Source organism: Rousettus aegyptiacus, unplaced genomic scaffold (assembly GCF_014176215.1).
Source record: "Rousettus aegyptiacus isolate mRouAeg1 unplaced genomic scaffold, mRouAeg1.p scaffold_m13_p_8, whole genome shotgun sequence".
In the NCBI taxonomy this organism is placed as follows: domain Eukaryota; kingdom Metazoa; phylum Chordata; class Mammalia; order Chiroptera; family Pteropodidae; genus Rousettus; species Rousettus aegyptiacus.
This window is the reverse complement of record NW_023416311.1, coordinates 19,329,973-19,473,321: the sequence shown is the minus strand read 5'-3', so window position 1 is coordinate 19,473,321 and position 143,349 is coordinate 19,329,973. Positions and strand designations below refer to the sequence as shown.

General features: G+C 41.1%; 5 protein-coding genes and 2 pseudogenes across 14 annotated transcripts; 1 reads left to right on the top strand and 6 right to left on the bottom strand.

Moving 5' to 3' along the window:
- Positions 1 to 51,354: 51,354 nt before the first annotated feature.
- On the bottom strand, positions 51,355 to 51,473 carry LOC118606990 (annotated as a pseudogene).
- Positions 51,474 to 68,402: 16,929 nt separating this feature from the next.
- LOC107505632 (alpha hemoglobin stabilizing protein) lies at positions 68,403 to 69,389 on the bottom strand. Its single transcript, XM_016135898.1, has 3 exons — positions 69,239 to 69,389; positions 68,992 to 69,070; positions 68,403 to 68,773 (listed from the first exon to the last, which is right to left on the bottom strand). Exons 2-3 carry the CDS (start codon positions 69,064 to 69,066, stop codon positions 68,570 to 68,572), a joined length of 279 nt encoding a protein of 92 aa, XP_015991384.1. The 5' UTR covers positions 69,067 to 69,070; positions 69,239 to 69,389; the 3' UTR covers positions 68,403 to 68,569.
- A 13,171-nt stretch (positions 69,390 to 82,560) lies between these two features.
- RUSF1 (RUS family member 1) lies at positions 82,561 to 98,042 on the top strand. The gene is made up of 13 exons (XM_016135892.2): positions 82,561 to 82,989; positions 83,213 to 83,327; positions 88,024 to 88,069; positions 89,698 to 89,730; positions 89,820 to 89,925; positions 92,123 to 92,224; positions 94,133 to 94,203; positions 94,282 to 94,466; positions 94,550 to 94,607; positions 95,018 to 95,088; positions 95,765 to 95,908; positions 96,014 to 96,091; positions 96,589 to 98,042. The coding sequence occupies exons 1-13, from the start codon at positions 82,690 to 82,692 to the stop codon at positions 96,684 to 96,686; spliced, it is 1,407 nt and encodes a 468-aa protein (XP_015991378.1). The 5' UTR covers positions 82,561 to 82,689; the 3' UTR covers positions 96,687 to 98,042.
- SLC5A2 (solute carrier family 5 member 2) lies at positions 96,970 to 106,033 on the bottom strand. Of its 3 annotated transcripts, XM_016135889.2 has the most exons (14): positions 102,793 to 106,033; positions 102,187 to 102,258; positions 102,006 to 102,110; positions 100,963 to 101,127; positions 100,558 to 100,663; positions 100,228 to 100,308; positions 99,861 to 100,090; positions 99,418 to 99,553; positions 99,088 to 99,195; positions 98,797 to 98,947; positions 98,514 to 98,682; positions 98,222 to 98,437; positions 97,310 to 97,439; positions 96,970 to 97,223 (listed from the first exon to the last, which is right to left on the bottom strand). In XM_016135889.2, exons 1-14 carry the CDS (start codon positions 102,916 to 102,918, stop codon positions 96,997 to 96,999), a joined length of 2,022 nt encoding a protein of 673 aa, XP_015991375.2. In that variant the 5' UTR covers positions 102,919 to 106,033; the 3' UTR covers positions 96,970 to 96,996. The 3 variants fall into 3 exon arrangements, with proteins under 3 accessions (XP_015991375.2, XP_015991376.2, XP_015991377.2); XM_016135890.2 differs by lacking the exon at positions 102,006 to 102,110; XM_016135891.2 differs by lacking the exons at positions 102,006 to 102,110; positions 102,187 to 102,258.
- A 117-nt stretch (positions 106,034 to 106,150) lies between these two features.
- TGFB1I1 (transforming growth factor beta 1 induced transcript 1) lies at positions 106,151 to 111,548 on the bottom strand. 7 transcript variants are annotated; one of them, XM_016135896.2, is made up of 11 exons: positions 111,436 to 111,547; positions 110,087 to 110,199; positions 109,908 to 109,960; positions 109,672 to 109,814; positions 109,425 to 109,512; positions 109,201 to 109,306; positions 108,903 to 109,097; positions 107,884 to 108,057; positions 107,535 to 107,616; positions 107,090 to 107,238; positions 106,151 to 106,862 (listed from the first exon to the last, which is right to left on the bottom strand). In XM_016135896.2, the coding sequence occupies exons 1-11, from the start codon at positions 111,446 to 111,448 to the stop codon at positions 106,596 to 106,598; spliced, it is 1,383 nt and encodes a 460-aa protein (XP_015991382.1). In that variant the 5' UTR covers positions 111,449 to 111,547; the 3' UTR covers positions 106,151 to 106,595. The 7 variants fall into 7 exon arrangements, with proteins under 7 accessions (XP_015991382.1, XP_015991383.1, XP_036081478.1 ...); XM_016135897.2 differs by lacking the exon at positions 111,436 to 111,547 and adding an exon at positions 111,132 to 111,351; XM_036225585.1 differs by having other exon boundaries at positions 106,156 to 106,862; positions 107,535 to 107,613; positions 111,436 to 111,548.
- Positions 111,549 to 112,519: 971 nt separating this feature from the next.
- Positions 112,520 to 121,155, bottom strand: ARMC5 (armadillo repeat containing 5). 2 transcript variants are annotated; one of them, XM_036225584.1, is made up of 7 exons: positions 119,664 to 121,155; positions 118,143 to 118,250; positions 117,731 to 118,044; positions 117,258 to 117,403; positions 115,760 to 116,283; positions 115,014 to 115,146; positions 112,520 to 114,911 (listed from the first exon to the last, which is right to left on the bottom strand). In XM_036225584.1, exons 1-7 carry the CDS (start codon positions 120,139 to 120,141, stop codon positions 114,092 to 114,094), a joined length of 2,523 nt encoding a protein of 840 aa, XP_036081477.1. In that variant the 5' UTR covers positions 120,142 to 121,155; the 3' UTR covers positions 112,520 to 114,091. The 2 variants fall into 2 exon arrangements, with proteins under 2 accessions (XP_036081477.1, XP_015991374.1); XM_016135888.2 differs by having other exon boundaries at positions 117,258 to 118,044.
- A 9,119-nt stretch (positions 121,156 to 130,274) lies between these two features.
- On the bottom strand, positions 130,275 to 130,393 carry LOC118607225 (annotated as a pseudogene).
- Between the last annotated feature and the right edge of the window lie 12,956 nt (positions 130,394 to 143,349).

The window sequence follows — 143,349 nt, the reverse complement described above, 5'->3', positions numbered from 1 at the left end:
CTATATGACAAGCAATAACAAATGTAGGAGAGGATATGAAATAAAAGGGACCTTCATACACTGCTGGTGGGGACTGCAAATTGGTACAGTCACTATGGAAAATCATATGGAGATTCCTCAAAAAACTCAGAATGGATCTACCATATGATCCAGCAATCCCTCTACTGGGTATTTACTCCAAAGACTTGAAAACCCATATCTAAAAAGATATTTGCACACTAATGTTCATAGGAGCATTATTCACAGTAGCCAGGACATGGAAGCAACCGAAGTGTGCTATGATAGATGATTCGATAAAGAACCTGTGGTACATATACACAATGGAATATTATTCAGCCATAAGAATGGATGATATACTGCCATTTGTGACAACATGGATGGACCGCAAGATAATCATGCTAAGCGAAATAAACCAGACAGAAAAAGCTGAAAATCACATTATATCACTTATATGTGGAATATAAACCTAAAAGGATCGAATGAACAGGACAACAAACAAATTTATGGACATGGACTATAGACTAGTGGTTACCAGAGGACTATAGAGAAGTGGTTACTAATGTGGTGGGGAGGAGATGGAGGCAGATGGGATAAATGCAGAGGGGTAGAGGGAGGTTGAAGTGGATATAGGGGATCAAATATCTGGTAGCTGAAGGAAACTGAACTTTGGGTGGTAAACACACAATAGAATATACAAATGTCAAGTGATAATGTACACTTTAAATAATATAATTGTATTAACCAATGTTAGGGTTAGGGTTAGGGTTAGGGTAAGGGTTAGATATAGGGTTAGGATTAGGGTTAGGGTTTGGATTTGAGTTTGGGATTGGATTCGGGTTATAGTTAGAGTTAGGGTTATGTTTAAGTTTAGGGTTACAGTTAGAGTTAGGGATAGGATTAGGTTTATGATTAGGATTAGGGTTAGGGTTCAAGTTCCAGTTCAGATTCAGGTTCGGATTCTAGTTAGGGTTAGAGTTAAGATTCGGGTTAGGGTTAGGGTTAGGTTTAGGGTTAGCATTAGGTTTCAGTTATGAATTTGGGTTCGGGTTTAGGTTATTGTTTGGGTTCGAGTTTGGGATTGGGTTCTGATTCAGGTTTGGGTTCCAGTTCATGTTTGTTTAGGGATAGGCTTTCACTTTCTAAGAAAATACTTTTCTTAGAAATATCAAGGTGGTAAAAAGATAATAGTAATTAGTAAAGTCAAAAATTAATGAAGACAGAAATACAAAAAAAAATTGTAATGAGAGCATTTACTTTTGAGGTTTTTGCTGATCTCGGTTAAGTTTGGGGTAGGGTTAGGGTTATGGTTAGGGTTAGGGTTAGAGTTTAGGTTTTGAATTAGGGTTAGGGTTAGATTTAAGGTTAGGGTGACTGATGGTAAGGGTTAAGGTTAGAATTAGTGTTATGATTAGTGGTAGGATTTAGGGTTACTTTTGGTTCGGGTTAGGGTTATAGGTAAAGTTAGTGTTTAGGGTTAGGGTTTGTATTAGTGTTGGTTAGGATTCAGTTTTAGGGTTAGGGTTAGTTTTAGGGTTAGGGTTAGATTAAAAAGTCTTCCTAGAAATATCAAGGAGATAGAACATCAATAATAATTAGCCAGGTCAAAAACTAAGTGAAGGCAGAAATACAAAAATTTTAGTAATGATGGCTTTTACTTAGAATGCTTTTGTTGATCTTGGTTACTTTTTGGATTAGGGTAGTTTTAGAGTTAGTGATAGGAAAAAATAAAACTTAGAAATGTTAAAGTGGTAGAAAGACAGTAATAATTAGCCAGGACATAAACTAAGTGAAGGTACAAATACAAAATTTTAGTGATGATGGCTATTAACTAGAGGGTTTGTGCTTATCTTTTTAGGTTGTGAGTTAGAGTTAGAGTTAGTTTTAGGGTTAGGTTTTTAGGGTTAGGGTTGTTAGGGTTAGGGACAGGTTCAGAGATAGTGTTAGGATTGGGGGTAAGTTTAGGTCTAGTGTTAGTGTTAGTGTTAGGTAGGGTCTGAGTTAGGAATAGAAAGAAAAAACTCTTCCTAGAAATATCAAGGAGGTAGAAAGACAATAATAATTAGCCAGTTCAAAAACTAAGTGAGGGAGGAAATACAAAAATTATAGTGACAACTTCTTTTTTTGCTGATCTCGGTTAGGTAAACCATTAGGGTTAGGTTTAGGGTTATGGCTTTGGTTAGGATCTGGATTTAGGGTTAAGTTTAGTTTTTAGGGTTTGGGATATGGTTAGGGTTAGGATTACATTTAGGGTTAGGGTTAGGGTAAGGGTTTGGGTTAGAGTTAAGCTTAGGGTTACATTTAGGGTCACGATTAGGGTTAGGGTTAGCGTTATGGCTTAGGATAAGAGTTAGGGTTAGGGTTATGGTTAGTGTCAGGGTTTAGGTTTAGGGTTAGTGTTAGGGTTATGGTTAATGTTAGAGTTTAAAGTTTAGTTTAAAATTAGGGTTATGGTTATGATTAAGATTAACATTAGGGTTTGGATTTAGTTTGAGTTTAGTTTAGTTTCAGGTTTGGTTTAGGGTTAGCATTAGAGTTAGAAAAAAAACTTTCTAGAAATATCAAAGAGGTAGAAAATCAATAATAATTATCCAGGTTAAATACTAAGTGAAGGCAGAAATACAAACATTTTAGTGATGATGGCTTTTACTTATTAGGGGTTTGCTCATCTCTGTTAGGTTTAGGATTAGGGTTAGTATTGAGATTAGGGTTTAGGGTTAGGATAAGTGTAGGTTTAGGATTAGGATTAGGTTTAAGGTTTAATGTTAGAGTTAAGGTTATGGTTAAGGTTCAGGTTAGGGTTAGGATTATGGTTCAGGGTCAGGGGTTAGGGTTAGGGTTAGGGTTAGGGTTAGGGTTAGGGTTAGGGTTAGGGTTAGAGTTAGGATTTGAAAAAGAAAACTTTAAAATATCAAGTAGTTAGAAGAACAATATTAGTTAGCTAGGTCAAAAACTAAGTGAAGGCAGAAATACAAAAATCTTAGTGATGGTGGCTTTTACTTAGAGTGTTTTTGCAGATCTATGTGAACTTCAAATTTGATCTATGAGTCTCTAATGGTCAGAGAACAGAAGGCAAAAAGCATGAAAATGAGTCTAAAAATATTTTCCACACCAGAATACTAAATTCTCACTATGAGGGTAATAAAAAATTCATTTCTACCTTCCAGCCATGACAGCCACTATCTTCTAGAAATAAAAATAATATGTACTTAAAATTAAAAACTCAGAGATGAAGTTGTTAGCAGATCTGACAGAACTGATAAGAGAATTAGTGAACTAATTAGTGAAACTACAAACAGAATAAATAACAATTAATCCACACATCATGTAAAATCTGCAGAAGAAATTTGCTCCCATCCCAAAAGTAGAATATTAGAAGTAGCAGACTGAATACTAGAATTAGTTGACTTCCTAACAGCAACATTAAATGATAAATGCTAGGGAAATAATATTTTCAAACTAAAGAGAGAAAATAACTGTGAAATGATACATCCAGCCTTGTTCTTTTTTTTCAGAATGGCATTGGCAATGCGGGGTCTTTTGTGCTTCCACGCAAATCTGATGATTTTTTGTTCTATTTCTTTAAAAAATGAAGATGGTATTTTGACGGGGATTGCATTAAATCTGTATAATGCTTTAGGTAATAAGGACATTTTAACTATGTTGATTCTTTCAATCCAAGAACATGGACTATCTTTCCATTTCTTTGTAGCTCTTTCAATTTCTTTTAATAGGGTCTTGTAGTTTTCACTATATAGGTACTTCACATGTTTTCTTAGATTTATACCTAGGTATTTTGTTCTTTATGTTGCAATTGCAAAAGGTTTTATTTTTTCTACTTCTTTTTCTGGCACTTCATTATTAATTAGAGTATAGGAACACTATGGATTTTTGAACATTGATTTTGTATCCAAAGACTTTACTGTATTTGCTTATTGTTTCTAGTAATTTCTTATGGAGTGTTTAGGGTTTTCTATATAGAGAATCATGTCATCCACAAATAGTGACAGTTTGACTTCTTTGTTTCTTCTTTGGATGCCTTTTATATCTTTCTCTTGTCTGGTTGCACTCGCTAGGACATCCAATATTATATTGAATAGCAGTGGTGATTGTGGAGAGCCTTGACTTGTTCCTGATCTTGTAAGGAAGGTTTTTAGTTTTTCACCATTCAGTATAATATTGGCTGAGGGCTTGTCATATATGGCCTTTATAATATTAAGGTATTTTCTTCTATACCAATTTTGTTAAGTGTTTTAATTATAAATGGGTGCTATATCCTGTCGAAGGCTTTTTCTGCATCTATTCATATGATTATATGATTCTTATTTTCTAATTTGTTTATGTGGTGTGTCACATTAATCGATTTGTGTATGTTGAACCATTCCTGTACCCCTGGGATGAAACCCAATTGATTGTGCTGTATAATCTTGTTAATATGTTGCTAGTATCTTATTTAGGAGTTTTGCATCTCTGTTCATGAGAGATATTGGTCTGCAGTTTTTTTTTTTTTATCTTTAGCAGGTTTTGGTATCAGAGTAATATTGGCCTCATAAAATGAGTCGGGAAGTATTGTCTCCTCTTTGATTTTTTGGCAGAGTTTGAGGAGAACAGGTATTAAATCTTCTTTGAATGTTTGGTAGTATTCACTGGTGAAGCCATCTGGTCCTGGACTTTTATATTTTGGGAGGTTCGTGATGATTGTTTATTTCTATACTGCTGATTGGTCTATTAGATTTTCCAGTTCTTGATTCAGTTAGAAAGGCTTTATTTTTCTATGTACTGTTTCATTTCTTCTGGGTTATTAAATTTGGTGTTGTATACTTTTTCATAGTGTTCTTGTATGATCCTTTGTATCTCTGCTGTGTCTGTCATAATTTCCCCTCTTTCATCTCTGATTTTGTTTATTTCTGTCCTTTTTCTTTTTTCTTTAATGAGCTAGCCAGACCTTTGTCAATTGTATTAACCTTCTCAAAGAAACAGCTCTTTGTTGCATTTATTTTTTTATTGCTTTCATTTTCAATTTCATTTATTTCTACTTTAATTTTGATGATTTCTTTCCTTCTATTGACTTTAAGCTTCATCTGTTATTTCTTTTCTAGTTTTATAAGATGAAGCGTTTGATTGTTTACTTGGGTTCATTCTTGCTTTTGGAGATGGGCTTGTAATGATATGAACTTTCTTCTTATGACCACTTCCTCAAAAATTTTGATATATTGTACAATCATTATCATTTGTTTCTATGTATCTTTTTATCTCTTTTTATTTCTTTTCTGGCCTAGTTATTCTTCATTAGCATGTTGTTTAATCTCCATGTATTTGCGGTTCTTCCTGATTTCTTTCTGCAGCTGATCTCTAGTTTCTGAGAATATCTTTGGTATGATTTCAACCCTCTTATATTTTTTGTGACTTTTTTGTGTCCCAGTATGTGATCAATTCTTGAGAATGTTCCATGTGCACTAGAGAAGAATATATAAGCATCTGTTTTGTGATGGAAGGCTCTGTAAAATTTAATTATGTTTGGTTGATCTAAAGTGTCATTTAAGGATGTTATATCCTTATTGATCTTCTGTTTGGGTGATCTGTCTATATCCAACAACGGGGTATTTAGGTCCCCTACTATGATAGTGTTTTGATCTGTTTCTCCCTTTAGTTCTGTTAGTAATTGCTTTATATATTTTGGGGCTCTGTGATTGGGAGCATAGGTATTAATAAGTGTTCTATCTTCTTGGTGGATGATTCCCTTTATCCTTATAAAGGATTCCTCAGTACCTTTCCTTCCTTTTTTTCTTTAGAAATCTATTTCATCTGATATCAGTGCAGTTACTCCTGCGTTTCTCTGAATGCCATTTGCTTGAAATATCTTCTTCCGCCCTTTCGCTTTGAGTCTATATTTGTCTTTGGAGCTGAGATGTGTATCCTGGAGGCAGCATATTATTGGGTTTTGTTTTTTGATCCATTATGTAACTCTAGGCTGTTTTATTTGTGAGTTAGTTTAGTCCATTTATATTTAGGGTGATTATTGAAAAAAGAGCTGTGTTTCCACTGTTTCCTTGTCCTTCTGTTTCTCTTTATTTTGGTTGGCTTTTGTAGGTTTTGCCTCTGATTCTTCTTGTTTAATGTTATATGGTTTAGTTCTGCATCTCTCACATGTGGTTACCATTATGAATATGTAAAGGATAGTTATATATATACAGTCATTTATTTTCTTATGCACTTGTCTTATCTCTATTCCCCTTTGCAATATTGGATCTTTGAACCCTCCCATTTCAGTCATTGTTACCTCAATTTGTCTCTTTTTAATGCAAATGTTCATTAGTATCTTGTTATAACAATTCTTTTCTCATTATTTAAGCTTATAATATCTTATAAGCTTATAATGTTCTTAGTAAGGGTTTCAATCCTCTGCTTCTCTTTGCCTCATTGTCACTTTACCTCTAATTATGTATTTTTTTTGTCATTTTGTTTTAGGTGAACTGACCCCTTTCAGTATTTCCTACAGTGCAGGCCTTGTGTGGAGAACTCCCTCAGTTTTTGTGTGTTTGGAAAAATCTTAATTTCTCTTTCATATCTAAAGGAGTGCTTAGCTGGGTACATTATTCTAGACTGGTAGTTTCTTTTACTTAATAGTTTAAATATTTGATTCCATTCTTTTACAGCTTGCAAGGTTTGAGCTGAGAAGTCTAACAATAATCTAATGTGTTTACCTTTATAAGTTACTGTTATTTTCTCCTTGGCTTTTATGAGAATTCTATTTTTGTCATTGATTTCTGATACCTTTAATACAATGTGTCTTGATGAAAGCCTTTGTGCATTGAGATAATTGGATGTTCCATTGACTGCTTGAATTCCAAACTCCAGCTCATTCTTTAGATTTGGGAAAGTCTTGTCCATTATTTGTCTGAAATTGCTTTCTAGTCCCTGCTCCTTTTCTTTGCCTTTGATCATGCCCATTATTCTTATGTTTCCTTTCTGATGGTTGCAGCTAGTTCTCGAATTTCTCCTTCATTATTTTTCATTCTTTGGTTTCTCTCTTCTTCCTTCTAGAATTTCTAGAATTCCATCTTCGATATCCCTGATTCTCTCCTCCATTTGGTCAACTCTATTTCCCAAGCTTGCTATTTCATTTTTCAACTCTTGTAGTTTTTTTTAATCTCCAGAAGATCTATTCTGTTATTCTTGAGGAATTCAACCTTTTTTCTTGGTTTATCTAGTTGTTTATTCAATTCCTAAATAGTTGATATGACTTGTTTCAGAGCTCACTGATTTTTTTCAGAAGTAGCCTCTGTCACTTAAGTTGCATATTTCTATGACTTTAAGCTAATTTTCTGGAGATTTTTCTCTTTCTTTGTGAGATGCTTTGTCACCTTGTTCATGGTGTTTTATAAACTATTTCTCCCCCTGTGCATTAATGCAAGTGTGTTGTACAGTTTTCCTTAAAGAAGTTTTATTATACAAATGTCTCTCTTTTCCTGTTGCAAAGTAGGCACTTGTTTTTTCTTTTTCTTTTTCTTCTTTAATTTACAATAGGTGATGTCTGAGCCTCTTGGATCCCTGCTTTATATAAAGACTTAAAAAGACTTTAAAATTTAAAAAAATTTGTATATATTTAATTACGCTCACTATCCTCAATTTCAGTCCATGTCAGTGTCAGCAACAGTCTTGACAGTGTTTGCTCAGATTTCCCTGGAGCTCTGTAGTGATCAGTCTCCGACATTATGGGGGTAGGGAACCTCTAAAATGGGAGTTGAGAGATACAATTCAGCCTAGGTTTTACAAACAGGAAAGGTAAAAAGCATCTGTTGTTTCTCTACGGTCTCATCCCACTTTCTATCTTCTGTCCTGATGTCTGGGTGCTGCCACCCACCATGGGAAGCTCACAGCAGTCCCAGAAGGGTTGTTCGGGGAAGTCCTCACACCTTAATCACTTCCCTCCTCCTGCAGGGAACACCACCTGCTTCGAGACATGGCTTCTTTATTTCTCTCAATTCACCAACCAACACCCAGGATTCTGATCTGTGGTAGCTCTTATGTGCATATCCCATGCTCAGTCATGCTGGTATGCAGTTTGGGTGTTTTTTGTTGAGTATTAGATATTAAGCTAATGGTTGTTTCAAGGAGAGGTACCTGGAAAAGACTCTAAATCCAGAATTTTTCCACAAATTGTCACACATAGTTTTTTAACCTGGCTATTACTATTGTCTTTCTAACTCCTTGATATATTTAGAAAGAGTTTTTTTTAACCCTAACCCAAATCCTAAAAAAAAACCCTAAACCTAACTTAACCATAACACGAACTCGAACCCTAACCTTAAATCTAAACCTAACCATACCCCTAACTCTAAAGCAAAATTTAAACCTAAATTAAACCCAATTCCTAACCTTAAATCTAAATCCTAACCTTAACCTTAATCCTAACCTAGATATAACCTTAAACCTAAACCAGACCTGAATCCTAACCTTAACACTAACCCTAATAATAACCCTAACCCTAACCCTAGATATAACCCTAACCCTGACACTAAAACAAAACTGAACAAGAACCATAACTCGCAACTTATTCCAAGCCCAAACCTGAACCTAACCCCAATCATAACACTAACTATACATGAAACTGAACCAAACTCAAACCCTGCTTAGCCCTAATCATAATCATAGCCCTAACAATACACCTAAACCTAAAGACATATCTAAACCTAATCCTAACATAACCTTAAATCTAACTCTTACACAAACCTGAACTGAACTCAAACCCGAACCTGAAACCTATCACTAAAACTACTCATAACCCTAACCATAACCAAAATCATAACCTTAAACCATTTCTAACCTTGATCCTAATGCTAAAAAAAAAAAAACTATCCTTAACCTAACCTAACCCTAAATGTAACCTTTACCCTGTCCCTTACCTTAATCCTAATCTAAACATAACCATAACCTAACCACAACCCAATCTTGAACCAGAACTCAAAACCGAACCCCAAACATGAATGCGAACACCAACCCAAAAATGAAACCTAACATTAACCATAACAGTAAACCTGAACGTAAGCGAACAATAAACCTAACCCTAACCCAGTCATAACCATAAACCTAATCCTAACACTAACACTAATGCTAACGCTAACCCTAAAGCAAATCCTAATGCTAAACCTAACGGTAACCCTAACGCTAATCCAAACCCTAACCTTAACCCTAACTGTAACCCTAAACCTAACCTAACCTAATCCTAACCATAATCTTAAAGCTAAATCTAAACATAATCCTAATGCTAACGCTAACTCTAACCCTAACCCTAACCGTAACTCTAACACTAACCTTAATGGTATTGCGAACCATAACCCTAACCTTGAACCTAATGCTAACCCTAACCTTAAACCTAACCCTAAACTTAATACTAACCCTAATCAAAACCTCATGCTAACATTAAAGCTCAATTTAACCCTAATGCTAAACTTAATCCTAACATTAATGCTAGCCTTAATTCTAACCTTAAATCTAAGCCTAACCCTACTCCTACCCCAACCTTAACCTTAACCCTACCCTAAACTAACCCTAACCCTAACTCTATCCCTAACTTTAATACTAATGCTATCATTAATGCTAAACATTTTCCTAAGGCTAAACCTAATGCTAACCCCAACGCTAAAGCTAACCCTAACCCAAACCTTAACCTTAACTTTAAACCTAACCCTAACTCTAATCCTGAACCTAACGTTAACCCTAACCATAAACTTAACACTAAATCTAACACAAACCTTAACCTTAACCCTACTTCTAACGCTTACACTAACTCTAACCTGAACCTAACTCTAAACCTAATCCTAAACCTCTCTAAACCTAAAACTAACCCTAACCTAACACTAATCCTAACACTAACGCTAAACCAAACACTAACCCTAATGTTAACCCTAACTCTAACACTAACCTTAACCCAAACGCTAACGCTAACCAAACCTAAACCAAATCCTAACCCAAAACTAATGCTAAACCAAACGCTAACTCTAATGCTAACCCTCTATTTAGCCCTAACCTTAAATCTAACTCTAATGCTAACCCTAACACTAATGAAAAGCCAAACATTAAGCCTAACACAAACCCTAACGGTAACCCTAAACCTAACCCTGATGCTAACCCTAACCCTAACCCTAACCCTAACCCTAAAACTAATGCTAACTCTAACAGAAACCCAAACTATATTTATGGCTACATATATTACATACTGTATATAAAATAAATTTTTGAAGACTTCCCTATGAAGTTAAATTTCATCGAAATAGCAGAATGAACCTATATTATTTACATAACAATAAATGTCATAAAATTTTAATTTTAAATTGAAAAAATACAAATAAACATTTTAAATGAAGATTTATATGAAAATTTGCAAAAAACAAAAATAATACTAACCTTAACCCTAATGCTAACACTAACCCTAAACCTAACCTTAACCATAACTGTAACCTTAACCATAATCACTGACCTATGAATTTGAATTTTATCAAAACATCAAAATGAACTTCTGTTCTTATGCAACAATGTTTATATATGTCATAAAAATTTAAACTTTAAATAGAATAAATACAGAATCTCATTGTAAATAAAAAATATAAAAATTTGACAAATACTACCCAAACCCTAAACCTAACCTAACCCTAACCATAATGCTAACCCTAATGCTAACCCTAACCATAACCCTAATTCTAACACTAATCTGAACCCTAACACCTACCCTAACCCTAAACCGAAACCTAAATCTAACCCTAATGCTAATTCTAATTGAAAATTAATCCTAATCCCATCCCTGACCCAACTCTGCCCTACCCTTAACCTTAGCCTAACCCTAACTTTAATCAAAAACCTATTTATGTGTAGATAAATTTGATACAGAATATAAAGTAAAATTTTTCAAGACTGTACTGTAAATTTGAATTACATAAAAAGAATAGAATAAGCCTAAATATTTGTGCAACAAAGTTTACATATGCCATTTAAATTTTAATATTAAATAAAAAAATACAAAACAAGATTGTAAATAATGAATAATACGAAAATTTGGCAATTAACAACCCTAACTCGAACCTTAACCCTAAACGTAAAATAAACCTAAAAAACCCCCCTAACCTAAAACTAACCCTAACACTAAACTTAACCATAATCATAACTCTAATCAAAACCCTAAGTATTACCCTTATCGTATTTATGGGTACATAAATTAAACACTGAATATAAAATAAGTTTTTAAGACTTCCCTATGAATTTGAATTTCATCAAAACAACAGAATGGGAGTATATATTTCTATAATAATTAGTCATAAAAATTTTATTTTAAATTGAAAAAAGACAAATAAACATTTTAAATGAAGAATTGTATTAAAATTTGAAAATAACTAACCTAATCCTAACCCTAACACTAACCATAACCTAACACTAACCCTAACACTAGCTGTAACCATAAACCTAACCCTAACCCTAATCCTAATTCTAATTATGAGTACATAAATTAGATACTAAATATAAAATAAATTTTGAAAAGTGCCTTATATTTTATCTTCATCAAATCATCAGAATGAACATTTATTCTCATTAAACATGTTTAGATAGGTCATAATAAGGCTAATTTAAAATAAAATATACAAAATATTATTTCAAATGAAGAATAATATAAAAATTTGGCAAATAACAACCATAACCCTAACACTAACCATTACACCAACCCTAACCCTAAACCTAACCCTAACCCTAACCTAAAACTAATCCTAATCCTAATGCTATCCAACCCTAACCCAAACCCTAACCCTAACCTACACCCAAATCCTTACCATAACAGTAACCCTAATCCTAAACCTAACTCTAACCCTATCCATAAACCTAGCCCTAACATTAACACCTACCCTCACCCTACTATAAACTATAAACCTGACCCTAACCTTAACCCTAACCTAACCTAACCCTAACTCTAACTCTAACCCTAACCCTAACTTTAAACCCAACACTAACCCTAAACCAACCGTGTTCATATCCATAACCAAACCCTAACCCAAACAGTAACCCTAACACTAAATTTAACTCTATGCTAATCTTAATCCTAACCCTAATGCTAAAATTATTGCTAACGCTAACCCTAAAATTAACGTGATTCATAATTTAAATTTAATTCTAACCCTAACCCACACTCAACTCTAACTGTATTCTTAACCCCATGTCCAACCCTAACATTAATCCTAAACCTATTTATGGGTAGATAAAATAGATACTAAATATAAAATAATTTTTGAAGAGTGTACAAGGAATTTTAATTTCATCAAAAAAGCAGAATAAGCCTAAATTCTTTGTGCAACAAAGTTTACATATCTCATAACTATTTTAATTTTAAATAGAAAAAATACAAAATAAAATTATAATTGAAGAATAATATAAAAATTTGACAATTAACAACCCTAACACAAACCCTAATTCTAATCTTAACATTAACCCTAATCAAAACACAAACACAAACCTAACCTTAACACTAAACCTAACCCTAATCATAACCCCAATTCAACCCTTACCATGACACTTAATCTATTTATGGGTGCATAAATTAAATACAGAATATAAAATAAATTTTTGGAGACTGCCCTATGAATTTGAATTTCATCAAAACAGCAAAATGGGCCTATATTCTTTATTCAACAATAAATAAATAGATCATAAAAAAATTAATTTTAAATAGAAAACAACACAAATAACATTGTAAAAAAAATTATATAAAACTGCAAATTACAAACCTCCTCTTAACCCTATTTATGGGTTGTAAATTAGATACTGAATATAAAATACATTTTCAAAAACTGGCCTATGATTTTGAATTTCTTTCAAACAGGAGAATGTACATATATTCTTTATACAACAATATTTTGATAAGCCATAAATATTTTAATATTTTATTTTAAAAAATAAAAATACAAAAAAAATACATGTAATGAAGAATAATATGAAAATTTGGCAAAAAAAAAAAAAAGGTAACAGATCATCTATCCTGACCCCATACTTAACACTAACCCTAACCATAAATATATCCCTAATCCAAATTCTAATCTTAACACTAGCCCTAACGATAAACTAACACTAACACTAATGCTGACCCTAACTTTAACACTAACTTAAACGATAATGCTACCCCTACCCTAACCCTAACCCTAAGACAGTCTTAACTGTTACCCTAATGCTAACTATAACCTTAACCTTAATGCTAACCGTAACCCTAACCTTAACTCTAACCTTAAGCTTAACCTTAATCCTAAACCTAACCCTAACCCTAATCCTAGCGCTAACCAGAATTTTATTCCTAACCCTAACGCTAACTATAACCCTAACCTTAACGCTTACCATAACACTACCTAATGCTACCCCTAAAACTATTTACCCTAACGCTAATGCTAACGCTAACCATACCTCTTAACTTTATTCTAAACCTAACCTTAACCCTACCCTAACCATATGCTAACCCTAACGCTAACACTAACCCTAACTCAAACACTAACCGCAACCCTAATGCTAATGCTAAATCTCACCCTAACCTTATCCTAAACTTAACCCTAACCCTAAACCTAAACTTAACCCTAACATTAACCCTAAAGCTAACGTTTACCCTAACCCTAACAATAATCTTAACTATGACACTTAACCTAAACTTGAATGTAACACTAGCCCTAACCCTTACCTTAACACTAAGGCTAACTATAATCTAATAGTTTATATTAGTGCCTCTATAATAGATGCCCTATATGTTGTTTTCTTGCCAAGTAGAATAATGGAAAGTCATTGTGTATATCTTGTATTGTATCAGGCAGAGTGATGAGAAATCTTTCTGCTGAGGATGTACTTGTAATCTGTGCCCTCAGCAGTGCCCTTCCATAATTCAACAGTGAATGTGTTTTGGAATGCATATGAAAACGGAAACCGTCTCCCAAAGATGTTTCTGTTGACATACTGACACACTGGTAGAGCCAAAAACCTGGAATCCACATACGCTCAGTCAGGAAGTTAGATCACACTGAAGAAAAAGGTTGTAGTAGTGGCTTTGCTTTGAGACGTTCCTATATTGCCAGATTCTGATTTGTAGTGGTGCTCTTAATGCAACCTATATGCCAAGTGATAAATAGATAAAATAAAATACTGAATTATTCTTCTAAGAAAAGATTTGGCATATGTAGTATGTGAAAACACCTTGGACTGTTTCAAAATCTACAAGCTGTGAAAGAGTTATAGAAAACTGGAAGTTTTCAGGGTTTAAACTGGAATAAAGTAGGTTCTAGCTGCCATAATTTGAAAGGGAGTGAATATCCTGAAGAGATCACAAATCATTGTGACAAACAATGTGATATGTTGTTCCACTACCGTGGTTCATTGTTTGTCATGAAGAAGACATTAAAAACTCTAAACACTATAGAAAATCTGCCGCACGGACGAAGGAAACATGTGTTTGAATACCTGTGTTCTGTAATCCAGAAGTCCTTTCAACGATTCAGTGTTTGCATTGGTGTATACTGGGAAGTCTTAGGCAGCACTGAAACAATGTAGAGGAAGGGATTATAGTTCTTGCCTGTAATACTTGTAATACATTTTGATATGAGCAAGCACATATCCCAGTATTCTTGATTGGAGTGCAGTTCCAACACTGTCTGATTCAAATGTAACTCTGTGTAATATGGAACCAGTTTTTAGTACCAAAGAACTGTAGGGAAAGATTCTTTAGTGATTGATGATCTTGAACTAACCATCTTCATAGATTATCTCAGTAGGGACTAATACAGTGGCAGCTACCTAGTAGTTTATATTCCTGGCTCTATACAGCTGCCCTATACATTGTTTCTTGGCCAAGCAGAATGGAAAACCTCTGTGCCTAACTTATAGGGTATCAGGCCTATGTGATGAGAAATCTTTCAGCTGAGGATGTGCTTGTAATCTGTGTTCTCAGCAGCACCCTTCCATATATTAACAGTAAATGTATTTTGGAGTACATATGGAAACTGAAACCATGTCCCAAAGATGTTTCTGCTGAGACACTGACACACTGGTGGAGCCTAAAAGCTGCAATCCAAATTTACTCAGTTAGGAAATTAGATCACTCTGAAGAAAAAGCTTATAGCACTGGCTTTGAATTGAGCCTTTTCCATCCTGCCTGATTCTCTTTCGTAACGGTGCTCTTAATGCAACCTATACACTTAGTGATAAATAGATAAAATAAAATGCTAAATTATTCTTCTAAGAAAAGACTTGACATCTGTAGTATGTGAAGACACCTTGGGCTCTTCCAACATCTACAATGGTGAAAGAGTTTAGGGAAAACTGGCAGTTTTCAAGGTTTAAATTTGTACAAAGTGCGTTCTGGCTGTCATAATTTGAAAGGGAGCATATATCTTCAATAGATCTTAAATTGTTGTGATAAACAATGTGGTATTTTTTTCAATACCATGGTTCATTACTTACCATGAAGAGGACACTGATAACTGTAAATTTAAGAGAAATTCTGCACCACATGTAAAGGAAACCTTTCTTAACACCTGTGTTCTATAATCCGGAAATCCAGAAAACAATTAATTGCTAGTATTGGTGTATGATATTAAGTATAAGGCATCACACTATCGATTTGGACAAGTTATTAAGTTCTTACCTGTAATGTGTGTAAAACATTTTTGATTGAGAAAGTTCTTGGTCACGGTATTCTTGAGTGGCATGAAGTTCTAGCACAGTCTGATACAAATGTAGCTCTGTTTATGATAAGACCAGTTTCAGTACTGAATAGCTGGTGCAAACAGTCTTTAGTGACCCATGCTCTCGTACTTACCATCTGCATAGTCTTCATGACAAGGTAGTAATACAGTACCATCTTCCTTGTAGTTCATTGTAGAGGCTTATTAAAAGATTTCCTATACAATGTTTCTTTAAAGGCACAATGTCTTGCATACTTGATGAGAAGTCCTTCTGGTGAGAATGTGCTTGTAAGTTGTGTACTGATCAGCACCCTTTCATAAATGTGCAGTATGTTTTGGAATGCATATGAAAATTGAACCTGTCTCCCTACCATAACCATAATTCTAATGACATACTAAACCAAAGCCTAACCCTAACCCATTACCCTAATTCTAGCCCTAAAGCCTAACGTAACCGAAAGGCTAACGCTAACCCTAAAATTAACACTAACCCCAACGCTATCCCTGACACTAACCCTAAAGCTAATGCTAAACTTAACCTTAATGATAACCCTAACCCTAATTTCAAACCTCATGCTAACACTAACACTATCCCTAGCTCTAACCCTAACCAAAAGGCTAACACTGCCTGTAACCCTAAGCCTAACCCTAATTACACCCTAACCCTAACCCTAATCTTAACCCTTACCTTAACTCTAACTTTAACAACCCTCACCACATCCCTAACCCTAACTCTAACCCTAACCATAACTTTAATCCTAACGCTAACTCTACTCCTAACCTTAACCATAATCCTGAAGCTGATGCTAACCCTAATCCTAACTCTAACCCTAAAGAAAATTCTAATCCTAACCCTAAACCTAAGCTAATTCTAACCCTAAACCTAACCCAAACGTTAACCCTATCACTAACCATAAGCCTAACCCTAACTCTAAACGCCACCCTAACACTAATCATAATGCTAACGCTAACCCTATCCTTAACCCCAACGTTAACTATAACCCTAACCTTAACCTTAATGCTAAACCTAACCCTAACCCCAACCTTAATTCTACCCCTAAACCTATCCCTAACTCTAAACCTAATATTCACCCAAAAGCTAACGCTAACGCTGAACCTAACCCTAACACTAACCCTATTCCTAAACTTAAACCAAACCCTAAACATAACCCTAACTCTAACCCTAACCCTAACCTATCCATAACCCTAATCCTAATTCTAACCCTAACCCTAACCCTAACGCTAATGTTAACATAAACCCTACTCCTAAACTGAATGTTAACCCTAAACCGAACTAACCCTAACCCTAACACTTATCCAAACCTAACGCTAAACCTAAACCTAACTCTAACCCTAACACTAATGTTAATGCTAACCTGATTCCTTAACTTTACCCTAACCCTAACATTAACCCTAAACCTAACCCAAACATTAACCGTGACCCTAATGCTAACCCTAACCCTAACCCTAATTCTATCCTAACCCTAACCCCAACTTTAACTCTAACCCTAAAGCTAACATTAGCTGTAACCCTAAGTCTATTTCTAACTCTAAACCAAACATTAATCTGAAAGCTAACGCTAACCATAACCCTAACCCTAACCCTAACCTTAACCTTAACCCTAACCCTAACCCTAACTGTAATCCAACCTTAACCCTAACTCTAAGGCTAACTATAACCTTAATTTTAACACTAACAGGAACTCTAACCCTAACCTTAACCCTAGCCCAACATTAATCTTAACCCTAATGCTAACTATAACTTTAACCTAAACCTAATCTTAACTCTAATCCTAAATGCAACCCTAACCCTAACCCTTAAAGCAACCTTAACCCTAATCCTATCCCTAAAACTAACTCTAACCCTATCCCTAAAACTAACACTAACCCTAACCTTAACATTAACCCTAAAGCTAATATTAATGCTAATGCTAACTCTAACCCTATTCCTAAACTTAACCTTAATGCTAACTCTAACCCTAACCCTATCTGAACTATAACCTTAACATAACCCTAACACTAATCTTGTCCCTAAACTTAACCCTAATCCAAACAGTAACCCTACACCTAATTATATTTATGGGTAATCAATTACATACTGAATATAAAATGGTTTTGAAAACTAGCCTATGATTTTGACTTTCATTAAAACACATATATGCACATATATTCTTTATGCAACAATGTTTCAATGTCATAAATATTTTAATTTTAAAAAGAAAAAATATGAAAAACATGTAATGAAGAATAATATGAAAATTTGGCAAAAAACAACCGTAACCCAAAATCTATCCTAACCCTATACCTAACAGTAACCTTAACCCCTAACTCTATCCCTAATCTGAACTCTAATCTTAACGCTAGCCCTATCCATAAACTAAACCTAACACGAACCATAACTTTTAACACTAACCCTAAGGCACAAACCATACCATGAACTCAACCCTAACCGTATACCTATGTCCATCCTAACCCTATCATTAACTCTAAACTGAAACCTAATTTTAATCCTAATCCTATTTGTAGGTAGATTTTTAATTATTGAATATAAAGTAAATTTTTGAAATGTCTTATAATTTTGAATTTAATCAAAAGAGCAGAAGAGACAAAATTCTTTGTGCAACAAAGTTTCAAGGTCATGAAAATTTAAACTTTAAATAGAAAAAATACAAAATAAGATTTTAAATGTAAAATAATATGAAAACTTGGAAAATAACAACCTAACCCAAAAACATAACACTAACTCTAACCAAAACCTTAATTCAAGGTTAATTCAAACTTAACTCTGAACCAAAGCCTAACCCAAACACTATCAAAACACTTACCCTACTTGTAGGTAGATCAATTAGATACTGAAGATAAAATAAATTTGTGAAGACTGCCCTATGAATATGAATTTCATCAAAACAGCAAATATAGCCTATATTCTAATTCAACAATTTGAATTGTTAATAGAAAAAATACAAAATACATTGTAAATGAAGATTAATATAAATTTTGGCAAATAACAATTCTCACATCAACCCTGACTCTAACACTAACCCTAATCCTAACCCTGACCCTAACTCTAACCCTAATCTTAACCCTAACCCTAACCCAATCCTACCCCTACTTTAACCCTAACCCTAATTCTACCACTTTAACCCTAACCCTAACTTTAACCCTAACCCAATCCCTAACTCTAACCTTAATGCTAACCCTAACCCTTACCCTAATCCTAACACTAACATTAACCCTAAAACTAATGCTAGAGATAATGCTAACCTTAATCCTAACTCTAACCCTAGCCTAACCCTAAACCCACCATACCCTAACCCTAACATAACCCTAACCCTAAAACACCCTAACCCTAACCCTAATGATAACTATAACCCTAACATTAACGCTAGCCCTAACATTAACCCTAACCCTAACCCTAACCATAATCCTAACCTAATCCTAACCCTAACCGTAACGCTAACACTTTAACCCTAAACCTGCCCCAATGGCAACCCTAACACTAATGGTAAACCTAACATTAACCCTAACACTAACAATAATGCTAACACTACCCCTAATTTTAACTCTATCCCGAACTGTTTCAAAAACCCTAACCCTAACCCTAACATTAATCCTAAAACTAACAATTGATATCACTCTTTTCTTCCACATCAGTGGCAGATGCTACAACGCACACAGGGGTTCTTTTTCCCCCTAAGCCCAGTCCTTGCCAAGATACCTCTTAATAATCAATAAGATAGCATTATTTGTTACATCTGTCTTAACCAAAGAGTTTAGCTCAATTTCAATTGAACCATAGTAGAATATACCACCTTAAATTACAACAGTAGAAGTTTAGGACGTACCACCCCTAAAGATGCCACTTTGGTATATTGATTACTTTGAGCTGTAGGCACTTAGAAAACAGCAAATTCAGGGAGAAGTTTTTTCTGACCTGCTCTTATCTACCTAAAGATAGATTTTTCAAAAGGAACTCAATTGTCATAGACCCTCTTTCCCTGGGAGCAAAGATTGATTCTTATAACAGGAGAACAGACTAGAAGTGTACAGTGTAACGTAAATGTGGGACAGGCCGAGAGAAGTTTTAAAAGCAAGTCTTTATTGGGAGAGCACTCCAGGGTGAGGTTCTCTGGTCCCAAGGAAAGGGGCCAGAGAAGTTGCATCCTGGGATGGGAGGGCGTAGTTTTTATAGGGTTATGTGGGGGTAGGGTATAGAATGGGGAATGTCAGTTGAGCTACTGGATTAGGGTGGTGGAGGATTAGGGCAGCGGTGCCATAGCTTTAGGGTGAGCCCTTGTCCGGATTCCAATGTCAAGCTGGGAAGCCTCCAGGCAAGCTCCCGTCAACCTAACATACAGGACACACAGACAAACTTTGTCATAATCTATCATATCTTCCATTTACTCTTCCAAGAAACCATTTATCTTTACAAAAAGTTATTTACTCTAATAATAGGCTTATATCCCCTTTCCCTTTCACTATTAAGATAATATTTAATCCTGAATTTTAAAGCCACCTCTTTGAGTTCCTCATTTTTCCTAGGCATTTCCCATGTATACATAAAGTATACATGTTAACAAATTTATGGGGGGTTTTCTCTTGTTAATCCGTTTTTTTATTACACAGTTTCAGCTAAGAACTCAGAAGGGTACAGGGAAAGTTACTTTTCCTTCACTACACAGCCATACTACTTAAAAGAGGGAGCCAATGCTAAAATTGATGAAGACTCAGAGAAAAGTGTATAGAAAATAATGTAAGAGAATAAATACAGTAATAATAATCTCAGCATAAGAACTGACTTTCTAACTTTCTCAGCTATCCAAACATTAAGGGATGAATTCCTCACGACTGTAAATTTTTCAAAGATACCAGTTGACAGGCTAATAAGAATATTAGAAAATCATGAATTAAATTATTACAATGACTAAATTATCCATTATATGATAAGACTCTGAGAACAGAATGTTGATGAGTAAGATTAACCTATTTTCCCCTACTTCCAGGAAAATCAAACTGAGGGAAATGGTTTAAATTAAGATATGAGATTGAATCTTTAAGAAACATGTTTCAAGAAAAGGGAAGAGTGAAAAATAAATAAATAACTATCCGGGCAGCAAACACTAAGTCACTGAAATTACTGATATTTCCTTGTTTGTCAAAAAGGAAAAGTGAACAAAATAAAACAGGAATGATGCATTAAAATAAATGTTTGTTATAATTCTGAAATTGTGCATTGTGTGTATGCTTCTAAATAATGTGAATGTTATGTACAATTACTAAATAAATAATATTCAGTCTGAAAAGTTTGTATATTTCAAAAAAAAAAAAAATTTTTTTAAGAGGAACTCAGTGTGTCCTGCAAAATGTAGATGTTCATTTAGTGACAAATAATGTCTTGATCCTCCATTTAACTTAATTAAATGGCTCAAGTAAAGATTAGAAGTAAAGAGGTCATGAAATTAAACAAAATGAATCTGGTTCAACTATGACAATTTCTGTAGGAACCAAAGAGAATCAAGGGCAGACTTACCTTAAGAATTACTGTAAATCTGGCCATTATAAAAGGAAACATATCTGTATGGGCAAATAGTTTTTCCATTATGAGATTCCTTCTACCCTGAAAATTACTTGAAGCCAGACCATCAGGAAGCAACTTGAGTTCACAGGATTTGAGAAAAGACAAAAATCAAATCTTTTTCCTACATATGCAAAATATCCCAATATTATATTATAAACAAGAAAAACAATGTCAGAAATTTCTGTTGTAGTCTCTACAAGCTAAATTAGTTCACTTAATATATAAGGTGGTCTTTGTAAAATCCTTGACTAATTCTACCAACTTCATTATTTATTTGTTTATTTGTTTGTTTATTATTTATTTTTCAAAGAACCATTACCAAAGGAAGTCTGTAAATATGAAAACACATAATAATTAAGTATGTAAAAGTAAGGTTTGGATTTCTGTTGTATTGCTACTTTTGCTTTGGTAAGCTGACCTATTAATTTTCTGTCACCAAAAAGTTAGCTGGCAACTAAATAGGTTTTTCTTCTTTAGTGAATATTAAAGTATTTACTATGATGTTATTATAATTTTAGAAAGGATAATGATAGGTCTATTGCTATATTCCAGCAAACAAGCATCAGTATTTCAACGTTTAAATATTTTAATTTTATAAAAAGAACAATGGATTTTGTTTCTCTGTCTAGGTAGGACAGGTACATTGGAAAATGTTTTGCCAAATAGTAAATGCCACCTCTCAAGTCTTTTTGATAGTTTCTACAAAGCTAGTTTATATCTCATAACTTTCATTACACTCTGCCATGACAGATTAACAGGAGACAGTATGTATAGTTATATAAATTTATATAAATTTATTTTTATAAGGAAATGAAGACCCAAAGGAATGACAGAACCTAAATGTTTTCACATTAAGTTGAAGAGAGAGAGAGAGAGAGAGAGAGAGAGGGCGCTATAGAAAATAACTAAACTTTGTAGGGGAGCTAAAGGGAGATAAGAATTATTTTTAACAAGGCCTGTTTGTATAGAATTCAAATGGCTTTGACTCTCTGTTAAAGAATTTTTTTTCTCTTTATGCAATAAAAGCATCTTTCACTCAGGAGGTTTTGTCTCCTACTTCCAAGAAGAAAAGGGGAGATTAGAATGCCTTTTTAAAGTGCTCTTTGCTCAAATAACCCTTACATGAAAGTAGCATAACTATGTGTGGCATATTCTGCCCTCCGCCAACACAAAGGATCATCCTGATGATTGCAGATTAATTACAGAGTTTGGCATTTCTGGAAGTTATGTGCATCTAACTAAGGTAGGAAATGGATTTGAAAAAATAAGAGGATGAAAGAGACTAGAAGTTTGCAAGAACCAATCACTCTGTTTTTTTTTCCTTTTTTATTCTGATAAGGCAGGCAGACAGACAGACAGACAGAGACAGAGACAGAGAGATGCAGGCATGTGGCGATCCAGGCTGGTGAACATACGTGAATGTCTGCATGTGCATGCCTGTGTGAAAATTATTTTGAGTATCCCGGTACATTTTCAGGTGTCTCATGATGTTGGCATTTGGTGTCTTTGCTAAAGTATAAGTGCAAATCTGCATGTGAGCATAAAGTGTCCTTTGCGTGTATCAATCTCCAGATGAGTGTGTGAGTGTTTCATATATTTTACCCCAAAGAGGCCTCTGAACATTAGACTGGGCTTGGTATGAAGGAAGCATGTCAAAAGGGAGGGGAATCATCTCAGTCCTATTGTGAGAGTTTGCTGGGTGGCAGATGATGGCTTGACTCTTTGCAGGGAACACATGAAGAGGTGTGCAACTATCTGATCGTGACTTCGTGGACCTGAAACCAATTAAAGTAGGACTCTGTCCATGCTTCAATCAAGGATCTCCTTTTCAAACAGACCAAGAATTTAATTCAGGAATTCTGCCTGAAAGGATCTCTGCCCACACCATAGCCCAGGATCATGCAATTGGAGCTTCATGCGTGGCACACAGACAGCCAACGGGGGGCACACAGCTTGCTACTGATTGTTAGCCTGCCCAGGATAGAGAAAGAAACCCAAACAGAACTAGAAACTCCTGTGGCCAATGAATGAAGCCCCACTTGGCCTTTGGGCCCAAGAAGGCCCATTCTGCCTGAGGCCAAAGCTTGATCCATGGCACCTATGGCTGAGGAGGGGGCCTGGCTGTGGCTCGTCTCATGCTTTTCTTCACAGTGAGTACAGAGTCCTTTTTTTGTTTTGTTTTGAGGTGACCTCAGGCTTCATCCTAGCCTTTCCCTCATAATGCTTTGGTGAATTTCAGGTGACTATGGATACATGGTTGTCTGAGATGCCCTGTGTTTGTAGTGGTCTGCCTTAAAATTGGAGCATTCTTGGTAGGTCAGCTGTGGGAGGAAAGACACTGGATCAGCATCATCATACAGTCCATCTCCTAGACCCTTTCGCCCTCTCCCACCCACATTCTTATCTTATCCTTGATTAGTATATGCCTTTGAACCACTTACAACAGTTTGCCTCACAGAATTGGAACGTCCTGGAATGTCCTTTATTGGATTAGGAATGTTTCCAGGAGGAATCAGAGCAGAGTTGCAGACAGAGGCAAAAACTGTGATGGGGCAGGAATAGCCAAGTGTTGGGAACCACCTGGGTCCGAGAGCCATATTTTCACCTGACTCCCAGGGGACAGGTGCCTCCTCAGTACCCTTTGTCTGCGATGAGAAAGTTCATTTTTCAACAATGCTCCCTTTTTTGGTCAACTATTGAGAAAAGGAGCATCAAGTCAGCCTCGCAGCTTTCTTTTCATGTCTCCATTCCAGGCTACCTGATCCAGAAAGCCTTAGCCTGTAATACCTCTGCCCTTTGAGAAGCCACCTTCTCACTGTGAGTCGAATCCTCCCTTTTGAACTCATCTCCTTTCTGAATCATGGGATTTACATGTTCCACATGCTCCCATAGAATGATCATACACCCAGTCTGCCATTTTCAACTTCCTCTCACCTTCAGCCAATGACCTTTGCTACCATCTCTGTGACTCGATGGAAAACCATCCCCTCAAGTCCACACAGTGATCCAGTTTGTTCCAGGTTCCGTCACTATCAAAAAGCCTGACTCACGTGTTGGCACACCAAAACCTGTGGAAGTCTGTCATTTGTAGCAAATGAAACCTAGCCAAATTACGTGGCTACAGAACCTTAGAAAAATGTCAGCTATGCTGACTCATTAGCCAATAGCCATTTAGTCCGTGGTGTGCTCAGCACCAGCTGCTTATTGGTTGACCATCACCCTGGCGCTGACCCTCTTTACACATGCTGTTGTCCTCCCACCACGCTGAGGCTCTGGTCATCCTCCATCTGTCCTCCGAGCCTAAGAATTCACTTTTTCTCATTTTGCTTCTTAACATCTTGACATCTGTCCAAGGTCCACATGGAAGTGAAAGCAGAAAGTTTCTGTTTCTTTCAATGACAACTTCCCCTTCCCTTGGAGAACTGTGGGATCAGTCAAAAGGAACCTAGTCACTGCCTGTTAATGTGAGGTGTTCAGCAAGTGACTGGCCATGGCTGGAGTCCCAGGTAAACACAGCCCCAAAATTCCCAGGGCTGTTCGGCAACCACCCATTTTCGGACTAAGGACTGGTGGTTGCACAAGCCGCTGGGCTGAAGGAGTAATCCTGTGGCATTTGGGCAGACAATTTGCACATGCAGACGTAGCTTGAATGGAGAAAGTGTTCACTGTAAGGCAGGTGAGGCTGACCTCCCAGTAGGCCAGTGGCTAATGGCCTGCCCTCTGGCAGAAGACAAGGCAGAAGTCCAGATCCTTGGATCTCATGCAGTCTCCAGGAATACTGGGGCCAGTGGAGAGTGCAGATCTTGTTCTTCCTCAGGCTAGGGGCGAGGTGGTGCGATTCAGTGGTGCATTTGGGGTGCATTTGCCTGCAGCATTGAAACACCATACCACCTTATTTATCAAAACCATTTGAGTTCTCTTCAGCATTTATGCTCCCTTCCAACACACAGCAGCCTGAACCTGCTTCATATGAATTTGCACCTTGAAAACTGTCATTTTTCCCTAGTTGCTTTCATACTTTGTAGATGTTGGAAGAGTCCTAGGATGCTTCACACACTGCAACTGCTAAGTCTCCTCTTACAGCAATACTGCAGGAAAATCAGATTATTTATCACTTGGCATATACGATACATTTGGAGCACCACTAGGAAACAGAAGCTTGCAGCATAGAAACTGCTCAAATTAAAGCCATTGCCTCAAGCATTATTTGTCAGAGATATCTAACTTCCTTGTCATGCACTGTTAGCTCCCATTTTTAAGTGTTTCCTCGCCTGATATGGAAAGTCTTTGGGAGACTGCATCACTTTCTATATATATTCCACAACATATTTACTGTTCATTTAGAGAAATTTTTTGTTGAGACACCTCTACACCACTCCACTCTTTTGAGGATCAGAGAAGGACAGTACTACATGCCTTGTGAATTCCAAGTCGAGCTTTGCAACGGTAACGCTCTCTCCTTGGTCCTGAAAAATAGGCTCCACTAGTGGCTATTCACTCAACTTCCACACACTTGCATTTTGGGAACCTCCTGTACACTTACATTATCAGTTATATTCCCTACAACTTCAGTGGTTTTGCCATCCAAGCTAGAAATTTTCATCATCTTGATCATGTGATAAATGGTCAGAGGTGGCCAGTTGATGTGACCTCTTCATCATCCCTATTTGATAGTGGTGTTGATTCGTCTGGCTAGAAATCTGTACAACTTGACCAACAGCCTTAGGTAGATGCCCTAGCTCTCAAGCTCCTTGTGCCCAGCTTTTTAGTCTTTGTTGTGGTGGTTGTCAACTGCCATGATGGCTGATTTTTCAACTTTGCTGTGAAGAAGAGACTGGCAAGTAATATTCAGTTATGAAAAGCTATAACTTGCAAGCAATAGTACTCTGCCCAGAAGGCCATCAATTAAAATTGAAGGTGACATAAAGATCTTCCTAGACTGGAAAAAGTGAAAAAATGCATCACCAACAAGCCAGTATTATTAGAAGTGTTAAGGGAATGTCTATTAAAAAAAATAAAAAAGGAAGAACCCTCAAATATGAAAACCAAAATGGCAATAACTACATACCTATTAATAATTATTTTAAATATAATTGGATTAAATCTTCCAATCAAAAGACAGCTAAATTAATATGAAAACAAGACCCATGCATATGCTGTCTACAAGAGACCCACATCAGGTCAACTGACACACACAGACCAAAAGTAAAGGGGTAGAAAAAGATATTTCACTCAAATGGCAATAAGAAAAAACTGGGGTATCAATACTTTTAACAGACAAAACAGACTTTAAAACAAAGGTTGCAATAACAGTAAAGGAGGGCATAACAACAAGAGAGATCAATATAACAAGGGAACATAATCTTTGTAAACATACACACCCAATATAGAAGCACCTACATATATATAGCAATTATTAACAGACATAAAGATAGAGATCGATGATAAAACTACAATATAAGACTTTAACATCCCATTGACACCAAAGGACAGATTATTCAGACAAATTCAATAAGAAATCAATAGCCTTAAGTGACACACTGTACAAAATGGATGCAATTGATATTTTCAGAGTTTTCTTCCCAAAGCAGCAAAATATACATTTTTTCTCAAGTGCACATGGAATATTTTTCCAGGATAGACAAAATATTAGGCCACAAAATGAGTTATATGAAACAAGAAATCAACTCCAATGACAACAAAAAACCTGAAAAGTACACGAACCATGGAGATAAACAATAAGCTACTAAACAATGAATGGGTTTATAATAAGATTAAGGAATAAATCAAATGAAAATGACAAAATCTTAGGATGAAGAAAAAGCAGTCCTAAGAGGGATATTCTGAATACTGGTCTACCTCAAGAAACAAGACAAATTTCAAATAAACAATCTAACCTTACACTTAAAAGAACGAGAAAAATAGCAAAGAAAACCCAAAATGAGTAGAAGGAAGGAAATAAACAATATAGAGTCTAGAAAAGCAATATGAAAGTTTAATGAAACCAAGAGCTAGTTATATAAAAGAATAAACAAAAATGATAAACATTTAGTCAGACTCATGAAGAAATAAAGAAAGAGGACTCAAGTAAATAAAACTGGAAATGAAAGAAGATAATTAAGTATGGAGTTCACAGAAATAGAAAAGATTGTAAGAAAATACTACAAGCAGCTATCTGCCAATAAATTGCACAATCTAGGAGAAATAGATGGATTTCTAGAAACATACAGTCTCTCAAAACTAAGTCAAAAAACAAACAAACAAACAGAAAATCTGAACTGACCGATTACCACCAATGAAATCAATTCAGTAATCAAAAAACTTCCAAAAAACAAAAGTCCTGGACTGAAAGGCTTCAGAGGTACATTTTACCACACATTCAAAAAATAATTAACAACTATTCTTCTCAAAGTATTCAAAAATTTTAAGAGGAGAAAAGCCTTCCTAATTCTTTTTATGAGGCCACAATTACCATGACTGCAAAACCAATGACATTACAAAGAAAGGAAATTGTAGGCCATTATCCATGATGAGTATTGATACCAAAATCCTCAATAAAATAGTAGCAAACCTATTTCAGCAATACATTAAAAATATCATATGCCATGATCAAGTTGGATTTATTCCTGCAATACAAGGTAGGTTCAATACCTGCAAATCAATTAATGTGATATGCTATATTGAAATTTTGAAAGATAAAAATCATATGATTATATCAATAGATGCAGAAAAGGTATTTGACAGAATTCAGCATCAATTTATGATAAACACTCCCAGCAAAGTGGGAATAGAAAGAATATACCTCAAGCTAATAAAGGTCATATGTGACAAACCTACAGGTAACATCATACTCAAAAAAAAAGACTAAAAGAATTTTCCTTAAGATCAGGAAAAAGACAAGGAGGCCCACCTTCACCACTTCTATTCAACATAGTATTGGAAGTTTTGGCTAAAACAATCAGAGGAAAAAGAGAAATAAGAGGTATTCGAATTGGAAAGAAAGAAGTTAAACTGTCATTATTTGCAGAGGACATGATACTATATAGAGAGAACCCCAAAGATTGAGCGCGCGCGCGCACACACACACACACACACACACACACACACACTAGACTGAATTGTTTCCCCCTAAAATTCATACATTAAAGTCCTAACCCTCAATAGAATAATATTTGGAGATGGACGTTTAGCAGAAAATTAAGTTTATATGAGCCAGAAGAATTGGGCCCTTGTCTTGGGATGACTGCCCTCACAAGAGACATCAGAGAGTTTGCTTGCTCTCTCTCTCACTTTCCTCTAAGTGATGATAAATGAGAAGACAGAGTTCTGTAAAACCTGAAAGAGAGTTCTCACCAGAATATGACCATACAAGCACCCTGATCGCAGACTTCCAGTCTCCAGAATGGTGAGAAAATAAATGTCTGCCATGTATGATACCCAGTTTGTGGTATTCTGTTATGGCAGCCTGGCTTGACTAAGAAAGTGTACACACTAAATCTATATCTATACTATATAATATGTGCACATAAACACATACATACTCTTCAATCTTTAAAAGACTTTTTAAAATCTCTTTTTTTAGTGTTATTTTCTTTTCCATTACAGCTGACATTCAATATTATATTAGTTGCAGGTATACAGCTAGTGCTTAGATGTTTATATAACTTACGAAGTGTTTCCCTTGGTAAGTCTAATACCCAGCACCATACATAGCTATTATAATATTATTGACTATAGATTCTATGCTATACTTTACATCCTTGTCACTAGTGACCATTTTGTAACTACTAATTTGCACTTCTTAATCCTTTCACCATTTCCACCTGTACCCCAACCCTTCTTCCCATCTGGCACCCATAAGTTTGTCCTCTGTATCTATAAGTCTGTTTCTATTTTGTTCATTTGTTTATTTTGTTCTTTAGATTCCATACAGAAGTGGAATCATGTGCTATTTGTCTTTCTCAGTCTGACTTATCACACTTAGCATAATACCCTCTATGTTCATCCATGTTGTCACAAGTGATAACATTTCATTTTGCGTGGCCGAGTAATATTCCACCATATATACGTACAATATCTTTTGATGAACATGTACATCACTGATTTTTTTAAATATCACCTCAGATATATGTCAAAAATTAGAAAATATAGAGTATCTGGCAAGAAACTAAATGTCTACTTCTCACAATTGAGATCATTAGCGAGTTGCATTTAAATCTAAAAACATAATGTATTTTTCAAAGCTTGTTTTTATCATTTTTAACAGATCCATTATTTACCAAAGCATTGCTAACACTGATATTCTTTACACAAAATTGCCATTTTAACTATATTAACTTCTAAAATAGAAAAGCTTAAACTAAAATTGGAAGTCTACCTCATTGATAAATTCCTATCGTATCAATATTTAGAGACCAAAGCAAAACAAAAACCTTCATGTATTATAAAATCTGATAGGAACCAAGACCTATATTCCTCTTGTGTGAAAAATGGGATTTCTCCAGAATGTAAGAGAAGTATTTTCTTTGTAGCACTGCTGGACATCACTGCTCACCATTATCAAAAGCAACAACCACCAACTTAAAGAGTAATAAAAATTCAAGTTAAAAAAACTTATTAACAGGAAGAAAATAAAGCATTATTTTACTATGTATATTTTAATCACTGGGCTGCCTGGATACAGAAAAGGGAGCACTGCATACCAGGTAGTAGACACTGTACTAGTGTAAGGTACATATATTTTCATTTAATCTTCGCAATAATCCTGCCAGATAGATGTTTTTATTTTAATTTATCAGATGATGTACTCAAGAAAATCGAGTTGCTAACTCTGTAATAAAAAAAAAGCTATCGGTAAAGCAGGAATATGATACAACATCTCTACAATTATAAACCCTTTTCCACAATTTCACGGGTGCCTACAGTGAAAAACGTGTGCCTTTTATAAGCACAGACATTTAATTCAAAGTGTTCAATTCAGTCACATCAATAACAAAAAGTTCATTGACTTCCAATAAAAACAAATTAATTTTTCCAATGAATTAATTGTATTCAGGAGTGAGTATAGAGCAGAAATACTTAGTCTGGAGGATAAAATTAGAAGTCAATACTTTAACACATGCTTTTAAAAACAAAGGCAATATATATAATCCAGTTCATACTGTATAGCAGAAATTGTTCGAATAACGCAAACTCAAGAAAATCTTTAGTCTCAAGATGTGATGGCCGTGTATTATCTATTACTAAAATAGATTTTATGATTTATCACTTTCTTGATGACTTATGTCAAAAAGAATTCTAAGCTTATTTTAAGAAATGTTATTTTCAAATTTATGTGATCTCTGTAATATAATTTCAGAAGCTGAACATTACTAGTCCTTGTCCTAGATCATGGTACCATAACCAAGGTTCATTATGAGAGACAAGTTTTACCTTGGGGTACAATTTTACAAAGAGAACAATTATTCCAAAAACTTATAAAATAATGTGTGCCTCCTACATACCCTTTGTCCTAGACAGGACTGTTCATTTTCCTAAAAATCTACATTTTCTATAAAATATTGAGAAAAGGATATAGAGTCAGCACATAGCTATCCTTTCACCTTGACAGGGCAGGAATATCCAACTCATGGTAACTGCCAGGGTCCTGGGAGCCATATTTTCACCCGATTCTTAGGATACAAGTGCCTCCCCAGTACCTTTTGTTCTTGATGAGAATGTTCATTTTTTCACAAAGCTTCCTCTTCTGGTCAGCTATGAAAAAAGGAACATCAAGGCAGACTCATAGTTTTCTTTTCGTGTCTCTGTTCCAGGCTAACCAGTCCAGAAAGTATTAGGCTGTATCACCTCTGCCTTTGAGCAGCTGCCTTCTCACTGAGGGTTAAACCCTTCCCTTTGGAGTTCATCTCCTTTTTCAGTCAAGGGAGTCATGTGTTCGACATGCTCCCATTAAATGGTCATACTCCTGGTCAGCCAGTCACATTCAACTTCCTCTCACCTTACACCATTGTCCTTTGCTACCATCTCTGTGACTCAACTGAAAACCATCCCGTCCAGTCCACATGGTGATCCAGTTTGTCTACAGTTCTGTCGTCACCAGAAAGCCCAACTTGGGGTTGGCACCCCAAACCCTGCTGCAATCTGTCATTTGTACCAAATGAAACCTACGCAAAATATGAGGCTTCAGAACCTTAGGAAAATGTCAGGTGTGCTAACTTCTTAGGCAACGGCCGTCTAGTCCGTCTTGTGCTCAGCACCAGCTGCCTGGTGGTTGACCATCAGTCACCCTTTACACATGCGGTTGTTCTCCCACTGCCCTGAGGCTCTGGTCAGCCCTGTCTATTGTCTGAACTTCCGAATTTGCTTTTGTTTGTCTTGCTTCTTTATGTCTTGCCCTCTGTCCCAGGTCCTCAGGGAAGTGGAATCAGAAAGGCCCTCTTTCTTTCAGTGACCTCTTTCCCTTCCCTTGGTGAGCTGAGGGACCCGTTTAAAGGGCCAGGGTCACAGCATGTTAATGAGAGATGTTTAGCCAGTAAGTGGCAGAGGCTGGAGTTCCAGGAAAATGCAGGCTGAAGTTCCCAGGGCTGTTTCGGTGACCACCTATTCAGGCAGACAGGATGCAGAGGCAGACAGAACTTGAATGGAGAAAGAGTTCGATGCAAGGAATGTGAGGATGGCCTCCCAGTAGACTGGTGACTGACGGCTGGCCCTCTGGCAGGAGGCCAGGCAGAAGTCCTGAGCTCTGGCTCTCATGCAGACTCCAGGAACACTGGGGCCAGTGGAGAGTGCACATCCTGTTCCTCTTGTCTGGCCTGGGCTGAAACCGGGAAAGAAGTGATGTGACTCAGTAGTGTGGGAGCCATTGCACAGTGTGGTATTGATGGAGTCTCAGCTGTATGCAGGAATACTGAGCACTTATTTGAAGTTCAGGACACACAAATGCAACCTCCGCTGTTGAATTTGGCCCTCTGCTCATGGCTCTGTTATGGCAGTCATCACTGGCTTCCCACCTTCAATGCCAGCAGGGGTGAAGAAAGTAGATCTCAGGGAAGGCCTAGGCCAAGAGCTGGCCAGGTGCTCTCTTTCACCCTGAGGGCCAGGCCAGCAAATGTCCCTGCACTAGAGGGTCTGGGAGTCAGTGTCCTGCCCCAACCTGGGAAATTAGCACCTGGCCAGATACCTGTGAGGCACATGTGGGGTAACTGACAATTTGGGTTCCAGTTCCCTCTCTGCCTAACTGTCTGGTTCACCAATATTCCTGCTTCTGCTCTAAGACTCTGAGCTGACAAACAACGGACCCAAAGCCACTCTTTCAGCCCAGTGTCTTCCCTTCTCAAGGTTTTTCTTTCTCCCTGGCCCTGTCTTCGCTTGGCTCTTCTGCAATCTCAAAGTGGCCTGGCACAGGGCAGGTGAAAGCCCAGAGGGGAGCTCCGGCCAGGCAGGGGCCAGTTGACATCAAGTCAGACTCTCAGCGGGGGTCCCTGGACCGGCTCAGGTGAGTTGCTCAATTAACACTCCTAGGAAGGAGACCTAGCTCTCAATAAATCACAGCTATTGTGCATGTGGTTGATGCCGGCCAGGCCGTAGACTCTCCCCTCCCCCAGCCCTTTGCTCTGTTGAACCATCACCCTCAAGCCCTGTTCTTTTCCCTGACTCTCTCATTCCTTTTGCCTTCTACTCCCAGCTTCCACCTTCACTCCCCTTCTCATTCCAACTCATGTAAATTTTCAAGCAGGTCATATTCCTATTCTTTCAGGTTTCTTTGATACTTGCAGGCAATTCCACATTCCTCTGCTCCCCCATTCTCCCATCTTCATCCCCCCAACAACCACTCCTATGTTCCTCGCCCCACCTATTTCACAGCCCACTCCCAGTTGGTTGCCCCCATCCCCCATCCTCACCCAGACAGAAGGGCCGTTGCACCCAAGAAAGGGCCCAGTTTCTGGAAGCAAGCCACCTTCATGCCCACTGCCCAGCAAGGGTGGGGCAGCCGGGGACTGAATTCTGGGGACATGGAGTTTACTGATGTCTCATTCAGTCTGGTAAGTGGCTCAGAAAGCAAGACCACACTTCCTTGTCCTGGCCGTGCCTCCAGGCACACTCCCTTTCGTCCTTTAGCAAGGCATCCCAGAGGGCTGAGGAGAGTGGGTAAGGCCCAGGCCTGCAGAGGCCCCGAAGTAAAACATTAGGTGTCCTCAAGGGCCTGGCTGGGATGCTAGCATGACTTTGGATGTCTTCCTGTGTCTGAGTCAAATAGGGACAGCCATGGCCTGCCTCATTGGCCCTTCCTGCTGTACGAGTTGTGTAGCTGTGCCCGGGGTACTGAGTTCAAATAAATGCCATGCAGGGTATGTTAAGTACCACTCTATGTGTTTGTGCATGCGTGTGTGTGTGTGTGTGTGTGAGAGAGAGAGAGAGAGAGAGAGAGAGAGAGAGAGAGAGAGAGAGATGCGGACATGCGGGTGTCCAGGCAGGTGCAAATGCATGAATGTCTGCATGTGTGTGCCTGTGTGGAAATTTCTTGAGGGTCTGGGTACACTTTCAGGTGTTTGATGATGTGGGCATTTGGTGTCTTTGCTAAAGTGTGAGTGTAAATCAGCATATGAGCATTAAGCATCCTTTGCGTGTATCCTTGTCCAGATGGGTTGAAGTGTCTCATATATTTTCCCCCAGAGAGACCTGTAAACACTGGGCTGGACCTGGTCTGAAGGAAGGGTGTTAAAAAGGAGGGGAATCATCTCAGTCCTGTTGTGAGAGTTTGCTGGATGACAGATGATGGCCAAACTCGTTGTGGAGAACACATTAGGAGGTGTGTAACTATCAGTTCGCGACGTCATGGACCTGAAAATCATATAAACTTGGACTCCGTCCATGCTTCAATCACGTATCTCAGTTTCAAACAGTCCAAGAATTTAATCCAGGAAATCTGCCCAAAAGTACCGCTGCCGGCACCACAGCCCAGCATCCTTGGGTTGGAGCTTCGTGCGCTGCATGACAACGGCCACCGGGGGGGCGCACAGCCTGCTTCGGCTTGTGGGTCGACCCAGGTAAAGGCAGAATCCACATCAGAACCCGAGCCTCCTGACGCCCACTGGAGGGAGCCCTGCCACGGCCTTTGGGGCCAAAGCAGGCCCAGTCAGCCTGAGGTCAAAGCTTGGTCAGGCCCGATGGCTTGAGGCAGGTGCCTGGCTGTGGCTTGTCTCACATGCTTTCCTACATAGTGAATACAGAACCCTTCCTTTGTTCCAAGGTGACCTCAGCCTTCTTCCTAGCCTTTCCCTCGTAATATTTTGGTGAATTTCAGGTGATTATGGAAACCTGGTTGTCAGAGATGACCTGCATTTCCAGCGGCCAGCCTTGCAATTCAAGAATTCCCAAAGCGTCAGCTGTGGTCGGGAAGACTCTGGATCACCCATCACCATACAATCGATACCCTGGTCCCTTTTTGCCCTGCCCCCCCCCATTCTCATCTAATCTTTGACTTGCATTTGCCCTTGAACCACTTACAAGGGTTTGCCTTACAGGATCAGAGCATCTTGGATTGTTTCTTATGGATTCAGAAGTGTTTCAGGGAGGAATCAGAGCTGAGTTTCAGAAGAGCAAGAATGTCCAACTGTTGGGAAAGTGCCATATTTTCAACCAACTCCTAGGACAGAGGTGCCTCCCCAGTTCCCTTTCTCCTCGACGAGAATGTTCATTTTCCCATAGTCAACTATTGAGAAAAGGAGCCTCACGACTTTCTTTTCATGTCTCCGTTCCGGGCTACCCAATCCTGAAAGGGTGATACTGTGACACCGCTAGCCTTTGAGAAGCCGCCTTCTCACTGAGAGTCAAACCCCTCCCTGTTGAGTTCGTCTCCTTTTCAATTCAGGAGATTCATGTGTTCAGCATGTTCCCATGAAATAGTCATAACACCCCACTTACCCCTCCCATTGGTTTCCATTCACCTTTGCAGCCCCTCTTCCTCCCTGCCCTCAATCCCTCTGCCATCTTTTTCACCTTCCCACCGGGCCCCAGCATCCACAATTATTACAGTTCATCCCCTTCCAGGTCATTCACCCACTCCCGCATACTCACCCTGAATACACTTCACCTCCATAGAGGGACTCGTAGTCCAAGCCAAAGTCCCCAGTAACTGGCATCTAGACTCTCAGTCAAGCCCTCTGCCCAGCTTCATTGAGGTAGCAGGAAACTGGGTTCTGGGAGCATGAGGTCTGCTAATTACCCTTTGAAGCCTGGCCTATGGCTCAGGAAGTACAGACCCCAAGCCGCTTCCACCAGCCATGCTGCCGGGCTTCCTTCCTTTCTTTCTGGAACTATAGCAGCCACGGGGCTGCAGAGGCCATGCCCCAAGGCATACAGGATGCTGAAGGCGAAGGCATGGCTGGGATGTTTGACTCCAGGGACCTCTATGGGACTTGGATCCACAGGGAAAACCATGGCCCGCCCACTCAGGGCTGTCTTGCTGCAGGTGCCATGTGTATATGCCAGTTCACCAAGTGCGTGGGACACTGGGTTCAAATGTGTGCCTGGCTGGTATTGATCACTGTTGGTCTGTGTCTCAGTGCTGTGTGTGTGTGTGTGTGTGTGTGTGTGTGTGTGTGTGTGTGTGTCTCAGGCCTGGCGGGTCCCAAGTCTGGCTCTGATCCAGGCTCAAGACTAGGAATAGGACCCCAGATTTAGAATGTTACATTAGTGTAGTAGGGCACCTGTGCCTAAAATATGTAAACATAATTCAGCTTATTGTATCAAGCAGGTGTGGCTGAATGCCATTCTTGAGCTCTGATATGTGTGAAGCCATGCAGTCCCCTGGGGAGCAGAAGGGTAGCACAAGAAAGGGGAGCAGAAGAAGAGGAGAAGCAGAAGCCCGCTCCCCGCAATAGACTGCACTTCCCACAACAGAAGTGCGCTCCCCACAATAAAGTTGGTGCCTGCCATTTCATTTTCATGTGGGCCTCTTGTGCACTTTTCCAACTGGGGATCTCACCACCAAAATCTTCTCTTCTCGATCAGCTCGGCACTAACAGTGTGTGTGTGTGTGAGATGCCTGCCCCTTAAGCTCCAGACATGTGTCAAAGCTTGAGTGTGTACAGCTGGGTGTGTATATGAGAATTTCGATGAGTGTCCAAAAGGATTCCAATGGGTGTGTGATGAAATGGGCGTACTGTGTGTGTGCTTAAGTGTGAGTGCAAATTGGCATGGGTACGGTCGACTTACTCAGTTGTATGTGTGAGAGTGTCATGTGTTGTTCCCCTCTGAGATCTGTCAATATTTCTTTAACCATGGGCCTGAAGGTCAGGTGAAAAAGGTAAGGGGAGTGAGGCTCAATCATATCGTGATAGCACAGTGACAGTTGATGACAGATTTCGGGTGGTGAACCCATGGTAAGGTAGGGAAAGGTCGCATCACTCCACCAGGCACCTGACATGACTCTAAACTTGTCGACCATCTATGCTTAAAGCAACTAAACGCACTGAGAAAATGTGAAAGAAATGAAATCAACCAGAACAAAACCCTAACTTCCTCAAAACAAACCCAATCACTAGGATAGAGCTGCATGCGCTACCACTCGGGGCCATCAGGGGGCGCGCTGACTGTCCTGTCTGGACTGCTTTGAGCTAAGGCTGGCTGGCCTGCACAGATCAGGCAGGGCAGAATTGTTAGGAGGACAAGAGCCTCTTCTCCTCAGAAAGAAGAATCCCCGCCCAAATTCCTTCAGTTCCAGGTGGAGGCCCAGACTGTCTGAGGCCAAAGCTGGGTTTGGGGCCCCGATGGCTGAAAAGGGGACTTGGCACTGACTTCACTTAGCAGGTTTTCAAAATCAGCGGACCAGAACGCTTCATCGGCTGAAGGGCCAACTCATGCTTCCTCTCTTACTTTCTGGTATCATGAATGTGCTGTGATAGTGGGAAGATGGTATTCCGACTTGATATGCATTTCCATTGGATGGCTTGAGGATTCAGGATTTATGAACAGTGGGCAGGAAGTCTAGTTAGCACCACCTTTAGGACGACTTCCCTTTGCCTCATTGGCCTTTGCCCTCTCCAACCCCTCCCCCTTAGGCAAGCCAATAAAAATGTGCTCAAAAATCTACTTAGACAGGTTTTCATTGTTGAATTCATAGCCTCCCGTGTAGTTTGGGATGGATTCCGGATTGTTTTCAGAAATCAGAAGAGTTGCAGGCAGAGACCAACATATCTACAGGGCAGAAATTTATATCGACAATGTGAGAGCTCGTTCTGTCCCCTGCTGCCATCTTTCAGCCAAGGTTCAGGAAACAGAGGGCACCTGTGAGTCACCGAGAGAGTTCATTTCTTCTCCAATGTTCCATCACGGAAGCCTGTTAAGAAATAGTGAATGTACGCAGGATCATGGCATTCTTTGCATTTCACTTTCTTCATACCCCAGATAGCAATGATCATGCTTTAACTCTTCAGGCATTGAAAAAGAGGACTTACCCTTCAAAGCTGCATGGCTCCTTTTCCAGTAAGTCTCATTTTCAAGACCGAGTATGATCGTACTGGACGTGTGTTCACGAAACAGTGCTGCACACGTCACGTCAGTTGTTTGAAAAGCACCCTCGGGCGACTCAAATGTCCTTTACTTGCCCTCTCTGCCTAATGATGAAAAGAAAATACTCATCAGAGTGCGACGACTGTCCCTCTTTGCAACACATTACCATCAACAAAATTCCTGACTCTGATTTTGAAGGCCGAAACCTGTGCTCGTGTTTGTTCCCATAGAAACCCCTTGGGCATGCTTCAGTCAATCCCCTATCAAAAGGTCAGGGGCACTACTTCATAAGCCCAAAGCTGTCTGTTGTCTTGCAGACTCAGCAACCAAAATCAGGATCCTATGCGTCACACCGTAGTTGACTCCCTCGTCACCTTTCATACCCACCTCTCCCCCACTGCCCTTAAGTTCTGTTCACCAGCATTCTATGATCTGTTTGTTTTGCTCAACTCTTGCTTGCTCCCTTGAGTAACCCCAGGTGGAGTGAAGTGATAAGGTCACTGTCTTTTTCAGTCTAACTGGTCCACTTAATTCAGTGCGGTGGGGTGAAGTACAAACTAATAGTTGATAGATGAGCTCAGTGTTTGGTAGCATGGCATAGGAAATGCAGTTAGCATTAATTTAATGGTGAGGTAGAGAGCCAGAGGAGAAATAGCCATCAGCAGGTCATTTATAAACTATATAAATGTCTAATCAATGTACTGTATACGTGATACTAATAACAAAATAAAATTTTAAAAAAACACACAGGGCCTCAGTAAATGTTTCTTTTAAGGGGTAATATCTTTTACATTTGGATTATATTTCATCAAAGGGAGTTCAAATGAAAGTAACAGGAAACATGAAGGCGTGGTGAAGAAAATAGGACCTTTATTCTTTTTCTTGAGCTGAACCCAAACTCCCTGCATAGCTGCTAGGAAACAGGTCAGGCAGAAGTACAAGCAAGTCAGTAGAATATACAAACTCAACTGCAAGGCCCAGCTGCAGGGACTGGCTAGTGGTATGTGGCATTTGCAGGCACACATATAGTGGTGGAGCGCAGACACAGCAGTAAGGGCAAAACCAACTGTAAGTGCATTGGTAGCTATGGGGATCTCAGGCAGTTGCTGTACACTCTTGTGGCTGCAGGGTTTTCCCATGCATGTGTGCATGGAACTGGAGGCCAGTGTAGAGACTTGAGCTGACTGAATGCAGTTGCATAGCTGGAAGGGATAACTGCAGGTGAGCCTAATAGTTCAGGCCATTGGCAGGAGACAGATGGTCCACAAGTAGGTGTGAGATGATATCTCATCACAGTTTTAATTTGCATTTCTCTGAAGATTAGTGATCTTTAACATCTTATCATATGTCTGTTGTCCATCTGTATTTTTTTTTTGGAGAAGTACCTATTCAGGTGTTCTAGTTATTTTTAAATTTGATTGTCTGATTTTTTTGTTGTTGAGTTGTATGAGTTTCTTATAATTTTTGGATATAACACATTATCAGATGTATCATAGCCAAATATCTTCTCCCATTTAGTAGGTTGTCTTTTCATTTTGTTGATGGCTTCCTTTACTTTGCAGAAAATTTTTGGTTTGATATAGTCCCATTTGTTTTTCTTTTGTTTCTTTGTCTGAGGAGATATATTAGGAAAAATATATAGATTACTAATAGCAGTATCAGAGTTTGCTGCCTATTTTCTTCTAGAGGTGTTACAGTTTCAGGTCTTACATTTAAATCTTTAATCTTTATTGAGTTTATTTTTGTATATGGTGTAAGAAGCTAGTCCAGTTTCATTGTTTGCATGTATCTTTCCAGTTTCTCAACATTATTTGTTGAAGAGACTGTCCTTACCCCATTGTATATTCTTACCATTTTTTGTCATTGATTAAATGATCATATAGGCATGGATTTATTCCTGGACTCTCTATTCTGTTTCATTGATCTATATATCTGCCAGTATTGTGCTGTTTTGATGACTATACCCTTGTACTATAGTTCGATATCAGGGAGTGCGATATCTCCTACTTCTTCTTTGTTCTTCTTTGTCAAGATTACCATGGCTATTCAATATCTTTTATGATTCTATATAAATTTTTGGATTATTTGTTCTAGTTTTCTGAAAAATACCACTGGTATTTTGATAGTGATTGCGCTGAATCTGTAGATTGCTTTGGGTAGTATAGCCACTTTATTAATGTTAATTCTTCCTACCCATGAGCACAGAATATACTTTCATTTATTTTTATTGTCTTGAATTTCTTTTTTCAATGACTTAGAATTTTTTAAGAATAGGTCTTTGCCTCCTTGCTTACTTTGATTCCTAGATGTTTTACTGTTTTGATGCCATTGCAAGTGGGATTGTTTTTATAATTTATCTTTTTGATAGTTTATTATTGATATATTAAAAGGCATCTGACTTCTGGAGATTAATTTTGTATCCTACCTTACCGAATTCATTTATTAGTTCTAACAGTTTTTGGTCTAACTTTTAGGGTTCTCTAGACATGGTATCATGTCATCTGCAAATAATTGTTTTACTTCTTCCTTTCCAATTTGGATGCCTTTTATTTATTCCTTGTATGATTGCCATAGTTAGGACTTCCCATACTATGTTGAATAGAAGTGGTGTAAGTGGACATCTTTATCTTGTTCTTGATCTTAAGGAAAATGCTGTTAGCCTTTCCCCATTGAATATAATGTTAGATGTGGGTTTGTAATACATGGCCTTTATTATGTGAGGTATGGTCCCTCTATCCCAACTTTGCTGAGAGTTTTTATCATAAATCAATGCTGGATTTTGTTGAATACTTTTCTGCATCTATTGATATCATAGTATGATTTTTATTTTTTAATTTCTTAATGTGGTGTATCACATTAATTGACTTGTGGATGTTGAACCAAACTTGCATCCCAGGAATAAATCCAACTTGATCATGGCGTTTGATATTTTTAATGCATTGGTGAATTCAGTTTACAAATATTTTGAGGATTTTTACATCAGTGTTTATCAGGACTATTGGCCTATAATTTTCTGTTTTTTACTGTCTTTGTCTAGTTTTGGAATCAGGGTAATGGTGGCCTCGTAAAAAGAGTGTAAGAGTCTTTTCTCTCCTTCAGTTTTTGGAATAGTTTGAGAAAGGTAGGTGCTAATCCTTTTTAGAATGTGTGGTAAAATCACATGCAAAGTCATCCAGTCCAGAACTTTTAATTTGTTCGGAGTTTTTTGATTATGGATTCAATTTTGTTAGTAGTAATCAGTCTGTTCAGTTTTTCCGGGGTTTTTTTTCCTTCTAATTCAGCCTTGGAAGATTATGTGTTTCTAGGAATGTATTCATTTCTTCCATATTGTTTAATTTGTTGACATATAATTGCTCGTAGTATTTTCTTATAATCATTTGTATTTTTGTGGTGTCTGTTGTCACTTTTATTTCTGTTTTTTAATTATTTGAGTCTTTTCTCTTTTTTTCTTGTTGAGTCTGGTTAAATGTTTATTAATTTTGTTTATCTTTTCAAAGAACATGGTCTTGGTTTCATTGATCTTTTTATTTTTTGGACCCGATTTTGCTTATTTCTTCTCTGATCTTTACTATTTCCTTCCTTCTACTCACTTTATGCTTTGTTACCTGTTCTTTTTCTTGTTTCTTTAAGTATAAGTTAGATTGTTTGTTTGACTTTTTTGTTCATTTGTTTGTTTGTTGAGTAGGCCTGTATTGCTATAAATTTTTCTCTTATGGTTTTGCTGTGTCCCATAGATTTTGGGTTGTTGTGTTTTTATTATCATTTGTATAAAAGTATTTTTTGATTTTGTCCTTGATCTCATTCTTAACCCATTCATTGTTTAATAGTATGTTATTTAGTCTTTATGCATTTGTGTGTTTTTTAGCTCTTTTCTTGTAATTAATTTCTAATTATATATCATGTGGTCAAAGAAGACACTTAGCATGATTTAATCTTCTTAACTTATTTGTGTCCTAAAATGTGGTTTATCTTGTAAGATGTTCCATGCACACTTGAAAAGAATGTCTATTCTGCTACTTTGGTGTAAAATGCTCTAAAAATATCAATTAAATTCATCTGGTCTAATGTGTCATTTAAGACCACTGCATCCATGTTGATTTTGTATGGAAGATCTATCTCTTGATATCAATGAGGTGTTAATGTTTTCTACTATTACTGCATTGTTGTTGATCTTTCATTTTACGTTGGTGACTATTTGTTTTATATATTTAGGTGTGCCTATGTTGGGTGCATAAATGTTTACAAGGATTATATCCTCTTGGAAAGATTCCTTTATCATTATGAAATGTTTTTTGTCTCATAGCTTTGTTTAAAGTCTATTGTGTCTGACATATGTATTTCTACCTCAACTTTTACTGTTTCCATTGGCATGAAATATATTTTTTCATCTCTTTGCTTTCAGTCTGTGTCTTTCTTTTTAAAGTGGTTCTCTTGTAGACAGCATATGTATGGGTCTTGTTTTCTAATCCATTCAGCTACTCTATGTCTTTTGATCGGAGCATTTAATCCATTTACATTTAAAGTGATCATTAATAGGTAAATAGTAATTGCCATTTTATTATTCATATTTATGTTTTATTTTTTTTCTCTTCTTAAAAAACTCTCTTTAACATGTGCTGTAATCTGGTTTGGTGGTGATGAATTCTTTTACCTTTTTCTTGTCTGGAAAACTTTTTATCTCTCTTTGAATTTTAAGTAATAGTCTTGCTTGGTAGAGTAGTCTTGGTTGTAGGTTCTTGCTTTTTACCACTTTAAACATTTCCTGCCAATTCCTTCTGGCCTGCAAAGTTTCTGTTGGGAAATAATCTGACAGTCTTATGGTAGCTTTCTTATAGGTAACTAACCACTATTCTTTTGCTGCTTTTAAGATTCTCTATTGGTCTTTAACTTTCGACATTTTAATTATAATTTATCTTGGTATGGGCCTGTTCGATGTCATCTTTTTTGGAACTCCACATTTCTTAGACTTGTATGTCTATTTTCTTTGCCAGATTACAGACATTTTTAGTCATTGTTTTTCAAATAGGTTCTTAACCTTTTGTTCTCTTTCTTCTTGTTCTAGCATTTCTATGAGGCAAATGTTGCTCCGCTTGATATTGTCCCAAAGGTCCCTTAAACTATCCTCATTTTTCAAAATCCATTTTTATTGCTGTTCTGATTTTGCTGTTTTCTGCTACCTTGTCTTTTCTTTTTAGTTACCCTTTCTTTTTTATTTCTTTTTTTAAGTTTAGTAGGGTAACATTGGTTAATACTCAGCTGTACATTATAATTTGACATCTATATATTCTATTGTGTAATTACCATCCAGAGTCCAGTTTCCTTCAGCTACTATATATTTGATCCCGTTTATCCACTTCGCCCTTCCCCTACCCCCTTTATTTGACCCTCTTTATCTTGTCTACCTCTTCCCTCCTCCTCCATCCCCTACTCTCCATAGCCCTAAATCTCTGTATGTCCTGTTCATTTGTTGCTTTTAGGTTTATATCTCACATATAAGTGATATCATGTGGTTTTCAACTTTTTCTCTGGCTTATTTCACTTAGCATGATTATCTCGAGGTCCATCCAGGTTGTTGCGATTATTTCAATTTCCATATTGCTGATTGGTTGAGTTAGATTTTCCAGTTCTTCTTCATTCAGTCTAGGAAGATTGTATTTTTCTAAGTACTGGTCTATTTCTTCTGGATTATTAAATCTGTTATTATATACTTTTTCATAGTATTCTTGCAAGATCCTTCCTATTTCTGTGTTGTAAGTTGTAATTTTTCCTCTTTCATCTCTGATTTTGTTTATTTGTGTCCTTTCTCTTTTTTCTTTAGTGAGTCTAGCAAGGGATTTGTCAATTTCATTAACCTTCTCAAAGAACCAGCTTCTCATTGTATTTATTTTTTCTATTTTTTTGTTTGTTTGTTTTCAATTTCATTTCTTTTTGCTCTAATTTTGATGATTTTTTCCTTCTGCTGACTTTAGGCCTCATTTATTCTTTTTTTTTTCTAGTTTTTAAAGATAAAGCGTTAGGTCGTTTATTTGAGTTGTTCTTGTTTTTGGAAGTAGGCCTGTAATGATATGAACTTTCCTCTTAAGACCACTTTTGCAGTGTCCCAAAAGTTTTGATATGTTGCACTATCATTATTTGTTTCTATGTATCTCTCGATCTCTCTTTTCATTTCTTCCCTGACCCAGTTATTCTTCAGTATCTGTGGTTCTTCCTGATTTTTTTTTTTTGCAGTTGATTTATAGTTTCAAAGCATTATGATCAGAGAAAATGGATGGTATGATTTCAACCCTCTTATATTTGTTGAGGCTATTCCCAGTTATGTGGTCAATTCTCGAGAATGTTCTATGTGCACTAGAGAAGAAAGTATAAGCAGCTATTAGGGGATAGAATGCTCTGTATATGTCAATTATGTCCAGTTGGTCTAATGTGTCATTTAAGGATGTTATTTTTTTATTGACCTTCTGTTTCAATGATATCTGGCATATCCAACAGTGGGGTATTTAGGTCCCCTATTGTCATAGCATTTTCGTCTGTTTCTTTCTTTAGTTATGCTAGTAATTGATTTACATATTTCAGGGCTCCCTGATTGGAAGCATACATATTAATAAGTGTTATGTCTTCTTGATGCATGATTCTCTTTATAACTATGAAGCATCCCTCAGTATCTATTTTACCATTTTTATTTTGAAGTCTATTTCATCTGATATTAGTACCGCTACTCTTGCTTTTCTCCGAATGCCTTTGCTTGAAATATTATTTTCCACCCTTTCTCTTTGAGTCTATATTTGTCTTTGTAACTGAGATGTGTCTCCTGGAGGCAGAATATAGTCAAGTTTTGTTTTTTAATCCAATCTGCAACTCTCTGCCTTTTTATTGGTGAGTTCAGTCCATTTACATTTAGGATGATTATTGAAATATGAAGTCTCCTTATATCCATTTTATCTTTTGCTTTCTGGTAGGTCGGTGTTCCATTGCTTTCTTGTCCTTGTGTTTCTGTTTTCTTTATTTTTGTTGGCTTTTGTGGGTTTTGCTTCTGGTTCTTCTTGTTTTAAGTTATATACTTTAGTTCTGAATCTTTGATGTGTGGTTACTATTACAAACATGTAAAGGATAGTTATATATATACAGTCATCCATTTCCTTCTGTGTGTGCCTGATCTCCTTTCCCCTTTGCGAATTTGGATCTATGAATCCTTCCCTTTTCAGTCATCGTTATCTCAATTTGTCCCTATGTATGCTCAACGTTCATTACTATCTTGCTATGGCGATTCTCTTATTATTATTTAAGCTTATAATGCCCTGTTCTTAGTAAGGATTGAACTCCTCTGCTTCTATTTCTATGATAGTCACTTTACTCCTAATTATGTATTATTTTTTGTTTTGTTATTTTGTTTTAGATGAGCTCATACCTTTCAGTATTTTCTGTAATGCAGGCCTGGTAGTGAAGAAGTCCCTCAAGTTTTGTATGTCTGGAAAGGTCTTAATTTCTTCTTTATATTTAAAGAAGAGCTTAGCTGGATACATTATTCTAAGCTGGTAGTTCCTTCCACTTAATAGTTTAGATATTCGATTCCATTCCTTTCTGGCTTGTAAGGTTTGCACTAAAAAGTGCGATGAAAATCTAAGGGGTTTTCCTTTATATGTTACCATCTTCTTTTCCCTGACTGCCCTGAAAATTCTGTCTTCATCATTGATTTTTGATAATTTTAATACAATGTGTCTTGGTGAAGACCTTTGGGTTGAGATAATTGGGTGGTCTGCTTACTTCTAGAATTCCAAGCTCCAGCTCATTTCTTGCATTTGCGAAATTCTCATCCACTATTTGTTTGAAAATGCTTTCTTGTTTCTGCTCCTTTTCCTCACCTTTGATAATGTCCATTATTCTTATGTTTCCTGTCCTGATGGTATCGGCTAGCTCTTGAATTTCTTTCATTATTTTTCATTTTTCGGTTTCTCTCTTCTTCCTCTCCATTTATTTCTAGATTTCTGTCTTCGATATCACTGATCCTTTCCTCCTTTTGATCGACTCTATCTCCAAATCTATTTATGTCATTTTTCAACTCTTGCAGTATGTTCTTTATCTCCAGTAGTTGTATTTGGTTCCTTTTGAGGGTTTCAATCTCCTTGCTCTGCTCATCAAGTTGTTTTTTCATTTCCTGAAATTGTTGATTTGAGTTGTTTTGGATCTCATTGAGTTTTTTCAGAAGTACCCTCCTGAATTCTCTGTCATTTAAGTCATATTTTTCTATGTCTGTAAGCTTATTTTCTGGAAATTTTTCTCTTTCTTTCTAAGATGCCTTGTCGCCTTGGTTGTTCATGATGTTTAATGGGCTGCTTCTCCACCTTGGCATTGTTTCTCCAGAAAGAAGATTAGCCTGCTGCAAAGAAGGTAATTTTCTTTTGGTTTCTATTAGGTAGCATGTAAGCCTCCTGGATCTCTGCTTTATATAAGCCTAAATGTCTTTTTTTGTTTTCTTGTAGATATTTAATCACACTTGCTACTTTTAGTTTCAGTACCTGTCAATATTAGCAATAGTTTCGGTAGCATTTGCTCAGATTCCCCTGGAGCTCCGTGGTGATCAGTCTCAGATGGTGTGGTGGGAGGGGCTCTCTGGGTTGGGAGTTGGGGGCTGTGACTCAGCCTCGGTTTTGCAACTGGGGCTGGTAAAATCAACTGTTGTTTCTCTGTGGTCCTGCCCTGCTTCTCTGCTTTCTGCCTTGATTACTGGGTCTTGGTGCCAGCTGCTAGAAGTCTGGCACTTCCAGGCAGGCTGATCAGGGAAGCTGCCACACCTTCTCCCCTCCCCTCTCCTGCAGGGAGCTCCAGAGACTGCAAGAGGTAACTTCAGTCTCAGCAGCTTTTTCTCAGATTCCCTTGGGGCTCCATGGTGTTAGATCTAGGAGGATATGGGGGGATGGGCCCTATGTGTTGGTGGTTGGATGCTGCAGCTCAGCCTCAGTTTTAGAACCGGGGCCAGTAAAAATCAATTGTTTTTTTCTGCTGTCCCGTCCACTTCTCTGCTTTCTGCCTGATGACTGGGCCCTACTGCCAGCTGCTAGAAGTTCTGGCACTTCCAGGCAGGCTGTTCAGGGAAGCTGCCTCACCTTCACCTCTCCCCCTCATCCTGCAAGGAGCTCTGACAGCTGCAAGAGGCAGCTTCTTTATTTCACCCAGTCCATTGCCCAACACCCAGGGTTCTGACCAGTGGTAGCTCTTATGCACAGATCCCACACTCAGACATGCTTATATGCGGTTTAGGTGTTTTTTATTGAGTTTTAGATGTTCAGCTTATTGTTGTGTCAGGGGGAGAGAACCAAAGACGTCTCTCACTTCACCATGTTTCCTCACCATCTCTGCTACCTTGTCTTTTAAATCACTGATTTGATTCTCTGCTTCATTTAATCTGCTGTTGATTCTTTCTAATGTGTCCTTTATTTCAGTTATTATAATATTTGTTTCTGAGAGTTTCTTTTTTATGGTTTCTATGATTTTTATGCTTACCGTCTCTTTGTGGAAGTTCTCACTAAGTTCCTTAAGCATCCTTATAACCAGTATTTTGAACTCTATTTGGTAGATTGCTTGCCTCCATTTCATTTAGTTCTTTTTTCTGTAGTTTTCTTCTTCTTTTTTTTTTATTTGGGACTTTTTTTCCCCTCATTTTACCTGCCTCTCTGTTTTTGCTTCTATGTATTAGGTAGATCTTCTGAGTCTCCAAGTCTTGGCAGTCTTGCCTTATGTAATAGATACGTGGCAGGCCCAGTGGTGTAATTCTCCTAAGTTACCTGACCTGGATGCTCTAGGAGTGTTAATTTGTATGGGTTGTAAGTGCCCTCTTCTTGCAATTGAGACTTGCTTGCTGTTTTCTTTCAGTGCATGGGATTGACCCTCAAGCTTACTGGCTGTGAGTATTGGCCACGACCACAGCATATGAAATGCTTTGGGGGTGGGAGGAGCTGACCCCCTGGAGCAGACTTTGCCCCAGAGGGTTCTTATGCCTGCCAAGACTACCCTTTCCATGCACTGTTTGCGAGGATTATTGGGTGGTGTTCTGTTGTGATTTAAGTCGGCCACCAGATGTTTCGGTTATGGGGTCTCTTGGGAGGGGCTCCTGTGCAGGCCAATATCAGTCACTGCCTGTTGTTTTATATTTTAGCTGTAATTTCAGTGCTGTCATGGAAGGAGGTGAGCACAGCATTTACTTACTCTGCCATCTTTACTGGAACACAGGTGTTCCTCATAAAAAATATTGTGGTTTTTTCCATAGATTTATATTTTGCGTTATTATTGCATTTACTCAAAAGAGTTTCATATGTACAATAGTTTTTTTCCTTGTGATTTTGTCTTTATTCAACTGTGTAAGTTTTCTACTTTTTCCTCATCCCTTTTATGTTTTTGTTGTCACAAATTATCCCTTTTTATGCTGTGCATTCACTTTCAAATTGTAGAAACTATTGTCTTTTAAAAAATCTTTTTAACCAGCTTTAATTGTTATCTTATATTTACATATTTAATATCTTATTTTGAATAAGATTTGCAGTTTTATGCATCTGTCATTTTACTCACAGTTCTGTGTCATTTTGAGTTTTTGTTTCAGGTAGAAGAGCTCCTGTCAGCATTTCTTATAATGCAGGTCTTGTGGTGGTACATTCTCTCAGCTCCTGTTTGTCTGGAAAAGCCTCTAATATTCCTTCGCATCTAAAGGTTAATTTTTCTGGATATATTATTCTTGGCTGGTGGTGTCTCTCCTTCATTATTTTAAATATTTGATTCCACTCTCTCCTAGTTTGTAGGGCTTTTGCTTAAAAATGCAATAGCCTAATGGGATTTTCTTTATGGGTTAATGTCTTCTTTACCTTGGCTACCTTAATAATTATTTTCTTGTCAATAACTTAAAAGAATTTTTTTCAACAGCTGATGTACAATATTATATTAGTTCGGTATACAACACAGTGATGAGATATTTGTATAATTTATAAAGTGCCCATCTGACACTGTACATAGTTAATATATTATTAATTATATTCCCTATGCTGTAATTTACATCCCCACAACTGTTTTTCATATGGCAATTTGTACATCTTCATCATTAACTTATTTTTATAATAAACATTAACTTTTTTATTTTTTTATTTTTTTCTGGCTTTATTGAAATATAATAGATAATTAGTTGTTCATATTTACACTTTATAATTCAATTAGTTTTTAAATTATAGTTGGCATATAATAATATATTAGTTTAAGTTGTACAGCATAGTTATTAGAGATCTATATAACTTAAGAAGTGATCATCCCACTGAATCTAGTACCCCTCTTCCTCCTTACATACCTATTATAACATTGTTAACTATTTTACTTATGCTATACTTCATATCTCCATGTCTATTTTGTAAGTGTCCATTTATACTTCTTAATCCTTTTGCCCTTTTTCACTTTTCCCCCCAAACCCTCTCCCCTCTAGTAACCCTCAATATATTCTCTGAATCTATGAGTTTGTTTTCATTTTTGTTGTTTATTTTGGTTTTTTTTAGATTCCACATGTACGTGAAATCACGTGACATTTGTTTTTCTCTGTCTGACTTACTTCATTCATCAAGGCTATATCTTTTTCCATCCCCTTCCTCTTAGTCTATGTGTATCTTTTATTCTGAAGTGAGTCTCTTTTAGGCAGCATACGTAGAAGTCTTCTAATCCATTCAGCCATGCTATCCTTTCGTTGAAGCACTTAATTCTATTCCATCTGAGGTACTTGTAGTTACTACCATCCTTTATTCATGTTTTTGATACAAGTTTTTTCTTTTCTTAAAGAAGTCCCTCCAATACTTCTTGTAATATTAGCTTGATACTGATAAATTCTTTTAGCTTATTTTTGTCTGAGATGCTATTTATTTGTCCTTTGACTTTAAATGATAGCTTGGCTAGATAAAGTACTCTTGGTTGTAGATTCTGGGTTTTCATCAGGTTGACTTTTTTGTGCCAAGCCCTTCTGTCCTGCATAGTTTCTTTTGAGAAATCGGTTTCCAGTCTTATGGGTGCTTCCTTGTAGGTAAAAATCTGCTTTTGTCTTGCTGCTTTTAAGATTCTCTCTTTGTATTTAACCTTTGTCATTTTAATTATAATGTGTCTTGGTGTGGGCCTCTTTGGGTTCATCTTTTTTGAGACTCTCTGAGCTTCCTGCGGTTGTATGTCTATTTCTATCACCATGTTAGGGAAGTTCTCTATCATTATTTCTTCAAATAGCTCTTCAACTTCTTGTTCTCCTTTAGGTACCCCTATGACATGGATATTTTTACATTTAATTTTGTTCCATCGGCTCCTTAAATTATTATTATAGTCTCGGCTTCTTTTTTCTTGCCATTCTGATTGAGTGTCCTTGGCTTCCCCATCCTCTATATCAGTGGTTCGGTCCTCTTTATCCACTCTGTTGATTCCCTCTAATGTACTCTTCATCTCAGGTAATGTGTTCTTCATTTCAGATTGGTTCCCTTTTATAATTTCCATTTCCATTTTTATATACTTTATCTCCTTGTTAAAGTTCTCACTGAGTCCATCTACACTTCCCCTAAGTTCATTGAGTGATTTTTTAACCAATATTTTGAACTTTGCATCTGTTAGATTGGTTGACTCCATTATTCCTGGACCTCTGTTTTGTTCTCTCATGTGGTTTCTTCTTCTTTGTTTTCCCACTTTGGCTGCCTTTCTGTGTCTATTTCTATGTACTAAGCAAAGTTTCTAAGTCTCCCAGTCTTATTACCATGGCTTTGTGTAGTAGATGTTCAGTGGCATAGTCCTGAGAGGGGTTCAGCTGCAAGCTAATTTTAGCCCCTTCCTGTGCCCTTCCAGGGCCACCAGTTAAGATTCAGCAAGCAATCCACTGGATGCTGTGCTTATAGTTGCTTCAAGAAGCCATGCCAGAAACCAAGGCCAGCTACCACCAGTGTTAGTCTTAAAGTTGGCTCAGCAAGGACCACTGCCCTCACCCAGAATGCAACTAAATGTGGCTTGGGTGGAGCTGTGAATTAGGGGAGGTGGAATTTCAGGGAATCCTCTGGGCAAGGCAACCTCTGTTTTCCAGTTTGGTCACATCTTAGCTATATCTGCACCTGTGTCTGCACACTGGGACGTGGAAGGGTTCAATAGAGAAACAATGGATACCGCCAGCACTTCTGCCTAAGAGAAAGCCTCACTTCCAGCCCTCTCTCCAACAACTCAGTGACTCCCTATAAGTCCCTGGTACCCCCTGAGTAGCTGACCTGGTGCTGGTGCAAGAGAAAGCAGGTCCATCACATTGAAAGTCCACTCACAGCTGCCAACTGCTGCAGCCTATGTCCACTCAGCCGTTGGAAAACAAGCAGCCTCATGCCTTTGCTCCCTCCTACCTTCTACCATTGCAGGGTGATTTCTTATTTCTCTCCCTAGTTGTAGTGCTTTTATTCATCTAAATTCCAGGTGACACTGCTTGGCTGTTTACTCTGTGTTTCCGTCACAACTTTGATGTGGTCACAAGAGGGATAAACAGAGCTTCTATCATCTATGCCATTTTTTCCTGGCCCTATGTCAAGCATTAACATTTTTTCCCACCTACAACATCCACTATTCCTAGGTGGTCTCCCATCCAAGTACTAACCAGGTCCGACCCTGCTTAGCTTCTGAGATCAGACAAGATTGGGCACATTCAGGGCGGCATGGCTGTAGACAACATTTTAATTTATTTAACAAGTATTTCTTTCCTATATAACATATACTAAACCCTATTCTATTGATGCATGTTTTGGGTAGAATGGTTAACAAAACAAATACAGATTTCTGCCCTCCAGATCTTTACAATATAGTAAGGAGACACATAAACTAATAAATAAATATAACATAAAAGCAGAATATATACTACTGGAAGGCAATAAATACTATTAAAAAATAAAAACAATAAAGATGCAAATTTTTATAATTTGCATAGTCATTTTTCATATATTGTATTGTGATCCTTCTACATACCTTGAGGTAAGCTGGGAATATATTGTTTCTATTTCCTCATGAAAAAATTGGAGTGAAAAACAAATATGGTGTCAGGCCCTGCCTGGTCCTAAGTTCTTTTCACCTGGAAGTATTTGAAACACAATTAGCTTAAATTTAACCCAAAACCTAGGGTCAATTCTAGAAATAGAGATTCAAGTATTAGCTCCAAGTTGAATTGATACAATAGTTCTATTTTTAATTTTTTTAAGACTATCCATATTGTTTTCCTTTGAGGCTACACTAATTTACAATTTCAACACTGCACAAGCATTCCCTTTTCTTCACATCCTCATCAGTACTTGTTATTTGTTGTTAAATGTTTTTCTGCATCTATCAATATCATCATATGATTTTTATTTTTTATTTTGTTTACATGATGTATCACATTGATTGGTTTGCTTCCAGAACCAAATGGCTTTACTAGTGAATTCTACTAAACATTCAAAGATGATTTAATACCTGTCATTCTCAAACTCTTCCAAAAAAGTGGAGAAGAGGCAATACTTGTTAATTCATTTTATAAGGCCATTATGATGATACCAAAACCTTGTAAAAATAACATAAAAAAAATACAGACCAATATCTGATAAATAGAGATGCAAAACTTTTAAACAAAATACTAACAAATCAAATACAACAACACATTAAAAAGATTATACATTATGATCAAATGGGGTTTATTGCAAGGGCACAAGAATAGTTCAACATATTATATCTTTTTTGTTCATATGTTTTTTATGGGATAACACATTTGGTGTCTCTGACCCTCCTACCATTGTCAACATGACTTCTCCTTTATATCCTTGGTTATAGGAGTTATGTTCAGCTATTCTTCAGATGGTCCTCTAGGTTGACTGTTCTATAATTTATTTGTAATTTTTATGTGGTCATGGCAGGAGGCAAGCACAGTGTTTACCTCCCACCATCTTGACTAGAACTCTAGAAGTGTATAATTTTATATTCAAGTTTTGTAGCTATTTTGTTTTATTGATTTCCAATTTAATTCTACTATGGTTTGCGCATACTTTACATAGTTTCTATTCTTTTTGGTTATTTTGCTTTAAATATATTTTCATTGTTGTTCAACAGATATCCAGAACATTTTAATCTTGTATGCCCATTACCAACTACTTGCCACAGGCTGTGGCAAGCACCATTCTTTCTTTTTTTATGAATCTGACTGTCTTAGACACCTCATATAAGTGGAATTATATACTATTTATGTTTTTGTGTCTCGCTTATTTCATTTAACATAATGTTCTAAGGTTCATCCATGTTTCAACATTTGACAGGACTTCTTTCCTTTTTAAGGCTGTATTTATAGTTATTACTTTGTTGATGGACATTTGAATTGCTTCCATCTCTTGACTATTATGAATAATGACACAATTAGCATGAGTGTGTAAATATCTCCCAGAAATGCTGCTTTCAATACTTTAAGATATATTCCCTAAAGGAGGATTGTTGGGTCGTATGACAATTTCATTTCCAATTTTGAGAAACAACCATACTGTTTTCTATAATGTTTGTCCCATTTTACAGTCCCACTAATAGTGCAAAAAGGTTTCAGTTTTCTACATTTTCACCAACACTTGATATAGTCTTTTTTAAAAAATAGAAGCCACACTAATGAGTGTGAGATAATATCTCATTTTGGTTCTGATTTTCATTTCTCCAGTCGTTATTGATGTTGAAAATATTTTCATATACTTGTTGGCCATTTTAATTCATCTTTAGAGAAATATCTATTCAAGTGCGTTGACATTCTTAAATTTGTTTATTAATTTTTATTGAGTTGTAGGAGTTACTTATACATTCTGTATATTAATCCCTTATCTGATTTGGTTTGAAAATATTATTTTCCATTACATAAGTTGCCTTTTCACTCTTTTGATTATGTACTTTGATGCAAAGATGTTTTTAAGTTTGATTCAGTTCCATTTGTCTATTTCACTTTTGTTACCTGTGCTTTTGATGTCTTATCCATGAAATTCTTGCCAACTCTATTCTTTATGTTTTCTTCTAGAATTTTTATAGTTTTGGGTTTTATATTTAGGTTCTTAGTTAACTGAGTTAATTTTTTTACGTTATAAAATAAAAGACCAATTTTATTCTTTTACCTATTGACAGCTTTTCCAGCACCATATGTTGAAGAAATTGTCCTTTTCTAATTTAGTTGATTTGGCACTTTTGTCAAAGATCCTCTAATCAAATATATGAGGATTAACTCTGGGTTCTATATTCGATTCCATTGGTCTATATATCTGTTTTTATTCCAGTACAAATCTGTTTTGATTACTGTAGCTTTGTAACATGTTTTGTATTCAGGAAGCATAGACCCTCCAACTTTGCTCTTCTTTTTCAAGATTTTTTGGCCCTTTGATTTTCATATAAAGTTTTGGGTGAATTTTTATATACCTAAAAATCATGACATTAGAATTTAAATAGGTTTTGTGATGAATCTGTAGATTGCTTTCAATAGTATGAATATCTTAACAATATTGTCTTCCAATCCATGAAAATAGAAGTTTTTTGTCTATCTTTTTGTTTGTCTATCCTTTTGGTTGGTTGTTAGTCTATCCTTTAATTTCTTTCAGCAACATTTTGTTTTCAGTGTACAAGTCTTTCATATCTTTGGTTAGGTTCATTTCTAAGTATTTTTAACTAATATTGTAAATGGAATTGTTTTAATTTCCTTTCCATATTGTTCATTGTTAGTGTATAGAAATGCAACTGATTATTATGTGTTAATTTTGTATCCTGCAACTTTATTGAATTAATGTATTAATTTTAATAGTTTTTGTGGGATTTTTAGTGCTTTCTACATATGACTGTGTTATGCCACATTAACAACATAGGTAAAAATTATACATGCTCTTCTCAATAGATGCAAAAAATCACATTTGACAAAAATCAACATTTATTCATGTTAAAAACTCTCAATGCAGTTAAGAGAGGAGAGGGGGCACCTGAAATGGTACAGGGGAAAGGGCTTGCAGAACTGACCAACTCAGCCAGTTAAAGCCCATTTCTAACTGCCCTCTCTCCCCTTCAGAACTCTCCAGCTAACATGCTTTCCCATAGCTATCTCCCCCACCTCAAGGACTCTCCAGCTAATTTCTGTTGATTCACGGATTGCCAACCAACTAATGTCCTTTCTTATCATTGTAGCTGTGTAGGAATAACAAGACTGTATAAAACTGCTTGTTATGTTACAATCGGGGCTCAGCCTTTGGATTGGAATCCACTGAGCAGATGTTGGCATTAGTAAGTGTTGCTTCCTACTCATAGCCTCAGTGTCCCGTCTCTCTGTTCGATAATCCTGTAACAGTTCTGATAATGCCAAGGTCTCAAGACAAACAACCTGTAAGACGGTGGTCTGGAAATATCTCCCCCCTTATATCCTCCCACCTGAAGCTCCCTCTTCCATCCTAAGTCATGAGGCACACGTGAAACCTCAGACAAAGAAATCACACACCCCTTGCATAGATACTGCAGAGGTATATAAGCCGTAATAAATCTAACCAAGGGGAGATCGTGCTTTGGGTCTGTTGAAAGCCCCCACGCTCTCCACCAGCATTAATTAAATTCTCCTTCCTCTAACAAAGTTGTCTGAGCATCCAATTTCCTCCATTGGGTGTCCCTTCCTGCTACAGTAGCTATATAGCTAATGTACCTTGACAAGCTCGCAGCTAACATCATACCAAATTATGAAGACCTGAAAGCTTTTTCTCTAAGATCAGGAACAAGACAAGGATACTCACTCTCACCACTTTTATTCAACAGGGTATTGGAAGTCCTAGCCACAACAATCAGAAGAGAAAAAGAAATAAAAGGCAGCCAAATAGGAAATGAAGTAAAACTCTGATTTTTTAAATTTGTCGCTAAAAGCACAAATAAACAATTGGAACTAGATCAAACTAAAGAACTTCTGCACAATAAGAAAAAAACTTTTGACAAAATGAAAAGACAACTTACTAATGGAAGAAAAGAAAAATTTAATAAAGAAAGAAAAGATTTTATATATACACAATATTTGGTTATAAAAAATGAAATCTTTTTATTTGTGACAACAGGATGGTCTTTGAGGCTATTATACTAAGTGAAATAAGCCAGACCAGAGGAAAAAATAATATATAATCTCACTTGCACATGGATTCTAAAAACAAACAAAACCCTGAACTCATAGATATAGAAAACAGATTGGTTGCTATCAATCTGGGTTAGGGGTGGACAAAAGAAGTAAAGATCATCAAAAGGTTTGGGAGTGTTTCTTACTTTTCATTATATTTGTAAAAATTTCAGGAGGATTATAGACATTGGTGTTAATTATTCTGTAAATGTTTTTTGGTGGTTGCCAGTAAATACATTTTATTATAAAAGCCTTCAAACATACACAAAATATAGTAGAAAAATGAACCCCTTAAAGCCCATAACCCAAAATGGAAAATACGATTTTACCACACTTATTTCACATATCTCTACATATTACAGAATGCAGCTATAAAATATATAAAATATATTATATTATATTATATTATATATTATATTATATAATACAATGTATTATAGAATAATCTTCGGTAAATGTTTGATAGAACTCCCCAGTGAAGCCATTTGGTGCTGGGCTTTTCTGATAGGTTTTAATAACTGATTTAATCTCCTTCCTCATTCTAGGTCTGTTTACTGTTTCTATTTCTTCATGATCTCATCTTGATAGGTTGGGTATTTCTAGGAATTTATTCATTTATTGTAGATCATCCACTTTACCAGTGACATTTTTCTTGAGTTTGTATAGTAATCCATGTAATTTCTGTGACAGCAATTGTAATGTCGCTCTTATAATTCAGATTTTATCTGAGTCTTCATTCATTTCTTATTAATCTAGCTAAGGGCCAGTCAATTTCGTTAATCTTTTAAAAAAACAACTATTATTTTTGTTGATTTTTTCTATTGTTTTTCTAATCAGTATTTTACATATCTCTGCTCTAATGTTTATTATATTTTTCCTTCTTCTAGCTTTGAGTTTTATTTGTTTTTTCTAGTTCCTTGTGGTATAAAATTGGGTTGTTAATAAGGTATTTCTTTTTTTTTAATGTTTTTACTATTATAAAATTTCCTGTTAGTAGTTGTTTGGATGTACAGCATAAATTTTAGTATGTTGTATTTTCCCGAAAATTTGCCTGAAGACATTTTCTAATTTTTTCTGTGATCTCTTCTTTCACCTATTAGTTAAGTGAGTATGTTATTTAATTTCTACGTATAAGTGGATTTTTACATTTTTCCTTCTGCTATTGATTTTGAGTTGATTTCAGTTTATTCAGCTTTTTTCTTGCTGTATGAATAGGGATGAAAACTTCAAAGTTCTTTACATGTCCAAAAGGTCTTCTCCACTATTTTTTCAGAGCACCCTTAGACTTTTTTCTCCATCCTTTATTTCAAATTAAGTCAGCTCTTTTGGGAGGAGATTAGATGTTCTTTGTTTTATGTCTTGTTTCTCCTTCCAAGAAAAATCTCTGAGGTATGACTCTGAAGTTGGAGGTGGGGACATTGGCAAGTTTTTCCTGAGTGTCAGACCACTCTAACAACTGAGTGCACAGTGAGGAGAGACATCAGCCTGAGGTTCCTTTGCTTGACCCACCTCACAAGCTAGAACAAGGATGATCAAAGCCCCAGTCTTCATGTATTGTATCCAAGGTAGAGCCTCTATTTCACAAATGGGGCTTGAGTGGTAGAAGGGAGCCTTGTCTCCCAAATACATCTGCTAACGACTTAGTCTCATGGATGTGTAGATGGGGACTGAACGAGAAATGCTGTACCATCTTTCTTTTGTTTTGGTATCAGAAAAATACTGAATGACTAAGTTCTTTATTTTTGTAAATTTCTTTTTGCTAATAAATATCTAAGATCAGATTATATTTTGAAAGATAATATTTTTAGTTAATAGACAGATTTCCCATTTATTTTAATATATCAAAAGCTAAGATTTCTGAATTAAAATGCCAAGAAATATAAAATTTTATTTATTTTTCTGTATTATATTTTCTTTAGATCTTGTCTGAGATATTTTGGCCTCTCTTACGTAATTGTACCCACAAGGAATTCATGGGAGTGATTTTTCATCAAAACCAATTAATATCCTATTGTTAATTATTAAATTTTAACATAATTTTAGACATTGTCTGTATATCAACTCTTCTATTCAGATAATCATATAACTTCTGACAAAGCATTACAATCTTACATATTCTGCCTCTTCATTCTGTTCAAAACTTTGTCTTTACCTACGATTACCCTTCCTACTTTGCTTATCTTCTTCTCAAATCTCCCTTGTTTGACCTCATTTTTCAGACTTCCTCTGACTATCACCATCCAGAATTACCCTTTAATTGTATTTATAATATATATTAATATGTACATATACATATATAGCACTATTAAAATATGTTACATATACATTAACTAATTATTATAGTTATTTTAATACTTTGACTCTTAACGTTATGCTGAAGTTAAAAAGTGATTTGTATATTATTTTATTGACATTATCTTTGTGTTTCAGGGTAAAGATAATGTAAGAAAAATGATATGTTTACTAAAAATATTTTCACTTTGTATTTCCCACAGCATTATGTCTTCGTTTTGAACTCTACTCAGGAAATAGTTTCCAATTGTGTACATGAACTGACACCAATGCTCACAGAAATCTATTTACACATATTTACTTACATATTTAGATCTTTATGTTAGCAGGATTTGATTCGATAAAATTATTTACTTTAGTGGAAGTACATCATATTCTTTGTTAGCACTCTGTAAAATACCTTGAGGGTAGTTGATACAATATGAACATAATTATTAATGAAAACTTATGCTATATACTAATATTACATGTTACTTCACTGTTTTATATTTATTCTTGACTAATAAATTTAAAACAAATTTTCTGGTCTATATATAAACTCTGTCTATAACTAGTATATACCACATAAACTTAGTTACATGATTAAAACAATTGTAGTTATTAATCAGAATGATCTCTTAACTATAGTGTTAAAATGTTTTTCATGCATGCATTTATTCAGTAAAACTTCTTGAGTGCCAGAGATTGATAATGTGTTGTGGCTTTATTATTTCTCTGCCTAGTGGAAAATGAAAATCACTGTGACCGTTAAGCTCTGGGATATACTTCTTTATACAAATATGGAAACCTGAAAGAACACACCCACACTCAGCACTATGAACATTATAGGTGCTGCAAACTGCTTAAAATCTGCTTTACTGACGTGGGCCTAGACAACCAGCTTGTTAGGTGAGTAGAAATTTTTCTAGAACAAGCTAGTGCATGATTTACAAAGTGCCTACAGTTATGAGATACAATCATTGAGAATAAGAATAACTGTACTTCTCACTTCCTGGGTTACCCTGAATTTTATGTTTTTGTTTTTTTAATTGATTGAAATATTTTATTATAATGATAATAGAAAATGAAAAATATTTTATAAACAAAACAGTATTTTCAAATTATTGTGATATTTTACATTAGCGTTCTAGTTTTGACTTTCAACCCTTCATTTTTATTATATTCTTTACATTTGTAGCAGTAAAACCACCTGAATAAATTAGGGATTTTCTCCAACTCAAAGACAACATGTCGTGTTTTAACATTGGCATGGAATCCGTTCAGAAGAAAATTATAGCTCTATTTGTAAGAATCTGTCATAGCAAGAACGAGATTAGTTCTTGTCATTTAAAAACTCTGGATATAACTTCTAGATACACTCTGGATAGAAATGCAAATATTTTTGCCCCAGGGTAAAGTCTGGGTCATAATGACATTAAAGAAACAATTTTATCTTTATAAAATTGAATAGAGTTTCATAAATTTTCAAAAATGCTATTAACTTCCATTTTTTTAATCATCGTCAGACTTAGAAGGAGAGCATTATTAAGAGTAACATAATGCAAGAGATCATTTAGATACTAAAATGTGTGTATCCAACATGTATGTGCTAATGTGTATATCCAAAAGGGAAGTCTAGGAATGAAATTGACAAATATTAACAAAGACTAGCAAAGGATATTGAGAAGGATGCAAAGAGTGTTGAAGGTTGGATAGAGGAAAGAGTAAAAGCAACAGCGTGGTGTCATGGAGGTCAAGTGAAAATAGTTGGAGAGCAGGTATATTTAGCTATATTGAAGATTAATTGGATTTGTGCTGTGCAAGTATGACAGTGTGGTATAATCTAGTTCTATTAATTATGGTATTTTGAAGACAACCAGAATTGAATTGGCTATCTTAAATGAGTCATAATTTAAAAGATACGTGGCTTTATTTTAATTATTTTGAGATCTTCATAAATTAAAAGTTTTCCCAAATTTTATTGTGAAAAGACGTGAAGAAGTATAATATAATAAAAAATGGTGGGAACAGGAAATCACTGATACAACTGTTTTAAAAATTCTACTACTTTTTACATACACTCTTTATATACTTTTATATTCAATATTGCACCTACCTCATTTTCTACATCTCCTGATATAGAAATTTCCATTTCTATACATGAAAGAATATTGGTAAATGTCCTTACATGGGACTTAATATATGATATATATTTTATGTTTATTTATATTAGCATTTAATATAAAAGTAATAAAAAATCCTTTTTAGTTTTCTATGAAGCCAAAAGGCAGGTGTTTTATGATCAATGCCAGAAGGCAGAAGAAGAATCGAAACAAAAGTTTATGCAATGAGTAAAGGAGAAAGAAATGACATTTAAAGAAGCAGAAAAAGAAGTAAGTACTTCTAGTTTGATATAATTTGTATTCATTTTTTGGTGTCCTATTAATTTGGGGTATTTAACCTCAAGAATTTAGTTGATGTTTTTGGAGACTACTTGCTATTTTTGAAAAAGTAGCTATTTACCATATAGATTTTGAATACAGCCTTTAAAAAAATTATAGTCTGTGATTTTTTTTCTGAAGCATTTGGAAAATTTGCTTTTTAAATAACCCTTAAAATAAATTTTAAAAATCTATCTTTATTTATAATTTTCATGGATAAAATTTAGTTTTTTGTTTGTTTGTTTGTTTTTTTTAGGTGAGGCAACCCTCGGTTAACCTCAGAGGTTGCAAGGACCCTGTCAACTTACAATCCTTTATTATTATTTTTTAATTTTTATTTTTTACACCTACAGCACCTGGTCTTCCTAGGTGGTCTCCCATCCAAGTACTAACCAGGCCTGACCCTGCTTAGCAGCCAAGACCAGAAGGGATCAGACTTCTTCAGAGTGACATGGCCACAGACAGATAAAGATTAATTTATAACAAGCTCAAGCTATTTACTTCTGGGAAGAATCATGTACCTTCTAACATTACTACTGCATTAGAAAATTTTCCATATTTTTATAAATAAGTGGGTAAATGTTGACTAATGAAAATCTTGATTAATTAAAGACATTTTAGTTGGTGAATTATGTGGCTCCCTTTTTCATTTCATTTCATTTTGTTTCCAAGGAAATGGAAAAAGAAACTGTTAATATAGTCTTGATTATTTGCCACTGATAGTTTTTGGCAAAGGAATATATTAGGGATCAAAAATATTTTTATCTCATGTAAATGTGGTTTCAACTAAATAATATTTAATTTTAGTAGGTAAATTAGAATATGAACTTCTTTTCCCATAGAAACAGCATAATCACTAGGTGCAGTATACCAAATGTGTCAGTCAAGGACAATTAAAGAATAAATAATATAAATTGCATTAGCTTACATATAAGGGAAATGTTTTGGAAGTCTTCAAAGGTATCTTATTGAATCCATGAATGGGAAGCATAACTGGATCTCATGAGGACTTAAACCCAAAGAAGTAACCAGAAACCAAATCAACTATTTAAGTTTTATATTTCTTCCCTACCTCATTCCCCTTAGTTACAGCACTTGTCTCTGTATATCTGCCTTATTTTTGCTCTCTGGAGATCAGTTTTTCTTTCTTCCTCTCAGGAAGAACAAACCAGAGCCTCAAATTAGTTGTGTAAAGTGATGAGTAGCAGATGTTCTTAACAGGGAAGAAGCAGATGAATTTCTTTCTGGTAGAAATAAAGTAACTAGGATTCTAAAGTTACCCATAGAGAATAAGGTGACAGGATAACAGTCCTACCTGGCTTGTTGAGAAAAGAAACAATTATTTAAACAAACAGCAACTCTGATTAACTGACAAGGAAAGTGAGGGCTCACAGAGGTAAATTAAACTTTCTAAGCATAGCAAGGACATGGATTAGTCAGCATGCAATCTTACATCTTAAAATTTTTCAAATACATATTTGCACATATCCAAATTCTGGAAAATTTGGTTATCTTTTAATATTTTATTTTATTGCTTTTTTTTTTAGAGAATTACCTGTTTATCATGTTCCTTTTATTTGTCTTTCTCTTAGTGAGTTATAATTTTTTATATATTAAAGATTGCTCAAAATATTTTACAAATATTTTACAAATATTTCTCCTAACTTGTTTCCTATCTGTTAGTTTTATTTATACTGTCTTTGTTCAATGAAAAATTTATACCTTGTTGTGGTCAAATGAACTACCCTTGTCCTTTATAACCTTTGCATTTTTTTCTATTGCCTAAGGAGGACTTATGGAATTACCTGAAGGGTATAAATATATATTCCTATGTTTTTCTATAATATTTTAATAAATTTGTATCTTCCATTTGGATAATAATAATACAAATATCAGTTTCAGGTATACAACATAGTGATTAGACATTTACATAATTTATAAAGTGATCCCCCTGATAAGTCTCCTACCTACCTGGCATCATACGTAGTTATTACAATATTATTGACTATATTCCCTGTGCTGTACTTCACATCCCCGTAACTATTCTGTAACTACCAATTTATACTTTTTTATCCCTTCACCTTTTTCACCCAGCCCCTCAAAACCCTCCCGTCGGTTTTTTCTCTATATCTATGAGTCTGTTTGTTTTGTTTGTTCATTTATTTTGTCCTTTAGATTCAACATATAAGTGAAATAATGATATTTGTCTTTCTCTGTCTGATTTATTTCACTTATCATAATGCCCCCTAGGTCCATCTATGTTGTCACAAATGGTAAGATTTTATTCTTGTTTATAGCCAAGCAATATTCCATTGTATATATGTACCACTTTTCTTTATCTAATCATATATTGGATAAAGATTGCTGCCATACCTTGGCTATTGTAAATAATGCTGGAATGAACATAAGGATGCACATATTTTTTCAAATTAGTATTTTGAATTTTTTATGGTGACATCGGTTATCGAAATCCAGTTTCAATTGTACAATTTAACAGTAAAGCATATGTATATTGCATTGTGTGTTCACCTCCCATAATTAGATTTCTTTCTATTTCTAATTTTTTGAGGAAACTCCAAATTGTTTTCCATAGTGGCTGCACCAATTTGCAATCCCACAAACAGTCCCCACACCCTCGCCAGCACTGGTTGTTTGTATATTTCTTGATGATGGCCATTCTGACAGGTGTGAGATGACATCTCATTGTGGTTTTAATTTTTATTTCTCTGATGATTAGCAACCTTGAGCATCTTTTCATATATCTATTGGCCCTCTGTATGTCCTCATTGGATACATGTCTATTCAGGTCCTCTACCCATTATTCCATTATTTTGATCAGATTGTTAGGTTTTTTGGTGTTACGATGCATAAGTTCTTTATAAATTTTGAATATTAACCCCTTATCGGATGTATCATTGGCAAATATTTTCTCCCATTCAGTCATACACTTTATGTTGAGCACAGACTCATAGGATATTGGGGCCAAATGGATCCTCAGACACTCTTTAGCATAGTGTCTCATACAGATTTTCAAACTGTAGCCTCTCCACCATGGGCTACAGAAACAGGAGGGAGCAGAGTAGTGAAAATTAGCTGGTCTGAAGATTCGATTTTGGGATGTACCAATCTGGTATAACCTGGACGCTTAACAGGCATGTTAAGTTAAGAGAAATATTAATATATTTGTAAAATATTTTGAGCAATCTATAATAAATAAAAAATTATAAATCACTAAGACAAAGACAAACTAAAAGGAACATGATAAACAGGTAATTATATTCAAGAAAATGAGTTGTTAGCCACCCTGTTCTCCCCCCTCTCCCCAAGGTCTCTGGTTTGTTGTCCAAAATCATTTTTTAGAAACATGATATTTTCACTATATTTTCATTTAAGAAAATAAAAAGCCAGTTTCTACTGCTATCTTCACTTACTATAGAAACCAGTAATCTGCTCAGTTGCTTACATTCTCTTGAGTCTCACGCTCTCCTACCACACAAGCTTTCTACATCAGGGGCCACATCCTTCTTCACTGCTGACACTATTCGTATTTCTCATAGATGCTCTATGCCATAATATCTCTTTTTAAATATTTTATTATTACTAAAAGTTTATTGTTCTCATAGTTACAGTCTACAATTTAGAAATTTGAATCATAAGAGAAAATTCTATAAAGAGAGAAACCTGGACAAGTATGTAGAAGATGGTTAAAACTTTTAAGTAGTGCCACTTGGTTTGTAATTTCTCTTTTTAAATCATTACCTTCTCAGTTTAAATCAAAAAGTTCTTTTTCGTTCAGCAACACTCATTCACTTACTTAACTTTTTAGCAGCAACAGAGGTGGTATGCTACCATGTGGCCAGCAATAGGGCTTCGGCTCTAGTCCAGTACTGCTTCATCTGTCTGTGGGACTCCAGTGAATCTCTTCCTTTCTCATCTCTGAAGACCATGAATCACCTTACCCCCACCTTCACACATGTCTAGAACACTCCACCCCAGCCCCTTCTCTACAGCTATCCCTTGTTCCAACCACCCAGCCTCCCTGACATGTACAAGCCTTCCCTGACCAGACTAGATGAGGTTACTGTGCTCTGTCCTCCCACAGTTCTCAAGCACTGCATTTCCCATCACACTTTGTTCCAGTTACTAAATCTGGCCGCCCACTACTGAAATTATCTGGTAATGTTTAGCTACCTAGAAGTCATTTTCATCCTGAACCAGACCCTAGCTTTGTTGTTGTCATTGTTATTTTAATTGTCTCTCCTCTATATAAGAGGATGATTATCAGTGTCAGAGTCAGGTTGAGGGTCTAGGTGAAGGTAAGTATAAGAATTGGGTGAGAGTGAAGGTCAGGTCAAGCTCAGAATTGTGATGAGGGTCAGATCAGTGTCAGGGTGAGAGTGACGATGAAGGTCAAGTTTACAGTGTGAATAAAGGGAGACAAAAGTTCATAGTTAAGATCATGGTCAGAGTAGAGATAAGGGTCAATTGGAATTTCAATGTCCTGGTAAAGGTAAAGTTCACAATCAGAGTCAGAGTTTAGTTCATGAAGTAACAATCTGGCAATGTCAGGTCGAGTGTCATGTCAGTATAATAGAATTAGCTTGAGGGTCAGTGTCAGAGTCAGTGTGTGGAAGATATTCAGAGTCAGGGTGAGGTTAAGATCAATCAGTGTCAGGATTAGCATCAAGGAGAGAGTCAAGGTACAGGTCAGGGCCAGAGTCCCCATTAGTTTCAGGGTCAAGGTGAAGTTCAGAGCCATGTACTATGTGAGGTTAAGGGTTAGAATCTAAGTCATACACAGGGTCAGGCATGAGAGCCAGAGTCAGGTTAAGGGTGAGGGTCTCAGGGTCAGAGTCAACTTCAGAGTAGTATCTAGGTCAGGGTATCAGTTAGGGTCAGAGTAATGATCAGAATCAGGGTCAGTGTCAAGGTCAGGTTGAAGATCAAATTTAGTTTAAATTTTGAGAGGGGGAAGGTTTAGAGTTGGTGTTGGGATCGTATCAGTTAGTTTGAGGGTCAGGGTCCTGGAGAGAGTGAAGGCAAGATTCAAGGACAGAGTGATAATCACATTTATAGTCCAATTAAGGGTCAGGATCAGTTTGATCAGGTTCATCATGAGACTCAGAGTAATAGTCAGCTTAAGGGTCACTGGCAGGGTGAGTGTGGAGGTCTTGGTCAGAGTAAAGTTACATATCAGTATTGGGTTAGTTTCAGGTCGAAGGTCAGATAAAGGTCAAGGTATGGATCAGGTATATTATAAAGTTATAAGTGACGATCTGAGACAGGTAAGCTTCAGGGTCAAGGTCAGGGTATGGGTGAGGGTCAATACAAATGTCATATTCTTGGTGACAGTCAGGGTCAGGATGAGAATGAGTGTTACGGTCCGGATTAGAGTCAGAATGAGGGATATAGTGGGGTTCAGAGTCTGTTTCATGTCCACAATCAGAGTCTTAGAGAGAGGCAGACTCAGGGTAAAAGTAAGGATAGGGCTGAGGGACAGGGTCAGTGTCAGGATGAAGGTCACTGTCAGGAAAGCTTTAAGAATTAAGGTTAGGATCAGAGTCCCAGTGGCAGTAGTCTCAGGATAAGTTTCAGGGTCAAAATTAGAGTGTTGGTCAGTGTCAGGCTAATGATCAGGGCCAGAGTGAGGATCAGGTTAAGTCTGAGGTTCAGAATCAGAGTCAGTAGAATTCAAGGCCTTAGTGAGGGACTTGGTCAAGGTTAATATAAGGGTGAAGATCTAGCTCAGCATTAGGATCAGTGTGAAGGTGAAAATGAGAGACAACGTCCATGAGAGTCAGTGAGAGACAATGATGGTCAGGGTTATTGGGAGGGTAAGGGTGTCTATTATGGTCAGGATCAAGGTTAAGTGAGATGAGTAAGTGCCAGGGTCAGTGTGAGGTTAAAGGTGAAATTCAAGTTCAGAGTCAGCCCTAGGGTCAGGGTAAATGTCAGAATGAGGACAAGGGCAGGGTTATGGTTGTAATATTTCACCTTTTGTTTACAATCTTATTTCTAGTATTTATTCAGGTACTTTGACAGGTACTGCTGTCAAAGCAAAAGAAGCATAATTTTTCCTGCTAACGCTCATTAATTTTTCTGCAGAAACAGTAATGTTTGTGCGGGGGAGGGTGCTCACTAGTCCAGTAATGTTAATTTTATTATTTAGGAACCATCAGATCTTGACGGTTTGTACTATCATCTCTGAAAAAACCAAAATATTCCAAATTTTACTTCTTTATAGATTTAAGACCAAATGTTTGGGTGATCAGAACATGAGAACATGCAGTTAAGTTTAACAGGTTTCTCTCCTAAAAAATGTTTTGTAATTTCTCAATTTCATACAGCTTATGAAATAGTTGGAATGAAATTTAGATGTTGCACTTCCCATTCTTCTACAATATACCTAATAATTGATTATCTTCCTTTATCTGAGCATTTGAGAAATTATCAGCCCACAGTTTCCAAGGCTGAATACTTCTGAATTTAAGGAAAGTTTTTTTCATTAATTGAGCCTGAGTGGCCTCTTACCATTCTTTTAAGCTGCATCTTGTATAACAATGGAGTAAATCTAATACTTTCTTTAAATGGTTCCTTGGTCTCTCTGCTCCACCCATGCACAAAGGGGAGGCTATTGACTACTGTCCCACCTAAGCAGACCCTGGGTTCCCATTAATGGGCTGAGATTTCCTCAGGGATACAGTGGAAAGGCCCTGGCCTCCGCCACCAACCACACTCAGAGTTGCTCGCTGCCCGATTCCCTGGGAGGCTGCCATTCTTTTAGTGGGTCTTCCACAAGTTTAGAAGGATGATTAGGGGCACTGAGCTAGTTCCCTTTGGACCTTGAACCAGACTACAGAGACTCGAATACCAAAAATCAGAGGTGGGAGTGCACATACCCAAAGCAAAAGCTTGCTGAAAGTTGAGAAAATAACCCTACTCAGCCCCAAACCTTTCCCACTGAAAAGACAACACAGAAAATGACAGGGAGAGAGCCAAGTCCCCTCCCTGAGCCTGCCTCAGGAACAGCATCTGATTGGTGCTCCCGCCTTCTAGGCTCACCCCTCCTGCTTCTGAGAGGCCTCCTCATGCGTCCCTAGGCTTTCCATGGAGATAACACAGCCAGTGGGCCCCTCCCTCCTCATTCTAGCAGCTTCATTTTGTTTTTTTAAAAGCTCATAAGCCTGGCCTGGCTCTAAAATAAGGAAGCTTAGAGTCTGGAAGTCAAAGAGAAAGGGAATGAGAGGAAAAGATTGGAGCTGCAGGGAAGTTGGGGCAGTAATCTCTGCTTCCCAATCCTGGGTTCTGGGGTTTAGGAATGATGTAGCCAAAGGTTTCACATCTGAAAAATAAGAGATAGGCTAAACAGTTCTCAAGATCCCTTCCAATTCTAAATCACAGCAATATTCCAGGGAAGCATTGTGTGGTGATCTTTAGCATCAAAAGATCTAGAACTTTGTTCAAGCAAGGGTAGGAGATTGGAAAATAGAGGAGACTGGACTCTTAATTCCACCTAGCATAGAATGAACAAAACTGGGAGACTTCCAACAACTTACTTATAGACAAGTGTGTCACAGGACTACAATTTCTGGGAAATTTCTATCTCCCTTTTTTTTAATGACTCTTCTCAGAGCTTTCTCTTTAGTGCTTGCCTGTATTTCCTAATGGTTAATCAAATCTCCAAGATTATATCTAGGAAGCAGGACTGAAGGAAAAGGAACCAACTGCCTCCATAAATCAGGGACCGACAATTGAAGAAGAGCCAGGAGGACCAGCAAAACCAATGTCGTTCTTTATTGAGGTGCCAAGATAGAGTAACACCCAAAAGGAGCAGAGCCTGAGAACTTAAAGAATACAGAGGCAGAATTTAAGGATTTCTTAGAGATACAGCCCTTGGTTTCCGAGTGAGGAGATAAGCAGTGGGTGATTTGGGTGCTCATAAGGACTTCAGGAAGGCCCTATATTTGGCCAGAAAATGGGTAGACAAAGTATTCAGCTCTTGCCGAAGTTCCTGCAGAGCCCTGTCCTGCTCTTGCTGTTCTCCCATCACCTGTTGCCTGTAATAGCTGATGTAGAAGTTCACCCAGTCATCCACCACAGTCACCATTGCTTCTTCAGAGATAGGAGGATCAGTGAAAACCTAGGCAGGAAGGACGAGGAGGCAGGTAAAGGAGAATGTGGTCAGCAATATGATTCCAGAATAACCCACAAACTCTGACATCCTCTTTTCTCTGATTTGTATTCCTTGTCTCTAATTGTTTCCATCAATTCTACCATTACTCTCCCAGCTCCAAATTTTCCTCCCTTCTCTGACCTCACCCATCCCTTTGTCATTTGAAACAGAGTATCTAAGCTTACCTGCTGATTCAGCAGAACATTAAATTCCTTCATTCCTGTGGAAATGAGATCTTTATTAGCCTGAAGAAGGGCCATCTGCCTGTTTAGAGAAAAAGAATTTAAGTATCCTTTTCCCTTATCCCTGTGTATTTCCCCTAATTCCCTCATTCCCCTTAAAGATTCCTGGTACCCTCCAGGGCTACCTCCCCTCCAATACCTTACAATTCCTGCCCTCCTCTGAAATCACATTTCTCCCAGGTTGGCTCACCTTCAGATCCAACAGTGCTATGTATATTTCACCCACACTCTCCAAGGTAAGTATGTCCTTCTGTGCTAAGCTAGACGTAGGCAAGGAGTCAAGTGTCAGCCTGAGAGGGAAACGCCCTGCATCAGGGCCTGAAGGAGGGTGATAAGTCAACCAGGGGAGGGAAAGAAGGGAGAGGCTTCCCTGAAGTTAGAAAGATAGCAAGTCCTCAAAAAACAGTTAAGTAGGGAGACACAGGAAACCAAACCAGGGACAGATCTTTGTCCTCTGCCCCACATTCTAGTATCCAGGCTCCAAATGCTAACATTAACTGATCCCCTGTTATATGACAGGCACTTTTAAACCATCATAATGATGTGATGGTAATTATTCTCTCAATTCATAGATGATATATTAATAGCAGCTTACATTGTATTTACCATTTATGCCAGGCACTGTTTCAAGAATCTATTAAGGTATTTATCCTCATAAAAAAATCTTATTATGTAAGTACTAGTAACAGTCACATTTTGCAGATGAGTCATCTGTAAGATGTAGGGACTAAATTTTACGAGGCTGTGCTCTGCAAGAATGGAGACTTACTTTTCTTGTTCTCTAACACATCATCAGGTACTCAACAAAATGAATACTTTTTTCTTCTTTTTAAATATTTTCCTAATGTTTTCTAGTTTAGTGATGTTTTTCAAATTTCAAAATCACCACATGCTAATTGAGATAAGTGAAACAATACAAAAAGTGTACATTGAAAAAGGTGACCATTTTTGCTCCCTCCCCCTACAAAGTAACCAGCATTAAAGATATGTGTATTTCCTGTCACATCTTTCTGCATTCAAAAACCAATATTCATAGGTACCTATATACTAAGAGATATTTATTGATTTGCTTTTTTGTTTACAGCATTTTCTTAATGTACAGCAAAATTGGCCTCCCTATGGTGTACAATTTATGAATTTTAATATTATTTACAATTTAGATTCATGTAACTACTACCACAATCAGGATACAGGACATTTCCATTACCTCAAAAAAAAAAAAAAAAAAAACTCCTTCGGGCTATATCCCTTTGTAGTCACCCCCAGGCCCATTCTCAAACCCTGCCAAGCACTGATCTGTTCTCTCTCACTAAGTGTTTTAGAGGCTCTCCTACAAAGGAATCATATAGTATGTAACCTTTAAGACTGGCTTCTTTCACTCAGAATAATGCCATTAAGTTTCATCCAAGTTGTTGCAAATAGCAGTAAGTTGTTCCTTTTCATTGCTGTGTGTGGATTGCATGGATGCACAACAGTTTGTTCATTTGCCCACTGTAGGGTATCTGGATTGTCTGCAGTTTAGGACAAGCATGAAAAGAGCTGTTATAAATATTTGTTTTGAGATATGTGTGTGAACATGTTTTCATTTGTCTAGGGTAGAAAATATTTGTTGCCACTAGGAGAAATAATTGCAATACGGCCTGACAAAGAACATGTATACAGAATTTATAACAAATTCATAGTTCAACATTAAGGCAACCTAGGTTTTTAAATGACCAAAAGATTGGAACAGGTACTTCACAAATAAGATATACGAAAACCATAAGCACATGAAAAGACATTCAACATTATTACTTACCAAGGAAATGCAAATTAAAGCTACACTGTGAAGCACTACATGCCCACTACAATGAGTAAAATTTTAAAAGACTAATTAAGTGTTGGTGAGGATATGGGACAACTAGAATTCTCATACATTTCTAGTGGTAGTGTAAAATGATACAACCACTTTGGAAAATGATTTGGCAATTTTTTTATAAAGATCAACATACACTTACCACATGACCCAGAAATTCCACTTCAAGGCAGAATTCATGAGAAGTTAACAAACATGTCTACAAAAATATTTATATGCAAATGTTTATAGCAACTTAATTCATAATAACCAAAAACTGGAAACAACCTAAATGTCCAATAATCAGAGAACAGATTTACAAATTGTGGTATAATCATACAATAGAATTATACAATGGAATACTATTCATAGCAACAAAAAAGTATACACTAATAGTGCTCATTACAACAGGAGTTAATCTCAAAATCATCATACTGTGCCAAAGAAGCCAGACATAAAAGACTGTATATAGTATCATTCAATTTCTATAAAATTCTAGAATAGGCAAAAATAATCTATTGTGACAGGAAGCAGATCAATGGTTACCTGGGATCAGAATACAAGAGTAAAGATGAAAATACAAAGGTGCCTAGAAAAACTTCTTTGGATAATGGAAATATATATATCTTGATTATAACAAGCATTTTCATGTGCTTGTTAGTAGGAATGTAAACTGGCGAAGCTTTTTAGAGGAATTATTTGACAATACTTGTTCGAATTAAAATAAACATACCCTTCAACCCAATGATTCTGCTTTGGTCTCTATTTTAAAGAAATAGTCATAGTCATATTCAATACACAAAATTCCTGTATGAGGAATTTACCACACCAGTTAGTAATAATGAAAAGGCAGAGTCAACCTAAAGCTTCATTAATGTGGGAGCTCTTTAAAGAAACTATGGCACATTCGAACTATGGCATGACATGAAGCTATTAAAATAAATTAGGTAGATACATATGTGCTGATACAAAAAAGTCTCAAGGAAAAGTTAAATGAACTATAACTAGAGCAGGCTTCCACAGGCTACAAGTAAATACAAGTAAGGGAGTGAGGATTAAAATAAACTCTCTCTCTCTCTCTCTCTCTCTCTCTCTGTGTGTGTGTGTGTGTGTGTGTGTGTGTGTGTGTGTGTGTGTTAAACAATATTTACTTCTGGGGATTAATTAGTGTTTGGTGGGAAATGCAAAGTGGGATAAATGTCAAGGGAGAATTTAACGTTATCTATATTATCGTTTGAATTATTTACAGCAAGAATGTATCCTTCTATTATTTAGTAAATCCTAAAAAGAACATGAAATGAAAGAGAAAGAAAAAATGGTGTAGTTCTAAAATCATTAGCCTCAAATTTATATCCTGCCCCAGTGCCTACAAGAGTAGCAGCCACTCACTAAATATTTGTTGAATGAATAAATGAATGCTTTTGTCATTTTCAATTCTGTAACTTTGAAGTTACTTCACACACATAGGCTTCAGTTTGTCTGTAAAGGAAGAATAAAATGATACTTACCTTAAAAAGTATATTTAAAAAATAAATTTATTCATTCCGCAAATAGGTATTTGGACCTACCTTGGGCCAGACACTGCTATAAGGCACTGGGAATGTATCAATGCCACAGACAACATTCCTGTCTTCTGGAGCTTATGTTCTAGTGAGGGGTGTGAGAGAATAAATGGTAAGCAGCAAAGTCTGAGAGATGGGCAGGGCCCACCTTGTGGGCCATGACAAGAAGTTTGTATTTTATTTTCAAGTCAGAAGAAAAACAATAAGGCAATAAATGACAAGTGTTAGAGAGAACGTGGAGAAAAAAGAACCCTCATACATTGCTAGTAAGAATGTAAATTGGTACAACTTCTAAAAACAGTATAGAGGTTCCTCAGGAAATTAAGAATAGAGTGACCACATCACCCAGCAATCCCTCTTCTGGTTATTTACCCCCAAAATTTGAAAACCTGTGTTCATAAAGATATATATATGCCCCTATATCCATAGCAGCATTATTCACAGTGTCCAAGACATGAAAACAACCTAAATGTCCTTCAAGGGATGATTAGATAAAGATGATGTGATACATATATACAATGGAATACTACTCGGCCATAAGAAAGGATGAAACACTACCATTTGCAACAACATGGATAAATCTTGAGAGTATCATGCTAAGCCAAACAAGTTAGATGGAAAATGATAAGGACATATGGTTTCACTCAAATGTGGTATATAAAACAAAGTAACAAATGAACAAAAAAATAAATAAATGTGTAGGCACAGATAACAGTATGGTGGTTACCAGGGGAAAGAAAGATCAGGGGAGAATGAAGAAAGTAAAGGGAGTCAAATATGGTGACAGAAGGATACCAGACTTGGGTGGTAAGCACACAAAGCAATATACACATGATATATTATAGAATCGTATACTTGAAACTCACATAATGTTATTAATCACTGTTGCCTCAAAAGGTTTAATTTTATTTATTTATTTTTAACAATTTATTTTTTTATTTTCCCCCCTCTCCCCTCCCCCTCCCTTCTGGTAACCACTAGTCCATTATGCATGTCCATGAGTCTGTTTGTTTGTCCCGTTCATTTGTTGCTTTTAGGTTTATATCCCCCGTTTGTGATATCATCTGATTTTCAACCTTTATTCTCTGGCTTATTTTGCTTATGACTATTTCAAGGTCCATCCATATTGTTGCATATGGCAGTATTTCATCTCTTCTTATGGCTGAGTAATATTCCATTGTATATATGTACCACAGCTTCTTTAGCCAATCATCTATCATAGGACACTTTGGTTGCTTCTATATCCTGGCCTCTGTGAATAATGCTGCAATGAACATCGGTGTGCAAATATCTTTTCGAATATGAATTTTCAGGTCTTTGGGGTAAATACCAAGTTGAGGGATTTCTGGATCATATGGTAGGCCAATTCTTAGTTTTTTGAGGAAACTCCATATTGTTTTCCAGAGTGGCCGTACCAATTTGCAGTTCCACCTGCAGCGTATGAGGGTTCCTATTGCTCCACATCATCTCCAACACTTGTTATTACTTGTGCTGTTGATTATAGCTATTCTAACAGGTGTGAGAAGGTATCAAATTGTGGTTTTAATCCATTTCCCTAATAGCTAGCGATGATGAGCATCTTTTCATATATCTTTTCATATATCTAGAGAAAAGTGTCTGTTCAGGTCCTCTGCCTATTTTTTGATTGGATTGTTTGTTTTTTGTTGTTATTGAGTCACGTGAGTTCTTTGTATATTTTGGGTATTAGGCCCTTATCGGAGGTGTCGCTTGCAAAAATATTTTCCCATTCGATGTGTCTCTTTACCTTGTTGACAGTTTCTGTTGCTGAGCAGAATCTTTTTAGTTTGATAATTCCATTTATTTATTTTTGCTCTTACTTCCCTTGCCTTTGAGGTCAATTCATAAAATCCTCTTTAAGCTCAAGGTCCTTGAGTTTAGTTCCTATGTTTTTGTCTATGTGTTTTATTGTTTCAGGTCTTATATTCAGATCCTTAATCCATTTTGAGTTAGTTTTGGTGTGTGGTGATAGACAACAGTCTAGTTTCATTCTTGCGCAAATGGCTTTCCAGTTTTCCCAGCACAACTTATTGAAGAGGCTTTCCTTTCTCCACCGTATACTTTTGGCATTATTGTAAAAAAATGATTTGCCCATATAAATATGGGTTTATTTCTGGACTCTCGATTCTGTTCCACTTGTCCATGTGTCTATTTTTCTGCAAATACCATGCTGTTTTGATTACTGTCGCTTTGTACTATAATATGATGCCTCCAGCCTCGTTCTTTTTTCTCAGAATGGCTTTGGCAATTGAGGGTCTTTTGTGTTCCATATAGATCTGATGATTTTTTGTTCTATTTCTTTAAAAAATGCCGATGGCATTTTGATGGAGATTGCATTAAATCTGCTTTATGTAATATGGTCATTTTAACTGTGTTGACTCTTTCAATCCAAGAACGTAGAATATCTTTCCATTTCTTTGTATGGTCTTTGCAATTGCAAAAGGAATTATTTTTTCCACTTCCTTTTCTGACCCTTCGCTATTAGAGCATAGGAACACTATGGATTTTTGAACGTTGATTTTGTATCCAGAGACTTTACTGTATTTCCTTCTTGTTTCTAGTAGTGTTCTTGTGGAGTCTTCAGGGTTTTCTACATAGAGAATCATGTCATCTGCAAATAGTGACAGTTTGACTTCTTTGTTTCCTATTTGGATTGCCTTTTATATCTTTCTCTTGCCTGATTGCACTTGCTAGGACCTCTAATGTTATATTGAATAGCAGTGGCAATAGTGGACAGCCTTGCCTTGTTCCTGATTTTGGAAGGTTCTTAGTTTTTCACCATTAAGTTGTTGGCTGAGGGCTTGTCATACATGGCCTTTATTATGTTAAGGTACTTTCCTTCTATATAGATTTCGTTAAGTGTTTTTATCATGAATGGATGCCATATCTTGTCGAAGGCTTTTTCTGCATCTATTAATATGATCATATGATTCTTATTTTTCAGTTTGTTTACGTGGTGTATCACATTAATTGATTTGCATATGTTGAACCATCCCTGTGCCCCTGGGATGAAGCCCACTTGCTCGTGATGTATAATCTTTTTAATGTGTTGATTTTAACATATTAAAAAGTTTGCTAGTATCTTATTTAGGATTTTTGCATCTGTGTTCATGAGAGATATTGGTCTGTAGTTTTCTTTTTGTGTGTTATTTTTACCAGGTTTTGGTATCAGAGTAATACTGACCTCATAAAATGAGTTGGGAAGTATTGCCTCCTCTTCAATTTTTTGGAAAAGTTTGAGGAGAATAGGTATTAAATCTTCTTTGAATGTTTGGTAGAATTCACTAGTAAAGTCATCTGATCCTGGATTTTTAATTTTGGGTAAGTTTTTGATGATTGTTTCGATTTCCATACTGCTGATCGGTGTATTTAGATTTTCCAGTTTTTCTTAATTCAGTCTAGGAAGGTTGTTGTATTTTTCTAAGTACTAGTGCATTTCTTCTAGGTTATTCAATTTGGTGTTATATACTTTTTCATAGTATTCTTATATGATCCTTTGTATTTCTGCAGTGTCTGTTGTAATTTCCCCTCTTTCATCCCTGATTTTGTTTATGTCCTTTCTCTTTTTTCTTGAGTGAGTCTAGCCAGGGGTTTGTCAATTTTATTAACCTCAAAGAACCAGCTCTTTGTTGCATTTATTTTTTTCTATTGTTTTTTTTTTTGTTTTCAATTTCATTTATTTCTGCTCTAATTTTGATGATTTCTTTCCTTCTGCTGTCTTTAGGCTTCATTTGTTCTTCCTTTTCTAGTTTTTTAAGATAAAGTGTTAGGTGGTTTATTTTGATTGTTCTTGTTTTTGGAGATAGGCCTGTAATGATATGAACTTTCCTCTTAGGACCGCTTTTGTGGTATCCCAAAAGTTTTGATATGTTGTACTATCATTATCATTTGTTTCTATGTTTCTCTTGATCTCCCTTTTTATTTCTTCTCTGACCCAGTTATTCTTCAATAGTATGTTGTTTAATCTCCATGTGTTTGTGGTTCTTCCTGCTTTCTTTTTGCAGTTGATCTCTAGTTTCAAAGCATTATGATCAGAGAATATGGTTGGTATGATTTCAGCCCTCTTATATTTGTCGAGGGTACCTCTTTGTCCCAGTATGTGGTCGATTCTTGAGAATGTTCCATGTGCACTAGAGAAGAATGTATAAGCAGCTATTTGGGCATAGAAATATCTGTATATGTCAATTATATCCAGCTGGTCTAATGTGTCCTTTAAGGATGTTATTCCCTATTTATTTTTGGTTTGGATACTCTGTCCATATCTGGCAGTGGGGTGTTTAGGTCCCCTACTGTAATAGTGTTTTGGTCTGTTTCTTTCTTTAGTTCTGTTAGTAATTGCTTTACATGTTTTGGGGCTCCTTGATTGGGAACAGAGATATTAAGTGTTATGTCTTCTTGGTGCATGATTCCCTTTATCATTATGAAGTGTCCCTCAGTATCTTTCTCCTCCTTTTTAATTTGAAGGCTATTTCATCTGATATTAGTACCACTACTCTCACTTTTCTCTGAATGCCATTTGCTTGAAATATCATTTTCCACCCTTTCACTTTGAGTCTTTGTTTTTTTGAAAAAACATGTGTCTCCTGGAGATAGCATATGGTTGGGTTTTGTGTTTTGATCCAATCTGCAACTCTCTGCCTTTTATTGGTAGGTTCAGTCCATTTACATTTAGGGTGATTATTAAAATATGAAGTCTTCTTATAGTCATTTTATCTTTTGCTTTCTGGTAGCTCAATGTTTCTATTGCTTCCTTGTCCTTGTGTTTCTGTTTTCTTTATTTTGGTTGGCTTTTGTGGGTTTTCCCTCTGCTCTGTCTTGTTTTATATTATACACTTCAGTTCTGAATCTTTGGAGCATGGTTACCTTTACAAATAAGAAAAGGATAGTTGTATATATACAGTCATCCTTTTTCTTCTGTGCATTCCTTATCTTCATTCCCTTTTGTGAATATGGATCTTTGAATCCTCCCTTTTTCAGTCATTGTTGTCTCATTTTGTCCCTATGTATGCTGAACATTCATTACTATCTTGCTATAGCAAATCTCTTCTTATTTTAACTTATAATGCCCTTTTCTTAGTACGAGTTGCACTCCTCTGCTTTTATCAGTCTGCTAGTCACCTTACTCCTAATTATACTTTTTTTTTTTGTCATTTTGTTTTAGGTGAGCTGACTTTTTAGTCTTTCCTATAGTGCTGGTCTCATAGTGGAGAATTCTCTCAGTTTTTGTATGTCTGGAAAGGTCTTAATTTCTCCTTCATATCTAAAGGAGAGCTTAGCTGGATTCATTATTCTTGGTTGTGGTTCCTTTCATTTAATAGTTTAAATATTTTATTCCACTCCTTTCTGGCTTATAAGGTTTGCGCTGAGAAGTCCAATGATAATCTACTGGGTTTTCCTTTATAGGTTCCTGTCTTCTTTTCCCTGGCTGCCCTGAGAATGCTGTCTTTGTCATTGATTTTCGATCATTTTATTACTAATCCTTTCCTCCATTTGGTCAACTCTATTTCCCAATCTTGCTATGTCATTTTTCTTTATCTTCAGAACATCTATTCAGTTCTTTTTGAGGGTTTCAGTCTCTTTGCTAAAAAACTCATTCTGCTCATTGAGTTGTTTTTTTCAATTCCTGAAATTGTTGATATGATTCGTTTCAGATCTTGCTGAGTTTTTTCAGAAGTATCATCCTGAATTCTCTGTTTTAAGTCGCATATTTTCAGGTCTGTAAACTTATTTTCTTGAGATTTTTCTCTTCCTTTCTGAGATGCCTTGTCACCTTGGTTGTTCATGGTGTTTAATGGGACTATTTCTCCACCTCGGCATTACTGGAAGTGTGTTCTGCTTGTTTTTCCTTTTTTTTTTTTTTTTTTTTTTTTTACAGAAAGATTTATTATATAAAGGTCCCTGGCCTGTTCTTTTAGTTTCCAGTAGGTGGCATCTAAGCCTCTTGGATCTCTGCTTTATATGAAGTGTTAATAATATCTCTTTTTCCTTTTAGATGTTTAATCATGTTCGCTACCCTCAGCCTCAGTTCCTGTCCGTGTTAGTGACAATTTCAGCAGTGTTTATTCAGATTCCCCTGGGGCTCCACAGTGTTCAGTCTTGGGGGGTAGAAGGGGAGGGGCCTTCTGTCTTGGGGGTTGGAGGCTGCAATTCAGCATCAGTGTTTCAGCCGCAGCTGATAAAAATCAACTGTTGTTTCTCTGCTGTCCTGGTTTCTCTGCCTTCTGTCCTGATAATTAGGCACTGCTGCTAGCCACGTGGAGCTCATAGTTTTCTCAGGCAGGGCTGTTCAGGGAACTTGCCACTCCTGCTCGCCTCCCCCTCCTCCTACAGGGAGCTCCAGCTTCGAGAGGCAGCTTCTGTGTTTCTCCCAGTCTACCACTCGACATCTGGGATTCAGATCCCATGCTCAGACATGCTGGTGTGCAGTTTGGATGTTTTTTGTTGAGTTTTAGGTGTTCAGCTTATTGCTGTTTCAAGGGGAGAGATCTGGGAACGTCTCTCATGCCACCATGTTTAATCCAATTAGCTTCACATTTAATTTAAAAAAAAAGAAAAGCCATTGAAGGGCTTGGAGGAATATGTTTTAATCTTTTATGTAAAAGTAATAGCCACTAAAAGGTTTTAAGCAGGGGAGTTTTAAGGCTGTGTGGAGAGTGGACTGTAGGGGTGCTGACCATGAGGGGGTTTAGAACTAGTCACCCCAAGATGTGCCTCCATGGTATGTAGATTGTTTTGAGCTAGAGGCAACCAAAACCCTGTGGGCTCGAGAGAAACTCCTTCCCCTACTTAACTGCCTAGAAGAAATTGAATTAGGGGCCATGTCCATAATAGATAATCAGAGATAATATTTTTAACCTATATAGAGAACAAGGAAAACTATTTACTAAACATCTGCTCTGCTCTTTTTACCATCTTGCAATGACCCTTTGAAGCCCCCAAGGCATATTACTACCTCATCTTCAGCTCAGAATGTCATAAAAACCACTTTGTGAATGCAAAAAGGGTGCTGTAATAAATTATAAACTCCTAGTTATGTAGGTCATGGTGAGTAGTCATACCCCAGGCCTATAACTTCTTAATGAAAGTTTAAGCAAGTCCTGCCCATTGTTCTTGTGCACCTTTGAAATGCCAAATCACCCTGTAAGATTACTTTTTGTCACTGGACTTGTCAGTTTATTACAGAACCCCTTTTTCATCCACACTATATGCCAAACATAGTTCAAGAGTTTCACACATATAACTCATGTGGATGAAAAAGCAGTTCTACAGAAAGAACCGTCACAGGGTGATCTAATCATAAATTCCTAATTGGGCAGGTCATCGTAGGTAGTCATGCCTCCAGGCCTATATCTTCTTTAGTAAAAGGTTTATCTTCACCTTAAGCGAGCCATGTCTATTCTTTCTGTGCACCTAGATTAGTAAACCTTTGAAATGCCTCTTTTAAGACCCCTCAGAAAGGAAACTACATAGTTTAGCACACCTTTGAAATGCCTTTTTTATCCTGTAATCCAAATCCTGCCCTGCTTTCTCTCACATTCATGAAATCTTCCCTGTGTCCTTCTTAATTCCAAGTGTATAAAAGAGGTTGCAAACTTTCATTCTGAGAAGTATTTTTCTTGGTCTGTTGAGAGTTTGCTTCCAGGCATATCCTGTTTGGCTCAAATCAATTCTTATAAAAAATTCTCTACAGGTTTGGGTTTTCTTATGACTCTGAGAAGAAACCACACTCTGTGGAGCATTATCTCTTTTCTAATACACTTTCCTTTTGATTCTAACTTTGGCGTGTGTCTTGAATTCTGTCTTCACTCTCCGCCAGAGAACTCTCTTCTCCTCTCGATACAGGGCTTGGTCTCCCCCCACCAACTTGGGAACATTTGCTGTGTCCTGCATCAATATTATTCCCATTTTACGGATGAAGGAAATGAAGGACAGAGAGGTAACAAACTTAAGATCTCATAGATAAGTGACAGAACCTGAATTCAAACTAAGGCCCTCCTCCTGGAATTCATTTACAGAAGTTGGCCTCAGAATTCAATATACTCACAGAAAATAACATTTAAAATATTACACGTTTGTAACCCTTTAATTTTTCACTCCAATGAGAAACTCAAATATAAAAAAAGAAAAATGAATTCCCCTGAAGTCTCTGTCTCAGCCTCAGAGACTCTGCATAGATCTGAGATAAGGTGAAGTAGGGTAGAAGTGAGAGAGGAGGAGACATCTGAAAATAAAAATAGATGCAAAGGAAAGGGCCTGCAGAAATAACCAACTCAGCTGGTTAAAACTGCTCTCTTCTCCCATTCTGCCCTATGCTCTTCAGTTAACATGTTTTCCACAGCTGTATCCCCCACCTCAATGATTCTCCAGCCCCTTCCCTACCTCTGTAGCTATATAGGAATGTCAAGACTGTGGAACTCTTTGCTGTGTTCCAGCAAGTGCTCAGTTTTTGGGTAAGACATCAATGAATGCTGCTCCCTGTCTTTTTGTTCAAGAATCCAATAAAGGTGCTGATAACACCAGGGGTCTGGAAGTTCCACCTGAAGCTGCTCCTCCCCACTCTGAGTAAGGAGGGACATGTAAAACCTCAGACAAAAGAATCTCATGCCCCTTGTATGGATACTGCGAGGGTATATAAGCTGTAAGAAATCTAACCAAGGGGAGATCCTGCTTTGGGTCTGTTGCGGGCCTCACGCTCTCCACTGACATTAAATTCTCCTTCCTCTAACAAAGTTGTCTGAGCATCTGAATTCCTCCATCAGGTGTCACTTCCTGCAACAGAAGAACATTCCAGGCTGAGGTCTGAGAGAAAGGTGATAGTTTGGGAGAAACTGAAGTTTCAAGAAGGAAATCAAACTGCAGGGCTAGGTGGTTTTCCAAGAATGCCAGGCTAAGGAACCAGAATATTTTATTTTCGGTTAGCAAGAGGGCACTTTTGGCAAATTTCTACTTTGAAGTGTTAGGGTGCCAGTACCCTGGGGTGTGACAGAATTCACAAAGTCAGGAAGTAAAGTAAAAGGTTTATTCATTTTCCAAGTGAGGAAGAGGGCCAAACATTACGAGTAAAGCTGGCCTTTGAAAGGTAAGGGGTTTGAGTTTTTATTAGGTCATAGAGTTCAAGGGAGCTGGTCTTTGTAAACAGCTGTGCAAACAGCAAGAAGTTTGAATTTTCTTTGATGTTATCTGAAGCAAGGTACTCAGGATGTAGTTAATTAACTGCAGGCTTGCTTGTCTGGGTATCTTATCCCAGGCCTATGAACTGAAAGCTCCAGAAAAAGAAAAATTAGAGGGGTCTTTCCGGTTTGCTTGCATCTGTAGTTTATTTTGGCTGATGGCAGGAGCTAACTCTAGTAGCAGCTTCAGATCTATAGGTTGTATATTTTAGTTGATAGCCAGAGCTGGTTCTGGCAAGGGTCCACCGCTTGTTAGGAACTGAGCTGTTTGTATTTTTATTCAGCACATTGAACAATATGGAAAGGAGAAAGGGAGAGAAGGAAAGAGAAAAATAGTTGAGTTGAGAAGCGAGAAACAGTCTTTAGACTCTCCCCCCAATTTCATGGACCCACTCCCCCAATAAACACACAACTTCTTGGCCATTCTCTGGTTTTTGGACACTATTAATGGCAATCCCTTGATTTTCTCATTTCTCGGATATTCTTAGGATCCTTTCAGAAACAACACTTTTCCAGTCCTGGGGAAGGCTGAAAGGCAGATAATTGCTAGTGGAGTGCCAGAGACGCCCAAAAGAAAAAACAAAAAAAAAGGTAAATGGAAGTTTAACAAGGCCTCCTCAGGGATCATCTGGTCTAACTTCTCATCATGCATCCATTCATTCATAAATATCTTCTAAGCAATTACGTACTAGGTAGCAAAGATAAAGTAGGAGTAAAATATAGTCCCTGGCGTCAGGGAGGGAAACTGACTTGCCCAGCTAAAAATTCTGTGGCTACACCGGGTCTCCCACACAAAAGTTTCCCTCTTTCCTTCTCCCCGTAAGAGGAAAGAATCCAGGTACCATGCAAAATGTTGCAAAGCACAAGGGGCAGGACCAGCGCTGGAGTGCCGGAGGCGGGGCCGGGAGGTCAGAAAGGGATTGTCGGATTCCTGGGCTAGAGAAAGGAAGACGCAGGAGCCGGCTGCCCTTTCACGAAGGAAGATTGCGCCTCTGCAGCCGCCGTAGCCGAGCTGTAAATGTAATCTGGCCACGTTTATTCGTAAAGTGGGACCGGAATGGCTGACCGCACAAGTCTTGAGGCTCAGCTGTGTTCCGAGCGGTTCGGCTCCCGGGCGGCCCGGGGCTGCTACGCCGCTGCCGACGGGAGCCTGCAGTGGGAGGCCTGGGGGTGGCGCTGGTGGGGATTCTCTGGGGTCTTTAAAGTGAAACCTGAAGGACAAGATGGCGGAGGTGGTCGGGCTCCTGGGACGGCCTCACCGTTTCTCTCTCGTCTCCTGACCGTGTTCCTGCCTCAAGGCTTCCCGGATAGCGTCAGTCCGGACTATCTGCCCTACCAGCTATGGGATTCCGTGCAGGTCAGCGGGGCGGCATACAGCAGGGGTGGGGGTGGGGGGTGGAGGGGCAGGGGTTAAGGGAAACAGAGTGGGCCACCTCTTCCTCACCACTTAGAGACTGGAGAACTGAGGCCCAGAGCAGAGCTGTGACAAGCCCCAAGTTACACCCCAAGAAGACTGATAATAGAACTTAGACCTCCATGCTCCTGCGCCCACTCCTCACCTCACTTTTTTTCTTCGTCAGGCCTTTGCTTCCAGCCTCTCGGGCTCCCTGGCCACCCACGCAGTCTTGCTGGGCATAGGGGTGGGGAACGCTAATGCCTCTGTTTCAGCTGCCACGGCCACCTGGCTGGTGAAAGGTAAGCTGGGCCCCTGGAGCCTGACCTGTCGCTGCTCTCAGCCCTGCCATCTCTCTGGCCTTTTTTTCCAGCGACTAAGAAGCTCAACCCCTCGTTTACTCCTTTCCCAGTGTTCTAGCCTCTAGCTCTGGGCTGTGATGTGTATATTTATGGACCTGTGCCTGATTAGATCTGGGAGCCAAGTCTCCCCAGTGCCTAGAACAGTGCCTTGTACCGTGTTAATGGGGGGAAAAAAAAACTGATAAAGCTGAGTAAGTTTTAAAGAATTTTATTGGCATTATTCAATGATTAATTAGCCACCCACTGCTGGAATACCCTCATCCTGTGCACCCGCTCTGCAGCTGCTACATACTGTTCAGTCTTTAGATCATCTGGAGCCCAACTCCCCTAAGTTAACCAACCCTTTTACCCTTAGTCTCTTTATGAAGAACTGCATAAGTGCCAAGTGCTGTTATTGAATAAATCTGCCAACTGCCTGGGGTGTGGGAAATTGGTTCGTACTAGGAAAAAAAATTGTAGTTGGTCCTGAGTAAGAGAGAGGAGGTTCTGGGAAGAATGAGAAGCCTTTTAGATTATCCAGGATATGAGATGGATGGTACTGTAAATAAAACTAGTAACCATTTGTTGACTACATACAGTTTTTAGAAAAACTAATTTAAAAAAAGACAGTATGGCACCATGCCACCTAGACAGTGTAATAGAGAAGAAGAGGGAAACCGTGCTCCCTGTCAAGAGGACCTTGGCTTTCCCCACTGCCCTTTGTACTTCACTACTGTTCTCAATAGGGATTTAAATTAGACCCAAAGTAAGGCTTGTTCTGCTCCTCATCATCCTGGTCACATATCTGATGAGCCTCCCTGGATCTTTTGAAGAATCAGGAGACTCCTACTTACACCCATACCAGTAAATCTGAGCAAACTGGCCAAATGTGAGTTGCCTCCAGAAAGCTCTTTCTCTGATAGAGCGTGTCAGTGAAGTGTTAGTGATCGACGGCTTGTCCTACTTCGCACAAACAGTGCTTACTACATTGCCAGTTTTTAAATGTACTGACTCAGTCTTCACCATAGGTCTGAGATAGATATTGTCATTTTCTTCATTTTAAAGATGAGGAAACTGAGGCACAGAAAAGTAACTTGCCCAGGGTCACAGCCAGTAAATTGTAGGGCATAGATATGAACCCAGGAGGTGTAGTTCAGAGTACATTTTCATACCACCAAACTGCTTAATTTTGATCTTTTCCATTATTCTCCTGTTGGCTAAGTGTCTGGAATGCAGTAGGAGCCTGGGTCAGTAGTTGATGTTTTCATGTCATTTCTAAGTACCTTTGTCTTATTACCAGCATGCTGCGTGTATATGTCTCCTGGTTATTAAAAAAAAACAAAACACTATAAAATATTAAAAAATCCATGTACTTTAGAGCCTGTTGATTCTAAAAGTAGCCCTGTTAGAAAGGATTTTATAAACTTGTTTCCATCAAACATGAGAAATTCGTATGCAGAGCTTTATATAAGAAACTCCCTTGGAATTTTTTGATGTTATTTTTAGTTACAGATCTCTTAATGGGATATGATGTTATTTGTCATACCTAACAATGGTAATACTATTAGCAGCTAATATTTTGACAGTCTACTATATGCTAGACATTTTGCACACTTGTGTGTAACATGTAACAATCTCTACAGCATCCATATTAAGTTAATGCCATTATTCATACATTTTTCAGAGGGGAGGCTGAGGCACAGAGAGGTTTATTAACTTGTCTAAGATAACATAAGACCAGGATTTGGATCCAGATCAACTGTCTTCTATATCCCACTCTTAACAGCACACTCTCTTGCCAGTTAGGATATTTTTTATTTTATTTTTATTAATTTTTTCAACACCTACAGCACCTGGTCTTCCTAGGTGGTCTCCCATCTAAATACTAACCAAGCCCAACCCTGCTTGGCTTCTGAGATCGGGCGTGTTCAGGGTGGCACGGTCGTAGCTGGTTAGGATTTTAGAGTGGAGCTAAGTGCAATTTGTGGACAGCTGATCCCTTACTAGGACTCAGAAATTTCTAGATCTTACGGCTCAGCTAATAGTGGAAATTAAGTTTTCTAGTTTAGTGGACAATGTTGACTTTTAGATAATATGGAGGGTATGTTGCATCCTAGTGACAGCATCCAGATTCTGATGAGGGTTCTGCAATCTGCCTCTAGTGAAAGATATAGTAGGCATCTTTCTGTTAAGTAGCCCTTGTAGGCAGGACATACACCCAGGTGGTTATGAGTGTGCAGTCAAAGAGGAGAAAAGTAAGTCTGGCCTAGTGAGCTATCCTGGAACCAGTAAAAATCCTGCCATGTTCAGAGTCACTAAGTTGATATAATACAAGAATCTTAAATGGAACAGTGAAAATTTTGTGTAGAGTAAAATGTACTTGAAGGAAAGCAAGTAAGGTGAGTGATAGAGGGAGAAGGCCTATACAGCCAGCCTGGTGGGTATTACTTGCAGGGACATACAGGAAATAGAAATGGAGAAGCAGAGCAGGCTGGATGAAAAATGTACACATGCCTCCTCTGAATAAGGTAGCCACCACTCGGCTCTAGCCAATTGTAAAGAAAGGCAGGCCCAGTGTTGCCATGTCTTCAGGTTCTTACAGAAAAGCTGGGAATCCAGATTTTCTGTAAAATGTCTCATTTTTTGTTCACCTATCTTCTCTGAGCTTTTGCTCCTTCATCTGTGAAAGAGAACGATCCCTCTCAAACTCAGGATTATTGTGAAGATTGAAAAGCATATATATTTTAGATGTCCACCACAATGCTTAGCCATCTCCCTGAACCCAGGATTGGGTAAAAGATGTCTAGTTAGGAAGCCTCAATACCTAAGGATGGAGGCAGTGGCAAAAGATGACTTCATCTGTTTCCAGTGGAGAATGGGGAAGGCTAGTCTTAATGTCACCACCTTTATATGTCATGAGATGCTCCCAGCCCTCCTTCCCTCCTTGCATCTGCCACCTAACGGTCCATGCCCTTAAGCTCAAACAAGTTGGGAGTCCTCTGTCCTCTGTATCAGTCCTTTCCAGTGCCCACTGTCTGAGGCCTTCCCAGTTATCTGGTCCTAAAGCAGTCCTTTGTGATCCCCTTGCTGAACTCTATGAGTGCTACTGTCAGTATAAGGTACAGCCTAAATCAGGTCCTTCTATAAAGGACCAGATAGTAAATATTTTACACTTTGCTGGCTGTATAATTTCAGTCACAGCAACGTGATCTCGCCATTGTCACAAAAATATCCATAGGCAGTCTGTTGCTAACCTAAAAATAAAGTCCTTTCAAAGTAAGAGGTAATAAGTATTTATTGAGATCCATAAGAGCAGCTATTTGGGAAGCATTGATTCAAGCAGAACCCACAACATGTCAATTAGGAGACAAATGCAATGGGATGAGAAAGGGAAAAGGAATAATTACGTCAATGGAAAGCATTTCTATTACTGCAGATAACAAAAGGTAGTGATGTTGATTCTAAACTGTTTTTCATTTTCAGTAAAGTAGTCATAACATCTCCTTTCTTGTTATCTTTACAAACAGTTCTTCGGGACACAAGGTTACTTCAGTCCCTATCTAAAGATTATTTTGCCCTGTTTTAACATCTCAAAGATTTGAGGCATAAGACATGCAAAGCAGTTCCTCTGACATGGCAGCTCTGGCTCTGTTTTCTGTTTTAAGGTTACTTTTTTTTTTTCTTTGACACCGAATGGGCATAGCTGTGTTCTAATAAAACTGCAAAAACAATGGAAGCCCACAGACCACAGTTAACTAATCCTTGGTCTAAATCAGTGTTTTTCATACTGATTGCTGTTTGCTTTTACACTGGATTTTAAGCATGGAACTATGACTTTTGAGGTCACTGTGGTATTTTCCATGTCTCTCTCATGTAGTGCCTGGCACAGAGTAGGTAGGCAGCATGCATTTGTTATGCAAACGAAGGTCTAGCTAATTTCAGAGATCCCTGGCTTTCCCTGGCCTGGGGAGGCCTCTCCCTCAGCCCCACATCCCCAGCTCTCTGTCACCAACCTGCAGTTCCAGTCCTTATTTGTTTGTATTCTGATGCCCACCTGTGAAACTACTGCCCAACCTAGGAGACAAAATATCCACAATAATCTCTGAATTTTCCACACAGGATTTCCTGCCCCCCCCCTTTTTTTTTTTTTTTTTTAGTAGTTTTACCATATAGGTATAGATACCTAAACACTATGTTATTTAGTTTTGGAGGTTTATGAAAAAAGTATATTGTGCTACATATAGTCTTCATCACTTTCTCGTGTAAGGTACTAGTATTCATCTACATTGTCGTGAATAGTTATAGTCCAATGGCATTTCGCAGCTGTCTAATGTGCCACTGCACGAATGTACCAGAATTTATATATTCTGTTGATGAGCATTTGCATTATTCCCAGTTTTTTGCTGTTATGAACAATGCTGCAAAGACTGTTTATGGTCCAAGTCTCTTGGTGTGCAGGGGTGCATACTGAGAAACTGCTAAGTTTAGTCACTTCTGACCCCATCATACAGCTATGTCTGTCTAGAACTTACTATACCAGACTGAGCTCCCAAGCTCAGTGACCCAAGGTGAATCAGCCATTTCATTGCCAAGATCTGCCAGGCCCCGCAGGCCCCAAGGCTCTTCCTGGTTCCTTACCAATGCCTCTCTCCCCCAGATTCAGCTGGCATGCTGGGCCGCATTGTCTTTGCCTGGTGGAAGGGGTGAGTTTGTCTTCCTGGTCAGAGACTTCTAGCCACTCTCCCCAGACAGTGGTCATATCTCTCTCAGCCCTGGCTGTATTTTCAGCTCCACCTCTCTTCTACCAGTTTCCATGGGAAGGGAGAGTTAGTAATTATATCATTAGAGCTAAGGAATCTTTAGTTAGAGTACCTAAGACAGGTGATTTGCCCACACTTAGCAGTGAAGCCACAGAGCCATTTCTATAACCAGATCTGCCTTTAAGATCACTGATTTGCCACTTACTGCCCATCATGGCAAAACACAGAAAGCTACAAGGCTCTTGAGTTTCCTCTGTTTGCTTGTTGAAAGAGAAGCCTGAACTGGACAGTGCTTATCCCAAAGGAATGACTTTATTTCAGAGGCTATTGTGGTGGTTCAGACACAGAGTTGGACTTTGCTGAACTGAGTAGGGAGTGGGCTTAGGCAGGTCATCAGGATCCCTATCCCACATGGGATCGATGTCACCATTTATCTAGAAGGGATTATGGATCTGGTGCTGCCTGCTTCCTCCTCGAGTCAGTATTGGGCAACCTCAGAAGTCATTTAGTATCTGCTGTTAACTGTGGTTGCGAGGTTCAGTGAGATAGTTTCTGCAAAGTGCTTAGCACATTGTGTGGCACATAATAAGTGCTCAGTAAACACCAGCTGCTATTAACAGTTTTAACTGTGTCTCACTAGCTCTTTACCATCTCTAATTCTCATAACTTTGTAGAGTAGGATTGAATACATAAATTGTACAGATATGAAGCAAATCTAAAAGACGGAAGTTACCCATGTTATACAGCTCATAACTAGTAAGGTGGGATTTAAATCTAAAACCTGTATTCTTTCTGTGGTATCAGAAAGCTTTATTGGGCAGAGTCCTAGACCAGGCCTGTGTTTCAATCCTGCCTTTACCTTATATTCCCTCAGGAGTTCCCCATGTGTGTTCCATACCCCACACAAGAATGCTCCCTTTTCCTCTTGGAGATTTTAAATTAAAGGTTATGGCTAATGCTGCAAATTCTAAGCTGTGCTGGGAGTTGCAATGTCTTCTGCCATTGGGATCTTAGAGAAGTAGTCCCCAGATGTTTATGCCTGCCTGGATCAGGGAGTCTCTCTGCCTGGCAGAAGAGGCAGCCATCTGCAGGGTTGTGTAAGAGAAATATCCTAGGCTTGGATGTCAGAGCCTTGCTCTTTCTCTGGGCTATTATCTACAAAATGTAGGGGGTTACACTAAAGGTTGCGTTTACCAATTCAAAATAATATGGACTTCTTGCTGGGTAGCCTCGAAGCAAGATGAAGAGGAAGAGAGATGGCAAAAAAAACCCAGGGGTAGCCTCTCTCAGCAGAGGGTCAGGATGGGGAGCAACTGTAAAATGGTTCTTTCTCATTTTTTCCCAGTTGGTGTGTCATGGGTTAATAAGGGAGAAACACTAAGTGACCACCAAGGTCCTCCTGGATAATGGTGGCTTTTTAGGCAGCTGTGATAGGATGTTGGGACAGATGTCCAGCTGGGGCGTAGGTTTTTCTGAGCCCTTCAGACCTTACCTAAGGATGGCCTGCACTGCCCGTAGAATGTGTTTTCTCCTAAAATCCAAATTGCAAACCAATCTCTTCTCCCCAACAGGAGCAAACTGGACTGTAATGCCAAGCAGTGGAGGTGAGCTGGGACTGGGGGGGGGGGGGGGGGGGGCGGTGTGTAACGGTCTCTCACCTCTGACCTCTAACCTCTGATCCTTTCCCCCCCAGGCTTTTTGCTGACATCCTCAATGATGCAGCCATGTTCCTTGAGATTATGGCTCCCATATATCCAATCTGTTTCACCATGACCGTCTGCATCAGCAACCTGGCCAAGGTACCCACCTCTGGGATACCCCTATACCCAAGTTACCTGCCTAAGCGGTGCTGTATATGGGCTCACTTGGGGCCCACAGGTGAGCCCAACCTGGGCCTGTGTTCAAGGCACTTCTAGGAGAGTGAAAAAGTTAGCTGTTTCTACTTAGACCCAAATTTACTTTCTGATCCTTCTGCCAGACACAGCCCCTAGTGCCTCAGAGAGTCTCAGTCAGTGTCTGGAGAGATAGAAGGGGTGCTCCAACTTCTTAGGCCCGGCTCCCTAGCTACCTTTCATTCTTTCATTAAAATATTTGTTGAGTACCTACCGCATGTTAGGCATGGAATATGGGCCCTCCTCTCTTTGAAAGAAAGCAACGTGAAATTAAGTATTTATAGAACTCTAGCTACAGGTATTCCAGATGAGAAGTGTAGGGGGCAAGAGAGTTCGGCAGGGAATCTGGCCTAGTGGGGAGATGTGGGAAGTCCTGCCCTGGGGCTGGGTTGTGAATAATGAGTTTAAGGTGCAGAGTAGGTGTTCTGGGCAGAAAGAACAGCCCAGTGTCAAGACAAAGTACAGATCAGATGGTGAGGCTAGAGGGACAGGTCGAGTAAACACAAGCTCTTCACCTCTGCCAGTCTGCTCACCCTCACAATCTTTCAAGTTGGCCTCATCCAGATGAGGAAACTGAAGCCTAGCAAGGTTCAATAAAGAGGTTAGCTTGTCTTTACCACAGCGTTAAGTACTTGGCACAGACATGTAAGATCTAGCTACTTAAAATCACTTTAGAGCAGTGTTTTTCCATAGGGCACTGCTGATGTTTCATATGCAAACAGTTCTTTGTGGTAGAGTACATTTAGCCTCCCTGGCCCAGGCAGTAAATGCCATGATCATCCCTCCCCGCTCCAGGGCAGGAAACCACAAAGAAAATTACTGTCGTAGCTGTGAACCAAGGATTGTGATCTCTGCCATTTTTCAAATTCTGCACTAAGCTCCATCTTTGGGGTCTCTGTCTCTTCACATAATGGACTAGGACAAGGCAATGAGCTTCCTCCTTTCCCTTCCCTCATCAACCCCAACCTTCTCTAGAGTTCTAGTCTCAGTCCCCCAGGTACATCAACCAGAAGCCTGGCTGTCATCCATGCTTTCTCCTGCCTCACCTGTCACCCTCAGCTAAATATCCATTCAACTCTGTTGTTTTGCCTTCTAAATCTCTCCAATCCATTCACTCCTCCCATCTCCATGTGACCTGTTAGTTCCTCATTGCTGAAAAAGCACAGATGCTTCCTAGGTAGTCTCCCTATTTCCATTCTCATCTCTCTTCAGTTCCTCTCAGAGCAGCCCAATAATCCCTTTAAGAATACTAATTGAATCAGGTCACTTCCCTGTCCCACTGCTCTTAGGACACAGACTTGAACAAGGCTTGCAAGGTTCTACATGATCGGGTCCCCACTAGTTACTCCAGCTCGTTTTGTACCACATTCCTCTTTGAGCAAACTGTTTCTTCTGCCTACCTAAGAACTTGTTTATTTGTTTATCATTATTGACTTATAAATTTCATGGGAGCAGAGGTTGTGCCTGAATTATATACATAGCACCTAAATCTGTGCATGACATCTAAAAGATATTTGATAAATATGAGATGATTGAAGATGATCAGTGTCCCTCATCAATTAGCTTTATTATCCTAGATCTCAGAGGGAGAGATCCAAGTGCCCTGGGAAGTCATGGCCTCCAGTGTAGGTTTTGACCTGGCCTAGAAGATTTGGAGAGGCCTCCACTGGGCCAGGAAGAGAGTGGAGTTACTTACAGGCAGAATGTAAGCATAAAATTGGAAACTCGACTGAGCCTAGTTGCTCAGGAAGGGGGAGGGGTACAGCCAAAGTAGAAGTTGGAGAGTGAGTAAGTTCTAGGCCCAGAATGATCTTTGGACCTCCACCTTGGAGAAAGAAATTGAGTTTCCTTGGGCCGGGTCCACAGAGTGGTATGGGAGGCAGAACTTTAGTTTTCTCCTGGAATAAGACAAGGGGGGTAGGCCTATTGAAAGCAGGGTGAGAACAAGATATCAAGGACAGCACTCAGGATTTTGCTGTGGGATCATCCGAGGTCTGATTTTCTTAGGCTGGTTTGACCCATTTACTTGGCTCACCCACAGAAGCACCTGTGTTGCCATACCTAATGGCCAGTCTGACCTTCACTCTTTCCTTTCCCCACCCAGTGCATTGTGAGCGTAGCTGGCGGGGCCACTCGGGCTGCACTGACCATGCACCAGGCCCGGAGAAACAACATGGCTGATGTGTCAGCCAAGGATAGCAGCCAGGTGAGCAGCTGGAATTGGAGGGATGGTGTGAGGGAAGATGAGAGGGCATCAAGCCATTTGGGAGTGTGGAAAGAAGCACCTGAGTGCTCCTGAGGGTAGGGGTGGGAAACACAGAAAGAAATGTAGGTACTCCCTGCTCTGACTTTCAGGATAGGTAGTCAGGTGTGAGGGCACAGGCTCTGGTGGCAGCAAGTCCAAGCTGTTCATCTCAGCCTCTGCACAATGCCCATGTGGCAGAGAATGAGCCCTTGCCCTGGCCCTCACCCCCTCTAGGCACTAGCCCTACCCTGGGAGGGGGATATTCTGATCACATGGGGCCCCATGTGTAAGTCAAAAAGTGTTCGGCACGTGAGGTGGCTGGTGTCACTGGCTAGAGACTTCCAGCCGCTTGGCAGTTTTAGCAGGCCCTTCTAGCCCAGCCCCTCACTTGACCAAGGGATCCTGGAATATGGGCGTCTTACCACCCCTACAGGCTGAACCCTATAGGTACTGGATCCCTCCTAACCCCCATGTTCAGTGCTATGTGTGTTGCATCATTTAACTCACACACCAACCCTATGACGTAGATATTATTATCCCTGTTTTACAGATGGAGAAAGTGAGGTCATAAGTGTGACATAATTGACACCAAAGCAATTTAGAGACCTCTCTTCTGTCCACTCCTATTTTTTGTCTTTATATTGTTTTGCTAGGTTGCTAAATAGAAGTTCATTTTTTCTAAAAAAAAAAAAAAATTAAGATTACTTTTAATAATATTAACACAGGTTGTTATGAAGTATTAACCATATGCCAAGTATTCTATTTGTATGAACTCATTAAATCCCTATAGTGGTCTCATACAAGAGGTATTCATTGTTGCCATCCTACACATGAGGAAATAAGGCATAGAGTGGTTCAGTTTCCTGGGTCCCCTTGGACACATCCCTTCTCTCAGGAGCTGGTTGGACTAGTTCTTCCCCATTCTCTCTCCTGTAGGTTGTTAGAGAAGGAGAAGCAAGAACAACCCAGGCCTTGCTCTCCAGGGTCTCGGCTTTATGCCTGCTCTCTCGCTTACTCTCTTTCTAACCCCTCAGCCTTCCCTACCCCCAGGCTTCCTCCATAGAGGCAGTAACACATCATAGGGGCAACCCGGGATATATTTTAGTCCTACAGCAGACCCCTGCTTTTTGCCGATGTTGCTTTGTTACCACTTAATGTGGCTGCTGGAAATGACTGTTCCTACCTAGAGAAGAGGCGGTCCCTCTGCTCCTGAGCTCCTAAGGCTTTTGATCCCTGGTTACTGTCATTCCCACAGCCTTTATTTCCACAGCTCACCTTCTGTGCCAGGACCAACTCTCCTGGGGACCCCAGTAGTCAGGGGCACCAATCCAGACTCCTACTCCTCCCTTAGGATGAGTTGGGGGCAGGCAGACTAGGGTCCTTTCCCCTAGGGTGAGCTCAGTCAGGCCATCTCAGGCCCATAGAGGCATCTAATAACACTGATTCTCAAGGGAAGAGGTTTTGATATTGCGCCTTTCTTCCTAGACCATTCCTTGACCTCTTTGCAAAAATGTCTGCCAGTTAACTGCATACCAAGGGGCTAGGGGGAGATGAACCTTTTTAAACCACCAAATAAAAATACTTCCCCACTCTGGACATTTACTTGCCTGAGCATAGGACTATTCAGGTGACTTGGAAGCAAAGAAGACATACTTCAAGGGTGTTTTATCTACCTGGGCTGAGAAGCAGCTGGTATCTTTTAAATGACAGCTCACTAAAAGTTTTAGAAATTTATTAGGCACCCTTGTCAGTATGGGGAACCCTAGGAAGTTCTGGGGCAGGGAGGGAATGTTATGAAAGGCACTCAAGGATATTTAGTCTGGTCTGGAGAGGAGTCTTCCAATTCTCAACCACTTTGCCATTTTCCAGGAGACACTGGTAAACCTGGCAGGGCTCCTGGTAAGCCTCTTGATGCTTCCCCTGGTGTCAGAGTGCCATAGGTAAGCTGAGAGCAAGCATGGGGCTGAGGTGCCCAGGTGGGCTTCTGCCCTTGATGACCACTCACTCTCTCACTCCAGTTTCAGCCTTGGTTGTTTCTTCCTCCTCACTGCCCTCCACATCTATGCCAACTACCGGGCAGTCCGAGCCCTTGTCATAGAGACTTTGAACGAAGGCCGGCTCTGGTTGGTTCTGAAGCACTTTCTTCAGAGGGGAGAGGTACTTGACCCCACTTCAGCCAATAAGGTGGAACCACTGTGGACAGGTGACCTAACCCCCCTTGGTCTCAAGTCCCATATCACCCACTCTGTCCCCCACCTGGGATTCCTGACTCCCAACTTCCCACAGGTTTCTGGCCATCTCTCTCTCTATTCCTGGGAGTCCCCCTACATCGCTTGATATCCAGGTAAGTAACCCAGTGTCTCTCACTCATCACTACTACCCCCTACTCCCCACATGTGCCTTATTCCAATTATACACTGTCTTCCCTTGACCAGGCCACATCTCTCTAGGTTATTTCCACTGAACAGAAGGTCAGCACGAGTGCTTGAGGACAGCAGGGTGTGTAACAGTAGATAAAAAAGGAAATATTTGTTAGACGAAGGAAGAATGGGTGAATGGGGTAAATGGATCACTAGATGCTAGAAGAAAGTAAGGATGGCTGTGGGGTATGTGGGTAATGGCTTAGGATAGATAGGAAGTGGATAAATGACAGACGAAGGATAGACAGGGTTAACAGATGCCTGTTCAGTTGACTAGATGCGACGGTTACTCCTGCCTTTGCTTTCTTCCCCATTCCACTCTTCTTCCCTTCAGTGTCTTCGAGCTGCAGCAACTAATTGAGGGACACCAAGAACCTTACCTTCTTCACTGGGACCAGTCACGAAGTAAGTGTACCATGTTCTCCCAGCCTTGGACTCACCCTCCTAGGGTCAGCCTCTTACTCCTCTGGTTCCAGGAACACAAGCCCTGGACAGACCGTGGACTGTGTGGAGTCTGCCTGGTGCCCTAGAGGGAGCTCAAGACTAAGACTTCATGTATTCAAATTATAGCCGCATGCCCCAATGAAATTCACCTTGCCCCTTTGTAAAATGGAGCTAATAATACCTGCCTTATTATCTGCAGTGTTTTCTGAGGATCAAATAAGGTCATTATGTAAAAGCACTTTGTACATTGCAACACACTTAAATAAGATAATGACCTTTGGTTATCTCAACGGAACCACTTTTCCATCTGGGGTTATCTCTTGAGGAAAAAAATACAAGAGTTTATTGGTCTACTGATAGTTTGTTAAAAGGTGTTTATTCTTACTAGCCTTTAAAGACATACAAAATAAACCCACCTTAGTGTGCTGCTGTGAATTTGTATTTGGAAATTGGGCATTTCCATTTGGCCAGAGAATTGGTGGCCAACAGGAGATAAAGTTTGAAAGGAAAGGGTAACAGATGGCCTTCATGCCAGGCCGGTGCCTCTTGGGGTAGACAGGGGTGAAGCAAGGTGATAGGGTTGAAAGTATTTGGGGAGATGGCCATCCCTATTACCAGTCTGTGTTTGTGTCTCCAGATGAGGTACAGGTTGTTTTGAGCCAGATGGCAGGCACTGAGACCATCCTAAGAGCTGCCACACACGGGCTGGTACTTGGAGCCCTACAGGAAAATGGGCCCCTCCCAGCAGAACTGGAGAAACTGAGGAACCAAGTACGGGCAGGTAAGAGCCTCATAATCTAGATTGCTGATGACTCAGTGGGGTGGAGAAAGGATGGACTCTGTGGCTTGGGAACCCAAGAGCTCCTGGTTCTGCACCCCACTCTAGGTCTTGAGAAAGAGAGCTGGGTCATTGTCAAGGAGACACACCAAGTGTTGGACAAGCTATTCCCAAAGTTCTTAAAAGGTAATATCCTTCAGACCCCTGGGCACCTGATACCTTCTCTCCAGGGTCCCTGCCTACGTCTCTCCCCACCCCTCCACCTGAGAGGTGGCAGATCTGGGTTCTCTTTGAGCTTAAGTCTGGGCCTTAGTTTCCTTGTCTGCAAGATAGAGAGGTTAGGATGGCCCCTGAGGCTGTATCAGTGTTGACAGTCTATAATCCCAGTTGGCATTGAAGAACTGGGAGTGAGGGGAGGCTCACAAATAACTAATACTAATCTATTTAGCACCTACTCCATTCCAGTTCTTTTCCATGTGCTGGCTCAATGAATTTTTGCTATAACTAGATGAGGTTTCAGCCTCTATATGCCAGGGATCACCCAGCAGAGGCAAGGGGAGTCTGAGCAGGACACAAAGCCTGCACCCAGCCTGTGCCGGTCCTTACCTCTCACCCCAGAGTCAGCCCAGACTCTCCTCCCCAGCAGTCTCAGTAGTACCAGTACCCCCATGACCTCTCCCCAGGACTGCAGGATGTGGGCTGGAAGACTGAGAAGCACCAGCTAGAGGTGGATGAATGGAGGGCCACATGGCTCCTGTCTCCAGAAAAGAAGGTCTTGTGAGCAGCCCAGACGGAGGCCCAGGTCTCAGGACAGAAGCCTGAAGCAAAACTACTTTGGCTACAGCAGGAAGTGGGAAAAGGCAGCTTTATTTTTGCTCAGGAGAACTGCTCTGGCAGGTTGGCCAAGGCCTCACAGGAAGTAACTGCCAGTCAGGTGGACTAGGCAAAGACAAGGTAGAGAAAAAAACCAAGGCCTTCCTTCTTCCCCTCCTGCCCCACTTCCTTCTCACCACTACATGTTCCCCACCCCTAGTCATTGTGAGGCTGAGCCTTGCCCTGGCTGTGGCTCCTGGTGTCTAACACAGTTGGCCTCAGGCATAAAAGCCCCAGAGGAATGTGGCCACAGCCATCATGAGCAAGGCATTGAGGTTGACCACACGGGCCCAGATTGGGTCCTCACTGATGTCCTCCAGCCGCCTCGCCGTTGCAGCAACCTCCTCCTGGGTAGGGGGTGGGGAACTACCCGCCCTACCCCTACTCATTCCACAGAACCAGAGCAGGCACTGGCAGGACAGGCCTGGTGCTGAGGACTGGGGCTCTGGAAAAATCAAGGCCCTACAGTTAGTTTGAGGGAACTTGGCTCCCCCAGCTCCCTAGCCCCAACCTTCTGGGGCAGCACCTTACCCTCCATCTCCACTGCATGTTCAGGGTGCCTGTTCTGTATAGGGGGTGAGGTTAGACCTTCCAGTTCATCAGCATCCAGGTCTTCCCTTTCTTCCTTGCTGTGCCGGAGACTGAAAACCAGGCGGTGGAGCTGGGGAAGGGTGGGAGCAGGGACCAAATAGGAGTTATGTTCCCTCACCCTAGACCCTGACGTCTCTTGTCCATCCTGACACATCCTAGCCTCCTTCTGTCCAGCCTGTACACCTAGCCCAGGCTTAACTCAAACCTGATCTTCCATGGCTGCCCTTTGCCCTCAGGCTAAACCCAAGCCCCTCAGGTGGGTGTTCAAAGCTCTTGGCCCTACTTCATCAACCCAAGTCTCCTGTCTGCACTCAAAACTAGTATTTTAAACTCTAGTCTTAGAATCTTGCTAACACCATGTTCCTTCTTGTGGTTATTTACTCACATTGTTTTTCCTTTGTTGCCTCTTACCCCACTCTCCACCTGTGGAATCTTGCCCATCCTTTATCCTGCCCCTGGTTAGCCCTGTGCTGGTGTACCTACCCTGCATCAATACAAGACGAAATCCCTTTGTGGGCTTTCAAGATAGTACTCTGTCCTCAGCCACCAATCAGATCCTGTGTCTTGAGTCCCAAAGGCCATGCCTAGGACTTTGGGCATTTTAATCACTTCCCCTCCAGTCTTGAAGCTACCTCCCCCAAACCACCTCAAATAAATGTTAACTAAAACACTGCTTGCTTTGCAAATGCAACTTGAAACTGGGCTCCTAGCCTGACTTCACAAGACCTCCACAGAGAAAGCCAAGTCCTCTCCACTGGGTGTTCCAAGAAGTGGACCAGCAAACAGGTTGGAGAGGGCTACACTGGCCCACCTAGTTCATGTTTGGGTGCCCATCCAGAGACTGGCACTTACATGCTTGCGTGGAATGGGTGCTGTGCACAATGAGACTACAAGGGTGAGGAGGCCAGAGCAGACAAAGAGTACAATGGCAAAGTAGAGGTAATGCACACCACAGAGGAGTGCCGGACATGTTGAGGGTCTAACACAGCTGCCGGAGCCAAAGGAGAACTCAGGAATGAGGCGCGCCAGACCCATCAGCAGACCCCCAATCAGTCCCCAGAAGGCACCCTGCAGAGATAAAGGACGTCAGTCTTCTCTAGATGCCTGAATCCTGCACTGGGCTCACAACTACACTCATACTCACCTTCTCATTTACACGGGGCACAAACAGCGCCAGCACAAAGACTGCGGACACAGGTGGCGCCAGGTAGCTGGATACTGCCTGGATGTAGTCAAAAAGCTGCCCACCCTGTGCCGCCTGCACAACAGGTAGCCAGGCCACCGACACAGCCACAATGAACACCACCCAGAGCCTGTAGTGTGCAAAGATTTCACCCAGGACCCCCCACAAGTTCTCCCTGCCCCCCACCCTTGGCCACACTTGGGTGAGTCACAGGGCAGCAGGTGAGGGAAAACCCAGGCCGCACCGTCCCACTAGCAGCAGCTCACGGTCGCCTGCACGGGGTCGCAGGCGTGTATAGATGTCCATGGTGAAAAGTGTGCTGCTGCTGTTAAAGATTGAGGCCAGGGAGGACATGAGCGCAGCCAGCATGACTGCCAGCATGAGCCCACGCAGACCTGTGGGCCAATGGTAGCTGTGAGTCCTGGACCACCAGGATGTCCCAGGATGATGCGGGCTTGGCCGTGTGTGGTTACGCCCGGCAGCAGTCCGCTGCATGCTCATGTATGCAGGCAGGGGGCAACCTGCCCTCCCTCACCATTGGGCATGAGCTTCACGACAAGCCGCGGGTAGGCGATGTTGGAGCAGCCCACCTCAGTGCCACACACGCGCTTACACACCTCGGGTACCACGCACGCCACCTCGTCTGCAGAAAGAGGGTACAACAAAGCTAGGACATTACTTGGGGAACTCGGATCCCTGAATTGGTATTGGGAATTCTAATAGGAGCGAGATGGAATCCTCGGTGGAAGGTGAGGCTGGGTGACTGGATTCCCAAATCTTAGTAACAAAAATGGGAGGGAGGCCTGTGGATCCCTACACAAGAAAGGGTCTGGACTCTTGGTCGGGGCAGGGGTGTAGACGTTACCCGGGTAAAGAATGCGGCTGATCATGCCTGGCATGACCATGAGGAACATAGGCATCAGCTTCAAATAGCCGCACAGTATGCAGCCTGCCTTGATGTGGGTCAGGCTCTTCCCCGCCAAGCAGCGCTGTACGATGACCTGTGACGAGGGGTGTTTATCAGCGTCTGGTCCCGGATGCCCCGCCCTCTCAGGCCTTCCCTCAACTTGCTGTTCTAATTCAGGACCTTCCTGGCTCTGCGTTGCAGCGATTCGGTTCCCCACACAACCCCAGCCGGTTGGATCCGGCTCCCTCGGATTTAGCTCCACCCTGATTCAGTACCCGCTCCCTCAGACCACGCCTTCGACCAGCTCCAGCAAGTGGTTTCGGGCTCTGTCCACCTCAGCCCCGCCCACAGCGGTTTTGGTTCCGCCCCAGCCTCATTCCATCCAAGCCTTGACCACGCACCTGGTCGCTGCACCAGTACCAGCCTGAGACGATGGTTAGCCCCAGGAGCAGCGCGGGCCACGGCAGGTCCCCCGTCACAGGATCCCGGAGCAGATGGTAGGAGTCGGGCCGGGGTCGATAGCAGGAGCTGGAGATATTGCCCACGGCCGGATCCTCGGACACCGTCAGCGACGTCATTGCCCCCAAGTATTTGTCGAAAAGCCCTGAATACCCGCCCACCTCGTGGAAACCTGTGTGGGCAAACCGTCAGGGGACCTGACGCCCGTGCTAACACCCTCCCTACAACCCACACGCCTGAGACACTCCATGTCCCAGCTCCCAGAGCGATAGCCCTGCGACCTCCGCATCCCTCGCCCAATGAGCATACCGTAACCCATGAGGATGAAGGCCCCTCCGAGAATGACGAAGGTCTGCACAGTATCCGTGTACATCAGCGCTGCCAGCCCTCCTGCAACAGGCTTGGGTCAGTGGGGACAGCCCAGACAGGCTGCTCCTAATACAGACGGTGTCTTTGTTCTAATGTGAAAAAGGAGCCCCCTCCTAGAGAACAAATTTCAAAAAGATGGCCCGTACTCTGGACCCATGCACTCGGGTAGCAGGAGGAAAGACTTGGCGAGCGGAGTATGGCTGAGTAACGCTCCTAGCATACCTCCCGAGCCCGAGCCCGAGCCCTTCCCTACGCCGTTGCCACAGCCACCTGTCACAGTGTAGATCATAGTGATGCCCAGGAGCGCAATGACGGAGGCATAAATGTTCCATCCTAGAGCCTGTTGAATGAATACGGCTCCGGAGAACATGTCCACCTTGGAGGAAGGAGCGATCATGCAAGTCAGGACTCAGGGGCCAGAGCAAGGACCCAAGTTCACCTGCCCAGACCACTGTGTGGCCACGCCTGAAAGGTTTCCTCATTTTCGATGGCCGGCCTTCTCAGGTTCCATCCACTATGGCTGCAGCCTCAGAAACTAATGTCTTCCATGCCCTGCCTCCATCATGATCTTACATCTACCTCTATTTGGTCCCGCCCCTTCCAAGGCTTTCTAGAGACCTCCACTCCGTGGTACCGCCCTTCCAGGGTCTTGTCGCTCCCACTGCACGTGCTCACCGAAATCTTGGTGAAGATGTACAGAAAAAGCGAGAGCACGGACAGGTAGAGACGGATGCGATGGCCACCGAAGCGCTTGCGCAGGTACTGCGGCATGGTAATTACGCCCGCTGTCAGGTACACGGGAGCGAAGAGCCAGCCAAGTAGAAGCACCACAAACAGCGCCTGCAGGCACAGCGTGAGAGCCTAGGGTGACTGACTCCCTGTCTGTGATCCTGCCATGAGCTCCTCCTCCCCCGAAAGGGTATGAGAGACCTTCTCTTAATGAATGTGCTACCCTAAAGGCAAGGTCACATCTGGGCCCTAGAGGACACAAATGCAGACAATGTCTCTGGGACTTCGGCATTAAGGGAGAGGTTCCCGACACCTTCTTGGGCCCTAAACTAGAGCAGTCCTTGCCCTCCCAGGACATGACCCCTGGCCACTCCCTCCCAAAATGGTTTCTACCCCACTGCAGCTCTCCAACCCAAGCACATGAATCCAAGCACAGACCCCTCAGTCTGACCCGAGCCTCAGGCAGAAAGGGCTGCTTCCTCTCTCCTCTCCACCCACCAAAGCCCTCAAGGCTCAGTTCAGAGCCCTCCTCCTTCAGGGAGCCCTGAGTTCAATGCTCTGATCTCCCCAGCCCTTCAAGGCAAGCCTCAGTCCCAGAGCTTTGTCCTCTCTTCCACTTCTGCAAGGAATTTTAATTTGGCTGAGATCCTCACAGGCCACAGCTTCAGAGAGCAAGTACTTTACTGTCTTTGAGGCTGGTCACCTTCACTTTAGAGAGTAGGAAATCAAGGCCACAGAAGGGCAGTGGCTGGTCCAAGCTCACAGAGCAAGTTAGGAGCAAGACCTACTCCTGCCCTAAAAGTGGTCAACCCCTACATCCCCCTGTCTCCATTGTGGACATGCAACCTTAACTTGAAGCCCAGCCATGCCCCCCAACTGGAAAGTCCCACATCCAGTTTCACATCCCATCTGTATAGACCCTCCCCAGGTGTGACCCTTCCAGGGGTTCCCACTGGAGAGGGGGATTATTGACAAAAAGGGGGCCTCACATTCCACTCAAATCCAGCCACAGCCAAGCCGCTTGCAGCACCAGTCCCTGCCAGGCCCACAAAGTGGCCGCTGCCGATATTGCTGGCAAAGAGAGAGGCCCCGACCTGGATGGCCAGAAGTGTGGGTGAGCCAGATTGCTTCTCCAGGCCCCCTCCCATTCTACCACCCAGATTTTCTCACCGGCCACCACACCATGCTTCGTCCAGCCAGGAAGTAGCCACCCACAGTGCCTCTGTTGGTTCTGCACATGGACTGGGGGACAGGAGTTGGGGAAGACCTGGGTTCAGGGCATGTCTTCAAACCTCATTAGCCTCCTGAGCACATTCCTCAGCCTTGTTTCGGGCTTAAGATTAACCAGCACTCAGCTCCCCTGATAGTTCTCACCCAACCCCCACGACCTCTTTCCCAGGCACCCAGAGAGACCCAGGCCCTAACCTGTGTCCAACCACCCAAGTCTGATTGCAGCTGGATTTGGCCTGGCTTTCCTGGGGGCCTTGGATCAGACCTATGAGCTAGCTTCTTATCAGCCACAATGTAAATAGAGGAACAGAAACCAAATCATTTAGGATGTTGTCCCTGAGAAAATACTAGCCCAATCCAAAGGTGGGAAGACAAAGATTAGAGTGTTGCCTAGGTCTCCCTGAGGCTATCAAGCCTTGTTTGCCCCCCAGACCTTGGTTTCTCCCTCAAAGATCAAGGCATCCTGCCCCTATAGCCACTTAGGGTCTCCCTTTTACCCCAAACCCCAGAAACTTGGCCCCAGCAGCGGCCCCTCGACTTTCTCACCCACAAGCCGACACCAATGACCAGCAGGAAATAAGCAGCAATGACCAGGATGTCAGCAGGGTTGTCGATTAGGACCCTCTGATCCCCCAACCCTGGTGCCAAGCCTGCCTCTGTGTGTTCCTCCATTCTGTCCAGGATCTGCCCCTCAAAGTACCAATCCCTGGATTCTCCCAGGAGAGAGATTAATGGTTACCTCAGGGGCAGTGAGCTGACAAATCCCCCAGGTCTCGTCCCCCCTCCCTGGCTTTGTTTAGCTGAATCAGGTAATATCAAGGCCCAAAGCTGACCATGGGGAGGTGGACCCTTTCAAGTTCAGGAGCACTCCTTCCTGTACTTTAGTCCCTATCCTTTCCCCAGTGCCTCAAGCTCAAAATCACTTCTTTCACCCCCTAAAAATGCCTACCCTTCAGCCTCAACCTAGGGAGCCTGGCTGGGCTAGCCCCCTAGTTGTGACTAATCCAGAAGGATCATTTTCAAACCCAAATCTGACATTGTTACTCCCTTCCATAGCTCTCTATCACACTCAGGAGGAAGTAGAAGCTCCTCAGCCTGATGTTCAAGGCCTGCCATGCCTCAGCTTCTGCCCACCCTTTTCCTTGCTTCTCCATACCAAATATAGTTTCCTTCCATTTCCTTTCCACTCCCTTGCCTTGCCAAACCCTTATATTTTCACACACCCAAACCGTTGCATAAAATTTTGCCTTCTTAGAGTGTCTCTCTGCCTCCCATGTGGCCAAGTCTTACTCAGCCTTCACTATCCAGCTGATGTCACCTCTTCAAGAAAGATTTCTCTGACTTTTCTGATATAGTTTTGAGCACATTGTATGGTCCTTGTCTGGGACCAGGTCTGTCTCCCCAACAGGCTAGAAACTCCCCAAGAGCAGAAAATGATCTGATTCATCCCAGAGTCCCATTGTTCAGCACAGGGCTGGATACAAGGGAGGGGATCGATAAATAGCTGTACCTCTGCCTTTCTTCTAGAATTGACCAGACTAGAATCTTTGATTATGGCAGCTGGGTTCAAGCCCGAGATGGGGAAGAGAGAATAATATTTAGGGGAATATAATGAGTTATGTCTAAAGAGTGCCTTAGTTTGAGTTCCTTCAAAAGCAGACCCTAACATGGGAATCGAGTGCAAGGACTTTACTGGGGAGATGATCCCAGAAAGGATCATGAGAAGTGGGGAAGTGAGACAAAGAAAGGAAAAAAGCCAATAAAGAATGTATTGACTGACAGGTTACCACTGTAAATAATTGGGACCCAATCCCAATAGGGACATTCTGAGACTCTGTGGAAACATACTTGACAAATGACGCCCAAGGAACCAGAAAGCTGGGATGCGTGTTTACCAATTCCTGTTTCTAACTGGTTAAAGGTTACGGAAACTCCCATTCACTTCGGACCTGCTGGGTACAGGAGCACACTCCTTCCCCCAGAACACTCAGGAAGCATCTGGGGAGACTGGGTATCTGGGCACTGTCTACCTATGACTTCCCATGTGAGCTGAGCAAATATGGGCAGGGCACCCACAATGTGTGCTTCAGGAAGTGATGAATTTAAAGTGCCTAAGAGAAATCCAGGAATCAGTATCAGAGGACAATTAGAGTTATAGACACTTAAAATAAAATCTATATGCCCTTACTGTGGCCTGCAAAGCCCTTCGTGATGTGGCACCTATGTCCTTGTTAACTTTATCTCCTGCTCCCCACCCGCCCCCTTGCTCACTCTAGTGCAGCCACACTGGCCTTTCCTTTCTTCTAGTATGCCAAGCTCTTCCCACCTCCTGGTCTTATACTTACTGTTTCCTCTGCCTGGAATGCTCTCCTCAGCCTTTTTGCCTGGTTGGTTCTTTCTCAATCTTCAAATCTCAGTTTAGACATTACATTTTCACAGAGGCCTTCCCTGATTGTCTGGTTAAAGTAACCCCATCCCCACCTTCTCTAACTTAGTTCTCTATTTTTTTTTTCCTTCTTATTTTCCCATCTTCCCTTCCTAGTTTCTTCCTTCATTAACAAACATTTATCAAGCACTTACCACATGCTGGATATCGTTCTAAACACTAGAGAGACAGTGTCATCTGACAACATGTTATCTAGCAAATAAGCTCTCAGGAGCTTGTATTCCAGTTTCAGAAACAGACATAAACAAGCAACAATAAACATGTATTCACAATGCTAAATGCTAAGAAATAAGGAGGTGCTGTGGGTAGATACAAGGGAGACGAGCCAACTGTATCTAGGCTGTCAGAAAAGTCCTATTACTTCATTGCATCTGTCACTTGTGTACTTGTTTCCCATCTGTATCTCCTACTAAACTTCAGCTCCGTGAAAGCAAGGAACATGTCTGCTTGGTTCCCTAGGGTCTTCCCAGCACCTGGTATGGAGCTAGGCACAGTAAGTGTTCAATAAACACTTGGTGAACGAATGAATCAAGACTGGAGACGGACAGTTTGGATATCCTCAAGACAGAGCAGTGTTTACAAGCCAGGGGATGGACAGCATTGCCAAGGGAGACTATGTGGAAGGGGAAGAGCAGGAGGCCTGGGAGGGCCCAAGGAGAGGAGCTTCAGAGGAAAGGATCTGGGGGTCTGCCTGAGACAAGGGCAGATAATACCTCACCTGTCTCTTGTCCACACATGCCCCCTCCCTAGGATAACTGCAGGGTTCAAAGTGAAGGTTCTGGGGCTCAGAACAGCCCCTGGGGTTTGGGAATTCAGATGGAGCCTGAACTCCACACCTAAAAATCGTTGGCCCTACCCTTCTCTGCTGTGGTTTAGCTCAGGTGTCACCTCCTCCAGGAAGCCTTCATTGACTATCAGTCTGAGTTAGAAGCCTCCTTCTGGCTACTTCAGCTCCCTGTGCTTCCCTCAGTCACTTCCCTGACCACACCAAGTGTCACCCTCTGCCTAGGGGAGATAATTATGAGTCAATACTAGTAAGAGGAAAGCTGTGCCTCAGTGCCCAGACCCAAAGGATGGACATACATTGGCACTTCTGGAAGGAGCCCCAGGGAAAAGAATTCTGGAAACCAGACAAGATCGCAGGGATGGGGGGAACTGGGAAGGGGACAAATTAAATGCTTATTTCAAGAATATAGACTGCATAAGAAGAAAGAGGCGTGGGAGCAGGAAGGTTCTATGCTCCTGCCTTGGCTCTGCCATAATCTATACAATCCTGTTATGGTTCCAGCCCTTTCCAGTGTCAGGTTCATATTTATATGATATGTGAAGGACAGCCTGTAAAGCTGAGGCTGGAGGTCCCGCTCCAGTCACAGGGTGGTGGCCTAGGACCTGCTATAGAAAAGAACCACACAAAGTATGGGTATCACAACAATGCTCTCCAGTGAAGAGACACAGCACCAGTGTGAAACGGACTATGTGTTTATGCAGGTAGAAAAAAGTGCACAGAGCTGTGAAGGAGCAGGAAGGGGAACATCCTGGCCTGATCTCTTCAATTGGAACTGCAAGGGCCCTCCTGCAGTCAGGGGGCTACCTCAAGGGTGGGAATAAAGTGAAGGACTCACACACGTTGCTCATCAGTGTACAACCCACACTGGGGGCATGTGGCCTTGGGATTGGCCGGGCCTTTCCATAACTTGCCCACTGAGAATTTGGAATAAGGAACCTCAGGGGCAGGTCTCTCCAGCGGGAGGGACCTCACAGGGCGGGGCTGAAGGGAGCTCCAGGCTCAACCCAAGCTCAAAGAGCAAGGCCTTAGAGTCTGGGGAGAGAGATCTCTTGGGTCAGGGCGGGGTCTCTGGGGCCTGGTCCCCCGGGGGAAGTGGGGGCGAGCCCTTGCAGACAGTCAGCCGAAGAGCTTGAGGAAGCAGGGCTGGCAGTATGGCTTGCCAGCTCGCTCTTGGAAGGAGCCCTTGGTGAGCGCGCGCAGGCAGAAGGTGCAGGTGAAATGGTCCGGGTGGAAGCGACGGCCCAGGGCAGAGACACAGCGGCCTGTCACCGGGAGGCCACATGTGGCGCACAGCGAACCACGCCTCTCGTGGAAATGGTTCTCACACAGCGGGCGGCCCTCATGCTCGAAAAAGCTGCCTGCTGAGAAGGGCGCGAAGCATTCCTGGGGAAGGGCCACCGTGACAGGATGGGTCAGCGGCCAACCATCCTCCGCCCCGACCCACTTTTTGAGCTAAATAACCTCTCTCCTGTGACTCCCACAGTCCCACCCAGCTGCTGCGAAGCCTTGCTGTCAGGAGCACTCTGCCTGGGATAATCCGCCCACCTTGGGTTCCTAGTTCCACCCCCGCAATTGACTCATCCCCCAGGTCCCGCCCCCACAGAGCGCACCCTGCAGACGAAACAGTCTGGGTGCCAGAGTGCACTGAGCGCCGAGATGTAGTTATCCAGAATGGGGCCTTGGCAGCCCTGGCAGCGTGGGGCGAACAGCTGCAGGAAGTCCCGGCGGCAGTACGGGCGGCCCTCGCGCTCATGAAAACCTAGGGGCGGGAATGAAGTGGGTGGAAAAAAAAGGGTGCAGGGCTGCACCGGAGACTGTGGGGCCAGAGGAGAGGCAGTCAGAGTGGGCAGTTGGGGGAGGGACAGGGTCTAGGATGGGGACAGAGTGGGAGGGGAGGGGATGGAAACTCACAGGTAGGAGGGGTTGGGGCCATAAGAGAGCAGGAGAAAATTCATTGCATCAAGGACTGAGGAGGTCAATAGCAGGCTGAGCCAAAGGGGGCCAAGGTAGGGTGTCCAGTGGACCCATGGCTTTCAAAGTAGGAATCAAGCTCACCCTCATCTCCAAAGGGCTCCCCGCAACTGACGCAACAGAAGTGCTCTGGGTGCCAGTGAGTGCCTAAGGCAGTAACCATCTTCTGTGAGGAATGAAAGTGAACACTCAGTGTGACCTTCCACCCCTTCTTCCCTACAATTCAACTTAGGTGAGTGGGTTGAAGTAGGAGTTTGAGGTGCTGGAGATCTGAGGAGTAGCTTGGGAGTCAAAGAGAGAAGGTGGAGTCCAAAGGGCCATGGATGAGGCCAAGAGGCAGGGCTGGAGGCAAGGGACCGTGAGTGGATGAAGCCCATCTCACCGACTCCTTAGGTAACACAGTACTGGGGTATGTGGGCTGGGCAGGGCTCACATGTCTGATGGGTTGATTGCAGAGGCCACATCGTGGGGAGAAGCGCTGGAAGTAGCATTCAGGGCAGAAGGGGGCTCCATCCTTCTCGAAGAAGCTGCTGCCTCCCAGGGCAATGGAACAGCCACTACAAACGAAGTGCTCAGGGTGCCAAGCACGCCCCAGCGCCGTCACCACCTGGGAGTTACAAGTGAGGCCCAGGTCAGAGCAGCCCTAGGACTAGAGTGTGCCCAGTGAGCTAAGGTTTACATGGCACTTTTCAAGTCCCATCTCTGAGAGATCAGGATGAAAAATTTAATGTTCAAATCACTCAGTCTGTAAGTGATGGAGAGTCAACCCAGGTTTTCCAGCACAGTGCCTACAATACTTTTAGGGGCCTAAAAATGTTACAATTTCTTTTAAAATCAGAAGAAAAAAAATGAGCTAGAAAAAATGATTTCATATATAATATATTCATCTTTATACTAACACAGTCATAAAATATAATTTTAATATATATATTTTTAATGGAGGAAGAGACCCACAAAGGCAAAAGTGCCTACGGCCCAAGAAAGTCATATTGCCACCTTGCTTTGCTGAGATTAGAAATTCTGGGAAGGGAGCAGGGGACTTTATCTACCAAGAGGATCTAGATCAACTACTGGCACAATTGTCAATAATATCTGCTCAGTCAATAAACTAAGAACCAGAGCTCCCAAACCAGACTCTGGTGGAGGAAAAACAGTCTTGTAGTGGGGTGGAGCAAACTAGGCTTTTATAAAGATTGAATGAGATGGGGGTTGTAGAGAAGCTAGTAGCACAGTGCCTGGCACATATGAGGAACCACAATAAATGGTAACTGGCTGAAATTCTCACTCTGCCACTTATTTGCTGTGTGACTCAGTTTCCTCATCCATAAAATATGAGTAACAATAATACCCACTTCCCAGAATTATTTATTAAAAGGGAACAGCACAAAGGCTGGCTCTCCGTGAAAATGGGTCTGTGGATCTCTACCTCCCTATTTATATGGCTCCACTTACTTGTCCAGCGATATGTTTATTGCAGGAGCCACAGAGGCCCTTTGCCTGGGTGGGAATGCCACGGCGTGTTAGGTCAGACTGCAGCAGCCCCAGCATGGTGTCTAGGCTGCCCTTGCCAGTAGGCCCTGGTGGGGATGGGGAGCCCTCATTCATGGAGCTTGGCACTGGTGGCTGGGTTGTCCCAGAAGCTGGAAGCTGAGGAGAGAGAACATGTGAGTTGAGTCAACAGATATGGAAAGGTCTAAAATGGGTTGAGGAGCCACAAATTCACACTGGTCGATCCCCTTGCCTGACTCACGTGGTTCTGGACTCGGAAGTCAGAGAGTGAGGCCATCAATCTATCCAGCTCTAGGGTAGCCGAGGTGGCTGAAGTCTTTGGGAGAACAGGGGATGGGCTAGAAGGGCTGTGAAGAACACTACTTGTATCAGCTCAGAGCCTCCCAGAGTAATGCTCACTCCAGTAACTCAGGCATCCAGGATCTATCACTTCTCTCCCAGCCCTGCCAACTATACCAAACTCACAGGCTGAGCCGTTTCTTGTCTTCAGATTGGTCCTCCTTCAGCTCCCCTGCAGTCTCCTTGCTAGATGGGAACTGAGACATTATTTCATCTGCAGAGAAGACAGAAGGGCACTGGACATAGGGCCATGCTCTACCTACCCTCCCACTTAAGGCTTTGTGTCCTTTTAGCTTCTACTCCAAGAAATCTATACCCCTTAATTAAGGACTATACTCCATCCCATCAAGACCTATCTCAGTAGCCCTGGTACCTGTGATGTTGAACTGAGTAGCATTAAGTTCCTGAAGCAACCGGTCTAGCTCACAGAGCCCTGTGCCCAAGACACCACTGGAAGAGGAGAATGGAGGCGCCGCAGGGGCTGCAGGCTTGGGGGACCGAGGCTTGCATACCGTACTGGGAAACAGGGTGGAAGCTGAGGTTCAGGGGTGGGGAATCCAAGCCTCCTCTCAATTGGCTTCCCCAACCACTAGTTCCCACGTGCCTTACCTGTACAGATGGTCCTTGTCCTCAGAGGCTCCTGAAGACTCTCCCAACACCATCTACAGAGAGAAGGATACATGTATAGGATAATAGATCTGTACTTCGCCTTACTTAAGCCCAGATTCCCCTAGCCCTGGCCAAGACTAGCCTTAGTGGTTGCTCCGGTACACAGCATTTGATCTCACCTGTGGCTGGCCATAGGACAGGGGAGATGCGAGGGGCTCTGGGGTCCGCTCTTTTGGAGCTCCTGACCTTGGCATGTGTGAGGTGGTGGTTTCCAGGTCAGACAGCAGGGCATCTGCAGAGAGAGGCCATCAGGGTGAGAGGTCGAAAGGTCAAGGTTAGGGTAGAGACAGGGTTTTAAGTGGGCAGTATTCGGGGAGGATGGAAGCCAGTATTAAGAGCCAAGGTCAGGAATCAGAATGTAACACAAGGCCAGACCAAGGCAGAGAAGTGGAAGGACAGCAAGGAATGTTTATGACTAGAACATCCCAAATGGCTCATCCTGAGTCAGGCACAAACCCAGTCACCTTTTTATTTTCCGAATTTTCCCAGTCAGAATTAGCTCTTTACTGGAGCCAAAGTTGGCTATATGCCTAGCACCCAGCTTTCTGATTAGATGCTCTTTTTGCCACACCCAGTTGATTCCTCCCCCCCCCCCACCCCGCCCCCACCCCGACCTAAACAGGCCCACTTGGCTCTGGCTCACCTCCAGACCCTACTGGGTCCCACCCTATGCACCTCATTGGTGAGTCTAATAAGCCAATCTTTCTGATTGGCTTATTCCCAACAGTGTAGTACCCTTTACCTCTGCTGAGCAGCACCCCTTATTGCAGCGTGCTGGAACCCCTTGTGTCCCTCAGTTGCAGGGCGCAGTCTTATAGCCCAAGTTCCAACAGACAGAGAGGACAAAATGCCTGAGTCTTCTTCTTGCCCAGACACCAATACCCACTCACCCGCCCCCGCCTCCGTCTCTGTCCCCAAATGGGGATCTTTTGAACCCTTTCCCTTCCAGAACTTAGAAGTCCCTGGCCCTTTACTCTTCCTCTCTGAGCATGGTGGTAGAAGCCTTAAGCTCACGCTAATATCTATCTGACCCCTACCAAACTTAGATGCCCTTAATACTTTCCTCCCCCCAAACCCCAAAGTCCTTCTCCAGAACTTAATGTCAAAGTTTCCCTTCCTGTCTACTTTCCCAGTTCCCGGACTCAAGATCCCTTTAACCCTTACCATCCCAGAGGCCTTGAGCCCAGGCGCCCAAGGCTACCGCACCTCCCTGCTCATCTGTCCACAGCCGTGACAGAGGAGCAGAGCGAGGGAAGAAGGGAGGGAGCGGCTGGCTGGGGAAAGGCAGGAAGGGAGAGGCAGGAAGGAGGACATGGAGTCGGAAAGAAGGCGCGGGCAGATAGACCAGGAGTGAGACGGGAGGAGACAGGGATGGGGAGGTGCAGGGATTGCGAGGGAGTCCAGTATGGGGAAGTAGGTCCAGGGGATAGTGAGGAGCTGGGGACAAGGGAACTCGGGCCCCACTCACCCAGGTCCTCCATGGCGGGGCACAGGCAGACCACGCTGGGCGAGCAGGGCGGGGACCGTGTCCGGTGGGGTGGGGTGGGGGTGGGGGGAGAACGTCCGGGAGCTGGAGGCCCAGCCGTGACCATGTAAGGAAGCCGGGACCAGTTGGGATGGGGCTGGAGGTAAAGTGGGGGGAGTAGGGAGCATCGAACGGGAGAACCCGAGGTGGGGGTGTGTAAGGGAGGGAGAGCCCAGCTCACATAGGCCCAGCCTGCTTTGGACCACACCCCAGCCTTGGCCTCGGCTGCAGGGAGCCCCAGGCAGCCAGAGCCAGTGTCAGAGAAGTGGCTCTTTCAGAGCATGCCCGAGATCTTCTGCCCAGTGAGACTCTCAGATAAAGACTGAGACCTCCAAGTAAACACCTTCCAAAGCTAGCATCCTGAGTCTCATACAGAGCTCTCCTCCCACCCAGGACTTTCCTAAGAGGCTAGACCCAGACAGAATTTTGGGATCCAAGGCAGGAATGATGTTCTAAGGATCAGTCAGTCTGATCCCAGGTTCAGAGACCTTCCCCTAGGGACCCTGACAAACAATGACATAAACAGAGATCCCAAAAGGCACATATACTAAAGAAATCTTTGAGACAGAGACAGACACAATGAACCCTTCCACAGACTCTAAACCAGCACCTTCTCTCCAAGACTTGGAAACATATGGTTAAACTGAAATTCAGGCACAAGCCCCATGCAGACTCAGAAAAAACTCCGAGGCAGCCAGACTTCAGCCAGCCTTCAAGACAAAACCCTTCTCCAACACTGAGGTGGCCCAGAGCTGTTCTAAAAGAGCCCTTTTCCAAATACTGATGAACATGGAGAAGAAAGCAAGGAAGACACAGACTCCAGCCAGCCACAAAGGAACAAGAGGGCTTCCCTGAACTCAGATCCTGAGAAATCAAGATGGAAACAAGATACTCTGTAGATGGGTATAGAGTCAATAGTGCTGCAGCCCACTGGACTGTGGGTCTCAACCCAGATATGAGTCCAGACATGAATACTTTGACCCTAAGGACTTAGCTAGCCACATAAGCCAATGTACTGATCACCATGCCACGAAAAAATGGATTTACTCTCATTGCATTTACATTTCATCTGCTGCTGAAACTGTGTACAACAAAGCATCATTATAAGTCATTTCATACAAAACAGTTTGTATTGGGTGGAGAGTATTAAATATTTAACATAGGCTTTAATTCATAGGTATAATTTTTAAATTAAAATGTGAATTTTCTTACAGCACACATTTTTTTTTGATGTGGAACTGAAATATACAATATTGTGTTGTACAATGGAGCAAATGCTTAAAACAAGGCTAACAAGAGTAGCATAGAGTACAATCATGTTTTAAGATTATATTTCAGAAAAATAAGAATCATACTGCATAAATGATTACTGTATAGTTATGTTTGCTAATACTATCTCTTGTTAAACTGAAATCCTTACAAGAATTTATCTTAATTTTGTATTTTTCCTGTAAGGCGATAGGCCATGTTAATTAAACTGAAGAAAAAAACCAGCAAATAAAAATAAGCAGGGAGGATGGGGGCTTTTTAAAAAATACTGATGCCCAGGACACCCTTCCCTCAGTCTAATTCAACTAAAAAGGGCTTGAGCATCAGTATTTTTAATATCTTTAAAAAGTTCTTAGCGTAGTTCTAATGTACAGCCTAATAAACAAAGACCTGGACAAACAGAGGCACACAGACAGCAGTATCAACTTAAGCTCCCCAGAAGCCAACTGGCAGACCATCCAGGTGCCCTCCTCAAAGTCAGGCTGCCACCTGCATGACCAGCGACCTGGGAGCCAAGTGATAGAGACCCTGCCTTGGTGACCAAAGCTACATGAGCCCTGCCCTCACCTCAATACTAGCCCATGGCTTTGGCTCTCTCTGGGCATGATAACTAAGATGGCCTCAGAGACTCCAGGAACATAGCAGGTTTTCCTTCAGGCAAACATCAGGACACTTGGCCCAAGAAATGAAAATGAACCCAGAGGCTGAAGGCCCTAGATGGGTGATGGACACTCAGAAAAAATGCCAAGGCCTTGGACATACATCACCACACATAGCATTCCCTCAGCATAGTCCTCAGCCCTGACCGAGTTCTGTGTGTCCAGCTTTGTGGATGAGTAATGAAGTCATGTGAGCAGGAAGTAGGCTTCCCTTGGGGCCCAAAACCACATCCTAGGAAGAAGCCTGGGAATTCTACCCTATCCCAGGTCTCCAGGAACAACTGCTTATTAAACTTCTACATGCCAAGGATGTCCTGTATTAAGACACAGAAACCTGGACAGGACCCTGCTTGATGGGTGAAAAGGTTAGAAGACTCTCAGAGGAAAGTAAGCGGAGACACTATATAACAGAGATATCCAATTTCAAAGTTTTAATCTCAATTCCAGAAGGGTAGGCCAGGCCAGGGGCCTGGGGCCCTGGGCCCTTCTCCATTTCATGCCGACACTGGCCTTGGCTTCTTACTCCTGAGTCTTCAGTCCACCATCCTGGGGTCTAGTTCCGTCCTCTCATCAGTCTTCGGAGGTGACTCCTTCTGCTCAGACTTCCCGTGCCACTCTGAGGGAGGCCTTCTTCATAGTCAACTCATCCTTGGGTCCCCTCCGAGGGGATATCAATAGTCTAGGCTTAGACCCTTGCCCCCCCGTTCAATCCCCATTACCACAGTCAATAAAGCCTCGGTCAGGGGACCTGCCTCCTCACCTGCTGCCTCCACAAGCCCCACCAGGGCCAGGGCCCGCTTCCGTGGGCACTGCCCTGGCCCCAGTGTCCAGCGGGCACAGTGGGCAGCTAGCCGTGGCCGGCCCAGGCGGAATACCTCACCCACTGATTCTGGACTACCCTGAGGTCCCAGGTGGATATGGCCCACGGCCTCTTCCAACTCTTCCTCCAGCCTAGGCAGCAGGAAACGGCCAGCAGCCTCCAGTGCTTCCTCAGCCTCTGAGCCCAGCAGGGGCTGGCCTGGCGGAGGAATGGGGCCCAGGGATGCCCCGCAGCCCCGGCAGCCATGCAAGTGATGCAGAATAGGCCAGGCTGCACTGGGTGATAGGCTTCGAAGTGGTACTAGGTCCATTTGGGCTTCGGCAAAGTTGCCAGCTAGCAGGGCCCGGAAGAAAGGGGAGGCAGTAGATGAGGCAGCTCGCTGAGCAGGGAGCCGTAGGCCTGAGTCTAGTAGGAAGTGCAGATCAGGGTCTGGGATCGGGGCTGGGCCCAGCAGAGGTTCATAAAGGCACGGGGAGGGCAGGTCTAGGTCCAAGGGGATTGCAGGTGGGAGGGCTGGGCTCCTAGTGGGAGACACCAGGCCTTGAAGGCAGGAAAGGGAATCCGCAGCAAAGAAGAGGAAGAGTGGATGTGGAGCTGGCTGAGTTAGTGCCGAGAGGAGGAGACGGAGGCCACCCTGGTCCAGAAGTAGTCGGCGCCACAGAGAGGGCTTCCTTTGGGGAGAAAGAGAATTCTTCAAAAGGTGCAAAAGGGTGGGACTGGGGAATGGCAACCTTGTTCCCCTGACCTGTAAAAGGCACCCACATCCCCCTCACCGACAGATGAAAGGCAGGGTCAGTGCGCAGGCCACACGGTCCTCAGGGCTCCCAGAGAGCAGCAAGTGAGTGAGGGCACCCACACCAAAGGGCGATTCAGCCTGCACAGTCAGGTTCTGCAGCAGCATCTCACCTGCAAGGATGAGCAGAGTGGATCAGGTGGGGAGCTGGGGTGGGATGGGCAAGACAAGACTCTGGGCCCCTGAAAAGAGGGTAAAACCTCAGGGCAAAATATTGGGGCACAGGAAAAGAGGACGACCACAGGTCCTGGAGGGATAAGGTCCAGGTGCTAGGAACCGGAGGACAAGGGCAAGAACAGGAAGCAGAATGGTCAGGGAATGAGTCGGGGCCCTGAAGGATGGAAACAGGGCACAGAAGGCAGGACAATGTTGGAAATGGTGGTAGGCTCTAGAAAGACATGGTGCTTGAGCCTGGGTTCATAAGTCAGTGTGCCCAGTGGGGAAGTAGTCAAGACAATGCTAAACCAAGAGTAGACTGGGTAAGAAAATGCAGACAGGCACAATTCTAAGTTGCTGGGGTCAAGCTGGGCCCCAAGGCTTGGGCAGAGGATGGAACTCTGCATGTTGGGACAGTGAAGCAGGATAGAGTCCTCTCTTCCACATTCCTGGTGGCTGGGGTTGTTTGGATGGTGGGCTGGGGGAGCAGTGAGAGAGGGCTGAGTGGTAAGGTGAGGTTCTAGGCTCACAAAAGGCAAAAATGAAGAATGGAGAGGCACAGGGACACACCCAGCTCCCGGTGCTGGTGCTGGTGCTGGCTGCGGCGACTGAGGGGCCGGGCACGCAGTATAGGCCAGTCATCTGGGGCTACGCCGAGCACCAGCCAGGCCCGCAGTAACGCGGCACCATAGCTGCGAACGAAGGCCTCAAGGCAAGCTGGGTTGCAGGTGAGGCGCGCCAGGATACGAAGTGCACGTGGGTTCGGTGGGCCCGGTGCGCCGGTCACATAGGCCAGCAGGCCACACAGGGCTGGGCCAGTCACCAGCGCCCCACTGGGGTCTGGAGCCTGGGAGAAGCGTGACAGCAGCAGTAGTGCTGGCCCCTCACGGCCCCAAGGCTCCTCAGTGGTGGCAGGACTGCGGCCTAACCCTGGTGTGCGCAGTGCACGAGGCGTCCGAAGCAAGGCTGTACCCCGGGTGGGGCTAGCTGGCTCGGCTGGCTCAGGTGGTGGAAGCGGAGGACAGCGCTCTGGGGACCAGTCTGGGGAGATGTCTCCTGGGCCTGCGGCATAGCCCTCAGATATTAGCCATGACCTGCAGAGGGGAGAATGGGGAGACTGAACTCAGAGCCAAGGGAGATGGAATGATCTCAACCCATTCAGCAATTACTAATGCCTGTTATGTGCCAAGCCCCATTTAGATGCTGGGGAGAAGCTATGAATAAAACAAAACTTCCTATCCTCCTAGAGTTTATATTCTAGTAAGGTGAAACAAGCAATAAAACATATAAGGAACCCACAGAGTATGTTAGTATGGAGTTAGTGAAGTGGTACATATGGAGAAAAACAAAAGGGAATAAAAAAGAGCCAGGGGAGGGAAAAGCTGACATTTTAAATGCACTGGTGATGGTAGCTCCCACTGAGAAGGTAAGATTAAACAAGGCGCATAGGAGGATTAAGTGCTATAAGCAGACAGAACAGCAACCAAAGAGCCCATGAAATGGTACTTACCTGTCATGTTCAAAAACTAGCTATGAGGCTAATGTGCAAGAGTGTAATGGGCACCAGGGAGAGTGACAGGAGATAAGTCAGAGAGTTCACAAGATGGCTGATGTTTATTAAGTGCTGTTTAGTGTCCTATAAGGTGCAATGTACTCTCATTTAATCTTTACAAAAACTCTAAGGGGTAGGTATATATTATCTTCCATTTTACATACAAGAATTAGAGGCTCGGTGAAGTTAACTTTCCCATGATAACTTAGCTTGTATGTAGTACGAGAATAAGAACTTAAGACTCCAGAACATATCATCACCAGTATACATATTACCTTCCAGTGAACCTGTCTGAGCCCTAAGTTCAGAGGTGCTGGGGTGAAGCCAAGGTCAAAGTGGACACAGGGGGGAGAAGATGCGTTTAATGGGGACATAGAAAGTGGTCATGTCTGGGAAAAACAAGGAATGAGGTGTTAAAGTCAATAAAAGTCTTAATGAGATAGATTGGGGGTAGGGGTAATGAAGAGAGCCAGAGCAGGCAGAAACCCTCATCCCAAGCCTGAGGTATGGACTCACCTGAGGCTTCGGAAACTACCAGCCTCTACCCGCTCAGGGGTCTGCTCCTCAGGAAAGTCCCAGGAAGCAGCTTCTCTTCCTTCTTCCTCCTCATCACCGGCCTCACCACACAGCTGCCCAGCCAAGAGAGGTACAAGTCCCAGAACCTGCAGCCGGCCCAGGGCCCCTGTATCATAGAGGAAGCCCACAAGGGCAGCCACAACACGAGGGTGCCAGGCACTGGCACAAGGGTCCCGTAACAGGCCCATTAGCAGCTCCAAACCACCAGCATCCCGCAGCCGGGCCCTGTTGATGGCCTCCCGGCACAGCAGACACACAGCTCGCACTAGTGGTTGCTGGGAGGCTAGGCCAGCCCCACTGGGGCCCCGGCGCCGCTGGAGTTCACCCAGTAACACCTCCACACCACCAGCATTGCCCAGTGCAGGCCGTATCAGGCCCTGGGCACACAGGTTGGCAAGGATCAGGATACTTGCCTCGCGTACTGCCTTTTTGGGGTGGGAGGCGAGGCTGACCAGTGGGCCTAGTCCCCCACCCAAACTCAGTTGCTCAGCACAGGCCCGGGAGCAGCCTCGACTCAGCTCTAGGAGGGCCCGGACTAAGGCCAAGGTCAGTTCAGGGTCTGGGGCGGCAGCCAGAAGCTCAGCCAGTGGGCGCACTGCTCCCTGCTGTGCCAGGGCCAGGCGGTGCTGGGGTGAGTCCGCCAGGTTGCGGAGAGCACGAACCACACTCTGTAGGCACTGTGAGTCCTGGCAGGCCATCAAGCTCTCAACAAGTAGGGGAACAGCACCTGGAGAGAAAAAGAGAGGACATAATGAACAAAAACAGACACCTAAGCCTCTTTCCCACCCCAAGCCCTAGCTAACACCACTCTCATAACCGTCTCACCAGCAGAATGGATGTTGTCACAGCTCTCAGGTTCCATGGCTAAGTTGCCCAGAGCACGAGCTGTTCGGTTCTGGATGCTGTCTGTCTTCACATACTGCAAAATAGTCACTGCAAGAGAGTTTGGCCCCTTGAGGGTTCTACCCCTTCTTGTTTTTCTCATTATTCACCTCAAGAATGTGGCCGGAAAGTGTCAGGGGAGGCCTCCAGAAGCAGCTAACACCTGCTGGGTCTGAAAGGTTATGTAGATATGTATATACTAGAAGGATGATGGATGGGGCTGTTACAGGGCATTTCAGGTTTGGAAGCAGCCTTTGCAAAGTCCCAGAGGTGAGATCCAGTGTCTGCTTATGACCTCATGAAGGGCCTCAAATGCCAGGCCAAGGAATCAGCGCTTGAATGGGAGGGCACTGGGAGCCATATGGGGCTTGAAGGACAGGAATGTCATGATAGACTCTGGCAGCCAGGGGGAAAATGGATTACAGCAGAAAAAGAATGAGGTAGGGGATGCAGCAAAAAGGCTGTTGCAATAGTCCAGGTGAGAAAGGACAATGGCTTGCACCAAGTCAGCTCACAGCACAGCCTAGCACATAGGAACAGGTCTCTGGGCATATGATGGAAGAAGGATAGAAGTGGATGGATTCAGGAGATATTTAAAACACAGAATAATAATTGAATGATGGGGTTATACACTAATAACAAAACCTATAATTGAGGACTTATTAATGTGCCACGCCCCTTGTCAAACACATTTTGGTGCAAATGCATTGTATGCAAACTTGAAATATATTAATGTTTCATTTTATCCAAAAAGTTAAGATTTTTGTCAAAACTGGCATAATTTCAGACGGGCTCTGTGTATATACTGTGTTCACAGTGCTGCCACTAGGAGGCACAATCTAGCTGAAAAACAGAAACGCTTGCTATCTTGTTAGGATTTGTTCTAACAGTTTTTAATAACTCGAAGCACCCAGCTCATGCTTAAGAGTATCTGAGTTCTATATTTGTATTTCATTTTCTACCAATTCCCAATTTTGAGACGTAGCTATTATTGTACCATTTTACAACAAGGCATTCTAGCCTTGGAGGAGTACAGCTTTCTGCAGAGCTCACTTTGTGGACCACTACACTGTCCGGCATCTGGCTAATCAAATGGGAGCCCAGCATAGTACCGGACATTCAGAAGGCATTGTCTGCTGTGAATCTCATAAATGGAGGATGAAAATCATCTAAAAGTCACCAAATAACCCTCTGGCCTCACCAGCCCAGATGAGAGGAAGGTATCGAACAACCAATACCCAAGCAATGGCTGTATTGATCTGCTCTAGGAAGGCTCGGATGTAATCTGTAAATAGAGCCGTAAGGTTAATGTAGCGTGAAGGCTTAAGAGAGATGGGGGCGTTGCGCCATCATAAAGCACGTTGTTCAAGAATATAATACAAAGAACTCAAAACACTGCCCAGTAGGAAACAAGGAGGGAGACATGCTTGGAACCTTTCTAGGAAATGAGGGCGGAGAACTTACCCAAAGGGAGAATGCCTCCGAGTCTGCGCACTTCAGCCCGGCACGCCCCTTCCGTACAGCAGTTGGCTAGGATGCTGAGCGCCAAGTCCAGGGTCTTGCGCAGGCGCGCTGGCGGCGAGGGCGACGACGAGGACGCAACGGAGGGGGAGGAGCCCGCTGAGGGGGCGGGGCCAGCAGAAGCCGCTGACTGGACCGACAAAGGGGTGGAGCCGGGGCAAACCTGGGACGGGGCGGGACCCGCTGCAGACGCTCGCCGTAGCAGCGCGAGAAGGGGGCGGAGCCCGCCGCGTGCCCGGAAGCGCTCGATTCCACCCGCTGCCTTGACGTGGCGCGTGCGGAGGGTTAAGAGCGCACGCCCCAAGGGTGTCTCGTTGGTAGCTGTGTCCTTTCCCCCACCTAGACCCTCCCCGGCCGCCGCCGTGAGCTGCGCGAGGCAGAACGAGAGCGAGTCCGTGGGGGTTGGTTTCGCAGTCGCCATCTTGGCTCAGGCCTAAAGCTCCTCCTCCTCTCGCCGCTGATCCAAGGGAGCGGAACTGGAAGAGAGGGACGTAGCCAAGCACCTCCTCGCTGACGCTTTTTAAATAGCGCCGCCGCAGTTACTAAGCAAGTCGGAAGTTGTAGTTCTCGATCCCGGTACTCTTGACTTTTTGCACAGTCGCAGAAAGCACTTCGAGGGTAGTGGTAGTATAATCGGTCCCCGAGCCCGGGAGGCGCGTGCGGTGCATGCTGGGATATGTAGTCCATGCCAAGCTCAACATGCATGGCTTAGCGTCGATGGGAAGCTCTCCCAGGGGACCCTGAGTGGGCTGATACCTCTGAAGAGCGCACGCATGCGACCATGGAGTCTCAGTATCATGCGGCACCAGACCACTTGGCTAATCTGCATGCAGGGTGTCCTCGGCAAGCAATCGCCTTTTCCTTCAGGCTCGCTTCGCCGTCCCACAGCGGTGGCTGAGCACGGAAGACAGCGCTGACTACTCGGAACCCTGAGCCAGGCCGAAAGTGCCAAGTTCCTGACAGTGGCCACAGAAGGGTGAATGAGAGGGTTAAACATACTGAAACCATTTGCTGCCGTTTCCTAGAGCAGTACGTGCTAGTGGACTTTTCCATTTCTGTCCACAGTCTGTAGGTCAGGCTCAGGATCTGGGGAGGAAGAAGACCCTGCCAGGACCAGCTGTTCTGCAGTCCCCAGAGCCTTTGAGTGCCAGGAGTGTGGACTGACCTCATTCACCACCAAAGTAGCCGCCCCGGTGAAAAGCCCTACTGCTGTCCTGAGTGCGCAAAAGCTTCCGACATCGCTCAGTGTTAGGTTTGCTGAAAGAGGAACACACAAGGCCAAAGGGGTTAAGCAAGATTTATTGTAGCAGAGTGACAGACTGGCTGAGCCAAATGTGGTGTCAGCCTAGAATGTGAAGGGATTTATGTGGGGCCAGAATTTATGTGGGGCCTGAGGGGGGTCTTTCTGCAGGAATTTTTGGGGCGGGTAAATTGGCAAGGAAAGGAGGAGAGAGCCCAGTGAAGCAGAAAGAGAGCATGTAGCATTGCCAAATCAGATGCAAGGTCTGGTTCTCACACTGTGGAGGTAGGGATAGGGCCCTCCTGGACCTAATGTTGCGGGATTCTGGAACTGGGAGATGGGACACTGAGACTATAAGCAGGAAACAGCGTTTATTGATGCGAGCACGGGCTCATGGATTCTTACCAGAGTTGAGCCCCAATTGTAACATAAGGGGCAGGGGCAGTTTTATACAGTCTTGTCATTCCTACACAACTACAGATAGAAGGAAGGACATTGATTGGTTGGCAAGCTATGAGAAAATTGATGTCAGCCAGAGAGTCCTTGGAAGGGGAGGGGGGAGGGGGAAGGACAGTCAGGAACAAACTTGTTCGAGCATGAAATGGCCAGGCAGGGGCAGGCTGCCACACTAACACTCAGATCTGGTTAAGCACCACCAGGTACACACTGGCAAGAAACCATAACCCTTCCTTGAGCATGGCTGTTGCTTCAGCCTCAGCTCCAACCTCAATCAACACTGTTGCTCTCACTCAGGCCTCCTGCCCAAGTGCCCAGAGTGCAAGGAGGCTTTTGGCCACAGCTCAGACCTGTTTAAACAATGAATGCACAAGCATGAGAAACCCTATACCTGTGCATAGTGTGGTAAGACTGTTAGCTCCAACCTGATCCAGCACCAGCCCATGCACACAGGCGAGAAGCGCTACTGCTGTGCCTGGTGCAGTGACAGCTTTGGTGCAGTTCTTATCGGCTCAAGCACCAATGTTCACACTGTGAGTGTGGCAAGAACTTCAGCAACAGCTGACTGCCTAACGCACCAATGCACCCACAATGGGGAGTGTTGTGGCGCGTTCAAATCTAAGACCCACAGAGCTAATTGAGATTAATTACGAGCCTTTATTAGCCAGCCGGCGAATGACCCTCCCCACTAGAGAGTCAGCCCCAAACCTACGGAGGAGGCAGTTTATAAAGCCTGAAACTATGTCATGGTTGGCCTTGATCAAGCAAGCAAACAGATTATAAAAGCAAAAGTTAGCTGTTACCATCTAGCACAAAGAAATATGGTTTCTGGTGGACAGCTATGTTATCTGTGCTCCAGCGGCAATATTTTATTTTTCTTCTTGGGAGCCTTGGAGCTATTTTCTCCTAGGTAGCTGGCACCTGGAGATACCACTCTCTGCCCTGTCCTTGGGGCTGACTTACTAAGGAATTCATACCAATAACCATAGCAACATACTTTCCAAAGTAGTAACGGCCAGAATAAAGAGGGGAGATGTGAACAAGGAAGATATTATTGAAATGCATTTTTACACTGTTACAGGGAGGAGCCCTTCAAGTGTCCTGAGTGTGACCATGGCTATAGTGAGCACTGAGTACTAGCACATCCACTTGGGTAAACAGCCATTTAAGGCCACTGTTTCTTTGTTGATTTTCTGCCTAGATGATTTTATTCATTGATGTTAATGGGGTGTTAAAGTCCCCTACAATCACTATATTACTGTCAATCTCTCCCTTTATGTGCATCAATATTTGCCTTAAATATTTAGGTGCTCATACGTTGGGTTCATAAATGTTTACTAGGGTTATATCTTCTTGTTGGATTGATCCCCTCCTTTTTTTTTTATTATGTAATGTCCTTTGTCTCTTTATAGTCTTTGTTTTAAATTCTGTTTTGTCTGAGATAAGTATTGTTACCCAGCTTTTTTTTTTTTCATTTCATTTGCATCTTTTTGTGTCTTTTTACTTTCAGTCTGTGTGTGTCTTTTAATCTGAGGTGGGTCTCTAATAGACAGCATATGTATGGGTCTTGTTTTCTTATCATTTAGCTACCTTATGTGTTTTTGATTGGAGCATTTAATGCATTTACATTTAAAGTAAGTATTGATAGGTACATAATTATCGCCATTTCATTATACATATTTATTTCTTTTTTTCCTTCTTCATAAAGAAGTGTTGTAAAATTTTCTTTTAATACTATTTAGTGGTGATGAACTCCTTTAGCTTTTTCTTGTGTAGGAAGTTTTTATCTCTCCTTTGATTCTAAATGATAGCCTTGCTGGATAGAGTAGTCTTCATTGTTGGTCCTTTCTTTTCATCACTTTGAATGTTTCATGCCAATCCTTTCTGGGCTACAAAATTTCTGTTGAGAAATCAGCCGACAATTTATGGGAGCTCTCTTGCTGCTTTTATGATTCTCTCTTTGTTTTTACCCTTTGCCATTTTAATTATTATATGTCTTGATGTGAGCCTCTTTGGATTCATCTTATTTAGGACTCTCTGCACTTCCTGGACTTGTATGTCTATTTCCTTAGCCAGGTTAGGGAAGTTTTCAGTCATTATTTCTTCAAAGAGGTTCTCAATCCCTTGTTCTCTCTCTTCTCTTCCCAGTAACCCTATGATGCAAATGTTGTTATGTTTGCACTGGTCCCAGAGGTTTCTTATGTGTCCTCATTTTTTAAATTCTTTTTTCTTTTTGCTGTTCTAATTGGGTGTTCTCTGCTACCTTGTCTTCCAAATTGCTAATTTGGTCCTCTGCTTCATCCAATCGACAGTTGATTCCTTCTACTGTATTCTTTATTTCAGTTATTGTATTCTTCATTTCCGACTAGTTCTTTTTCATGGTTTCTGTGTACTATTTTATGTTTACTATCTCTTTGTTGAAGTTCTCACTGAGATCATTTATTCTCCTAAGTTCATTGAGCATCCTTATAACCAGTGTTTTGAACTCTATCTGGTAGCTTGGTTACCTCCATTTTGTTTAGTTCTCTTTCTAGAGATTTTGCCTATTCTTTCATTTGGAACATTTCTTTGTCTCCTCATTTTAGCTGCTTGTCTGTGTTTGTTTCTATGTATTAGGTAGATCTGCTGCATCTCCCAGTCCTGGCAGTGTGGTCTTATGTAATAGCTATTCTGTGGGGTGCAGCAGTGCAATCACCCTGGTCACCTGTGTTGGGTGCCCCAGGAGTGTCCCTTATGTGGGTTGTGTGTGCCTTCCTTTTGAAATTGAGATTTGATTGCCGTCGGCACATCAGTGGATGGAGTTGATCTTCAGGCTGACTGGCTGTGAGAATTGGCTACAGCCACAGTGGACAATCTGCTGTGTGTGTGGGCTGACCCCACAGAGCATGATTTGCCCCAGCAGGGCTCAGGTGCCTGCTGAGATCACCCTTTGGGTATGCCCTTTGTGGAGGTAATCAGCTGGTGCTTTATTGTGTTCTAAAGCTGGCCACTGGGTATGTTATTTCTGGGGCCACTTAGGAGGAGGTCTGGTATAGACCAAAGTCAGATGCTGCCTGTGTCCGGCCGGGGGCCACTTGATAGGAGCTACAAGTGTATCTCCAGTGGGTAGCTGCCTATGCTGGGCCCAAAGGCATGTGGGAGAGGCAACACTGCGCCCTGAGGCCAGCTGCCAGCAGTGCTAGGCCTGGGATGATCAGCAAGAGGCACAGGGCATTCCAATACCAGCCACCACCTGCCTGGGGCCTGCAGACCTTGGAAGGTTTTTTAAAAAATCTGCGGCAAGGGCGGACGGAGGCTGGCTGGCCGCCTATGAGGAGCAGCCGCTGAAAGAGCTAAAGGTGGTACACAGTTGGGTAGGGGGAGGTCTCAGGGAGTCACCATGGTAGGACGAGGGCTGTTCACCAGGTTAACGTAGATTCAAATTTGGCACCCACCTGCACATGCAGGCTATGTTGGAGGAGGGCTCAACACGGGAAAGTTGGTGACTCTCCCTCCAGCTCCTTACCCTAAAGCCACACAACTCAACTTCTCCCACAGATCTCTGGCCACCTTTCAGCTGCTGTCCCTTTGCTGGTGCCCAGGGTGTTTATGAGCAAGTGAAGTACGTGCACGGGCCTTTTAATAGGATGCCTGGGTTTCGAGCAGCGTTCTGTCACACCTAGATGGAATCCCTGCTAATTATCAAAGCCAGATGTTGTGAGGGCTCCTCATCCCAGCACTGGAACCCTGCTGATTCTCAGCCACCACAAATGTGAGACCAGCCCATTTTGTGTCTCCACTCCTCTTGCCAGTCTCAACATGGCTTCTCCTTTTTATCTTTAGTTAGAAGAGTTCTGGTCAGCTGATTTCAGAATTCTGTAATTTAGTTGTAATTTTCATGTGGTCACGGGAGGAGGTGAGTACAGTATTCACTTATTCCATCATGTGATTTTCAACTTTTTCTATCTGGCTTATTTCGCTTAGCATGATTATCTCAAGGTCTATCCATGTTGTCACAAATGGCAGTATTTCAACTTTTCTTATGACTGAGTAATATTCCATTGTACATATGTGCCACAGCTTCTTTAGCCAATCATGTCGTAGGACACTTCAGTTTCTTCCATATCCTGACCACCGCGACTAATGTTGCAATGCTGCAATTCTGCAAATGTGTGCAAATATCTTTACAGATATGGGTCTTCAAGTCTTTGGGGTAAAAGTCCAGTAGAAGGATTGCTGGATCATATGGTAGATCCATTCTTAGTTTTTTGAGGAACCTCCATACTGTTTTCCAGAGTGGCTGTACCAATTTGCAGCCCCACCAGCAGTGTATGAGGGTTCCTTTTTCTCCACATCCTCTCCAACATTTGTTATTACTTGTCCTGTTGATTGTAGCTATTCTAACAGGTGTGAGATGGTATCTCATTGTGGTTTTCATTTGCATTTCCCTAACAGCTAGCGATGTTGAGCATCTTTTCATATAGTTGTTGGCCATTTGTATGTCCTCTAGAAAGAAGTGTCTGTTCAGGTTCTCTGCCCATTTTTTGATTGGATCATTTTGTTGTTGTTGTTATTGAGTTATATGAGTTCTTCATATATTTTGAATATTAAGCCCTTATTGGAAGTGTTGCTTGGATGGTTCTCTCTTTACCTTCTTGATGATTTACTTTGCTGAGCAGAAGCTTTTCAGTTTGATGTAGTCCCATTCGTTTATTTTACCTTTTACTTCCCTTGCTTTTGAGGTCAAATTCATAAAATCCTCTTTAAGTATAAGGTCCTTGAGTTTAGTTCCTATGTTTTCTTCTATGCATATTATTGTTTCGGGTCTTAAATTTAGGTTCTTAATCCATTTTGAGTTAATTTTGGTGTATGGTGATAGACCACAATCTAGTTTCATACTTTCACAGGTGGCTTTCCAGTTTTCCCAGCACCATTTATTGAAGAGGCTTTCCTTTCTCCACCATATGTTTTTGGCTTCTTTGTCAAAAATTATTTGCTCATATAAATATCGGTTTACTTCTGGACTCTCAGTTCAGTTCCACTGGTCCATGTGTCTGTTTTGCTGCCAAACCATGCTGTTTTGATTACTGTCACTTTATAGTATAATTTGAAGTCGGGCAGAGTGATGCCTCCAGCATCATTCTTTTTTCTCAGGATGGCTTTGGCAATTGGGGGTCTTCTGTGCTTCCATTCAAATCTGATGATTTTTTGTTTTATTTCTTTAAAAAATGCCGATGTGATTTTGATGGGGATTGCATTAAATCTGTATAGTGCTTTAGGTAATATGGTCATTTTAACTGTTGATTCTTCCAATTCATGAACATGGAATATCTTTTCATTTCTTTGTATCTTCTTCAATTTCTTTTAATAGGGTCTTGTAGTTTTCATTATATAGGTTCTTTACATGCTTCGTTAGATTTATTCCTAGGTATTATATATTTTTTTGTTGCAATTGCAAAAGGAATTATGTTTTCCACTTCGTTTTCTGATGCTTCGTTATTAGAGTACAGGAACGCTATGGATTGTTGAACGTTGATTTTGGATCCAGATACACTCTCGTATTTGCTTATTGTTTCTAGTAGTGTTCTTGTAGAGTCTTTAGGGTTTTCTATATAGAGAATCATATCATCCACAATAGTGACAGTTTGACTTCTTCGTTTTTTATTCGATACCTTTTATATCTTTCTCTTGTCTAACTGCACTCGCTAGGACCCCCAATGTTATATTGAATAAGAGTGGCAATAGTGGACAGCCTTGTCTTGTTCCTGATCTTACAAGGAAGTTTTTCACCATTAAGTATAATGTTGGCTGTGGGTTTGTCATATATAGCCTTTATTATGTTAAGGTACTTTCCTTCTATACAGATTTTGTTAAGTGTTTTTATCATAAATGGATACTGTATCTTGTTGAAGGCTTTTTCTGCATCTATTGATATGATCATATTCATATTTTTTAATTTATGTAGTGTATCACAATCGATTTGTGTATGTTGAACCATCTCTGTGCCTCTGGGATGAAGCCTATTTGATCATGGTGTATAAACCTTTGAATATGTTGCTGTATTTGGTTCGCTAGTTTCTTATTTAGGATGTTTGCATCTGTGTTCGTGAGAGATATTGGTCTGTAGTTTTCTTTTTTTGTGTTATCTTACCAGGTTTTGGTATCAGAGTAATATTGGCCTTATAAAATGAGTTGGGAAGTATTACCTCCTCTTCGATTTTTTGGAAGAGTTTGAGGAGAATAGGTATTAAATCTTCTTTGAATGTTTTGTAGAATTCACTGGTGAAGACATCTGATCCTGAACTCTTACTTTTTGGTAGGTTTTTGATGATTGTTTCAATTTCCATTCTGCTGATCGGTGTATTTAAATTTTCCTGTTTTTATTGATTCAATCTAGGAAGGTTGTATTTTTCTAAGTACTGTTCTATTTCTTCTAAATTATTCAATTTGGTGTTATATACCTTTTAATAGTATTCTTGTATGATCCTTTGTATTTCTGCAATTTCAGTCATAATTTCCCCTCTTTCATCCCTGATTTTGTTTGTGTCCTTTCTCTTTTTTCTTTAGTGAGTTTAGCCAGGGGGTTGTCAATTTTATTAACCTTCTCAATGAACCAGCTCTTTGTTGCATTTTTTTTCTATTGTTTTTTCATTTGTTTTTTTTTTTCAATTTTTTTCATTTGTTTTTTTTCAATTTTATTTATTTCTGCTCTAATTTTGATTATTTTTTTCCTTCTGCTGATGTTATGCTTCATTCTTTTCTTCCTTTTCTAGTATTTTTTTTTTTAAATAAAGCACGAGGTTGTTTATTTGGGCCCATTCTTGTTTTTGGAAATAGGCCTGTAATGATACGAACTTTCCTCTTATGACCGCTTTTGCGGTGTCCCAAAAGTTTTGATATGCTGTACTATCATTATCATTCGTTTCTATGTATCTCTTGACATTTCTTTATATTTCTTCTCTGACCTAGTCATTCTTCAGTAAAATGTTGTTTAATCTTCATGTATTTGTGGTTCTTCCTGCTTTCTTTTTGCAGTTGATCTCTAGTTTCAGAGCATTATGATTAGAGAATATGGTTGGTATGATTTCAACCCTCTTATATTTGTTGAGGCTATCTCTGTGTCCCAGTATGTGATCAATTCTTGAGAATGTTTCATGTGCGTGAAGAGAATAATGTATAAGCAGACGTTTTGGGATGGAAGGCTCTGTAAATGTCAATTATGTCCAATTGGTCTAATGTGTCATTTAAGGATGTTATTTCCGTATCGATTTTCTGTTTGGATGATCTGTCTATATCCGACAGAGGGATATTTAGGTCCCCTACTGTGATAGTGTTTTGATCTGTTTCTTCCTTTAGTTCTGTTAGTAACTGCTTTACATGTTTCAGGGCTCCTTATTGGAAGCATAGATACTAATAAATGTTATTTCTTCTTGGTGCATGATTCCCTTTCTCATTATGAAGTGTCCCTCAGTATCTTTCTTTACCTTTTTTAATTTGAAGTCTATTTCATCTAATATTAGTAACACTACTCCTGCTTTTCTCTGAATGCCATATGCTTGAAATATCATTCCATTCTTTCACTTTGAGTCTATATTTGTCTTTGGAGCTGAGATGTGTCTCCCGAAGGCAGCATATGGTTGAGTTTTGTTTTTTGATCCATTCGACTGTGTTTTTTTATTGGTGAGTTCAGTCCATTTACATTTAGGGTGATCATTGAAATATGAGGTCTTCTTATAGCTATTTTATCTATTGCTTTGTGGTAGCTCGGTGTTTCCATTGTTTCCTTGTCCTTTTGTTTCTGTTTTCTTTATTTTGGTTGGCTCCTGTGGGTATTTCCTCTGGTCTTTCTTGTTTTATGTTATATAACAACAGTTCTGATTCTTTGGTGTGTGGTTACCATTATGAATATGTAAAGGACAGTTATATATATATATATATACAATTGTCCATTTTCTTCTGCACATGCCTTATCTCCTTTCTCCTTTGCAAATTTGGATCTTCGAATCCCCCACTTTTTAGTCATTGTTATTTAATTGTGTTCTTATGTATGCTGAACATTCATTACTGTCTTGTTATAACAATTCTCTTGTTATTATTTAAGCTTATAATGCCCTGTTCTTAGTTAAGGTTGCACTCCTCTGCTTCTATTTGCCCTATAGTCACTTTACTCCAAATTATGTGGGGGTTTTTTTTGTTTGTTTGTTTTTGTCATTTTGTTTTAGGCGAACTCACCTCTTTTAGTATTTCCTGTAGTGCAGGCCTCATAGTGGAGAATTCCTTCAATTTTTGTATGTCTGGAAAGGTCTTAATTTCTCTTTCACATCTAAAGGAGAGCTTAGCTGGATACACTATTCTAGGCTGCTAGTTCCTTTCACTTGATGGTTTAAATATTTGATTCCATTCCTTTCTGGCTTGTAAGGTTTAGAAGTCCGAGGATAATCTAATGGGTTTACTTTTATAAGTTACCATTTTCTCCCTGGCTGTCTTTATCATTGATTTTTGCTAACTTTAATACAATGTGTCTTGGTGAAGGCCTTTTTGGGTTGAGATAATTGGGTGTGCTGTTGACTTCTTGAATTCCCACCTCCAGTTCATTTCTTAGATTTGAGAAATTCTCATCAATGTTTTTCTGAAAATGCTTTCTAGTCCCTGCTCCTTTTCCTTGCCTTCGATAATGCCCATTATTCTTACGTTTCCTCTCCTGATGGTATCAGATAGTTCTTGAATTTCTTTTTCATTATTTTTCATTCTTTGGTTTCTCTCTTCTAGATTTCTTTTTCTTTTTTTCTTTTTTCTTTTTTTTAGGCTAGGCAACCCTTGGTTGACCTCACAGATTTCAAGGAACTTGTCAGCTTACAATCCTTATTTTTTATGTTTTATGCCTACAGCACCTGGTCTTCCTAGGTGGTCTCCCATCCAAGTACTTACCAGGCCCGACCCTGCTTAGCTTCCAAGATCAGACAAGATCAGGCTTGTTCAGGGTGGCATGTCTGTAGACTTATTTCTAGATTTCTGTCTTCGATATCACTGATCCTTTCCTCCATTTAGTCGACTCTATTTCCCAAGCTTTCTATTTCATTTTTCAACTCTTGCAGTGTGTTCTTCATCTCCAGAATTTCCATTTGGTTCTTTTTGAGGGTTTCAATCTCCTTGCTCTGCTCCTCTAGTTTTTTCAATTCCTGAAATTGTTTTGAGTTGTTTTGGACTTCATTGAGTTGGTAATAGTATTCCATTTTATGGATATACCACATTTTATTTATTCATTCATCAGTTGATGGACATTTGGGTTTTTTACCTTGGGACCATTATGAATAATGCTTCTACGAGATATTTGGGGAATACGCTTTTATTTCTCCTAGGTGTATACCTAGGAGTGGAATTGCTGGATCATTTCACTTTACATTCAACTATTTGAGAAACTGCCAAACTGTTTTCTAAGGCAGATGCCTCATTTTACATTCCCACCAGCAGTGTATGAGGGTTCCAATCTTTCCACATCTTTGAAGACATTTGTTAATTATTTGTCTTTTTTATTATAGCCAGTCCAGTGTATATGAAGTGATACCTTGTGGTTTTGATTTGCATTTCCCTGAAGGTTAATGATGTTGAGCATCTTTTCATGTGCTTATTGGCAATTTGTATATCTTCTTCGGAGAACTATCTATTAAGGTCATTTTCCCATTCCTAAGTTGAGTTATTTGTCTTTTATTATTGAGTTGCCATAGGTTTTTAAAAATATATTCTAAGTACAAGTCCCTTATCCGATATATGATTGGCAAAATATTTCCCCCATTCTGTGGGCTGTCTTTTCACTTTCTTGATGATGCTCTTTAAAGCAAAAAGGTTTTAACTTTGATGGTCTTCAGTTTATATATTTTTTCTCTTGCCGCTTGTGATGTTGATGTCATATCCAAGAAAACATGCCTAATCCAAGGTCAGAAAAATTCTACTTTTACATGTAGGTCTCTGATCCAGTTTGAGTTGATTTTTGTATATAGTTGGGAGATAGGAGTCTAAATTCATTCTCTTGCATGTAGATATTAAGTATTTATACAATATATTGTATACTCCTGTGTTGGTGTATTAAATGAAGAATAAGCAGATTATGACCTAAATAAGGAGGCACAAGCAACCCATGCAGAGTCAGCAGGTAGCTTCCACAGCATCTGAGCTCTCACTTCGGGGAAATAAAAAAACTCTGGGGTCCTTTTGACTAAAGGCACAGTTTTAGTACACTCACACAAAGGAAATAAACTCAAAATAGCTGTTTTCTCAACACACACACTTCTGGGCTGCCAATAGCAGGCACAGCCAACTCTGGAGTCCTGACAAGTCCTCAGTCAAAGACAACAGATGCTGGCAGCTGGAAATCAGGTGGTATGCACAGAAATTGGTAAGGGTAAGGGGTTTGGGGCAGGGAACCAACAGCCTCAGCTACCCACTTAGCCTGATTATGCTGTTTCCCACTTTTAGGCCTTTCTGAAGTTGCCAGCCAGGGCACCTTCCCCTTTCCAGTTCACCAAGTTCTCCTGACAAGTAAACAGATAGCTCCCAGAATTTATTTCTTTAAAGAGTTTTTCTTGAATCTGTCCAAGAATACTTTCACAAAGAGGACTGCAGTTTTGTTGGCATTAAAGTTAACTCCAACACTTGTGCCTTCCACACAATGATGAGGCAGCTTTGGGACCTTGGGTTGATACTAACTCTCATAGAGGGGCATGCACAGTACAACAGAGGTGCCAAGGATTCAGGATGGGCATCGGTTGAAACATTCCTGTCTCCATCCCCACCCCCTACTCCAAGGTCTACACATATCCTCCCAGTTCCCCACATCTCTTTCCAGGCCTGTTGGTCTCCATATTCTCAAGGAGGAGGACATGAAGCCGAAACCCCTCTGTTTGCATTATTATCTGATGACAGCAACTTTCTTAGAAATGTGAACCTTCTGATAAGACCAAATAGCTGATAACAGATTACTTAATAATTAATTTACTAGGTAAACTTACAAGGGGATTTGCATTCTGAAAAAGTTAGAGTCTGACTTCTCCAAGGAGGGGCCTAATTCTTAAGCATCCCCAGGACGTGGTGCAACTGAGAGGTAGTAAGTAGATAGTTATGAATAGGAAGACTGTGGAATAGTACACCCATCAAGTTCAGAACTTTCCTGGCCCTCAACTAATGTCCACTAGTGGGTCATCAACCCAAGAGGAACAGGCAAGGACTAGGCAGATTATAATGATCTGAAGAAGGCACTGATAGTAGTTTAAGGAGTTGCACCAAGACCTCAGATGTTAGATCTAGATGATGTGGCTGCTTCTATAATTTTAAAAAAGTAGTTGGGCTAAAATTTCAGGATCATGTGGTTGGGGGATAAGAGGTTTAACAATTGGCTTCTTCCTCACTTCAAGGGTTCCTGAAAACTGTCAGGACTTCACCTGGCCACCTACACTCTCACATCTCTAGTAAGAACAATAAAGTCTCACTACTCAGATTTCATTTTCACCAAGCTTCTGACCTCAGGGCCATCCTAATTCTGCCACTTACTGGGTGACCAAGGGTCTACTATAGCACTAGATCATTTTATTCATTTTGCAAATATTAACTACAATGTGCCAGGCACTGTTCTGCTTTACTATCTTTGCCAGCACTTAAAAAATGTCTTATATATAGGAAAGTACCTACATGTGCATTTTAAAGAATAATTAAAAGGCAATATTCTTATAACCACCACCCAGAGCAAGAAATGTACCCCAGAGTGCACTTCACATTCACTTCTTCCTTTCTAGGGCTATGAACAGTATCCAGCCACTAGTGATGATACTTTCTTGCTTGTCTTTATAGTTTCTTATCTACATATGGATGTCTAAACTATATACTGTGGCTTTGCCTGATTTTGGACTTTATAGAAATGGAATTTAACTGTACATATTCTGTCTTGTTTCTTTTTGTGCTACAATGTTTGCAAGATTTATCCCTATAGTTGCACATGGTTGTAATCATTAATTTCTGTTGTATAGTATTCCATTGTTTGAAATATCATTAATTTCCATATCCATTTAACTGTTGATGAACATTGTTTTCAATTCTTGGTTACCAGGACCAATGCTGGGATCATTTTGTACTCACATACAGGTAAGTGAGTTTTTAGTGAAATTTCTGAGTCTTCATCTTTCGTTCCACTCTGTGAGAATCACTGCTTTTGAGGATAGGACTCTCCTCAACCACATAGTTAGACTATCCCTAATTTTACAAAGATCAACTGAGGCCAAGAGGAAGCAAACCTGGTCCAAGGTCACTCAGACAGCTGGTGGCAGAACAGAGACCATAGTCAGGGTCTTTTCTAAATGTACTCCACTTCTGGGTGCCAGCTCAGATATGCAGTTCACAAAGCTGAAGGGACTTGGTAGAAGTGGCATTGAAGAGGAAATTTGGGGAATTTCATTAAAAATTAATCAGCTTTCTGCTTCTGTAAATATGCTTGCATTCTGCCAATAAGCTTACTACATGCTAAGGGCTCCTGCAAAAGCTCCCTTGCACTTTGCTCAACTTGCAACTGTAACTGTTTGTCCCTTTGCTCCATGAATGTAATTATTTGTACCCTAGCAGCTCCCACTTTCTGTAACAATTTGTATGTGAGCAAGGTGATAACTTCTGGCCTTACCAATGTTACTACTTGTAGTCTCCATAGCAACCCCCATCATTTGTAAAGGTTTGAGTTCAAACTGACCAATTAGCTTGTGTAAAAATTCTGGTATATAGGCAATATTTCAACTGAGACCACTGCCCAGATCTTCAGAGCACTAGCTCATCTGGTACTACGTGTGATGACTTTGAATTCTCCTCCTTTCCGAGTTACTGCTTGTTTTTTCATTAGACTGGGTTTTGGAGCTTTGGGGATATTTTTCCACAACAGCATTAGGGTAAGAAAAGTGAAGCACTAGCCCCTACGGAAAAGTTTAAGGGGACACGGAAATACTCAGCAACCAAGATAATAACACTTCAATGCAATTTATTTTTAACTAGCAAACTACGGCCTGTGCCGACCACCTGTTTTTATTAAAAAAAAAATTTATTGGAACTAGAGGCATGATTGGGTGAGGTGTGTGTGAAGGAGGGTCATGAAATTATGGGATTAAATGGTGTTTTTATTTAAAATTTTGATTTTGTTCACTATAGATTTTTCACATTAATTTTTTTTGAAATATTGCATTAAAATGTTATTTATTTTGATTACTAAGTTTTGGGGCATCCCTTTAAATTCTGTGCCAGAGGCCAGTGCCTCACTCGCCTCACTAATCCCAGCCCTGCCACCTACCATCCCTCTTCAATCTCACCGCTTTAAACCTTGAGAGTTTTCAAACCCGGGCTCCTCACCACTGCCTCCTGCCGCTAGGGGGCGCGGCCATCCTTCGCGACCTCCATCTCAACTCCCTGTGGCGCGCGCTTCTGAAAGCAAAAGGGAAGGAGCGCGGGGCGCGGCTCCAAGCCGCTGGGCGGGGCTGTAGGGGTGGGGAGGAACCCTCACTGAGGCAACATGGCGTAAGGCTGTGCGCCGGGCCCTAAAATAGCAATCTCTCGGGGCTTTTTCTCCTCCCTCTCACCCGCCTCATGATCCCTGGCCATCTCCTCAAACATTCTGTTAGGGAGTGGAGTAGTGGTTCCCATGTGGCTTTTTGTGGTGTGCTTACTGTTCTGACCTTTTCACCACCTTCTGGGGAAGCCCAGCACACAGGTGGTGGGAGGCTTTGGGGACGTGCAAAGCTAGCAGGGCGGTAGGGAATGGAGCATCCTCTGGCAGAGGCTGAGGATACCAGTAATCCTCAGCGTGGGGGGTGGGGGGAGCTGAGGGTTACTCCTATGTACGTGACTTGGAGGTCAGAGGTTAATACACCGCCTACACCTAGGGCCCCTTGCAGAGGACTACATTTCCCAGCAAGCTCCGCAGTGGCAGCCGAGGGGTCTCAAGAGCATCTATTCCCGAGAACAGAGTGCCTAGCTGCGAGGCCGTGGACTCTTGCCCTCAGGGTTGGGACCTCTGTAATGGCTTTCCAGGAGCTGGGGTCTGGCCTTCCTCAGAGAGAGGGGGTGACCTGCCCCCACTTGGCTGCACTCCCAGGTGTCATGCAGAAGACGTGTGGGGCTCTAGGTCTCGTGGGTCACAGCTAGTAAAGGGCAACAGCCGGGACCTGCTGCCTCTTATCTGGAGCCGTGCATTTCTGAACACGCCTCCACCAAACCGCTTTGGTGAGGCACTCGGTTAACTCACAGACGAACACCTGTTACTGATGCAGGACAGGACAAATTTCCCCAAGTGGAGGGGAGGCCAAACCCTCTACTGAGAGAAAAAGAGAATCCTTAGGCAGAGAGTGAAGAAAGAATTTAACACACATATCAAAGTTAGAGTCAAAAGGAAAGTTTATTAGAAAAGAAGCAACACTCCACAGACACTGTGGTCTCATACACACACACAAAAGGACCAAGAGAGACCTAGAAAGGCAGTGAATGGGGGCTCGAGTGTTCAGAGATTCAGTTTATATATCATTCTTTAGTTTCTATTTCCTTTAATAGGGGCATGCAGTGAGGAAAGGAAAGAGTATGTAGCCTGAAAGGCCTACTAGCAGTTCCCAGCTTTTAATCCATAGGTTCCCTAAATTTTTAGCCATAGGGAATGACTCCGTTGATTCCTATGTCCTCTTCCACAGGTGTGGGGAAATGGATTGTTAACAATCCCCATAAAAATTTTCATTTGTTCTCCAGGTGTCCTTGTGGCCTGGTAATGTAGGAGGCAAGAGAATTAAAAATGTTAATCAACCCATATTCAGAGACTGCAGTGTGTTGATCAACCCTGCAGCCAGGAAATGGGAACTAAAGAATGACACATAAAACTGAATTCCCTGAACACTTAGGGTCCCTCTCAGTGCTTTTGCTATCTCTCACTGTCCCTCTCACTCTCTGCCTCGGAGACCACATTCTGTGGAGTGTTATCCTTTTTCTATATAAACTTTCCTTTTAACTCCAGCTTTGGCATGTGTGTTGAACTCTTTCTACACCCTCCACCAAAGGGCCCTCTTCTCCTCTTGGTGTAATGCTTGGCTTACATTCCCCCACTTGGGGAAATTTGCCTTGTCCTGCATCAGTCTGCAGGGCTGGTCAGCATATTGCAGTCTGTGAATGTAGCTTGATTTAACATTTTAGTTCTCTTGCCTCCTCTGGAGCTACATTACTTTTAGCTTTCCACTGAGAAAGGACTCTATGCCTTAGCTACTCTGAATCAGTGTCCACCAGTGGTCGTAGGTGCCAATTCAATGCCAAAAGGAATCCCCAATTAGGGGAGCAACAAAGGAAACTTTATTCAGAGCAAACAGCTCAATTGTGATACAGCAGAGCTGTGAAGACAGCACAACTAGCTGTGAGACAGCTCAATAGTATCACAACTCGAATTACAAAACAGCTGTGAGGCAGTCCTGGCTTAAGTTCAGCTCTGCCCTGCTCTGCCACTCTGGTCCAGTGAAACACCTTCAGTGAAAGGGGAACATGTGCTCTCTGAGGTACATGGAAGCTGACATATAGACAGAAGTCTCCACCCTTGGTCCCTGATTGGTCTGTCCTCATGCAAATAAGGGCTCCGAGTTCTTGCAGTTTGATTGGTCCAAAAGGTACTATCTCGATTGATCACAGTGGAACTTCTCTGATTGGTCAGTGGAGATGTTATTGGAGGATGTAGCTGCACAGCTCTAATTGGACGGGGAAAGCCTCAGTCCTATTTTTGAAATGTAATTCCAGGAACTGCTTTATATGGAGTCAGGAACACAGTGCAGGCAGGAAGTTCAGTGCAGGGTTTTACAGTGTGATTTGTGTGTGAGAGATCCCGGTTTAGAAAGATGCTGCTAGGCTCTACTTTTAAATTTGAGCCCAGTTAGCCACCAGGAACCCTTGTTGGTAGGTGTCTTTTTTCTCAGGGCCCATAACAGTAACCAAGAGAGAACCATGAGCTTTCCTAAAATTTCTTACTAAGGCACAAATCATGGGGGATAATCACATACAATACACAGTTTCAACACTAAAAATCAATAACAGTGCCTGTTCTTTCTCCATCCTGATAAAAATCACCTCAAAGAGTTTCAAAGTAATTTAATTGTTTCCAGACCCTAATTAAAATTTCCTGACACTGGAGGCGTGGCAACTCAACCTTATCTTTTCTACACATTCCTTCCATTTCTTGGAAAACGGTTAATCATTGAACTGTATGTACCCTAATTGAAACTAGTAATGCACCAGATGCATTTTTCACTTACTCCTTTGCCCTATATAAGCATCCCCCACCCTTTTCTGAAGTTACAACACTGTTTGACGTCTTCTTGAGGCTCTGCTATACTCCTCAGCAAGGCCTAAATAACAATCTTCTTAACATTTTCAAAGATTCAGGTTCTTTTTGTTGACATTTACTTGGGGTAATGAGGCAGGATCCAGAGTGAGTCCATCTGGACCACTTGAAGTTAGCTGGACCTGGCGCTTGGTACCAGCATGGGCCCATTTCACCCCTCCAGCCCCATGTCTTCCTTTGAGTATGCTGGGTGAATCTTTCTGAATCCAGACCCCTCTGATTTGATTGTAAGTCCTCATTTTTATTTGGGCTGTTAAACATCTCTACAGTGAGGGATAAAAGCAGCTCCTGGGGAAAGAAGCCAGGGAGGAATAGGGAGCGAAGGGGATGGCTGTCTGTTTATTTGGTCTGAAAAGTAAAATTGTATACCTAAACAATGGCTATAACAATGAGAGACTGAACTTATATATTTATCTGGGAAGGAAAAGGACACTTGTTCCTTCTAGCCTCCAGGCATTCCCAGGTGACTAGAGACCTAGTGGAAGTTTCAAAGAGTCTCTCTTTTGATGTGAAGTGGTCCCTAGAGAACCTCCAAAGACCATTTTAATTAAACAAAGGCTCATCTTGGGAACACACTTAAAGCATGGTCATCCAAGTGTTCTGAGGACCCATGGAAGTTTTAGTTACCTAAGGGAGAAACCAAGACTCGCAAAAAAGCTAAAATGACTCAAGGGTGACACCTTGCTCACAAGCAGCACACTCTGACCCATTACATAAAAATCCTTAGAAATTGTTCCAACTGCACAGAGAAGAGACTAAAAAGCAATATGGGAAATCAAACTTCAAAAGCTGACAAATCCCAGGAAGGACGGCCTTCCACTGAAACTCTGGCAGGGTTCATATACAAAATGTATGGAGCCTCTACTTGCAAGTATTTATTTAAATGGAGCAAACTAACCAAAACTTATCTAAGTTTGCACTGGCCAAAATGGGAACATATGAGGTACATAAATTAGTATATCCGTGTCCTCAACAAGAAAATTAGGCAGAATGAATGTGAAGCATATTTTAATTGGTCTCTTGAACTTCAAGAGAAAAAATTAGCCTCAATGCGGGAAGTAAATAAAAAAGTATTAGAGACTGTCTTCCAAAGCCAACAACTGTCAAACCCTTTTCCCCTCTCACTCCCTGCTCCCCCATTATCCTTTTCTTTTCAAACTCCCTTTCCTGTTCTTCCCTCTTTACCTTTTCCTCCTCTTCACCTTCAAACTGTACCCGAATTAGAAGAGCCATCTAAAAAAATTGTAGAACCTGAGGGACCTATTGAGGAGGAAATTATAATAGCATCTTTCAAAGAAAAGCCAGCCACAGAAAAAGGAGAGCCTGCACTTATGTCCCTTGGACAAGAACAAAACTAAAAAACTTAACTAGTGATCTCCCAGATCCCCTTCAAGATCCTATTGGATTTTCAAAAGAATTAGATTTAACAATTAAGCCTAATGAACCAGTACATTCTGATTTATACGGATTAATTAATATGCTGGTCTCTGACAGCAAAGGAATGGAATAGTTAACTAAGGCAGATTGGAAAAACCCTTTCAAGGATTTTGCAAAGCATACTAAAGTTTACTGAGACAAAAGCCTTGAAATTACTAACCACTTACATAATGTCATCCCTGAACTATATCCTAAAATTGTTGATTGGGCTAAGATCCAACAGTGCAAAAGGAAAGTCGTTTAGGAAGTGGGTAGCACTCCATAGACAGCGTGGTCTCCTCTCAGAGGCAGAATGTAAGAGGGACAGTGAGAGAGACAGTGAGAAACAGAGTAAAGAAACTGAGAGGGACCAAAAGAGGATTGGAAAGATAGTGAGTAGAGAGGGGGCTGAATGTTCAGGGAATTCAGTTTACATATCATTTTTTAGTTCCTGTGAGTTATTGTTTAAAAGACTGTGTTAACCCATGTCCTTTAATATGGACATATAGTGAGGAAGGGGAAGGGTATGTAGAGCGAAAAGATAAGATGTAGAGTGAAAGGCCTGATGGCCGTTCCCAGCCTTTAATCCTTAGGTTCCCCCATGGTTTTAGCCATAGGGAATGAGTCTTGGTTCCTGGTTCCCCTTCACAGGTGTGGAGAATGGGCTGTTAGTAATCCCTGTAGAAATTTTCCTTCGTTCTGAAGGTGTCCTGCTGGTGTGGCTGCAGGGCTGATCAGCACATTGCAATCTCTGAATGTGGCTTGATTAATATTTTAATTCTCTTGCTTCCTCCCTATATTAAAACTGTATTTTATCTCTTTGAGATATTAAAAAAAAAACGTTTAAACAATATTTTGGAATAGTATCCACTAGCTTCTAGAGTCACCAAAATCACTCTTTAATCCAACATTTGTAAATGGATGAAGAACTTGTCACTTGGGTAAAATGATACAACTTAGGCTGGGCCATAATACATACTAATGGATTAGTAGATTTGGTTTATCAGTTATCTAAAACCATTCAGAAGGAGGAAAAAGAAAAAGCTGCAAAAAATATGGAATTACAAAACTATAGCAAGTAATCAAACGAGGCCAATAAGAAAGCCTATTCCCACAGAAAACAAGACTCTGTTTTTAGTATAAGAAACCTGACCACCTCAAGAAGAACTGTCAAAAGCTAAAATGGGATCTTGAAAGAGAAAAGAAAAAAAGCTTGGTTCTGCTCTAAGGAATGGAGAGGGCATTTCTCCTTACTAATACCTTGGGAGAGATAGAAATAATGATAAAAAGGGAAATTATTATGGCTCTCATTGACACCAGAGCTACACCATCTGTCCTTAATTCTACACTCCTTCATTGCCCTTCCTCTTGGGGTAAAAGTATAGTACAAATGGTAGGGGTATCAAATTTGGCAATGTCAGTCTTTATATTAGAGCTGATTACTTTCCATTTAGGAAATCTTACAGGAAAACATGTGTTTCTCATAATTAAAAGTACTCCGGTACACTTACTAGGCCAAGACTTTATAGAAACGCATGATGCCACATCTCTATCAAGGTAACTATTAATGTGCCAAACTTTTGCCCAACATACAGCAATACCCAATAAAACCAGAAGCATTAGCTGGAATTAGACCCACTATCCAGGACTACTTTAAGAAAGGATTAACAATTCCTTGCACTAGTCCTTGCAATATGTCTATCCTTCCTGTAAAAGTAGCTAGAGGAGAAAGGCTGGAGATTTGTACTAGATTTAAGGGTCGTAAGTAATATTGTAGTTCCTCAACATCCTCTAGTCCCTAATCTACATACATTACTTTCTACCATCCCAATAAATAGCAATTATTTCTCATTGATAGACCTATGTAGTGCACCTTTCGGCATTCCAGTAGACAAAGACAGTCAATATCTTTTTGCCTTCATCTGAGAAGAACATGTGGACTGCTATGCTCCAGGGATATAACTGGAAATCCCACTTACTTTTCTCAAATATTAGATATGGACTTAGATGACCTTAAATTTCCAAGAAATTCTGCATCGATTTAATAGGTAGATGCTCTGCTTCTATGTTCTGAAACTGCTGGACTCTCAAGAAGATACTGTTTAATTATTGCAACAATTGGCTTCAAGGGGGCGAAAGGTCTCTAAAGACAAACTAATTTTGCCTACATAAGGTAAAATATCTTGTACATTTACTATCAAAAGATGGACTGTTAATGAATCCTGAACAAATCAAAGGAATTTTAGCTTTCTTGCTTCCAAAAACAAAGAAACAATTAAAAGGATTTTTAGGATTAACAGGTTATTGCAGAATTGTGTACCAAATTTTTCACTTACTGCTCAACCTCTATATGCTCTGTTCACATTGGATCAACCTGACCTGATTGAATGGACTCCAGAAGGTGAAAAAGCTATAAGTACTTTAAAAACCAATTTAACTCAAGCTCCAGCTCTTGTGTTGCAGGATACTCGGACAGAGAGATGGGACACCGAGGCAATAAGCAGGAAGTAGTGTTTATTGGTGCTGGCACTGGCTCAATGGATTCACATACAAAGGCTGAGCCCTGATTGCAGTGGAGCTTTCCCTTTTATGCACGTCTTATACTTCCTCATAGTTACAGACTTACATGTTCTTTCTATATAAGGAAAGCATATTTTGATTGGTTTGGGGGCTGTAAGGGGAAATGAATAACTCTTAACCGTCCTAGGAAGTGGTTAGCTCTGGCCTCCTTGCTACCACACTTGGACACGTTACTTATGATTTGCCATTCTTTTTTTTTTTGTATCTGAGGATTAGAGAAATACTGTAGAAATGGTCACCCCCAAATACCGTGATTAACATCAGACTATAAGGTATTGTAGTCAACAACAAGGCTACTGAAGAAATTACCATGGGAGCCCCTTTAACTATGTCCTACATTCAGTTGAGACTCTCTTAAAACTCTCACCATACTCAGCATTACTCTATCAGCAGATTAGCCTTTTATGAAATATTGCTGCTCTCTGTGCCCAACATTACTTTCGCTTGATGTAATATTCTTAACCTGCTATTTTGGGCAAAGGTGACTAAGACTGTGTTCTATTACGTGATTATCTTCTGACTCTTAGGAATGATTTAAAGAGATGCCTATTGATAATACTGACCTAATTTGGTTTACAGATGGACCCTACTTAAGGGATGAACTGGGAAATTATTGCCCTGGATATGCCATTACCCCTTTAGCTGATGTAATTGAAAGCTCCTGTCTGCAAGGAATAAAATCAGCACAACAGGCTGAATTACTTGCCTTAACTTGGGCCTGTCCTCTAGATAAAGATCTGACAGCAAATATATATACTGATTACTGCTATGCTTTTGGAGTAGCACATGATTTTGGCATGCTATGGGAACAATGAGGTTTTGTTGATTCTGCCTCCTCCCCTACTCTGTCTCTAACCTCTGATCATGCTCATTTTCCCCAGATTTCTTACCTCAACCTATCCTTTCACATTCCCTTATTCATCCATTTTCTCTCTTCAGTATTCATCAGCCCTCTTATTCTTTCTCCATTCACCCTTCCTCAGCACTCCTTTCTGTTGTCAGTGCTACTGCAAATCTTTGTTATTTGGATTATTGCAAAGGAATCCTGCTTGCAGTCTGTGCATTCTGGTTCATCATCTGCATAGTCCAATAGTTAGATTCCTCCCTTAAGCCCCAGACTCCAATACTAAATCTGATATGATTCCCCTGCTTAAAAGCATCCACGTCTGCCACTCACTTCATCCCCCAATATGGCCTATAGAGTACAGTTCAAACACTTCAGCCTGTCTTTGCCCCACCTCTGGAGCTTTACTGGCCAAGGCCTTTCACACCTCTGTTCCTTGGCACTGGCTCTATTTCCTTCAACTTCCCAGAATTCCTTTCCCTTTTTCTGTTGTTTAAATCTGTCCTCATTATTATGTGAGCCCCAGCTCCATTGAAAGTTTTCCCAAACTCTCATATCCCACTTATTGTAGTAACTGCTGCAGTGACACTGTGAACAATTGTGACTGGTCACATGTCACATGTCTGTCTCCCCCATTAGACTGCTCCATGAGAGCAGAGACTTTGGCACAGTGCTTGACTCACAGTAGGTGCTCAATAAATATTGGCTGAATCAGGAAATCACTGACTCA

Bases quoted from the DNA above. Each gene is read 5' to 3' on its own strand.
- LOC107505632 (XM_016135898.1), bottom strand. From the start codon at position 69,066: ATGGCCCTTCTTCAGGCTAATAAAGATCTCATTTCCACAGGAATGAAG. The intron at 68,774-68,991 runs GTAAGCTTAGAT...CTTCCTGCCTAG, and splicing joins ATGTTCTGCTGAATCAGCAG to GTTTTCACTGATCCTCCTAT.
- RUSF1 (XM_016135892.2), top strand. From the start codon at position 82,690: ATGGCTGACCGCACAAGTCTTGAGGCTCAGCTGTGTTCCGAGCGGTTC. The intron at 95,909-96,013 runs GTAAGAGCCTCA...ACCCCACTCTAG, and splicing joins GAGGAACCAAGTACGGGCAG to GTCTTGAGAAAGAGAGCTGG. The intron at 96,092-96,588 runs GTAATATCCTTC...ACCTCTCCCCAG, and splicing joins ATTCCCAAAGTTCTTAAAAG to GACTGCAGGATGTGGGCTGG.
- SLC5A2 (XM_016135889.2), bottom strand. From the start codon at position 102,918: ATGGAGGAACACACAGAGGCAGGCTTGGCACCAGGGTTGGGGGATCAG. The intron at 98,683-98,796 runs GTGCGGCCTGGG...TGCACACTACAG, and splicing joins GAGCTGCTGCTAGTGGGACG to GCTCTGGGTGGTGTTCATTG. The intron at 97,224-97,309 runs GTAAGGTGCTGC...TGATTTTTCCAG, and splicing joins ACATGCAGTGGAGATGGAGG to AGCCCCAGTCCTCAGCACCA.
- TGFB1I1 (XM_016135894.2), bottom strand. The intron at 109,961-110,086 runs GTGAGATCAAAT...TTCTCTCTGTAG, and splicing joins TGTCCTATGGCCAGCCACAG to ATGGTGTTGGGAGAGTCTTC. The intron at 106,863-107,089 runs GTGCGCTCTGTG...GCCCTTCCCCAG, and splicing joins CAGACTGTTTCGTCTGCAGG to GAATGCTTCGCGCCCTTCTC.
- ARMC5 (XM_016135888.2), bottom strand. From the start codon at position 120,141: ATGGCGACTGCGAAACCAACCCCCACGGACTCGCTCTCGTTCTGCCTC. The intron at 118,251-119,663 runs GTAAGTTCTCCG...ACTCTCTTGCAG, and splicing joins CGGAGGCATTCTCCCTTTGG to TGACTATTTTGCAGTATGTG. The intron at 115,147-115,759 runs GTGTGTCCCTGT...TCATCCTTGCAG, and splicing joins GCACCAGCACCGGGAGCTGG to GTGAGATGCTGCTGCAGAAC.